Below are 144,179 nucleotides of genomic sequence, written 5' to 3'. Positions count from 1 at the left end.
TATTGAGAGTCAGTGCAAGCCTGCAGTTTAAAGTTGAATGAATATTCTGCAACAAATAATCCAGTCATTTAATTAGTGTGATCTGTTCAATTAATGATAATGTTTTTATCTTCATTTTTGTAACACAAAAGTCAGGAACGGTTGATTTTTCTACAGCTGCTGTGCAAAGAAGTTCATCAATCAATTGCTGTATAAAACAGACCTTCAGTAGTGTGGGAAGTCATTTTGAAACAAAATGCTTGTAAAAGACAATGTTTTAAGTATTGCTGTTCATTTGTAAATGGTGATATCCCTACATATTCATAAATCTGCTTTAATGTTTTATAAAACCAGCAATGTAAAACTCCAAGTGTGTTATTACTGAAAAACATTGTACATCTGGCACAGTAAATGTTTTCCTACGTTGCTACAGCAAATTCACTCTGTATATTATTAATTTTCATACTCAGATTATGTGAATGGGAAAGTTTATCACACTGTTGAGATACTTGAAGTAACAAGAACTTTCATGTTGATTATTTGCATAATGTAGACAACACAATAGAATTTCTCACTAGTTTTTGTTGCATTATGTATTTTACATGCAACAGTATAAAGGGGGATTTAGTTAGAAGCAGATTGTGAAAATGTATGATACCAATAAAAGATTAGTAAAAAAATCTAGTTCCAGCTTTTTGGTACATTACTTGCTTTGTCCTCATTTCATTTTGACTGCTTTGATTATCTTGATCTGGATTGATTACTTGTTTGTTTCAATCCAGGTTGACTCATGTTCTTTTTGTATAGACTGCAAATGAAAGTTAACTGGACGATAAATCACGAAACATGTTGCACAAAGTGTGCAGCAATCATTCTTACAAAAATCAAAATACACAGCTGTTCAATGAGCTACATTGTTCGAGGATGATATCAGACTCTGGCTTCTGCCCAGCTTGTTGCTGGCAATATCTTCAGGGAGATGAACGAAAGAAGTGTTGTATAAATAGATTTATTTATTTCTACCGAAGAATTGTATGTTTATAGATGAATTAAATAAAGCAAGCGTTTTGGTAATAATCCTGGTGAATCCAATAACTTGCCTTCTACCTAATCTTCATTCAAATTCCTGGGTGTCAATATCTCTGAAGATTTGTCCTGGAACCTCCATGTCCATGCATTCTTGAAGAAGGCTCGCCAGTGATTACACTTTGTGAGGAGTTTGAGGAAATTCGGTATGTCACCGAAGACTCTTGTAAAATTCTACAGGTGTAATGTGGAGATTATTGTGGTCACTGCCTGATATGGAGGCACCGACGCCCAGGACAAGGAAAATCTCACGAGGGCTGTTAACTCAGCCTGCAACATCACCAGCACCAGTCTTCACTCCATTGAGGACATGTACAAGAGACGGTGTCTTAAGAAAGTAGCCTCTAACCTCAAAGACCCTCACCACCCAGGCCATGTCCTCTTCACTTTGCTACCATCATGATAAAGGTAAAGGAGCCTGAAGGCGAGCACCCAACAGCATAAGGACAGGTTCTTCCCCGCTGCCATCAGATTTCTGAATGGACAACGAACCAACAGACACTACCTCACTTTCTTTTTTTGCACAAATTTATTTTTAAATGTAATTAATAGCAGCATTTGTACCTGTAATATTGCTGCAAAACAGCAAATTTTGTGACATGTTCATGACAATTCTGATCTGGGAGTTGAGAAATAATGATTGTTTGGATATTGATAAATATTTAATAAGAATGAGAATTTCTTGTTATGAACATGTCATGAAATTCATTGTTTTGCGGAGTATAACAGAGCAAACGTTATGTCGAATGAGTCGAGCAGTGGGCCTGTGTGAGATTGTCAATGAAGTGGAGACGTTGTTTCTGACTCCTACTGACTGGTCTTCAGATGAGGAAGTCAAGGATCCATTTGCAGAGGGAGGTGCAGAAGTCCAGGTTTTGAAGCTTGTTGACCAGAACTTGTGGGTACGATGGTGTTGAAAGCTGAACTGCAGTCAATGAAAAGTAGCCTGATGTACATGTTGCTATTGTCTAGGTGATCCAGAGCTGAGTGGAGAGCCAGTGATGTTGGATCTGCTATGGAGCGATTGTGATGGTAGGTAAATTGCAGTGGGTCCAGATCTTTAATTAGGTGCGAGTTAATTCTGGCTGTGCCCAACCTCTCAAGCATTTCATCGCAATAGATGTGAATGCTTCTGGGCGATGGTCATTGAGGAAGATCACTCTGCTTTTCTTGGACACCAGTTTGATTGATGCCCTTTTGAAACAGGTGGGAACCTCTGCAGTAATGAAAGATTTAAAATGTCTTTTTGGTTGGCACAGATTTTCAGTGTACCTCTGTCAGGTAAGCCATCAGGGCCTAATGCCTTGCAAAGGTTCACGCTCTTGAAGAATGTTTTGATGTTGGCCTTAGTGACAGATAACACAGTTATCAGGTTCTGAAGGGATTCTCATTGATACCTTTGTGTTCTCCTTTCAAAGCAAGCATGAAAAGTGTTCAGCTCATCAAGTAGTGAAGCATCACAGTCATTTATGGTGTTTGATCTTGCCTTTTTGGATGTAATGGCCTGCAATCCCTGCCAGAGCTGGCAAGTATCTGACTCTGTCTCCAGCTTCCCTTGGAATTGCCTCTTTGCTGCTTGGATGGCCTTCTGTAGGTTGTACCTGGACTTCCTGTAGAGATCTGGATGCTGGTCCTAAACTGCCTTGACCTCACCCTCAGAAGGTTGTTAATCTTTTGATTTATCCACTACTTCTAGTTAGGGTATTCACGGTTTATGTGTGTGGGCACATACTCATCCACACAGGTCTTGATGAAGTCAGTGATGGCATAGCATATACATTCAAGTTTGAGGATGACTCCTTAAATATTATCCAGTCCTTTGATTCAAAGCATTCCTGTGGGCGCTTCTCTGCCTCCCTTGACTATACTTCCACCGTCTTCATCGCTGGTGGTGTAGTCTCAGTCTCTGCTTGTATGCCGGCAGTAGAAATACAGCCAGATGATCAGATTTGCACAAGTGCGATCGTGGGATGGCTCAATTGGCGTCTTCATAGTGGTTTCACAGATAATGTATTGGTGATAGTTTGTTAGTAGAGGGCAGGAGAGAACATTTATTGTATTTTCTACTTATTTAAAAGAAAAGCATGAGAATGTACATGTGTAATACAATATATTTTCTCTAACAGGAAACGAAGACGAAAAGGACTCCTATTTTTAAAAACCAGGTTAAAATATCTAGAGTCGAGTTCTCAGGTAAATTCCCCTACTTACTCTTTTTAACATCAGTTTTAAATATTAAGGAAATTTGATTTATTTAGAGCAGTGCTTCACTGTTTTTCTGCCTATAAAATTCAAGGAGGTTACAAGCAGAAATTCTGCAGTTTGGTGCACCATGTACCCAACAAGTAAATAAATAATTGCTCTGCTTTGATAACTTCTTAATTTGAGGGATCACAACTGCTATCTGGTCACTTTTTCTCTTGGATAGCACTTGATATTCTTTAAATTGTTAGACTGACAAAAAATGAATTACAAACCTGGAGTTAACGGACAAATGGGATTAACTTCAGTGATCTTGAAAGAGTTATGATATCACTTTCAGTAAAGATTAGGTGTTAGATTGCTTTGCTGTCTGTACCTAAATGCCATAGAGATGTTTTTAGGAGTGGCAAATCCCCTCAGATCATTTTGTAGAATATGCAATTATATTGAACTTTTGTTCTTTTAACTACATAAACCAGATGATTTCATTGCTTCAGCAGCTGAATCTATTTGGACTGTGGGGTGAAAATTACAAAAATTATTTTGAATGAGATTTCTATTTTTGCACAATTGATACAACTTCAAAATCTGACATAAAATCCTCCTGCATGATTAGATATCGAAAATATTCACCATAAACTGCTTAAACTTATTGAGGCTTTATACAAATGAAAGACCTGCTTCTTTCTCACCAGGTCTGCATTCGCAGTTGATGAATTTTCTCAAAATGATTTTCACCATTGTTATCCTTTTAAAATAATGACCCCCGTCTGTGGCCATTTGAAGGTCTTCCCCTTTTTTGTTCCCAATTGTGTAAAAGACATTTGAGGACCTCAAATATCTGGAAATGTCTGTGCCCCTATAAAAAGATAGCAAGTCTACAATGCGTGAGGGAAACACGTAAAGGTGCAACCATATATAGACCTTTCACTCATTTGCAACATTTTCAAGTAAACATATGCCAGATTATCACTCAAGCAACATCTGTAAGTAGTTTAAGTAAAAGCAGAAAATTGTGTGGGACATTGAAAGATTTTGTGTGACTGCAATAAGCCAGTGCCTTGTGTCTAAATGAATCAAGGATCTTAGCAGCCTTGACGTTATCTGTTTTTAAAAAGAAAAGTTAAAATCATAGGTGGCAAAAATATATTTACTGACATTTCGGGCCTGAGGCCTTCCTCAAGGTGTGAGTGAAAAGCAGACAGGTGCCTATATTAAAAGGCTGGTAAAAAGGGAAGAATAGGAGGGGCAGAAGTACAGTGTAGAGTTTGAGAGCAGCAGGGAGGGTAGATGGGAGGCAGTGAGAGAGATTCTCACAGAACTTCCTTCGAAGAAAGGTGGAGAACTTATTTGGGGTAGATCAACTGCTGAATGGGAAATCACTGAAGCTGCGCACTTTGACCAGATGAGCAATGGGTCTCTTGAGTCTTTTGGTTGATCACTTACCCTTGTTTTATACTTCAGGCTGAATCAGTCTGGAAGAGGAAATTTCAGTGAGTGTTGGGCCACTTCGTTATAGTCATTGAATTTTTAAGAACAACAAAATGAGGGCATTCAGCCCATACCAGTTCATTGAAGAAGCAAAGCTAGTTGGCCCCACTTCTCCAGCTTTTTCTCACCTTATATGTGTACTGGCACAGAAACCGGCTCTATGGCCTATTGCATCCATGCCCAATCCCTGGGAAGCATTTCTTCCATTACTCCTTATTCCCCTGCTGCTTTTTATCTCTCACTTCAATTCCACCTTGATTCCTTTTGCCCTACACTTGTACTAAAGGGTCATTTACAGTTGTTAACCTTGTCGTGATTCATCTTGTTACCTGTTGTGGCTTTCCATGAACCTTTCTTGAAAATCCACAATGGTGCTGGACCCTTGTGACATTTTTTGTGTTGCCAGGTCAGTGCAGAAAACCAAGTTTTTCACTGTATCCCAGTACACATGACAATGAAGAATTCAATTCACTTCATCTTTAGGATCTGAGAGGAAATATAACTTTATCTGGTATAAAAAGTTTTAGGAATAGGCTATCAATTGTTTGAATGATTAAAGGACAAAATAAAATTATTAATTGACTTAATAAAAAAATATGAAATTAATAGAGAAAAATCACTGGATGTGTCATAAGTTGTTCTTTTCGCTCAAAACATTACAATTATTCGTGTGGTCTCGGATCTCAAAGACACAGGTGTGCTATTTGCCAATTGACAATAGGCCAGTGCATTCTGTCGAAATGAATCAAGGCTCTGAGCAGCCTTGACGCTATCTGTTTTTTTAAAATTGAAATCAAAATAATTTGGAACCTGGATTCCATACATTTGTTACAAATGGACTTGATGGTAAATGATAAATATTCATCTAATTATTTGTATATTCAAGAACACGTTTTATTCAAAATCACAATGACTTGTAAGTAATACATCTTCAATTACATTCCGCTGGGCGCTCTAATGTAAAATGCATTTGATACCAATAGTGTGCTTTCACCGATGTTATTATTTAGTGCATTCCAAGGAGTCTTAATGTGACCGGTTCAAGTAGTAGCCCTGTGCCATTGATCTTGATGGCTGCTCTTTGATTAAATTAGGCATTTTGCACTGGCTTATTGTCAATCAGCAAATAACACACCTGCGTCCTTGAGATCTGAGACCACACCAATAATTCTAATGTTTTGAGCTCAACGAACAATTCATGACACAACCAGTGATTTTTCTACACTAATTGCAAATTTTATATTAATTGCCAACAAATTATTTTATTCTGTCTGAGAGGCATGGTTGGCCTAACAGTTAGCACAATGCCTTTACAGTGCCACCAATCAGGACCAGACCGGGGTTTGAATCTTGCGCTGTCTGTAAGGAGTTCGGATGTTCTCCCAGTGTCTGCGTGGGTTTTCTCCGGACACTCTGGTTTCCTACAACCCTTCAAAAATATATTGGGGTGTAGGTTAATGGGCAGCATGGACTCGTAGGGCTGAATTGGCCTGTTACAGTGGTGTATGTCTAATTTTTCAAAAAATAATTCAATTGATGAACCATTTCTAGAATCTTTTACCAATTAATTTTTAAAAAATCATATATTTTGATAATCAAATTAAGAATTTTTTGAAGTTAACATTGAGATATTCATTTAATGTTTAGATGTTGGTTATCATATGAGCTCTTTGAAGTTTCATAGTTTGATAATAAGTCACATTATATTGCATTGCATATGTTAATTTTATTATATGACATTATTTCAATATGTATATAGATTTATTTGTGTGATTAATATGCATATATATATATATATGCATAGTTGTGATACCGTATATTTCAACGTACAAGTCGACCCCCATTTTTCAGGCTGTCTGGGCCTCCCAGGAACAACCCAAAAAATTTTAAAATATCCCAATCACAAGTAACAAAGCTGTAAATTAAGTAAATGAATAAAAGCCTTGGCCTACCAGGCAGCAACAGCGATGACCCACGGATCTGGAGCAGCGACCTCATGTTCCAGGCAGGAGCAGAAACCTCGGCCTACCAGGCAGCAGCGGCGATGGCCCACAGATCTGGAGTGCCGACATAGTGTTCCCAGAGGGAGGAACCTCAGCCTACCAGGCAGGAGCGGTGACAGCGACCTCAGGGTCCCAGGTAGGAGTGGCGCCCAGCAGGGTGGAGGTGTCGGGGGGCGGCGGTACCAGTGGTGGGGAGGTGCTTCCGGCATCGACTTACACACTAAATTAACATCAGTCTTTTTTTTGGTGACTTTAAGGACTCAAAAGTATATCCGGCATATAAGTTGACCCCCCCCCCCCCCCCCCCAATTTTTGAGAAATTTTTTTAGGGTTTCACAACTCGATTTAAAAGCTGATATTTTTTTTCTGGTGAATTAATTTAACTTGAAAAAAGTCCAGTTCCCCAAAAATACTCAGTCAAATAATTTCCATTTACAAAATACACAAACAAAATTACATGTTACTCCCAAAAAAAATTTTGGTCAAAGAAGTCAGAAAAAAGGTGATGAATCAAATAAAGATTAATGGGATGGATCTTAAAAGATGAACTATCCAAATGCTGGTAGATTCTGTCCCTCAGCATTCCCTCCAGCAATTTTCCAACCACTGACGTCAAGCTCACTCACCTGTAGATGCCAGACTGGTCCTTATTGCCCCTTTTTAAATAATGACATAAAATTAGCCACCCTTCCACTCTCCCAGCACGTCACCCAAGGCCAAAGATGTTGAAAATATCTCATCTAGAGCCTCTGCTATTTCTTCCCGAGCTTCCCAGTTCATCAGCCCTATGGATTTGTCCACTTTAATATGCTTCAACGCTGCTAAAACCTCCTCCCTAGTGGTTCCAATTTGGCATAGGGATTACTTAAAATGGTATGTGAGTGGAAAGAAAAAGGGTGCGCACCACTGATTTAGAGTGTATCTTAGACTTGACCATCAGATTCTTTCTGTTCCATGAATCTGTGGGTGAGTTGCTGTTAATGTCCAGTTTCAGGAGGAGCTGACAACTCAGACAGCAACTTCCTGATTTTCATTTTCATCTGCAGATGTGCCCTTGCAAAATTGTCTGCCAAATTTGCACCTTGATAGTCATGAACACTAATAACTCACTATTATTTGTCCTGTAATTTCTGGCCTATTGCTTTTTTTAGATGTCTTAGATGATGGTTGATTTATACCTGAGGATTCCCAGATTTTTGGTCTTCTCATGAGAAGGTCAAACCTGTGAAATTCCTAATAATAAGTTAGTGCACAGTGCTTCCTGGAATTTGTCATGCTGTAATGAATGTTGAAATCAAGCATGCTGACTTTGCTTTCTAGTCGTTACTTTTCGAAAACTACAGTCTCTGGTTTTATTACCACAAATGCCTTGCAGTCTTCAGGGATGAAAGTTTCCCCTGATATATATGTTGGAGTTCTTTTACGTAAGCATGAGATAAAGGACTGGACTATGCACACTCAACTAACTGACATTAGCCTTTGACTCGACATTCCAAAGGCTATTAGTGAAATGGCTTTGTTTGTTGGGCAGTAAAAGCCAAAACTTACTGTAATTATCTTGTTTATGAAGAACAGCATTTCTGTGATATGGTATGAGGAGTACCCTCCCACATAGGTGATAATGGAGTTAGTTTTGATGACTCCCTTCAATATTCCAGCAAGTTGTGAAAACAAAGTTGTGCATCGAAAGATACAAGAAGTAAAAGAATGTAGGATAATTTAATTGAATAAGTAAATATTGAATTAAATTAAAAAAGCTATTTTATAGCAACATGTTCTAGATAATAAATGTTAGGCATAGTTTAGTTCATTATAATTATTTACACCAACTATATTTAACGCCACAAAAATTGCATAAAATTAAATTCGATTTATCAGATAAATGTTTTAGATGTGGTGAAGAAATAGGAACTTTTTTTACATTCTACTTGGTCATGTTCTAAAATTAGAACCTTCTGGGTGGATTTAGGAAAGTTTCTAGAACAGATTACTGCTATTGTTTTTCCACAAAATCCAGATTTATTTTTATTGGGGAACATAAAAGGAATAAGACCTAAATTAAAGTGATAATTTTATCAAGTGAAATTTATTACAATAGCTTTAATGGTGGCAAGGAATTGCATTGCAGTGACTTGGAAATCGGATGTACATTGAGGTATGGAAAGATGGAATATGGAAATTCAAAGTTGTATACCTTTGGAGAAAATTTCATATAATTTAAGAAATAAATATTCTACTTTCTTACAAATTTGGATCCCGTATATCCAAAGTTTATGGATAAATATGTAAAAATGTATTTCTGGCCTCTTAAGACCTGTAATAATCTTCTTCCCTGAAGCCACTATATAAATACTGTAAGATCCCAATGTGTGAGCCGATCATTTGTACAATCCAGGATAATATTATTATTCTCTTTTTCTTTCTCCTTTCTTCTATAATTTTTTCCATATAACTATACATTATATCTATTTATAATATTATGTTTTTTTAGTGGAGACAGTATGGGGGGGGAAGGTGGTAAAATCACCATGTAATAATTTCAAATCTAATCAAATTTTGCTTTTATAAAAGTATATAATTACACGGATGGAAATTTTTAAATAAAATATTCAAAAACATGCTCTAGAGCAGTGGTTCTCAACATTTTTCTTTACACTCACAGACCACTTTAAAGTAATCCCTCTGCCATCGGTGCTCTGTGATTAGTCAGGGATGGCTTAAGGTGGTCTGTGAGTGGGAAGGGAAGGGTGAGAATCACTGCTCCAGACCCAATTGTTACTGAAATATTTAGCTTGAGAAAAATTGTCATTGGCCCATTTCCTTTGGAGTGATGAAACCGTGCCCATAACGAGTCCATTAGGTCCGATTAAAACAGTAGTTTTCAAACATTTTTCTTCCACCCACAGACCACCTTAAGCCATCCCTTACTAATCACAGAGCACCTATGGCGTAAACTTAAAGTGGTACGTGAGTGGAAATAAAAGGTTGGAACCACTGCTCTCGAGAATGATTAATGGACTATTTACTCTTTGGCCTTCGATTGTGTGGGGCTCGGACAAAGAAATGCAAGGTGCAAAGCAGACAATTTTCAGGATGTCCTGCAAGCCAGTCCCAGTTTATCTGGGTGTGTCTGCATCCAGAAGGTCATAAATGGCTCTCTGAAACTATAATTCAGAGCCCCCTGTATTTTTGCACCTCTGCAATCAGCTGAAACAATACAGCATAATTAAGCAATTTGACAATGCTCAATGATCCATCAGTTGAACATTGTGATATATTGACAGTTGCGTTGCATAATTTACCATCAATAGCATTTCAGAAAATTGTTACGTCCATAGAATTCCATGAACTTTCCCACTCTGTATAAAAATTGTCCGCTATTGCTCTTTATTGCTTGCACTTTCCCACGGTCCCTTTATAAAAGTTGATTTAGGTCGGCACAACAACAATAGAGACTGAAGGGCTCATACTGTGCTGTACATAAAGCTTAATTATGTTATAATTAAGCATGATTAATTTTGTTCCAATATAAGATCATAATACATTGATCAGGATTTAGGGCAGGTCCACCTTCGCTCAATGTGTAATAACGTCACCGGTAGAAGGAAGAACAGTCTTAACCCTGGGAATGACTCCTTGCAAGTTTGAACATGTGCAGTGTTCCAATTAAGAGTGGTCAAGTGTAAAATGCAAAAACCTCTCCTCATTCTTATCCTGGGACACTGAACAGCCGATGAGGTGGGACTCGAGTGTAAAAGGGGCCTTAGCCTCATATAATCTTGTCGATCTCTATCAAGTCTCCTCACATTCTTCAATGTTCCAAAGAGATCATTACATAAATAGAAGTCCAACGTGCAATGAAGTCGTCATTTAACATCTTGTGATTTCTGACTTGCAAAGATCCCCTCTGTGGGGAAAGGTCAGTTGTCCACTGTATGATGGTTTCCTCATAACTGATGCAGTGCTAGAGACCAAACCTGTGGAAGTTTTTACCACCTGCTTTTAGCCTGATGCAACAACTGTGAAGCAAAAGTAGGCAGAAACCACGCCACTTTGTTTGATCACACTTCAGACATTCCTCATATTTTTAAACAGAGACAGCTCAGTCTGTCAGTTCTTCTCAAAAATCATCTGTGATTATCTAAATGCACTATATATTTCAGTTAATTACAAGCAAATTTATGACAATGTGACAGATTGCAGGTGGTAGAACTAAAACAGGCAGACTGCAATAATAAAGCTGGCCTCTATTTGAAGAGTCAGATGGAAATACATGAAGAAACAGCATTCATTAAAGATTCTCTTCAGTTGAAAAAGGAGGGTACAAATCTATAATGATCTGAAGGCAATCCGGAGCAGTCAGCTATTTTTTTTAAATAACTGAATTTATTTTTCATTGGAAAAGCTGATGAAAGTCCTTTTTCAACAACAGTGATTGAAAGTTGTCCGTGAGATTTCTTTTGAAGTTAACAAATTCTTTTGGGGAAATGTTTGAGATCCATTTGCACAATGAGTTCATATCACCCCAGTGACCTCCTTTCCTAAATAGATAGAACAAGGCACAATTGTTCCCAGATTATTGGAATCATCTTTCAATGAATGCAAATTTGTCACACACGATCATGAACAGCAATAAAAATAAAAGAAAAGCAACATGATAAATTGCGTTGTATTGCATGAATGATTTTTCTTTCCTTTTCAATCATTTTATTAAACAATACAGAAGGAGAATAGAATACAGAATCGAAGAGTAAAAACAAATATCAATATATTGCAATACAATATATAACATTATAACATATTGAACAATATGGTCCCTTTCTTCTCAATTTGAAATATTCAACAAAGGGAAAAAAAATTGTTAAAACCCCATTTAACCTCTGAAATAAACAAAAAAATAAAACAGCAATAACAAAAAAAGGCTGGGCAGCCTAAACTGAGAATTCACTACAAACTATCAGTACAAACTATTTATCTGTTCCTTACCAATAAAATAAACAACAGAAATCTAAAACAATCTGGAAGGTAAAAGCAAAATACAGATGAATTCCTATGAAAACAGTTTATAAAAGGACGCCAAGTCTCTTCAAACTTAACGGAGGTATCAAAAATGCAACTTCTAATTTTTTCTAAATTTAAACATGACATAAGTTGAGAGAGCCATTACATCGAAGTAGGTGAATGAGGATCTTTCCATTTAATAAAATGGCTCTTCTGGCCAACATTGTAGTGAAGGCTACAACCCGGTGTGCAGAAGTGGAAACTCGACCCATCTCTGGAACTATAATTCTTAAAAATAGCAATCAGTGGATTAGGTTCCAATCTAACACCCAGTAGAATTGACAATGTCTTGAAAAGATTGGTCCAATACTTATCCAATACAGAGCAAGACCAAACATATGTGTTCATGTGGCCACTTGTGCTTTATACAAAGGACTAACATTAGTAAAGATATGGGCCAATTTATTTTTCGACATATGAACCCAGTGTACCACTTTAAACTGAATCAATGCATGTCGAGAACATGATTAAGAGGTGTTAACCCAGTGGTTTTCAGCCATTTTCTTTCCACTCTCATACCACTTTAAGTATTCCCTATGCTCTGTGATTAGTAAGGGATTGCTAAAGGTGGCATGTGAGTGGAAAGAAAAAGTTTGAAAACCAATTATGTTATAGCTAATTGGTCATTGCTAATTGACTTGCTATGTGCACGGTTCCATAACTCCAAAGGAAATGGGCCAATGACAATTTTTCTCAAGCAAAATATTTCAGTAACAATTGGATCTAGACCAGTGATTCTTAATCTTCCCTTCCCACTCACATACCACCTTAAGCAATCCCTTACTAATCACAGAGCCTCGATGGCATAGGGATTACTTAAAGTGGTATGTGAGTGGAAAGAAAAAGGTTGAGAACCATTCCAAAAATCTTTTCCCAAAGTTCCTCTGGGAAAAGTGACTGAAGTTCCAATTCCCAAGCTCCTCTAATTTTATTGACTCTAAAATTTCTTATATATGGAATAATAATAATGCTAGGTTGAATAAATTTCATTTGAGAAATTAAAGAAAGATGATGGTATGGCTTTACCAAATTTTAACTTTTATTATTGGGAAGTTAATATTTGATAGATTATTTTCTGGGTATATTATTCTGACAAACACCCTCATTGGACAGATTTGGAATGGAAATCTGTACAGAAGTATTCACTAACTTACTTTTACAATTTTTAAGATTAGGATTAGTAGACAGACATGGATTTGGTTTCAATTTCACAATTCTTTTATTTAAAAACTTTTAGTTAATGAAGAACTATTTACCTCAATTATTTTTTCTCATCATCTGTAATGGATCAAGCCTTTTTTTTCTGGAAAAGCAAAGGAATTGTCTATTTTTCAGATGTTTATAGACAGGTTTAATATCTCTTGATTTTTTTTTAGATATTTCCAAGTTTATTGAATAAGATATTACCTAATTTACCTACATCAAATCAACCTGATTTCATTTGAATCCTTCCCCTAAGGGTTTAATAGGTAATATTTACAATAATTTAAAGTTGAAATCTATCTCGCATGAATGATTTTTAACAAGACATAAAATACTGAACATAATTTTAAATGCTATTTAATAAAGAAGGAAGAAAGAAAATTTTCAGCAATTCATTTATGAAGCAAATGCTTTATTTAGTATATTATCCTTCTGCTAAGATTCCTTTCCCTTACATATTTCTTGGTCTAGCATGAAGACATCCAAATTTGTCTTGATCACCTCTTAATAAAGGTCAGTTCTTCTCTGTACACATAGAGAATACACGATTCATGTTTGTTTCATTTTGAAGAACAGACCTTGATCCTTTTAGAAGCTTTACTTGAATTATTCCTGTAGTTCTGTGCAATCTTAATACTGTTACTTGTTTTCTTTTACTATTCAATTTGGAAAAAATGCTGGAATGTTAGAATCCAGCTCAGTGGAATTATGCTGTTGCACGCACCATTTAAGGTGCCTTCATTCATTTATTTTAATGCAAGATCAGAATTGTGTTTTGAAATCTTCCATGGAGGCCAGCAATACTGCATTACAGAAACGCTTTCAAAATGAACAATTTTATTTGCATAAATTGTTAGAATGCTGTTTTGGTGCTTTATATTTTTTATTTCATGTGGAACCACACAGACATGAAGAGGCAAAGAGGGAGGTTTTTGTTCTGGCATTATTCAAAATTGAACAAACAACAATGGGATCTGATCTCGTGTAGTTCTGGGCTCCAAATAGTATGAAGTTGAGAGCTGACTGTGAAGAACACTTCCAATAAACTGCTTAGTGATGAGGGTAGGTGGGGGGGGGGGTGTGGTATCAGGTGAGTGTGAGACAGCTGCGAATTGTTGATGTCATTGCATTTATTGCATGGGTGATGAGTGGTGGATGCAATTAAGAATATAGACGATTCTTTGGTTCCAGGTGGGAGTATTCCACTGCCTGAGGCTTTAGCCCCATTTAACACAACTACTCCTGACTGGTAACTTCCTATCAGAAGTTTTAAATCTATCAAATGAACAGCAGAGTTGGTGGTTAGAATCCATCTGGTTTCCAACTGGTCTTCAAAGTTGGGTTTGTGTCAGTTTTTCCTGCTACATTGGTTGGCATAAATGCCATCCTCCATTCAGTATGCAGTAAGATGGATGAATAGATTCACTAATTGGGTCCTTCGAACCTGAAAGCATCTTCTCAGTGGATAAGTGCAAAGGTTTAGTCAGGTAAATGCATTTTCCAAATTATTTCAATATACAAAATATGTTTTTTAGGGATACTGGGCAATGATCATTGTAAATCTTATGGCAGGCAAAAATTATACATCATTTATATTATATTTTTAATTTATTACTACATGACAATAAAAGGAACCCTTCAACCTTTGTTTTTTTTAATCTTTAAGTTGGTTATCATTTCATTTTGGCGTTAAGATTATATTCACATTTTGAAAAGGTTTTGAAGTAGTTTTGAGGTATTTTATGATTTCCATATAACCATATAACTGTTTACAGCGTGGAAACAGGCCATGTCGGCCCTTCAAGTCCACGCCGGTTCACTTGAACAATGCAACAGATTCACTTCTTCCTGTAAATGGTTCCCAGATTCAATTTCGTTTTATGTCAGCCACAAATTTAGTGAATTATTGGCCATGTCTACATTTGAAAAGTATTTAAAAAAAAACAATTTACGACAATTCTTTAATTTCTTAGATATTTGAATCTGTTGAGCACATTGCAAGACAATGTTAGTGAAAAATGGATGGGATTTTTGCATGAAATCTACATTTACTCATGAAGGAAAATAAAATCCTAATTTATTGCAGTGCCACTGTTAAATATTTTTAGGGGTCCAAGCTCCACAATTGCATGTGGTTATCGGAGTTGTTTTTGGATAGGTGGGTGAGCAGCTGCTCACTGGAATTTGTGACGATCGAATTGGAATTTGCTGGCACTAGAGAGATCTAGATCAAAGACACTGTACGGATGTCAAATACGCCATTCATACTCAGCAAGTTAGTATCCTAATGTATGGATCGTGGATGCTGATTGTTTGTTTCCACTACATTATCATACATTATTATATTTAAATATTTTTATCAAATAATTCAAACTGTCATTTTCAACTACATTTTTTCACACCCAGTCCCTTGCAAGGATTCTTTTCCCTTTTACAATTACTCTTGTCTCCGTTGCATCGTTTCCCAAGATGAGATCTTCCTATCCAGATCATATGAAATGTCTGCCTTCTTCCCCTCCACTAACATCAACTCAGCCCTCACCTGCATCACCTCCACTTTCTGCTCTTTTGCCCTGGCCCCCTGTGCCCCCAGACATAACAAACACAGGATTTCCCTTGTCCTTACCTACCACCCCACCAGCCCCTGAATTCAACACATTCTCCTCAGTAATTTCCACCCACTACTAGACACACCTTCCCCTCTCCTCCCCTATCTGCCTTCTGTAGGGACCGCTCCCTCCATGACTTCCTCATCCATTCATCCCTCCCCACCTCACCAATCATCCCCACCTCCGGTACCTAAGGCTGCAGGAAGTGCCACACTTGTGCCAACACCTCCTCCCTCACCATCATTTGGGGCCCAAAACAGTCCTTTCAAGTGAAACAACACTTCGCATGTGTATCCGCGGAAGTGATCTTCTGCATCCAGTATTCCCTTTGAGGTCTTCTCTACATCGGAGGGACTGGATGCAGACTTGGGGGGTGCTTCGCTGAGCACCTTTGCTCAGTCCGCATCAGTGACAGGGATCTACCTGTGGCCAACCATTTCAATTCTGCACCACACTCCCATGCTGACATGTCTGTCCATAGCCTCGTGTACTATCCCACCAAGATCACCCTTAAATTGGAGGAACAATACTTGATGTTCCATCTGGGCACTGTCCAACCAGATGGCATTAACATCAACTTCTCTGGATTCTGCTAGGCTACTCTCCATTTTCCCTTCCTCCCCTTTCCCTTTGTCTTCTTTCTTCCAGCTCCCCACCCCCTTCCCTCTCCATTCACTGAGCCATCCCTCCTCCCCCTGCTTGTTGATGTACCCTCCCTCCCTTATACACCTTTTACTTCCTGCCTTTGGGACTGTGCTCCTCCCCCTGCCCCACCCCCCTACCATTTTGTTTGGGCGCCTGCTGACATTTGTTCATACCTTGATGAAGGGTTTAAGCCCAAAACGATGGTTATGTATCTTTTTCTTTGCTACATAAAATACACAGTTTGATCTGCTGAGATTCTCCAGCATTGTGTTTTTACTCCAATCTCTGCAAACTTCAAGGTTTTACTTCTGAATTTATTTCTTGTTCAGCTCAATTATCTACACCTTATTGCAAAGAAATAGCATGACTCATGTTTTGCTTGTCATTTCCAATTATTTTATTTGTTAGTCCCATTTGTTATAGGTTACATGACTGTCACCAATCCCTGAATCAGGTTTCACCTACAAATAAAATCAAATGAGTCACCAAAACTTATCTGCTAAATGCCAATGTGATATCTTGTGGCGCTTGGGGCTATAATGTACACTATATTCCCACAATATTTCTGAAGAAGAATTGTAATATTGAGTTATCCTTACTTTTGGAGAAGTGTTAACATACTAGTGTACAAATATTTATACACATAGAATCAGAATCAGGTTTATTGTCATGAATATGTGTCACAAAATTTGTTGTTTCGCAGCAGCAGTTTTGTACATTAAAATTGCAATAAATTTCATTTCCATAAATAAAAATAAATTAGGGTAAAAATTATGTATTATCTGTGGCCCATTCAGAAATCTGACGGCAGAGGGGAAGAAGCTGTTTTTGTACCATTGGACATTTATCTTCAAGCTCTTGTCCCTCCTTCCAGATAGTCACAGTGAGAAGAGGGCATAGCCTGGGTGGCGAGGATAGAGGCTGCTTTCTTGGGACACCACATCTTATAGATGTCCTTAATGAAGTGAAAACCATTGACCATGATAACGATGGCCGAGGTCACAACCCTCTGTAGCCTTTTCCTGTCCTGCACATTGGCACCTCGATTCCAGACAATGGCACAACTTTGAAAGCCCACCTGTAGAAATTTGCAAGAGTCTTTGGTGACAGCCATATCTCTTCACACTCCTCCTGAAGTATAGCGGCTGGCAAGCCTTCTTCATGATTGCATCAACATGGAGGCCCCAGGACAGATCTTCAGAGATGATGACACCCAGGAATTTCAAGATCTTAACCCTTTCCACTGCTGACCCCCAAATGAGGACTGGTTTGTTTCTCATGATTTCCCACCCCTCATGAAGACCACAATCAGCTCATTAGTTTAGCAAATGTTGAGTGCAAGGTTGCTTGTGATACCACTCAACCTGCTGGCCTTTCTCCTTTCTATGCACTTCCTCATTGCTGACTGTGATTCTGCCATGACCGTGGTGTTATTGGCAAATTTGTAGGTGGCATAGCCACGCAGTCAAGGGTGTAGTGGGAATTGAGCAGTGGGCTAAGTACACATCCTTGTGTTCATCGTCAGTGAGGAGGAGGATGTTGTTACCATCCACACTGACTGTGGTCTTTCGATGAGGAAGTCAAGGATCCAGTTGCAGAGGGAGGTGCAGAGGCCAAGGTTTTGAAACTTGCTGACCAGTACTGAGGGGATGGTGATGTTGAAAGTTGAGTTGTAATCGATGAAAAGCAGCCTGATGCACAATTTGCAGTTGTCCAGATGATCCAGGGATGAGTGGAGAGCCAGTGAAATAGCATCTTTAATGTAAATACATGGCCAACATTTAAAATTCTGAAAGGATAGATAGGAATAGCCTAAATGTCCAATATTACTTAAGCTAAAATATAAAAACAGAAGCAGACTATTTGTAACACAGATGGTTTGAGGACCTTGAATTCCTCAAAATGCATACAATGTAGCAACTGTATGTGAAATGCCTTGACAGATCTGATAATATGCTAAATACCTCCAAATACTTTTGCTTAATTTTAGAAATGAATAGATGCAAAGTGGTGGAACTGGTGCTGAGATTCCTGTAGAATCTCAAAACTTCAGAATCCTGGAGGTCCCCAGACAATTCCATTGATTTTTTTTAAAGAAGATGCATTCTGTCGGCTTGTGGCATTGACAATAAAAATTTCTTTGAGCATCTTGCCCATATGAGAGTAAAATCAAGCTGATTGTTCATTTTGTGAGTGTCTCTCTTAAATACATTCTGAATGGTTCCAATGTATTTTTTTAAATCAGTAAAGGGAAGATCACCATTTTCAGCGTTTAATTCTCAAAAAAGAATGAACTGCAGCAGTTTACACATGGAAGTGTTTTACACTGCCCATCAAGGAATGGTATTTGGTGCAAAGGGACCAGCAGAGAAAAATGTAGCTGGATAAAGTACCTGTGATTAGTTCTGTAGTGTTGGGCAGGTTGAAATATTAGAACGAAAATAAGAAGTGAAGAAGCTCTGCTTGGTGCCTCCTTCAGTGTTGACAGCCCTCAGCAACCATTCCATCCCAGGTAATACTGCCAGAATGTTTTATTTCAATCTTAGAGAGGGTGAGCAGGTCTGTTCAGCTCTTCCAAAGGCAGATACTTGACTTAGGTTCTATGAGATATTCTCCTGCGAGAAAGCATGTTAACAGGACATTCAGCCCACCACATCCACACTGACCAGAGAGCACCCATCTATATTAGTCCCTTCTTCCTATACTTGGCCTGTAGCCTTCTATGCTTACTTAAGCAAGTAAGATTCAAGTGCATGTCACTGACATTCCTTTCACCACTGTCTCAGGCAGTGCATTATCAGTGTTAAACAGGAAAGGCTCCAGACACAGTGATTGCAGTTTAATACACAAAAGTGCTGGAGAAACTCAGCAGATCACGCAACGTCCATAGGAAGCAAAACTATTTAACCAATGTTTCAGGCCTGAGCCCTTCATCAAGGTCTGAACAAAAAGCAGTCAGGCGCCTGAATAAAAAGGCTGGGGGTTGAGGGAAGAAGGGACAAGGGGAGGAGCACCAGGCCAACAGGTAAGAGGACATACATAGATGGATATGGATGTACCTTGAAGGGCTCAAGCCCAAAACGACGGTAATATATCTTCACCTCCTATGGGCGCTGTGAGACCGGCTGAGTTTCTCCAACATTTCTGTGTTTTCTATACTTGCTGCTAGGGAAATAATGCAAACTTTGTAAGCGAGCCAGCGATTACAGAAGCGTCTAAAATATTTTCCACTGAATGGATCGGTGATGAAACATTGAAGGCTAATTCAAATTCAGACAGTTGGTCTTATTTACTATTTTTTTTTATCACCAGGCACCCAGCTGAAAATAAATCCCAAAAATTTAAGAATATATTCTTGTAGCAAAAAGCAGGCAGGTGTCTGAATTAAAGACTGGGGAGAGAAAGGGAGAAGAATGGGAAGGGTAAGAGTTCAGACCTACAGCCAAAAGGTATTCATTGGATATGATATGTGGAAAGATGAGAAGTGATTTTGGGCCTGTGAAAGGAGACAGAGGGAAAAGGGAAGACAGAGAGAGATAGAGCTAGAAGGGGAAGAAGATGGGGGTAGGGGAGGTGGGGTTCTAACAGAAACCAGAGAAGTTAATATTAATGCCTTCTGGTTGGAGGGTGCCCATATGGAAGATTTGTAGATGGCTTCAGTCAGGCAGTGTATGCAACCATGGACAGATATGTCAGCAAGTGAATGGGATGGGAATTGAAATAGCTGGGAGATCCACGTTATTGTGGCAGACAGAGCTGAGGTGCTCAATGAGGCAATCTCCCAATCTCTCCGATGTAGAGGAAAGCATAATGGGAGCACCAGATGCAGTAGATGACTACTCCAGATTCATAACTGAAATATTGCTTCACTTCCAAGGACTGTTGGGGCCCCGAATTGTGGGTGCAAGTATAGCATCTCCTACGGTCATGGGGTAGGTCCCAAGGGGATGATTGGTGGGGAGGAAAGAGTGGACAAGAGTGTCACAGAGGGAGTGGACCCTGCGGAAGGTAGAGAGGGGAGAAGAGGTGAATATGTGTCTAGATGTGGGGTCACATAGTAGGTGGCAGAAATGGCAGAGGAGGATATATTGGAATCAGATGCTGATGGGGTGGTAGGTGAGGATAAGGGGAATCCTGTCCTTGTTGGATATGCAGGTGAGGGCTAAATTAATGGTGGTAGAGGGAAAGCCATGTTGTTTGAAGAAGGAGACATCTCTGATGATCTGGCATCGAAGACCTCATCCTGGGAGCAGATGTGATGGACACAGAGGAATTTAAGAGAAAGAAATGATATCCTTACAGAGAACAGGGTTTGAAGAGATGTAGTCAAGGTAGCTGTGGGAGATGGTGGGTTTGTGGAAGATTTCTATCGAGACATTGTCTCTTGAGATGGAGATGGGGAGATCGAGAAAGGGGAGAGTGTTGCTAGAGATGAACCAAGTGAATTTGAGGTCAGGGTGGAAGTTGGCAACAAAGTGGATGAAGTTGACAAGCTCATCATGGGTACATAAGGCTACATAAGGCAACACTGAAATAGTTATCAAGGTATCAGAGAAAGAATTGAGGGGGCCTTATCTGTGTTGGCTTGTAGCATGGATTACTCCACATAGCTAACAAAAAGGCAGGCATAGCTGGGGTGAGGAGAAGCCTGCGGTTGGCAACAGGCGTTGCCTGGGGGACAACACTGCTTCCGTATTGGACTGGGAGTGACACTGGGTCGCACTGACATCACTTCCTAAGGCCAGCGCGCCCCTCGCAGGAAGTGAGTGGTCTCCTCGACCAGCGTGAGGAATTAAAAATAAAGTTCAGTTACTCGTTCACCTCGTGCTGGTGGACGTCTCTCATTTCGGTAGCACTGCCATTAGCAGATGCTACAATACCAAACATATTATATTTATTTACATTTTAAATTGTCAATATGCATCAACTTTTCATTGCCAAACATTCTATCAACAATAAGTTTGAGAGGTAAGTACTCAGGGCATAGTCCCACAAGTTTTGAGTAGCAGGAGGACTCCATGCTGTGGTCTTTCTCCATGCATCCTTTGCAATGGCAACGCCAGCCAGTACATACCTCAGACCAAGTTCCTGCACCTTGGAATGTGCTGGTCTACTATATTTGCAAGTACAGATAATCGAGTTAATGTTTTTATAAAACTTTGTCACAAATAACTATCTTCTCTGTTGGTGTTTAAAGCATCCAATGGCAATGGTAATCTATCCAAGGTATATTATTGAGCATAGGTTAAATAAAGTGTATTTGGTTCAGGAAAGCAAATGAAAGAAAATAATATGTTGTTTTTCACTGTGAGGCACAAGAACAGATCAGATTATAAATCTGTGAATATGTTGCTGTGTTGATAAATAACAGCTTTTGACATGGAGATTAATCCACTGGAGGGAGCTAACAATAGCAGTCTTTTTCTTCATTGTTCCTTCATTTGTTTTCAAGACATGGAGACCAGATTTCCAACTTGCTGCCAGTGAATTAATGCAAACTTTCCAAGTGAGCCAGCGATTACGGAAACTACCAAAACGTATATTTGGTTACATAATCGTTACTGCTGTTACATCATCTGATCTTTAATTGCATCAGCTCAATCTATTATTAAATATGAACATAACATTACAGATTTTTCCACACCCCACCCCCCCCCCCCTATAAAAACCCTAAAACAAACATCTTATCGTTTGAGGCATACACATTCTGGTTGTTGGAATTGCAACTTTCCTTTGAATTTTCTTAAAGAGCTGTTCGCAGTCTCTCTGGGAACTCAAAGCACAAAATTTTGCTGCACATTCCAAGGGATTACATCATTGTAAGGACTGAAAATATAAATGGATAATTTTATTCATCATTTGAAACAAATGCATCGACCAGCTTTGATTATGGCCATTGTGCAGATTAATGCCCTACGATTGACACGGGGTCCTAGTAACTTTTAAAGCATGCAAATTTCAAGGTCATTAGTGAGTGTTTAACACCAGATGGAAAATGTACCCTATATTGGCATCAGAAAACAGTCTGTCAGCATAGAAGCATTGCTTGAAAGATATGGGAGACTGAATGCGGTTACCACCTATAATCACCTAAAGTCCCTGCTTTCTTGCAATGACAGGCCTGTCAATCTTTGATGTAACAAGGGACTGGTTGTATTGATGGATCTTAGCATGAGCTCAATTAGTATGGTTGATGAATGTGAATGTCCAGCATTTCATTGATGAGTGTTTAGTTGGAGCAGAACACTCGTGATCCCGTTTAATGATCAAGACGTCACCCTCCAGCTAGCCAAAGGATATGCAGGGCAGGTTCAAATAGCCAGTGGTTTCTTTCAAACTGTTCAATTGAAATTTGGTGATGACTATTTACTTGTTCCCTCTGGAGAGAGAAACTGCAGCTAAATCCAAAGGTAAACTCATGAAGTCTGCTTCAACGCTTAGCCTAGATCGAGTGTATCCAAACAATCATCAGTCCTCGTGGATATTTTAGATAATTTTTGAACTATAGATCTACAAGTATTTCTGAAATGTTCTTCCTTAATCAATCATTAATCATTGTGGTATAACTATGCCTGGTTTCATAAATGCTTGTGGCAAATATTTCACATGCGCTTTTTGTTTTATCCTGAGAATGAATAAATTGAAACTTAAAATTTTCCAGCTGAAGATGGTTGTCTTCCTTTCAAAGTTAGTGGTGTGAGTAATTATTTTGTACATTTCCTTCAGTTTATGTCATTTATATGCTGTTAAATAATGTTTAATTTAATTGTCTTAATTTTATTGAGAAATAACTCGCTAAAGAAATTAACAAAGTAGATTTACCGAGAGAATAGATAGAAATTTAATTTTGAAAATTTTTTTCTCTTAAATTGTTTCGTTGAATTTGTAATACGTCTTAACTAAAACAATTCTATGATTGAGAAAACTGATGCAATGAAGTTACATCTACCAATACTGCTGGGTGCCAGTTGAAAGTTTTAAATTTTTCACAGCAGTGTGTTAATATGTTAACTTTCTAGTCCAGTTCATGCCACCTTGACTCCTTGGCACATACTACTCAAAACAAATTTAAAATCGAGAAATGTAATCCATATCCGACAGAATAAAATCATATTCACATTTGAGATTTGAGTAGGTCTAATATTTCTTTGAGATGGTTGGTCTCAGGGTTTGTCTTACTGGCGGTAATTCTGGATTTAGCTTGAAATCGCCACTTCCTTCAACAGATTTACAAAGGTACGCATCATTTGAAGCTTCTACTCCCAGATTGTCATTGTTGATTGTTTAACAATTGATCTTTTTTTTTACAGATCCCATTTTGTCATGAAGCTCTCCCGCATCATCATTTTCTGTACCTTCTTAGGAGCAACAACGGCTCAAAATAGATCGAATTCAAAGGGAGCACCCATGAATTCTCGCCCAAACGGAAGGGCCCCAGTCTCTTTGAGTGAAGAGTCTGTTCTATCGACCATCCATGAAGAGCCAAACCACAGTAATCTCACTGTTTCAGAAGGCAATGACAATCTGGTGTCTCATGTCAGGACTCTGGCTCAGACGCTGTACCAATGTTCAAAATCAACGGACACAGATAAAATGAGACTCAACTTCTTGAAAAGCACCATGGTGACATGCAATGATGGAACTCCAGCTGGGTATAAAACACCTTTTTAAATTTATTAATCTGAGAAAAATGCATAGGTTAATGATTCTTGTACCTCCTCAAAGATTAAACTACGAATTCTATGACATTTCATTATGGAATCCAATTAACGGGACATATGCTGCACTAATTGTTAAGTGTTTCTCACAGATTTTTCTTTCCTTCATGGTTTGTTCATTTGCAGATATTACCTCAGGGAGTCAAAGGGAAGCAAACGATGGTTAATATTTCTGGAAGGTATGTGGAAATTTGTAAAAAGAGAAGGGAATTTTCCATCTGAGTGCTTTTTATTATCTTGTTAGAATTCAATATTTTGATTGTGGAAGGAATGATTACGTTAAAAAAAAACACAAGTTTAATTTTCTGTCCATAAACACTGGAAATTTGTGACCTTTTTATATTGTTAATTGTTGCCTAAATATTTGAATAAATAAATAAATAAATAGATAGATAGAAACTTAAATAAGATTGGTATTAGAATTTCCTGTTGGTAAATTGCACAATGCAATGATCCTGATTCAAAATAATCCATCTTGGAATGAAACCCAGTAAGTTTGTATGTAAATCTCACAAATCAGGAGTTCTACCATTCATGATTAATGCCTGATATGGTGGAGTTTAGTCCTGATTTGATTATAGCTCTGTTACAACCCCTTCAGCTGACTCGATGCAGGATAGACTTGCAAGGGGCATTAACATTGATGATAGTGAAACATGAAAAAGAAAGCAGCTGTTTTATTCCCACAGCAATTGCAGCTACTATTATAAGCGTCATGGGAAAGTTCCTGGGATAATGTCAGGCATGCCAGTACTCGTCAAGCTGACAGATTTCAACCGTCGCTCAGTGGGTTAGCCTCGCCTCTGGGTCGAGAGGTCATGTGGTGACATCCCACTTCGGTGACAAAAGCACATAATCTACTCTGACACTTCAATGCTTCTTCGGAACTACATTATCAGAAGTGCCATCTTTTGGTTGAGTTGTTAAGAGCAAGGTGTTAGGTGGCCTTTAGTCCAATATAAAAGATCTCATGAGACAATTCCAAGAAGAACAGGAGAATTCTCACTGGTGAGCCCAACATTTATTCCACCACCTTGACCATTAAAAAAATATATCAAATGGTTATTATTATTAGCACAGCTGCATTGTCCCATTCCAATATTTACAATGAAAACCACACATTCATTGTAAAGCGTTAAGGATCTTGTGTATTTATGTTTGCTTGCAGAACAGAGCAAAATTGTGACAACACCACTGACTGATGAGTTAAAAATAGAACATGACTGTGATGTGAAGTTGTACTGATGTGCTTTTAAATCAGTTTTGTATCCCATATGAATTAAAAGTTGAATTATTGTTGAAGGTTGTTCGTGATAGAAAATATCTTAAAATAACAACTATACTTTAATCTTGTTTTATACCAGCTTTAATCACAAAGCAAATTAAGTGATTGAACAAATAGATTTATATGAATTAACATTTAAGTGAAAGAAAAAATAATGTGTATTTTTAAATCATCGTTAATAAAACCAAGACTCACTTAATACTAATCAATTTCATGAGGTGACACTTGTGTGAATATATTTTATTTTGGGTAAGTTGCCTTGGTCTAATGGAAAAGCGAGTGTCATTAATTTTCTTTTCCTTTTGTGGATGAACAAAGGTGGCTGGTGTTGTTATAATAAAGAGAGCTGTGATGCAAGATATCAATCAATTCCACGGCTCATGAGTTCTTCTGAATGGCCACTGACTCAAAAAGGTAATTATAATATATTGAGTCACAATATACTGTAGTCAGTAAGCAAGCGATGGCCATTATTTCTTTTACATGTAATAAAAACCTGAAGAAATGGTAATACCCAGTAAGTCAGTCAGCATCTGGGGGTGGAGCAGGAAAACTTACCGGGCATGCTGCACTCAGGAGCCTTTCCCACTACACCATGACTTACCTGGTTAATCGGCAACCTGGCATTTTAAGGGGAAGTCCCACCTCCAGTGGTGACAATGCGAGAGCAGGTTGTCAGAAAGCAATTAGCGAGTTAACTTGGCCGGGGTCTGATACTTTCCCCCATCAAGTGTCAGAACCCAGTTGAATTTAATTTGCCCTGCCAGGTTGGGACATTTCACACGGCACGATGAATGCAAGTGGAGTCACTAAATTATCCGGTTAAACCACATGGAATCAACGGTGTGAAAGAGCTATAATTAACCTTCAGATCAATGACCAAAGCCTGAGATTCTTCCTGAGTTTTCTGTACAGTCTAGTGAGAACAGTTTGGTTCAATTTGACAAACTTGCTTTCATGATCTCATCAGACGTTGTTTCATCCAAAACAATGGGCCCACTTATATGTGGTTTATTTTCGCAGTTAACAAAAAAAAATTACTGTCAGAAGGGAGATATCAACTTTATATATAAAAAAAATAATGTCTCTCCTTGATCATTTCTTCAATGTATCAGGTACTGGAATTCTATCAGCGGAGCCTGAGAAAAATCCCCATTGGTGGAACGCTAACATTGTGTAAGTTTGTTTTTAATTTAAGTGTTTCAAGAATGTATTTCACATCAAGATATGTAACAACAGCAGAATATGTAGCAATCACTGGGACATATTTCACCAACTCCATGAAAAAAGTGGCAAAGTTTCCATTTAACACAGTAAAAACCATCGGTAACTGGCACCCTATGGGGATTGGTAGATGCCGGAAAATGAAGAGATTGCTTGAGATTGCGTGTTGCATGATCAGTGAACTAACCACTAGGGAGTGCCAATTTTAAACTATCATATTTTTTACCCATTTATTTTCCAGAATTCTTTTGCCAGTTGCTTGGATTCTGGATATTAACTGTATATTTATGAAAATGTTTCCCTGCCCTTTATATGTTTAATCATCCCAACATTTATTTTCACCTCCCCACCTTTAGTCCTGGCATGCAAGATTCCTATATCAAGAGTGAATGACCAACTTCTTGACATTCTTTTCAAGAAATCTCTTTAAAATCCACTTCTTTGCTGTTTTTGTGTTACTCTGTCTTCGACTTTGATGCCAAATTATGTTTGCAGAGATTTCTCTGGTGCTCCATGACATTTTAGCTGCTATATAAATGCAAGTTATGGGTAATTCAATTTTTGTTTTTCCATCAATTAATTTGAGATTATTTCTAAAATTAGTGTTTAATAATAAACATTAAAATTAGTGTTTGAATAAACCTCTGCATATGTGTATATTTTGGAATTGATATGGAAATATTTAAATTACATTTGTTTCTATTGATTTATATTTTTCCATGAAATAGCTTTGTACCTTATTGTTCAAGTGACGTCTGGACTGGCACTGCATCAAAATCCCACGAAGGTAAATCTCAGCGCCCTTCTTTTGCAAATTGTGAAAAGAAACAAATGTAAATGATTATGTATGTTCATTAATATGAATATTTCACTTCCAGATGACTATGCATTTATGGGCTCATTGATTCTCAGGGAGGTGATTAAAGATTTGTTCCCCAAGGGCATTAAGCTGGCAAAGATCGTCATGCTTGCTGGAACCAGGTAAGTAGGATGGATTTATCTTTTATAAGTTTGGGCAGCACAGTTTAGTCCAACGCTATTATGGCACCAGCAACCAAGGTTCGAGTCTGGCACTGTCTGTAAGGAGTTTACATGTTCTCCACGTGTCTGCATGGGTTTCCTCTGGGTGCCCTGGTTTCTTCCCACCCTCCAGAAACTTACAGGGTTTGTGGGCTAATTGGTGTAGTTAAGGTAGCACGGGCTCGTGGGCTGGAGGAGTCTGTTACCGCGCTGGATCTCTAAATTTAAATGTTTTTACAATTGTCGTATTATCAATGTGAATGAAAGGAGAATAATTCATTTTATATACTGCAGTTGGTGGTGTTTTATCTAACCAAGAGAAATAATTCAACTCATCGATTTTCAACACTGTTCTTGAATCAAATCAGGGGGAAGTTGCAATTAGCACATTACCTTGTTTTATTAGCATTTTACTTCTGTCTATTCTGGGTGCCAGACTGCTTCTCAGCCCCAACATCCACTCAACCTTGACTGGCAGATGCGAAGTGCCTCCACAAGCTTGATGGACTTAATTTTGGGTTTGCAATTCTCATTTTGGAACATATGCTAGCTGATTATCTTGTTCCATGAAGTGAGGAGGGTGGGGGGGGGGGGGGAAACATATTATTGAAAAACTCACAGCCCCCAGAAACTCTGTTATGGTCAGTACAGAATAGCACAGTGAAATCACGAGGTGCTCTCTAAGACAGATCTTGCCTGAGAATGAAATCAAAAGACAGGGGATTTTCACATTTAAAATATAGCAATTTTTCAGTTTACTAACATGGAGCTCGATATATGTTTATTTTTATTTTCCACGTTACTTCTGATATAAGCTTCCATGTTGTTTTAAATCATTGATCCAATACCAATGGGTACAAAATACAGGTGTTTCTCTGCTGGACTTGGTGATCTGATGAAGATGGAAGATGCGTTGTTTAATTTATACTCGTGTCCTACTGAGCATCCGGCCGGATGGGAGTTTAACTATTTGCTGGGTTGGAAAGACTGAAAGGCAGTGACTAGAAACAGCCGGGAACAATTCATAATAATGAAAGAAGTGCGGATGTGGGACTGTTGAGTGGTGGTGGGGAGTGATGGGCATATGATAGAGGAGGCAGGGGAATTATTTGATTATGGCAAGGAGAGACACTGGAGAGCAGGGTTGATTGATTCTGAGGATCTTGAATAGTGTGAGAAAGTACCCGGAGAGTGTTTAATTGAAGGGTCGTGACCCACAAGCCATGCTGGGAAAGTGCCTAACCCATCAACTACAATAGGCCTCAGCTCCCTTCAGTTGCCAGGTTCTTGAGCCCTGGGAAACCTGTCGATCCAAATATCCCAAACTCACCATGATCAATCTTTTGCAGTCACATTTATGGTGACCTGGGCAGAGTTTGAACCTATTTATCAAGTTAAACCCCACTCGACTGTTGAAGCCCACTGTAGGGAATCAAAAAGGCCTCTGTTACTGTTGGTACTCTAACGATGAATCTAGAAATGCTTTGAAAGACTTTTGCAACAGGATTCTATTTTGAACCTTTCTGATAATCAGTGATGGGTCTACTCGTAAGCACATTCAATTTGGAATATCTTAAATGTGAAGCACCATTAAATATAAAGTATTTTATTATCATGACCAAGTGATATGTTAAATTATTACAATGGAATCATTTCCTAAAAATCTTTTGATATTTACCTCCTGCTGGTAAGGAAGAAGCGAGATAGAAAAAGCCAAAACACCTGTCATTGCTGCTTTATAATGGTTCAGAGCCAGTGAGCCACGCAAGAGTGCCTGTGCCCCGATTAAATATAGCAATTATAAAAGAGGACTATGGCACGTTTCAGATGTGCTCAGTACAACTCTGCGGTCACTGGCACTCATTGTGTATCCAGGAATTTGTGTACATCCCCACACTTCATGTTATGCACAAACTTAATGATTGATTCCTCTTCAGGTCTGGATTCGACATTCTTAGGAAAATAAATGAACATTGATAAAGTTCAAAACAGTTGGTAAAAAAAAAATCAATCACCTGTTGAAAGAATCTGAAAAGAAAAATTGATCAGCTCTATAACAGTTAACTGATCCACTCCCACAACTTAAATTCACTCTGTAGACCCTTTGCCCACTCTTCCCTCTTGAGTGAGACTCAATGAATTCAAAAGTGCTAAATGTGCTTTAATTTGTAATTACGAGGCTCTAAAGGCTGTGTACGGCCCCTCACCCCAAGTCCAAAGCCCGCTGCGCAGCTCAGACGGCAAAGTCCTCCTCAGCGACAAGATCTCCATCCTCAACCAATGGTCAGAACACTTCCAATCTCTTTTCAGTACCAACCGCTCAGTCCAAGATTCCGCCCTGCTCCAGCTCCCTCAACAGCCCCTAAGGCTAGAGCTGGATGAGGTTCCCACCCTGGATGAGACATATAAGGCAATCGAACAACTGAAAAGTGGCAAAGCAGCAGGTATGGATGGAATCCCCCCAGAAGTCTGGAAGGCTGGCGGCAAAACTCTGCATGCCAAACTGCATGAGTTTTTCAAGCTTTGTTGGGACCAAGGTAAACTGCCTCAGGATCTTCGTGATGCCACCATCATCACCTTGTACAAAAACAAAGGCGAGAAATCAGACTGCTCAAACTACAGGGGAATCACGTTGCTCTCCATTGCAGGCAAAATCTTCGCTAGGATTCTACTAAATAGAATAATACCTAGTGTCGCTGAGAATATTCTCCCAGAATCACAGTGCGGCTTTCGCGCAAACAGAGGAACCACTGACATGGTCTTTGCCCTCAGACAGCTCCAAGAAAAGTGCAGAGAACAAAACAAAGGACTCTACATCACCTTTGTTGACCTCACCAAAGCCTTCGACACCGTGAGCAGGAAAGGGCTTTGGCAAATACTAGAGCACATCGGATGTCCCCCAAAGTTCCTCAACATGATTATCCAACTGCACGAAAACCAACAAGGTCGGGTCAGATACAGCAATGAGCTCTCTGAACCCTTCTCCATTAACAATGGCGTGAAGCAAGGCTGTGTTCTCGCACCAACCCTCTTTTCAATCTTCTTCAGCATGATGCTGAACCAAGCCATGAAAGACCCCAACAATGAAGACGCTGTTTACATCCGGTACCGCACGGATGGCAGTCTCTTCAATCTGAGGCGCCTGCAAGCTCACACCAAGACACAAGAGAAACTTGTCCGTGAACTACTCTTTGCAGATGATGCCGCTTTAGTTGCCCATTCAGAGCCAGCTCTTCAGCGCTTGACGTCCTGCTTTGCGGAAACTGCCAAAATGTTTGGCCTGGAAGTCAGCCTGAAGAAAACTGAGGTCCTCCATCAGCCAGCTCCCCACCATGACTACCAGCCCCCCCACATCTCCATCGGGCACACAAAACTCAAAACGGTCAACCAGTTTACCTATCTCGGCTGCACCATTTCATCAGATGCAAGGATCGACAATGAGATAGACAACAGACTCGCCAAGGCAAATAGCGCCTTTGGAAGACTACACAAAAGAGTCTGGAAAAACAACCAACTGAAAAACCTCACAAAGATAAGCGTATACAGAGCCGTTGTCATACCCACACTCCTGTTCGGCTCCGAAACATGGGTCCTCTACCGGCACCACCTACGGCTCCTAGAACGCTTCCACCAGCGTTGTCTCCGCTCCATCCTCAACATCCATTGGAGCGCTCACACCCCTAACGTCGAGGTACTCGAGAGGGCAGAGGTCGACAGCATCGAGTCCACGCTGCTGAAGATCCAGCTGCGCTGGATGGGTCACGTCTCCAGAATGGAGGACCATCGCCTTCCCAAGATCGTATTATATGGCGAGCTTTCCACTGGCCACCGTGACAGAGGTGCACCAAAGAAAAGGTACAAGGACTGCCTAAAGAAATCTCTTGGTGCCTGCCACATTGACCACCGCCAGTGGGCTGATAACGCCTCAAACCGTGCATCTTGGCGCCTCACAGTTTGGCGGGCAGCAGCCTCCTTTGAAGAAGACCGCAGAGCCCACCTCACTGACAAAAGGCAAAGGAGGAAAAACCCAACACCCAACCCCAACCAACCAATTTTCCCTTGCAACCGCTGCAATCGTGTCTGCCTGTCCCGCATCGGACTGGTCAGCCACAAACGAGCCTGCAGCTGACGTGGACTTTTTACCCCCTCCATAAATCTTCGTCCGCGAAGCCAAGCCAAAGAAGAATTAAAACGTAAACATCCAACTCGTCAATCCATTGATGGGTTAGTTAAGTAATTTGATATTTTTCATATTGCCTATTTCAGACAACTTCTGACTAAAACAAAACATGTTTTGTTTTAACATTCAATTTTCCACCTTTAGTTCTTGGCCATTATCTTAGAAGTTCCTGTTTTATGTTCCTTTTGACTATTTCCCACAAAAAAAAAGAAATCCCTCAATCTATTCCCATTTGCTGCTCTGTCAATGAATGAACAATCTTTCTTGGGGCAGCACAGTTACTGTCATCGTCAACGTGACAATATTACAGTGCAAGTGACCTGGGTTCGAATCTGGCACTGTCGGGAAGGAGTTTGTACGTTCTCACCATGTCTGAGTGGGTTTGCTCTGGGCACACTGGTTTCATCCCACCTTCCAAAATGTACGATCATGCTGTGTCTCTAACTATAATTTTTTTTTAAAATGTAATTCTTCTAGCCTTGGGACATATGATTTTCAAGAGATTATTTCTTACTTTTTTTTGACATACAGCGTGGGAACAGGCCCTTTCGGGCCACAAGCCCATGCAACCCAATTACAACCATTTAATATACAACCCCCGTACATTTTGAAGTGCGAGGAAACTGGAGGAAATCCATGCAGACATGGGGAGAACGCGCAAACTCCTTTCAAGCAGCGTTGGATTTGAATCCCTGGCGATGGCACTGTAACAGCATTGTGCTAACTGCTATGGTAACCATGACAGCCAAAACATTTTGATTTATTCACATACGATGTCTGCATCCATTCTCTCGTGTGTGAGAGATTGCAAGCCATGATATCCCATGAACTGGTTTATTTGGTTTTAGTGTCCAAATTTGATGATGCTTCACTCATTAATGGATTAAATTATTCTCCATGTCTGCAGCTTACAGCATTGCAGATAATTGCAAGGCTCCCTTGGTGGATTTGAACTTGAAGCAAAATTAATCATCAAGATGTCCCTGACTAGGACACTGCATGGCAGCTTGAATTCCTGAATGTTGTAAAGTTCAATAGAAGCCAAGATTAGATGAACAGTTCTAATTTGTTAACCTGATCAATTGGTCAGAAGCTTGAACGGAAAGAAACGTTTGCAGGAATAGAGTTCTCAACCTAACAACTGAAAGTTAGGTTGACGGATTGAAGTAATATTAAATATGCTTTAAGATTTGCCGGCCTTAAACTATGTAATCTTATTGCAGTGCTGGTGGAACTGGAGTGTTGCTGAACATTGAGCGAATTGCTAATCTTCTGACACAGTTGGGTGCTGATGCGCAGGTCAGGGGCTTGGTAGACTCTGGCTGGTTCCTGGACAATAAACCACCACGGCAGAATGAATGCACAGATGTAACTTCCTGTAGTCCAACTTATGTCATTAAAAAAGGACTCAGGTAAACCACAACCACATTAATTGTCTTTCAAGATTCAGTAGTGTCATTTAGTAGAATTAGGTGCTGGGCAATAATTAATTATTGTTAATTAAATTATTGTAGGTTTTTTAAATTTAAGTATGCGCAAATAACAATTCTTAACATAAGATTAATTCATTGTATATGTATAGTATGTGGGAAGGCTATGGATTCATGTCCAATGTTGTGCCGAATGGAAAGGCAGCTGAGAATCAAGATGACTCTAAAGATCTGTCTGACGATCACACCAAAATCCAACTGATGTGTGGGATATTTTTATTTCTTACTTTTATATGCACAAGGAGAAAGCAAATTTCCTACAAACATCTTAGCTCCTTCCTCTTCCATGCCCCAGCCAGAGAAAATGTCAATGAAAGGAATTCAGAAACAATAGCAATAAGTAGGAACCTGTGTGAGCGAAAGAGAAACAAACAGCCAGTTAAGGGTACGAAGAACATTTACCACAGGTGAAAGAAAATGGTGTCCAAAATTTGGTATATTCACTTCCCAGTGTTCACTCAAAGACCATATAATGACTCAATTTTAAAATGTGAAAGGTCATGAAATTAGTTCTTGCCTGTGCCCAAGGATCCAATATGAAAAGCAACAATGTCCGACCTGGCATAGAGATATATAGCAGAAGCACTCTAATCCTCTGCCTGTTGCAAAGGAGAATCTTTCAGTTGCTTGAAGTTTCTTACCAAAATTAACTGAGGAATTTGTGGAGTAGGTCGGGTGCTTGAGGTGATTGGCTGCCAGTCAACAAAAACAACTGCCTTTAAACTGAAAGTCATTGTTAATCGAATGATAAAATTTTCTTTTGTTTATGTGTCTTATGAGCTGTGAGGAACAGGAGCACAACCTAATATTCAACATTACACTTAAGCATCAGGCACCAACCACATCATTTCAAATGCACTTAAAATTCTCTTTAATATTCAGGTTGCAGAACGTGGCCAATCTTAATGTTTTCTGTGACCGGCAAGTAGAACTGATAATAATATTTCTAACTTGCTGGTATTAAACATGTGAGTCCAACAGAACAACTATGTGGTCTCTAATTTGCCCTCTTTACCTATGTAAATTGGTGCCCTCCCCAGATCAGGCACTCATCAAGTGTGAGGCAAAGTGTATCCCGGTTTGCCAATTTGAATTCTCACAAAGGGCGCGACGGTTAGTGTAGTGGTTAGCACAACGCTGTTACAGCGCCAGCGACCTGTGTTCGAATCTGGCACTGTCTGTAAGGAGTTTGTATGTCCTCCTTGGGTCTGTGTGGGCTTCCTCTGAGTGGTCCAGTTTCCTCCCACCCTTCAAATGCACAGGGGTTGTAGGTTAATTGGGTGTAATTGGGCTGCATGGGCTAGTGGGCTGTATATCTAAATTTAAATTGAAAGTGCAGCAAATGTTCATGTGTATTCTATAAAAACCACTTGATTTTGACAATGAATTTTCATGAACAATACATTTGCAGCAAATTTTACTATTGCTTATTATCTCTGATAGATACAATGTGTATACTGTACTGTATATTAAACAGGCTCAGTGTCATGGGGGACATTCGTGGGCCATGCCCCCTCCAAATGAGTTATTGTGCACCCCCCACCCACCTGCAGCACTAGCGTCACATGGTTTCGTCTCCAGATGCTACAAGCATGTGTGTTTGCCTGTCATGTCAGAGGGAGGGGGAAGTGTGATGGCGGTACACAGAGGAACTTCATAGCAGGTTGGACATCACCAACACCAACCCCCCCCCCCCCCACTGAGTGAACTTTCATACGTCAGTTTGTGCCGCCCCATCTCCCTGCGATTCCCCTAATGCCTCCCTCTTCCCCCCCCCCCGATTAGACATGTGTATAATCCTACCTTTGATTGGATTAAAGCTGGCTTTATGTTGTAAGGTTGCACATCAATCCTAAAAAGATAACTCAGTAAATCTTTGATGTGTAGGTCCCTCTTCCTCAAGGAAGCTATTTGTCAGTTCAGAAAACATTGAAGAATTTCCTTGGAACTTCTGCAACCTTGTGCAATGTGGTCTTTGCCACATTTTTCTAACGGAGAAACAGAAACCTTGAGGGAGATGAAACACACTTCTATTAGTCTTAGGATTTCAACTCTTGAAATGTTGAGGGGGAGGGAAGTTTTATTGGATGTCTAAGATTTATAAGCCAATTAAATTATGGGTGTGATTAGGAAAGTGGTGTTTTTAATTAGATTAAAATGGCTGGTATTTTGCAGTGCAAAATATCAAATAAGATTCTGAAGTAAATTTCCAAAGAGCTAATGAGAGATTTCTGTGCAGGTTGTGGAATGGTGTTATTCCTGAAAGATGCAAACAGCAATTCAGACGGGGAGATGAATGGCAGTGTTTCTTTGGCTACAGGATTTATTCATCCTTAAAATGTAAATAGAACTTTGAACATAATACCATTATGAATTTCCGTCTGGTTAAATGAGTCACCATAACTTGTGGAGTTCCTTTTCAGCGCCAGTCTTTGTGGTACAGTGGCTGTTTGATGAGGAGCAGCTAAAAATGGAGAATATTCAACTAGGAAGCCATTCCCTTACCGAAACCCAATGGAACTACATCCAAAATTTGGGCAGAGACCTCAGAAATTCTTTGCGAGATGTATCGTAAGTACATTATGTTTTTAAAAGACAGCCTCTCTACGCCCAATGTAATAACAGGTGCAGAAAATATTTTTTTTTGACAAATCCTTTAACTTCCTGCATCCAAGACATTCATGTCTTTATTTTTAAAGAGCTGCTATCTATATTTGCACTTCCCTGCGCAGTGCAATGCTTATGTTTTACATGGGAGTTGCTTTCAGATTGTATCTATAATAGAGAAGCCTAAGATTTTTATCACCATTGGACTAACTGTTGAACATGGATAGAGACAGCTTGATGGAAGCTTCTGATCCTTGTATACTTTAGTTTTGGAAACTTAATATTATTAAATTTAACTTGAAACATTTACCTATTTTTTCAAGAGTCCTCTGTACTGGATGGAATTCTATTCCATGCAGGCATGAATTCAGTGATCCCTGGAACATGCTAAAACATGTGTATAGTACCACATGCTCTGTGACAGAGAGCTCAGTTGTTAGTATACTAAAAACACCAACAAGCATGAATAGGGGTGACACACTCTGACAACTTTTGCCGTGAGAATATCCTTGTGCCACGCAAGGCATTTGTAACTGAAATTCTCTTTGAGAAAGTAATCGTGAGAAAAAGTTACTAGGAGAAATAGGTATTCAAATCCCTTACGTTCAGAAGTTTTGACTTATTGGAGTGAAACCTGGAAAACTATTCCAGATTATGGTAATATTGACTCTGGCAAAATCAATGTCGGCTCATTTTTAACTTTGGAGTGGCAATGGTGTAAAGTAATATTGATTTATCATAGAAAACACCACTGCTGGCTCTTTTAAGGAATCAGAATCAGAATTTATTGTCATGAACGTGTGTCGTGAAATTCGTTGTTTGGCGGCAGTGCCACAGGGGCAAAATGACAATAAACTACATTTTTTAAAAATTAGAGCAAAAAAAGGAGAAAAGATGAGGTAGTGTCTGTGGTTCATTCTCCATTCAGAAATCTCTTGGCGGACGGGAAGCAGCTGTTTTGTACCGTTGGGTGATCATCTTCAGGCTCCTGTACCTCCTTCCTAATGGCAGCAGTGAGAAGAGTGAATAGCCTGGATGGTGAGGGACATGGATGATGGAGGCTGCTTTCTTGACACACTGTCTCTTGTAGATGTCCTCAATGGAGTGAATACTATTGCCCAAGATGGCGCTAGCCGAGTTCATACCGCTCTGTGGCCTTTTCCTGTCCTCCATACCAGACAGTGATACAACCAGTCACAATGCATTCCACAGTACACCTGTAGAAATTTGCATTGTTCTGGATTGAAATGTCAATGTTTTTACATATTAAATGAAGACAATATGTTCTCAGATAGATTGAGATCTGCAATTATCAGATTCATTAGAAGATTCTAAAATGTAACCATTCCAAATTATCAATCTAACTAATAAATAATAATCTGTAGCTCAGTGTGATATCATATTACTCCATCATTCTCAAAGTGTACAGAATTACCATAAATGTCTGGATTAATTATTTGCAGACTTAAAGATAAACACATATTCTTTTTTATTAGACATGTAATTCTGTCTGCTATAAATGTCACATGAATAGTTGACAAGTAAATGCAATTTTTACGGATAGTCACCATTTGCTCTAATTAATTCTTCTTATCAAATTTGCACAGTGATAAAAGAAGGATTATGTATGTATGTGTATGAATGTATATTCTTTTCTGGCTCTCCATCCCATAGGATGATGATGGTTCCTTTCAGTCAGTTTGTGGGATTTGATATGAGGATACCCCACTCCTCAGCCTGTGCGTGAATGGATTTACATGAGTAGGGATTGCACAGGTTCAGCCCCACCCTCTCGACATCCCCTCCCAGATTTCACCGGCACGGTGAGGACCAAGATGACTGGGGGAAGTTCGGTTGCAGTGAATGGCCAGACCAAGGTTTGATGCAAGGGATGCCCTTTCAGTGCTTCACTGCACGTGTTTGCTAGATGGCCGTTGACCCTACGAGAGGGGTTGTCCGCCCTTTGACAGATCTTGTTTTTCATCCTGCAGGGTGTCTAGCCGCCCTCCGCACCAGGCAAGTCTAGTGGGGTGGGGGGGGGGGGGCAACAGTTTAGTCGCCAACCACCCAACCATGCAACAGGTAGTACTGGGTTACATGGTACCAGTAGCACTCAAACAAGTAACCTGACCACAGATGTGTGTGTATTTATATGTGTGTGGATTAAAAATAGGGTTTCGAAAAATAGTGTGGTCATTATTATTTTCAAATAATTTTTATGGTTAATTTTACTCCTAGTTAGCTGTGACATTTATTTATTTAAAACAAAGCAAATGATGAACAAAGAAATAATATAACATTGTTTCAAGAACTTAATTGTGAATTTTAGATTTCAATCTACTGAAAATAAGAATGAAGAACATGTCAATTTTTGAGAAAAGATAATGCAACTAAACTGACAATTGATCTGTTACATTTCTGACATGTTGCTCAGTCAAAATATTTTCCATTAATGCAGTAGAGGAAACTAGAAACTATTTCACCATTAAAATCTAACATACCCTGCATTATTTTCCCAAATCCACTCGATCACAGAGACGAGATGAAAAATTCACACTCCCGTAATTACTGAAATTCCAGACAGATATTAATTTTACATTATGGCTGTCACAGTGAGATTTCTCAAAGCATTTCATATTCTAAAATAAATTCCGAAGTGAAGGGATTGCTGTTAGTTTGACACTCATTGACAGTCACTGTATTCCAGCAGTGATAGACGAATGATCGACCAAATTTGTTTTTAAAAAAGAAATATCGACAGGCGAAATGTTGTTCAGGAAAATGGGAAAACTTACTGATCTTTTGTAAGGTGCTGTGAGCCTTGTTCTGTCCACTTAAGCAAACAGAATAGGAAGGTCAGCACAATTGAACATTCTCATCTGAAGAATGACTCCTTCTACATTGAGGCACTGCAGTTGTAATGAATTGTCAGCCTGGGTTATATTCTCAAAGCCTGATGTAGACTTTGTTGCAACTCAGTCAGACAGGAATGAAACAACACAAAGTATTCAACCAAAGATTTAGCAAACACTTTTAAAATAGTCATTTGCTGTTGCCAGGATTTGAAAAAAAATGTTCCTGGTGCTAGAAAATAGTCAAAGGTTAAGTTAGTCCATTGAAAAATCTGCAAGATTTGTTTAAGTTAGACACAATGCATGTAAAATAATTTCATTCCAAATGATTTAACATGGTTCTGAAATAGATTTTAGTGTTTAGTGGATGTAGATATTATGCCTATGTTGATAATTTAAATCATTTCTGTTTCAGAGCTGTATTTGCACCGGCATGTTTATCACACACCTTGATCTCTAAGAGGTAAGGCTTTAAGAATTAAAGGCACCTCTCCTTTGAATGGGACGCTGGAGCAGCCTTTTAGGGCTGCGGTCTGAACAGTGTTCCCATTTTTCCATCCGCTCCATAGCTGGTGTCAAGGCAGAGGGCCCAACATGAGATGGCCTAGTGCTACACTAATAATTGTCTCATTCAAATTAGGTAATAAATGGTGTCATAAAACTGTGCCAAATTATGATGGAATAGTCTTCACAAAAAGTTAGACATTTACTGTTGCTTTTAATAGCTTGCCCCTTCAAGTTGAAAGCTGCTTCCTAAAATATTATTAGGTTTGTAATTTTTAAAGTTGACAAATAGTTCATTAAACCATTTATGGGGTGTTTATATTTCCTCTGCTAGTTTGGTTATAATCAGTCAAAGGCTTACCATTTCAGAAAGCCCAAAAGTTGAGATATAAAGGCGGAGAAGTTCCACCAAAACGCATAATCACCTACCATTCTGAATGTGCGGAGGTGGTCTCCGAGCCGCATATTCCAACCCCTCTCCAAGAGGGATAATCTTTGTAGCACAGCCCTCCGCTGATCGATTTGAATGGGCAGCCACGCTAAGCGGCTGTTTGGGGGCGTTGCATTGACGTCATCAGCCTGAGACGCAGGAGCACAATTTTTATCAGAGTTTTAATGGCATTGATGGCCTTTCCGAGGATGTGCTGGATCTCATTCTGAACACCAAGACAGGCTGAGAACATCATAAACATTTGCCTTGCCTGCTCTGGGGCTGCCATGATCCAGCATAGGGCTCTTCTTCTTCGGCACACTTCAATGATGTCATGTCGGCGGGTGGAGCAGCGGCAGCAGTCGGCCCACATCCATGGGGCTCCGAGGCACCTCTCCTTTGAATGGGACGCTGGATCAGCCTTTTAGGGCTGCGGTCTGAACAGTGTTCCCATTTTTCCATCCGCTCCATAGCTGGTCTCAAGGCAGAGGGCCCAACATGAGATGGCCTAGTGCTACACTAATAATTGTCTCATTCAAATTAGGTGATAAATGATGTCATAAAACTGTGCCAAATTATGATGGAATAGTCTTCACAAAAAGTGAGACATTTACTGTTGCTTTTAATAGCTTGCCCCTTCAAATTTATAGCTCTGAATAATCTTTCAATTTGACAGATTTTTTTAACTGTAAGAATTTAAAAGGGGCCAGACATACTCTTAACCTCCATTTAAATGGCTGGCTACATTTTAAAAAACATTTTCTTTATCACGCATAAACTGTGGTTTGTGTGTTTTGAAATATATTTTCAATTTATTGCTTAATAATTGTGAAATTTTAATTATTTATGTGAATTTTAGCTGTTTTAAGTAACAGATTATCAGAGCTATTTAAAGAGAGTGAAACAGGAATTTGACAGCATTAGTTGTCAAAGTCTGTCACAGCCATGCTGGGAGTGGAACCTAGAGACTTAGTTGTCACCGATGGCCTCTTCCACTCACAGAACAGTCCCAGACTGAGCACTCAAGGTCACTGGGAGCAATGCAGCATCGAAAGGGTTAAGGACTAGCACCAAGGTGAGCACAAGGTATTTATAGATCAGGTTGACCAATGTCTGAGCAAATAACATTTCTCATCTCGAGAGTTAGATGTTTCAACATTTTGGAAATAGTGAATACAGAAGGGGAGCAAAACAAATTAGGAATAGGTCAGAGAGAGGATTCTTAAAGTTGTTGGTAATCAAATTGAGAAGTGTAAAGAAAAGAGCACCTAACCAATGGTTCTCAACCTTTTTCTTTCCACTCACATACCACTTTAAGTAATCCCTATTGCCATCGGTGCTCTGTGATTAGTAAGGGATTGCTTAAGGTGTTATGTGAGTGGGAAGGGAAGGTTGAGAATCACTGCTCTAGACCCAAATGTTACTGAAATATTTTGCTTGAGAAAAATTGTCATTGACCCATTTCCTTTGGAGTTGTGAAACTGTGCACATAACGAGTCAATTAGGTACAATTAAAACAAGTAGTTTTCAAACTTTTTCTTTCCACCCACATACCACCTTAAGCAATCCCTTACTAATCACAGAGTACCGATGGCATAGGGATTACTTAAAGTGGTATGTGAGTGTGAGTGGAAAGAAAAAGATTGAGAACCACTGATCTAAGCACAGTTTGGAGAGACCAAGGACTTGTAATCAAAGCACAGGAGTTAACAGTAAGAATTGAACCTGTGTCTCTTGCATTCCGATGAGGCAGCTTTGCTGGCTGTGTTTCTGTGTCTTTATTTTGTTTCAAGTTATTTACCCGCTGGCATAGGAAAAACCATTCCTTATGACAATTGACAAGCATGAGATTTGTGAAGGTGAGAGACTTTATATTGAAGAAATTGCAGCTTATGTATTCTGGACCAAGCTTTGTGTCTGCAGGGTTTGGAAGCCAACGGAAAGCACACTCTAGAAATGGTAATACAATTTAGTGAAATGAACATGCTAGGTTACAGTGGTGGCGGTTGGAGGGGTGGGGTAAAGCAGAAATGTGCAGTACAATAAAAGGCAACCTGACATGGAAAAGGGAAAACTCGTTTGAGGTTGAGATGCATGCCAAAGTCTTCAACCAATGGACTAGGTTTTGAATAACAGTCAGACGAACTGCTATGTTAAGGTCCACTTGAATAAAACTGCACCTGATTAAATATTTGTGTTTCTTCTACAAAAGCCAAATATTAACGCTATGTGCATTTGATTCATTTGAACAAGGAATTCTATCAAATAATATTGATTCTCGTCAAAGTTAACATCTGGAAAATATTCGGTCCTTTACTTTAATAATCAATCTAAGGCATTTATAATTTACAAACCTACTTAAACACTTGTACAAAACAAAGTAACTTAATGTAAAAGCACAAAATGCTGGAGAAGCTCAACAGGTCAAACAGTGTCCTTTATGTAGCGAAGGGACTCGAGCCCTTCATCAAGGTATGAAAGAATGTCGGCAGGCGGCCGAGGGGGGATGGTAAAGGCAAATGATAAGTGGAAAGTGGAGGGAGGAGGCAGCAGCAATGAAGGGGAGGAGAGATGACTGGGAGGGGAGAACTGGAAAGGGGGAGGGAAAAGAAAAGGTGAGCAAGTTGCAAGGTAAAAACATCATGAGATGGGACCGGAGAAGGAGTCACCCAGTACTAAGGAGTAACAGAATGCAGATGTGACCTTGTACACTCAAGATAAGCTTTGCACTAACAAGAATGATGTGCAGCAGACTAAGAGAAGGATAGCAACAGTTTATTCATTGGACAATGTCATGGTATGATAATTTACTAAGTACGTATCCTGAGGTATAAAAAACACCACTTGCTGATAACGGCAGAATGCGCCTTCTCCAACTAACACTGTTAGTTGCAAGTGTTACAATCCGGTAATAAAGAACAAAGAACCTTGATTTCGACTCAGTCTGGTGTCTGACTCACTCATTCATGAACAAAGCAGACCTAACAAAGTTTAACAGAAAGCGGAGAAGTCCATGTTAAGGCCATCTGACTGGAGAGTGCTCAGGTTGAAAATAAGACATTGTTCCTCTAATCTGTGGGTGGTCAGGGTGGGGAAGTTTATAAGGCTATGGACAGACATGTGAACTTGAGAGCGTGACTCAGAATTGAAATGGTTGGCTACTGGGAGGTCACTGTTGTAGTGGATGGAGAGGAGGTGCTGAGCGAAGCGATCTTCCAATCTACGACCTGGTTTCTCCGATGTAGAGAACACCACAAAGTCCTGTGGAAATACAAGTGAAGGGTTCCTTCATTTGAAAGGCCTGTTTGAGCCCCCGGACCGTGGTGAGGGACGAGGTGTGTGTTGCACCTTCTGAAGCCACAGTGGAAGATGCTGAGGGGGCTGTTTGGATGCCCGACGACATTCTCTCATGCCTTGATGAAGGGCTCAAGCCCGAAACGTCAGTTATGTATTTCTAACTTTGCTACATAAAAGACACTGTTTGACCAGCTGAGTTTCTCCAGCATTTTATGTTTTTACTTCAACCACAGTATCTATAGATTTTTGTGATTAACTTATAAGTAATTTAATGTTGTTTGTTCTTTGCTCTCACAAAAAATTGGAACTTACCCTTCAATAATTTTTAAGATATTTCAACACATTGGTAGAAATAGCAGATCGATTCATGATCTGCACAAATGACTTTAGACTTGAGAACCTAGTTGTGCAATAAGTTTCACCTTAGAGGATTTATGTTCTATCCCTGTTCCTCATCCTGTAATATTGTATAGACACATAACTTTCTTACACTAATTGTAGCCAAGAGTGTTTAAGCTTTTTAATTGATTGAGAAATAAATAATATTCAAATTAACTTAGTGTTATACTGCAGTAGTGATAGGCCTGATCTTTCATTTTTACATTTGTGATAGCTGTGAAATGATGTGCACTTGCTCATTTAAAATCTATTGTCACGTTTGACCAATGTGATGCAAAGTTGTTTCAAAATACCAATTGGATTCAAATGAAACCTGAAAGCACAAGACCCAGTACTGATTCTCACAGCTGGTTCTTTTCAAGAGTGCAGAACCAACCATTGGAATTTTGAGTTGATTATTTATCAGAAGCTTTCGACTTTCTTTTATTCTTCCCAATGAACAAATGTTAAAACAAAAAGACAACAGGACTCTGGGTGAAATCATGGCAAGATATTCCATCCATGTAACAATTTCTCCATATTTCTTTTTAGCAACTGGCTTGATTTTCAGGTGAGGGGAACTTCCTTGAACAGAGCGCTCCAGTGTTGGGATCGCAGTCTTCAGGAAAACAAGAGTTCAAGACCCCCTGCAAGAAATTGCTCCTTCCACTTAATTGATCAGTGTCGGCTGCCACATTGCAACCCAACTTGTCCTGCCCTTCGTGATCAGGCCACAGGTCAGGAGGTGAACATGATTCAGCTCCTGATGAACATGGGCTTTGATGTTCAAAGAATAGCACAGCAGCTTGGAATGGAACCCAGCCAACTCCTGGGTATGCTTAGTAATGGAGGTTAGATGGCTAAAGTGAGCGTTAGTGCTCAGAATTACACATTTTCTTCTGTATGATAATATTTACAGTGAAAATAATGGATTTTAGTTGAGTATTGCTTGGATAACCAAGATGGAATTTTGAACTAGCATGCGTATTATTGAAAATGTATTCCATCTGAATATAATTTTAAACCCAGCACTGCCAAAAATATGGTTCAACTCCTTTATTGCAAGCCCAGATTTTGGCAAATGTGACAAGTTTTATTTGAATGTCTAAATTTTCACAAGCATACCTGTTTTCTTAGTTGAATTTCTGTTGAAAGACGATTCACTTTTGATCATTTCACATCCAAAACACTAATAAAGAAATGTATGAACTTTCTGAAGGAAACAAAATCACAACTATTTTACTAAGACTTTGAACAAATCTTTTTGTTTTAACGGTTCTATTAATTTGAAAAAAAAACTAAACTGAAATAAATCTGTCTGTTTTAACTTTTTCATAAATTTGGAAAAATAAAACAAAAACAAAATAAAATCACAATTATTTTATACTGAGACTCAACAAATCTGCATTTCACCAGGCAATTGAAGGGTTAAACAGCCAAATCCACTGTTATCACTTTTATTTCCATCTTTTTGTTGATGCTGTTTCTACTTAGATTTAAGTGAAAGGAGGATTGCATCTGGTTTAGAAACAACCTGCATGGCCTACAATAAAATATATTTCCCAAAGAACAGTTAGGGCAGTTACAGTCAGCCACGTTTGCTGCCCTCCCTTGAAACTCACCGAGGTTGGTTTTCCCATGATCTCATGAAACATACATTTTTTGATGCAGAATTCATTATTCCACTGTGGAATCTTTTTTTTAAAAAAAGCAAATTAGAATGTGCAGGAGTATTAACTGGAACAGCATACAATAGTCCAGAAAAGCTGCCTGTCCAGTGCCACCGAAGTCCCGAGTGTGCTGGATGGACAGTGTTTTGCTGCAGAGGGGAACATTTAAATAGAGAATGAGTGTTTGACGATCACTCATCTAAAACCTTGTCCTGTTTTGCAATATAATGCATTAGTCATCTTCGTCCCTGAATTAAAGAGTTTAACTTGACCTTAAAAAAAAACACGGCCAGCTATTTAGATATTCAGTAGTATTCCTCTAAATTTGCATATTACTTGAGACTGCCATATTACTCACTACTTCATTAACAAGCACAAATAATTAAATTTGGTAACAAACTTGAGTGATAGTTTTGAATAATGAGACGATGGTGATCAAATTACGTGTGTGATCAATTAACTTTTCTGGGTTGTTTTCTATGATCAGATGAAGGTATATGTAACAAGATATTGTGAAGTCATTGTGATTATCTGAGCTGCTACTTGTAATATCATTTCAAATAAAGTTACTAAGTTTAAGTTTGTCTAACACAAAATACCTAGTACAGTGAGACAGGTTCTTCTGTGAACAGATTAACGGGTTATCTCGAGTATACCCCTGTATAGAGCACAGTTTAGAGTGTGGGATTGCCTCGAGAAGGAAGATCAATTAGTGCCGAGCTAGAGCAACATGAGGTTCATTCAGGAACCTGATGGCTGCAGGAAAGAAATGGTCTTTAAGCCTCTTAGTGTGTGCTCTCACACTCTTAAGCCTTCTTCTCCTGAAGTGATGGGGGAAGAGAGTGTGCCTGGGGTGTGATGTGTGTATCGAAGCAAAATAGAAATACCACACGGAGTTAATGTTCGGAACTACATTAAAACTAATGCGCATCAGACCAGTCAACACTGATCTCCTGAGCATGAGTTTGGGCCAGGTTTTATACTCTCTTTTCACCTCTCGTAACGTAAATATTTTTCATGTTTTTTTAATGTAGTCAGTAGGAAAGAAGTGCACATCTCTCCCTGTCTACAGATAAAATATAAAAATAAAACTTAATTTTAAAGGTACGTCAACCACCAGTTCACATGATCATTTAGCTTGACTGTTTATCTCCAGGAAGTTCACTGGTTGAGATGGAGTCAATCCCTCATTTGATGAATGTGTATTGTTTATCTGTATGTGTGTTGTCTGGTTGTATGTCTGCATGTTTTCACCGAGGTCCAGTAAATGTTGTTTTGTTGGGTTGTACTTGTGCAATCAGATGACAATAAACTTGACGTTTGATCTTTCATTGGGCTTCCTAACTTTATGCATTATGTGACTGGAAAAGCCTAGAGCCTTTCTGGGTCTTAAAAACATTTTTAGGGTTTCCTGTCTCTTGTAATATAAAATAATAGAAGCATAGAACACTACAGCACAGAAATAGGGCATTTGGCACTTCTAGTCAGTGTGGAAAACATTGTACCGCTAGTCTCAGTGACCTGTACCCATTCAATAACCTCCAGTCCTCTCCCACTCATGTATCTATCCAGTTTATTTTTTTAAAACTTAAGAATGAGTCCGCATTTACACCAGATGGCAACTCATTCCACACTCCCACCCCTCTATAAGTGAAGAATTCCCCCCTAATGTTCCTCCTAAACCTTTCCCCTTTCACCCTAAAGCCATTTCTCCTAATCAAAGTGGAAAGAGCCTACTCACATTTATACCTCATTCATTTTGTAAACCTCTATCAAATCTCCCCTCATTCTTCTACACTCCAAGGAATAAAGTCCTCACCTGTTTAATCTTTCCTTGTAACTCAACTCCGAAAGACCTGGCAACATCCTTGTAAATCTTCTCTCCACTCTTTCAATCTTACTGATATCCTTCCTACATGCAGTTTAGCAACCATAACTGCACACAATACTCCAGATTTGGCCGCACCAATGTCTTATACAACCTGACCATAGCATCTCAACACCTGTACTCAATACTTTGATTTATGATGCCAAAAGCTTTCTTCACAACCCTGTCGACCTGTGACGTTCCTTTCAGGGAATTATGTATCTGAATTCCCAGATCCCTTTGTCCTTCTGCGTTCCTCAGAGCCCTATCATTTACTCTGTATGGCCTACCTTGCTTTGTCCTTCCAAAATGCAACAACTCACACTTTCCTGTATTAAATTCCATCTGCCCAGTTGGCATCGAAACAGTTAAACTAACCCAAAAAAAACTGAAGCAAAATATTAAATTTATTCAATATTATTGATTAAGCAATTATAGAAGACAATTCCATTCATGTTCCATAGATAAAGCAGAAGTTATTAGTTCACGACCCAAAACTTCCCCTTTGCAATCTTAATCTGAAATGATCCCAGCAAATACACATATAGTACAGATGCTTTTGAGCCCAGCACATGGGATTTTGAAAGAAATGTATTTGTATCTTGGTGAAATATTTGCCTATATAAGAAAATGGCATCAAAGTTAATGTTCTAAAGTTAGATGGATCCTTTCCCCTCTACATATGGCCACTCAGATTAATCTTCAATATTAAAGTCAGGTAACAAGAAAGAAGAGTTAAGAAAGGAAGAAGAAGCGTTAAGTGAAACAGTGAGAAAGTAAAAGAAATTCTCAGCTCAGATCTATGTGCATTTTAGTCCAGGCAGGGCAGCATCAGGAATGTGGAGGGCCCAGAGGGAATGTGGATCCAAAAGATATTCCTCTCACACTGAAACTCACCCTAACTTTTTTCCCATGACCCAGATTAAGCCTACCCCAGAGAAAAAGCACTGGAGCAGGCTTGCATTCAGCTAGTATTCAGCACTTGCCTATTGTGTGTGGTGACCACATGTTCAGAACGATTTCCTTGAGAGGGATCAGAACAGTTCCAAAAATTAAAAAAAATCTTTACTTAAAATTACGTATGAGATCATTTTGGACAGTCGATTAGAAACGACACAGATTTGCTCTTCAGCTTAATACTTATACATCCTTAAAAGTGAGTTACGTCATCGTCCTCTGTGAATTAATCAGATCCCCATGATGTATGATAATAATTTTCAATGGGAATTAAAAAGCTGCTATGTTTAATACATTTTCTGCAAGACTGTTTAAAAAATAAGTGCAGTCTTTATGGATTTCACTGATGTATAGTTGTTCATTAGAAGATTATTATTCCATTTTTATTCATGGCTGCTATTCAGTGGAATGGCCTCAACTCTGTACCAAGAAAAGCTGATCTTGATTGAAAAGCTATGTATTTTTTTAAAAATTCAAATTTCAATTATTTCATTTATTTTGGGGCATAATCTTGGTTCTAAGGGAATATATTAACTTGTTTTCATATTACCCCACACCTTCTGACTATCAGGAACATTTAAAAGTAGTTCAAAGACCCTTGACAGCAGCAATCTGTCAAAAAAGCCATCAGGGCATGACCTCCAAATCCACCGCCTAAAGCCGAGTCCACAGGCAGGCTGCTCTGCCCCTCTTGATAACCGAAACAGTGAGGCCTCGAGCTTTATTGGACCCAGAGGCTGGAGAGAGTGCACGCAGAGTGTGCCATAAGCCGGCTGAATTGAGCATGATCTGGCCCATTGTTTATTCAATTCTGATACAATTGTAAATTCTTCTGGAGCACAATATTTCAGAACGAAATGTCAATGCAAATGTAGGAATAATAAATTTTTTCCTTATTTTAAACTATAAAAAATTAAAAATAAATGTGTTTAAGGAAGGACTTGGCCACACATTTTGCAGAGGGGCTAGAAATTGGATCTCAAGGGTGTGCCTTCAACAAATCATTAAAAATGCCAGAAGTGCATTTCATGAATGGCGCTCAGGTCTGCTGGAAACAGTTAGAACCAAAAGTCATTGACTAAGGCAATACCGTGGAAACACTGGAACACTGGAGACTCACCACTGAAGATCTGGATACGTTCATGGACATAATTGCTTGATTCCTGTGTTGTTGATGTGATTGTAATTAATGTACAGACGTAATGATCCTCTAAATATAACTTTCCATGCAGAAAAACCAGCCCTGATCATCAGAAAGGAAACCATTGTTTATTAATAAAGAGCGGTTAAATCGAGAAGGGTTGGGGGATAAAAGAGGATATACTCAAGCAGCAGCTCCATCCTTGTGATTATGTACAGTTGGATGATATTAAACAGTGAAGAAATGCAAAATCTGAAGATGCTGGAATCTTGAGGAATCAATGGGAAACAGAAGCAGTAAAACATGAAGGTCTGCAGACACTATGATTGAAGGGAAACAATGCTGGAGAAACTCAGATACATAACCAACATTTTGAGCCCTTAGTCAAGGTGTAGGCAGGCACATGAAGAAAATGGTGGAGGGGAGGAGCATAGTCCCATAGGCAAAAATGGGTGAATAAGGGAGGGAGAGCACATCAGCAAACGAAGGGAAGGGGGATGATTCTGTGAATGGAGAGGGAAGGGGTGGAGAGTTAGAGGAAAGAAGACAGGCAGAGGGATGGGGAAGAGAGGGAGAATGGGGAGTAGGTTAGCAGAAACTGGAGTTCAATGTTATTGCCATCCGGCTGGTCAGTGCCAAGATGGAAAATTTGGTGTTGCTCCTCCAATTTGGTTTGACACTACGCGAGGCCAATGGACAGACATGTCAGTGCTGGAGTGGGCTGCAGAATTGAAAGGGTTGGCCACTGGGAGATCCCTGTCACCGACACGGACTGAGTGAACATGTGCCACGAAGCAATCTCCCAGTCTACGTTCAGTCTCTCCGACGGAGAAAAGGCCACAACAGGAGCACCAGATGCAGTAGATGTCTCCTGTGGATACACAAGTGTTGCTTCACTTGGAAGGTCTGTTTAGGTGAAAGAGGTGATGTGGGCACAAGCGTGGCAGTTCCTGCAGGGCTGTGTACCCCTGGAGAAAATCACCTGCAATCTGAGCAGATCTGGCACGTGTGTTGAAGTACTTGTGGAACACATGTATGAATGCACCCCTACTTTTTCCTTTCTTTAAAAAAAAATTATTGATGGAAATTTCCAGCCCCAGAATACCAGGATGGAAAAAATGACTCTGAGACCCAGTATTGCCACTTTTTGTTTTTTCTGTGTACTTTAGGTTGCTCGGGTAACTTCATGGCTTGTGTTACCTTTGGATTATTTGTGTCACCCGTTTGTAACCATTGTTATTCTTTTGTGTTTTATTCTCTTTGTAATTAATATGTGTTTGTTGATTTATCATTTTGGGGTGGGAAGGGGGGAGAGGAATGAAGGGCAGGGGGATGGGGGTTAAAAAAGACTTGGTATATTTTGCTCTGTAAAAGGGGATGAAAGTTCTGTATTGTCTAAAATCAAACTTCAAAAAAAACAAATCAGGGCAAGTAATAGGAAGGGATGAGTGGACGAGGGAGTCTTGGAAGGGACAACAGAGTGGGGAGGAGTGGAAGATGTGGCTAGTGGTGGGATCCTGTTGTAGGTGGCAGAAATTACGTATGATAATGTGTTCGATGCAGAGGTTGGTAGGGTGATAGGTGAGGACAAGGGGAATCCTGTTTGTGTGTGCCTGGGGGGCAGAAGGGGCCAGGGCTGATGAGTGGGAATTGGAGGAGATGTGGGTAAGGGCTGAGTCAATGGCACCTAAAAAATCAAGAGAAATTGTTGCTGTCTCGTCGAGATCCTGGAACTCCCTCCCCACCAACGTTCAAAAGATAGAAAGATTCAAATGGATGCCAACTTGATCAGCACAAAAGTTCAAATTTCAGATTTATTCTCAGAGTACATACCTGACATCACATTCTTTTTCCTGCAGGCAGGGCAGAATTACCACTTATTGGAAGTGCAAAAATAAATGCCAACGTACACATGTAAACAAATGAAGAGATGTAAACACAAAAGGGTTGAGTTGTGTAGCATGATACTACAGAAAGTTCTGGACCAGAAGCTGCGACATGGGATTAGTGTGGACAGGAACCTTATGGTCTGCATGAACACTTTGGATCCTGTTCCTGTGCTGTGTGATTCCATGATCCCTGCCCCTTATCCCCGCCTTTGCTCCTCTCCCTGCCCCTTATCCCCGCCTTTGCTCCTCTCCCTGCCCCTTATCCCCGCCTTTGCTCCTCTCCCTGCCCCTTATCCCCGCCTTTGCTCCTCTCCCTGCCCCTTATCCCCGCCTTTGCTCCTCTCCCTGCCCCTTATCCCCGCCTTTGCTCCTCTCCCTGCCCCTTATCCCCGCCTTTGCTCCTCTCCCTGCCCCTTATCCCCGCCTTTGCTCCTCTCCCTGCCCCTTATCCCCGCCTTTGCTCCTCTCCCTGCCCCTTATCCCCGCCTTTGCTCCTCTCCCTGCCCCTTATCCCCGCCTTTGCTCCTCTCCCTGCCCCTTATCCCCGCCTTTGCTCCTCTCCCTGCCCCTTATCCCCGCCTTTGCTCCTCTCCCTGCCCCTTATCCCCGCCTTTGCTCCTCTCCCTGCCCCTTATCCCCGCCTTTGCTCCTCTCCCTGCCCCTTATCCCCGCCTTTGCTCCTCTCCCTGCCCCTTATCCCCGCCTTTGCTCCTCTCCCTGCCCCTTATCCCCGCCTTTGCTCCTCTCCCTGCCCCTTATCCCCGCCTTTGCTCCTCTCCCTGCCCCTTATCCCCGCCTTTGCTCCTCTCCCTGCCCCTAACCCCCCTCCCCCACCCATTCTCTTCAAGCGCCTGCCTCCACTCTGCTCACACCTTGTTGAAGGGCTCAAGCCCCGACATTGCACCTTCACCTTTGCAACATCAAGGTCTGACCCGCTGAGTTTCTCGCAACCGTGGTGCCGCAGACCCGTTCGCCCCCTGAAACTGCAGAAGTCGGGGACGTGCCACCAGGAGGACGCGGGGTCCGAACCGAGGGGGGGGGGGGGGATGCAGCGCGCAGCGGGTGAAGCCCTTCCGGGAGCCCAGTGCACGGGAGACGGCAGCTGGAAAGGAGAACTGCACGATGCAAAGGGTGGCATTTCCTCTGAGCTCGCAGAAAAAGTGACGCAAATCTAGTTCCCTCGGAAGGGGAAGTTTCAAAGGAACTCACGGTTTTGCAGAGAGCTGAGCGTCCAGGAGCCGGGGTGGGGGGGCAATGGGCTGGCGACCCCCGGACGCAGAGCATGTCAGGCCGCCCGCCAAGAGGGCGAGGGTTGGGGCTGCTGGCGACCTGCCTGCCCTCTTCGGCTTCTTCCTGCTCCAGGTGTGCCCCCGTTGCCAGGGAGACGTCCTACGAGCAGCGGCTGAAAGTGTCCCCCCCCCACGTGTCCTGGGACACAGCACGTGACCAAGCACGTGGGCGAGCTGGTGAAAGCGGGCAAGCACCGCTGACCTTCCGCGGGGGACTTCCTGCTTCGACGTCACGGTGCCCCCCCGCTGCTGAGGCCGCCTTCGACGCGGGGGGTCTGCCGGCTGAAGCCCCCCCGCGGCCCCGGCTAGGCCAAGCCCGGGGAGAACTGGCAGGGGAGGACGGCGCCCCCACCCCCCAGGTGGTTCCACGGCCGGATGCACCGCTGCCTGGGCCTGACCCTGCGGCCGAGCTCCGACGCCGCGTGCCAGCCGCCTCCTCCCGGGCGCCTGAGGGCGGGGGCCCTTCGGCACGTCTGCCTGGCCAGGCACCGAGCAGAAGTTTCTGAACTGGCTGAAAGTGCGAGCCCCGGCCAACTCCTGCCCCCTTGAAGTGTCAAGGCGCTGCGGCCTGCAAAGACTTGGCCGCGCAGTCCTTTGCTCCTGCAACATGAAGACGGCCCTGTTCCACTTGCTCTGGCAAAGCCCCCCCTGACACGCGTGGGCCGACACATTCCTCGTGGAACGGTTAGAGGACTGGGTCCAATTCTGGCTCGAACGGCTGCAGCCACGGGAGCTGATGCACTTCTTCCTGGGGAATAGAAATGTCCCAGATTTTTCTGACAGTGCCGAGGAAAATTAGGGAAGTCCTGCCGGTGAACCTTCTGGCAGGGTTTGACGCTGCCCTTTTGAGCTGTTGAAGGCGTGGAATCGAGCCCACCTAATAATGAGGTTAAACAATCAGAAACACTGGCCCAGCAAAGTCTGAACCTGCCCCCACATTCACGGGTCCATCCCTTCCCTGTCTGCCAAATCGTTGATTGCATGTCATTTCTCTTCAGTGAAGGCAGTGTCACCGAACGTTATTCAGTTGCCCACTTAATATTGAAAATCTTTTACTTAGAGGTGCAAATTTTTAAAGGTAATTTATGAATACTTATTGAAAGGATTTGCTTTTTTTATTTTTTATGGCCTCTGCTTGTTGGATGCCACACCTCATCTTGTCTGGGCACCCTTCCACCTGGATGGCATTCATGGCTACCTTTAAAACCCCTATTATCTTCTTCCCTGTCTCTCTTCCCTTTGCCCCCCCCCCCCCCCCGTCTCCTCTCACAGAGCCAAATTCTCACTGTTCCTCCGCGTATCCGATGGCTTTTGTTGGCAGGGACTCCTCCCTCAGCCGGTCTTGCCTTCCCGTTCTTTGCTCACTCCTCGAAGAAGCGGCTCGTGCCCGGAATGTATCTTTACCTCCTGTGGACGCTGCGAGGCCGGCTGAGTTCCTCCAGCATGTACTCCTTTTTACGTTCGCCTCGAAGAAGGGCTAGGGCCTCAAACGTCGGTTATGTATCTTTACCTCCTGTGGATGCTGCGAGGCCAGCTGAGTTCCTCCAGCATGTACTCCTTTTTACGTTCGCCTCGAAGAAGGGCTAGGGCCTGAAACGTCGGTTATGTATCTTTACCTCCTGTGGACGCTGCGAGGCCGGCTGAGTTCCTCCAGCATGTACTCCTTTTTACGTAGCTTGCAGCATTGACTCGATATTCCGTGGGGGTCACTTGCACTTTCTTGATCAACAGCAGCATAAAAAAGCCACAGTTTTAGCTTAAATTGTACAAAATGCAGGATTGCAGAGACCACTTCATTTGAATTCACAAAACCACAGAAATGCACAAACTGTTCAGGTGACAGAACATTCAGGTCAGCCAAAAGGGAACCGTTTAGTCCCATTTCCCAGTTGCTCAACTCTTCAGGTGCTCAGCAAGGTACTTTATATAAATACATTGAGGGTTTCGGGTGCCTTCACCCTTCCAGGCAGTGAGTTCCACATCATTGCTTTAAGTGAAAAATGTTTTCATTTAATGTTTCTCCCTTAATCCAACTGCCAATTAGATCTTATCTTCTATAAACTAAGAACATTTTGCAGAAAAATAATCTTCAGCGTTCCTTATGTTACCTTTTGAGAGTGGGAAAGAAGGCAACCTAGTCATGCCATTGTTTGTATACTTAACTGGCCATGCCTTAGGCTGTTTCTTAAAATGGTGGGCTCATTTACCACAGGCAGGTCTTTGGCAGTTATCAGATGAACATGGTGGGCTGGATCTCTCAATCTCGCAAAATTTTTGTGAGATCATGACAGATGCTATTCCCTCATAACCTTGTTGCCTTGGATTAAACCCTTGGCAATGGGTTTCAATTGTCAGCTTTTCCATTTATAGTGTGGCACTGGCCCATTGTAGATCATGTGACCAATTTTGCTTTGCACTCATTACATCAGTCTAAAAGACAAATTGAAAAACATTCTATTTGTGTGAATCCAAGAGATCAGGAGTCTCACAAAGCACTGGAGGTCAGACGGCATCCATGAAAAGCAATAAACCAGTGGTTCTCAACCTTTTTATTTTCACTCATACCACCTTACCAACAACAGAGCACTTATGGCATAGGATGCCATAGGGGCTCTCTGGTTAGTAATGGATTGCTTAAGGTGGTATTTGAGTGGGGGAAAAAAAAGGTTCCGAACCACTGCAAAAACAGTCGATGTTATGGGCTGAAAACTCTTCAAGGATGTTTCTGTTGTCACCAGCTTGACAGCAGCAACAACAAAAATGTAATCAATTGAACTAAGAGCTCGTCATATTTATTTGAACCATGCAACAAATGAGCAGGGACTCCGTATGTACCCTATAATCTGTGAAAAACATTTATAAGGTTTGAAACATGCACGATCTATTTTCCTTCCAATAAATGTGGTTAATTTAGTGAGCCCTCCTTCATAATCTAGAGCAGCCATTCTCAATGGGAGCCATATGCCCCCAAACTGCCCCCCCTCTTCTGGGGGCCAAAGCATATTTAAGGGGGTCCACAGACTGAGGTCCTTAATAAGGGGGCCCATAAGAAACCAACTGAACTTGACTGCCTCACAGGGAAACTTCGAGCAAAGTCAAAGGGGGCCAAAAAAAAAAGGTTGAGAATGACTAACCAAGAGCACTGAATTTTGCCTCATCAGGTAAATCTGCTTTGGTGCTTGTGTGTCAACATTGACTGGAGCAGATAGGATTGACGGATGTCAGTAGCACACTGAGGACGTAAATTAGCATTGAAGAAGTCAGTCTTGTAGACCAGACATTCCAGGATCAGTGTCCTGTGACTCAGAAGCTCAGTATTGAAGTGTTGGGGTGCACCTATGCTGGAGTGCTGAGTTTTTTTTAAAACTTTATTTATTCGTTCAAAATACAAATAGTAGATAAAATATACAACAATTAACCATAAACATGAACATTATTTTTTTTATAAAAAAAGAATCCCCGCCCCCCCCCCCCCCACTTCAGCCAGCTCTCCGAAGGAAAGCCATAAATTAAAATAAAAATTAAGGAAAAATTAAACATACATATCAAGATCTAATCAATGTAAATTAAAATGTAAATATTCTGAATATAACAACCACTTATTAATAAAAAAACCTGTAATTATCATGTGAAACATATGTAATATTTTCCATTATTAAACAATTTTTCATCTCATGCCATCTATCAATATCATTCATATTTGTATCATATATATATATATATATATATACATGACCAGACAGCATGAAAAAAAGTTCCAACAGAATTACCACATCTAAAACACAAATCTGATTCATGAAAACCATACTTCTTTAATTTTTCAGGTGTTAAGTATAATTGGCGTAGAAAATTATAATTAATCATTGCATAACGTGCATTTATCAATCTAGTTACACTATCATGTCAGATATCTAACCAATCATCCTCGGAAAAAATAAAACCAATATCCGCTTCCCATTTACTTTTGGATTTATCCCAACCCTTTTTATCCGTACCATCCTGTAGTATTTGATACATAGATGAAATATAACCCTTCTCTGGTATCTTCATAAGAAAAGTCTCAAATGTAGTCATTTCAGGTAAAATCATATCTCTACCAAATGTATGTAAAAAGCAACATCAATTTTCATTTTCTTTATATACGCCAAGACTCGCTTACGCTTGATCGGACTATTTAAACCTCGAACTTTAAAAGTGGCAAACTTCAACTTTGACATATCCACTAATATTACTAAATACCAATAATATCTTTATATGAAAACTCAAATCAACATATATAAGCCCTCCAATAGGAGAAAAAAGTCACAAATTAAAACCTAACTAAAATGAAAATAAAAAGAAATAAAGAAAAAAAAATCCCCCCCCCAAAAAAAAACTACCAAAAGGTAGTAATCCCTAAACAAAAATTGGGTGTGGGTCACCCACCAGTGGCTGATGACTAGTAGAACCTAGAGCAAATCTCTCCCTCCCCAGCCGAACAAAACAACATCAAAATATCATGATAACATAAAAAGTAAAATAAGAAAATTCTTCTTTTCATCCAAGAGATTCCAAACTCGGAGATCCTATTCCAAAAGAAGTTGGACTCTTTCCATTCCTGTTTTTCCCATTTCTGCCATTTCTTCCATTTCCAGAACAACCAGATTTTTCTTTAGGAGACAATGGTGGACTACGTCTTTGTCCTCTTATATCTGGCAACGAATAAGCAAAAATCTGCTTCACGATCATTCTCAAAAAACCGAGATTGATAGTCTCCATAAAACACCTTCAACACTGCCGGATAGTGAAAAGTAGACTTATAACCTTTACGCCACAAAACTTCTTTAACTGAATTAAATCGACGTCGACGTTGAATGACCTCTTGACTCAAATCAGGATTTAAAAAAAACTCTGCTATTCTGAATCAATAATGGAGTTTGTTGTCGTCTCCCATTTTGCACTGCTAATCGAAGTATTGCTTCTCTGTCCAAATAATTCAAACATCAAATTGTTACCGGTCTCAGTGGTTGACCAGGTAAAGGTGTTCTTCTTGAAGCTCTATGAGCTCTTTCCAATACCAAGCCTCCAGAAAAAAATTCTTGCCCTAGTACTTATGGGATCCAGTCTTTAAAAAAACAAAGAGGATTTTGTCCTTCCATACCTTCTGGCAAACCAATGATTTTCACATTATTCCTTCTGCTTTGAATCTCCAAGTAGTCTATTTTCCTCTCTAACTCCTTCTCACATTCTCGCAATTCTATAACTGATTTTTCAACCTTCAACACTTTTTCCGTGTTAGAAACCACTTGCTGTTTACATTCCAAAAAAGCAGACTGAAATTTTTTAAAATCTTCACAAGATGCTTCCACACGTGTTATAACTGTATTCAATTCTGAACTTATATTAGCATTCATTTGGGCCGTCTCATTCAGTAAGGGTTGAATGACAGCGTTTAACTGCATACATTGTAGCTCAGAAAAGCTCAGCCCTGTTTTCTCTGACATAGTGGCAGAACCAGATAACTGCAGCTCCTGCTGCAACTCAACAAAAGGCATTTTAGAGGTTTTACTGCGGGTCTGGACTCCCAGCGACGGCACCCCGACTTTCTCAGGGGGTCGCCGCTGTTCTCCCCCTGCAGCTCGTTGTTTTTTCGCAAAATCACGGAGGAAATCAGTATCTTCAGGTTGGAGTGCTGCCTGAAGCATTTCAGACAATAGAGTCGTCTTCCTGCGTGCTCCCTCCATTAAAATCGAAAGGCTTCCAGAATCAGGATCTTGGGAACATGCACCTTCCTCCAGAGAATGGGTAATTCCAGCGCTATCCTTCACTTGGTGAGTAGTAGACATTTTTATTTCAGCTCCCACAGGCAGTCTTTGTAGTAAACCTGAGGCTGCAGCAAGTTGTTTAGGCCCCAAATCTTCAGTACTTTGAAAATGTAACTTCTTCTGCACTTGAGGTTTAATCTTTTTACCATTAATGGCCATACTAGTTCCTTAATACTTTAAACTAAAATTTAAGAAGTTTAAACTTGAAAACAAAGGGTTAAAAAACGGGTACTTAAAAGTCCGGCCAGAGAGGTCGAGATTACACGTCGAGACTCTACGCCATCTTGCCACGCCCCCCAGCGCTGAGTTATTAAGAAGATAGAGATAGGTGCTGGCAGCTGCTGGAGCATTGCTGCTGGTGTGTTGCAAGGTGAGGAATTATAATTGGGGAAATAAACAAGGCTGGCTGGACATAAAATGGCGGGACTGTTGGTGTAGTGGTTAGCACAATGCTGTGACAGCGCCAACGATCCTGGTTAAAATCTGGTGTTGTTTGTAAGGAGTTTGTATGTTCTTCCCATGTCTGCGTGGGTTTCCTCCAGGTGCTCTGGTTTCCTTTCACCCTCAAAAACACTCTGGGTTCGCAGGTCAATTGGGCAGCAAGGGCTTGTGGGCTGGAAGGACCTGTTATCATGCTATATTCCTAAATTAAAAAAATACTGACACTCAGGACAGAACACCCGTAATCACTAACAGTGCATTTCATTGTCTATTCGGCAATTTTGGTTGATCTATATACAGGACTTTAGAAATGTAGCCGACTGCTACAAAGAAGTACACACACACAGTGTGGCAGGTTCAGCTCACTCCTTTATTAGGACTGGAAAGGCTGCTTTTATACTGTTCAAGTTCCCGCCCCTTTTGCTGATTGACTGAGTCAGCCCTATGAATAACAATAGCGGGCGGGAACGTCCATGCATCTGGATGCCCTCCTTCCCCATCCTGTTTCTGCTGAGTTAGCTGGGCAACTTGACCCACGGCATTTTAGGGCTGTTGGTCTGATGCTGCCCCAGCTTCTACCCCCGCCAGTTCGTTGTCCTGGGAGTCGCTTTAGCGATCTCTGTCTGCGTCTGCTGCCGCACAATGTGCCGGCCCGATCTCCGCAATCGTGGGCTGCCACAAGAATATATTTTTTAAGCTGAATATTACTCATTTACTGAACTTACGACAATATACTAGTTTTACAATCATTTCTGTTTGTGAGCAAGGAATTAATTTCAGATTCTACATTTAATAAGCTAGAAAGTTCAATAATGTAAAATGGTAAATAATTATATGTCAGTTACACAGACAGTAAGTACATATTTGTGGAGGGAAATTCCACGTTGCCCAATCTTACAAGCTCCTCATTTCAGATCAATTAAAGATGAGGAATAAATACTAGTATTGTCAGAAACATCTAATTTTCTAAATAAATAAAAAATTATATATTACAAACCACAGAGTAAAATGGAAACACTCAAAGTTTCATATTTCATGTAAGCAGATTATTTAACAATGGATCTGCAATTGATACATCCAATAATTTTCCGGCAGTTTAAACATCACCCAACTAAATTTAGAATAATTTAATAGAAAGCAATGGGAATCAGACGTGATGCTTTCTGAAAGTTTTTTTTTGTGTGAGATGCACTTAAGCCAGATTAATTTCCTCAAGTATCTTCATTTTGTTTTTTAACAAAAAGACCAGATGTGATAGTGGGCAGTAAACACATAAAAAACATTCATCCAATAATTAGTTGTTCTATATATACAACCACCCAATTAAAATCCACCATAGATTTAGCTAATACAAGTACAGCTTTAACAGAAATATTGCAGGAAGCATTCAGCAGGTCAGGCAAGAGAATGGAGTTAACGTTTCAGATGGAAGGCTCTTTCCCTTTCCACATATCCTTGTGTTTTGTCCTTTTCTGCTTTTATTTCAGATTTCTAGCATTTGAACCTTTTTGACTTGCACAGATTTTTCAAGATGAATAATTCTCTTCAATAAGTCATTTTACGTTTTATGTTTGCAAAATGTATCTCTGGGCTCGCGAAGTTTCCCTTTCATCAGAGAAGACCCTTCATTTGTTTCCGCCACTGAATGTAGAAAAGGGTGGCTGGTTAATGCTAGACGGACTTTGATTTAGTGCCTTCTAATATCTGCATGGGCTATATCTCCAAGTTGACTGGGTCATCCTAAAACACTTTGATGATGAACACAGGCCCTGACTAATCATAGATGAGAAGTGAGGGGAAATAACTGAAGCTGGTTGGAAACCATTTCACGCTGTGAAGACTTTTGAAAAACTGCAAGTCTTCAGCAGGCCTTTGGGGCCATTGATAGGAGACCTCCTCAAGGTGGGGCCATGCAAGAGAAGAAGCTGAGGTGAGGACAATCCTCACAAGGCAGCAGGACCAGTCAGCCAACCCTGTTTTTTAAAAATCTTTTAAGAAAATACAGAATATATGACTCAATTAATATAATAACAATAATATCATAGAATACAAAAATCATAGAAAAACATCCATAAGGTCTGAAAAAAAGGAAAGGAGAGTCCCTCTTCTCCCAGTGCCCCCTCCCCAGATTTGAAAGAAAAGGGGATGGATGGCAGGGAATAGAGGGAAATAAAAAGAAAGAAAATAGAAAAGCAAAAATAAACCAGAAGCAAGGTTCGACATCTCAGAGTCACATCATCTTAAAAGTATTAAATTTTGAATAAGTAGTATACTCATTGACAAATATCAAAATAAATGATACAATCTGGGCATTAAATCAACATACCTGGTTAGGTACTGAAGGACTGTGCAGACTAACTGACAGAGGTCCTTATGAATATCTTCCGCACATCATTGCAGTAGTTTGTTGTCCCCGCAGGTGTTAAGACATTCACCATTATCCCTGTCCCAAAGAGGGCAACAGTTGCAGGCCTAAGCGACTACCACCCAGTGGCACTAACTTCCACCATTATGAAATATTTTGAGCGTCTGGTGATGAAACACAACAAAGTGTACCTCCCAGAGACACTGGACTTGCTTCAATTTTCCTACAGGTGGATGCTATAGCATCATCCACTGATGATGCTATAGCCTTGTCCCTCCACACCGTCCTGTCCCACCTGGTAAACAACATCCCGTATGCGAGACTACAGCTCGACATTTCATATGACTGTACCCCAGAGGTTCATGGAGAAGTTGTCCTTGCTGGGACTCAACACCCCTCTCTGTAATTGTATTCTGGATTTCCTAATTGAAAGACCAGACTGTCTGGGTTGGCAGCAAAAGGTCGAGCACCAAACTGGCGTTCCTCAGGGCTGTGTGCTCAGCCCGCTCGTGTTCACACTACTGACTCATACTGCAACACCAGATCCACCTCAAACAGAGTCATCAAGTTTGCAGAAGACACAACAGCTGTTGAACTCATCTGCACCAACGATGAGTCACACTACAGAGTAGAGGTGGAAAATTTCATAAAATAGTGCAAGAATAACAACCTGGGTCTCAACGTGGACAAGACAAAGGAGATGATCATGGACTTCAGGAGGACCAGGAGTCACCAGGCTCCACTACACATCAACAACTCTGTAGTAGGGAGAGTGGAGAGCACCAAGTTCTTTGGAGTTCACTTAACTAGTGACATATTGTGGACACTCAACATCTTTTCACTTATCAGGAAGGAGCAACAGCGACTGCACTGCCTGAGAAGACTGAAGTGGGCAAGGCTACCAGCCACCACCATGTAAACTTTCTACAAGAAAGAGTTCTCTTGAATGTGTCCTGGCCCGCAGCATTACAGTGCAGTTTGTTCAATCTACAGACAATAAGAGAGGCAGTGGCAATCACTGAGCTCACCCTTCCCCCCCCCCCCCCCATCAATTTTACCGGGATCATTGTCTAAAGAGGGCTCACTAAATCGGTGTGGACCCCTACCACCCTGCACGTAGCGTCTTCCAGCTACTGCCTTTGGGATAGAGATACAGGAGGTTCAAAGGCTCAACCATCAGGCCGAGGGACAGCTTCATCCCATGGGCAGTGAAATGCAGAATGACTGATAAACTGCTCATACAAACCCTCCTTGGCACTACTATTGATTGAACAATTATATTTATTTATTTAAATATTTGTGTATAGTGTACATATTGTTCGCCTGTATGTCTGCATCAGTGCTTGCATTGTTCACAATGAGGAATGGAGAACATTGTTGCATCATGTTGTATTTGTTCAATCGGTTGATAAATAAACTTGAACTTAGAAGACGGGCTTATGCCCTGGCACTGAAGCCTGTAGGTCTGAGGAAAGAGTTGAGGACCAGAATGGTGATTTTGAATGACTCAAGCCAATGTAAGAATGGACATTGGGAACCAATGAAAAGGTTAATTTATTGAGCTTGAAACTCTGAACGTTGGAGTTTTAGGAGGAAAGGGTGCAGTTGCGAATGCAGAAGCAATGAAATAAGGCAGAGATGGTGGCTGGCAATGTTGCAGTTTTGACAATGCCTGCTTTGAGGCAGAGCTTCAGGCAAACTGAAAAAGGAAGGGAGTCTTTTATTTATAAAAGTACCTTTCATTACCAAATAATATTCCAAAGTTCTTCACAGTGAGTGAAGTCCATGGATAACTTCCCTGTGATTTTCCATCTTGTCATCTTGTTCAAGAGAGCAAACCTTGTTTAATATCCCATCGAATAATGGATTTTGAGGTGACATGCTGTCTGATTCAGTCAGAATAAAATCTGTGGAGGGAGTTGAAATTAGAGAGTATCATTCAGAAATCATTAATGCTCATAGTAATACAAAAATGAGAAAGATTTTGGTTACCCGTGACTTGATCTTAAACAAATAACCATGAAGGACAATGGTGGTCATAAAGTTGAGGATAGCAGGGAAGTGGCAGACACAGGGAGCACAGATGGAAGCTGGCCTTGTGATTGTGAGTGTTTCGACTGAGGGGTATTGTGATGATAAATATCATGGGTGGTCAAGAAAGGAATAAATCTATCAAGACCTTCATGAGAATTGATGAAATTAAAAGAACTTTAGAAACCCAAAAGCCATAAAAGCCATTAAAGAGAAAAATAGAGTATTATCTTTCAACTGCAAAAGACAGGAAATCCTCTCTCGCCATTATATTCCAGCCACCCTCTTTCATAATCTGGTGATGCTAAGATATATAAACCAGCATTATTGAAGGTATTTCAACTCCACCAATTGTGTGCAATTTAAGACCTTCTCCTGCTGAGGAAAACATATGCACCCTGCTCAGATAATGGCTATTTACTTTGTAAGCAGACGATATGTAAAGTTAATTAGAAGCCGTCACTTGTGTTCTCAGTGTGTGGCTTCACATTAGTTCCCTTTTTATAAAAGTAATGCGCAGGAGGAACTGAGACCTATGACACATCGGCTGAGGCATCTCTGGCTTGCTGAAGTATGCCAAATATATTCACAGTGGAGCCAACACATTTTCTTTCAACAAAAACATTTTCCCCTTAACGTTACTGCAAAATCTCCATATTTTGCAAGAAATTAGGCAGTGCAGTCTGAGATGAGAAGTTACCGCAAATGGTTAAACTGGATCAGTCTCAAAAATGAACTATTTTAAAATGATGAATGTTTACTTGTCTAACTCAAAGCTACAAAGTCATGATGTGAGCTACAAATATATAGCTGATTGCATGTTGGACTTGGAAAGAGCAGCTTTTTCCAGCTGGATCAGACATGTATGTTCTGAGATATATAATGAGACTGGTGTTCGTTCCTTTGGATTTCTGTGTAAGGGGAGAGCCTGCTTTTTTTTAATATAATGCTTTGGTGTTTATTTTTGCATATTTTAATTTACATCTCAGGTATCTTTTGTTGAGTCTTGTCAGTATTTCTGTAAGACTATATTCATAACTTGTCCACCCATTATGGCTCTGCTCCCTCAGTTCCATGTTGCTCAAGGACATCTCCCTTTAACTCCTGAACAGTTTTCATTTACTGTACGTACAATTCACTCCCCATCCTGTGACTCAGAGCGGTATTGCTCAAAAGTCTGTGACGTCATCTTGATTAGGCAGGGGACAGGATTCCACTGGAAAGGCATTGAACTCAAGCCCTAAACCAATGGTTCTCAACCTTTTCCTTTCCACTCACGTACCACTTTAAGTATTTGTAGAGCTCGTCGAAAGAATCAAAGACTTGGTGATCCAAACCAAGGCTTTTATTAGCAAAAGACAGGAGCTCTTCACAGGTGGCCGACCAGTCCGGAATGATCCGACCTGGCTAGGGACACAACCCTTTAAGGCCCAGACAGTAGGCGTGGCTTAGCTCTCAGCCAATCGCTGTAAGCACAGTTGAGATACTGTAACTATATACACTATGTACATTGGTGATAGACCTGTACTATCACAGTATTCCCTATGCCATAAGTGACCTGTGATTAGTAAGGGATTGCTTAAGCTGGTCTGTGAGTGGAAAGGGAAGGTTGAGAATCACTGCTCTAGACTCAATTATTACTGAACTATTTTGCTTGAGAAAAATTGCCATTGGCCCATTTGCTTTGGAGTTCTGAATCCGTGTGCATAACGAGTCAATTAGGTACGATTAAAGCAGTGGTTTTCAAACTTTTTCTTTCCACCCACATCCCACCTTAAGCAATCCCTTACTCATAACAGAGCACCTACGGCATAGGGTGGTACGTGAGTGGAAAGAAAAAGGTTGAGAACCTAAATGTTGGTTGTATAGCTTTATCTTTGCGATATAAAGGGCACTGCTAATTTTTTCCAGCATTATGTTTTCATTTCAATTCCGGTGTCTTCAGACTTTCTTGTTTTACTACCTGGAAGTGGAGCGATGAAATCAAAATAAAAAGCCATCAGAAGAAGTGGCAAAAGGCATTTCTGGAGAGGAAAGAGATGATTAAAATTCAAAAAAATGAAAACCCACAAAGAAAAAAGTAAGGAAATATAATTCTCATAATGGGGATGGTTATAAGGGAGATGCAGTTGACTAAGGATTCAATAGGTTTGTAATATTTATATATATTAATCAGTGGCTATTTTACTTTATTAGTTGATTGCACTGTAATTCATATGATGTTTCATTGTTATTTTGAGTATGCATTCCAAACAAGAAAGATCTATTTTACATTATTGGCAGATATTTCCCCTGGGACCTTGTTCAGCTTCATCAGTTAAGTATATTTTACAGTCCAACTGTGTGTTCGCTGCTTAATATCAAATTAACCAATGCCATGGCTCCAGAAATCCGAAACAGGAAGCCTTCCCATGCAGATTGCTGCTAGAAAGTGCCTCGATGGATTATAAACTGGATTATTTCTATTAAACTACATGAATGGTGAATATCTATCATAGAGAGCACTGCATTATCCTGCACTTAGTTTGCAAAAACCAAGAGGCCAGATATTTCCCATGTTGAGCTGAAGCTCTGTCAAGGATCATAAACTATACTGTCCCAGCCTTCAGCCCCCTGTAATGAAATGCACAACTTAGAAACAAATTGGAAGTTTGATGTCGTCGCCACTGTTGTGGAGTAGGAGACCAGATGTGAGGTGCCTGTGGTCTTTCAGATTTAAGTAAATTGACTCTTATTTAGTGAAGCATTTACCTGAATGATAGGTGTTTTACTTATTACATTTAATTTTAATTAATTTCTAGTACTCTAAGTGTTTTATTTTCAAAGCTATTTCAAATCCCTTTCTAAATTATGTACTGTACAGTAAAACTCCTAGTATCCAGCATCTACGGGGATGAGTAGATGCTGGAAAAGTGAATTTTCTGTTGGCTTGAGATTGTGGGTTATGTGATTGGTGAACTAACAGCAAGATGCGCTAATTTTAAACTTTTGTATTTTTTACCTATTTATTTCCCGCGGTTGTTTTTGCCAGCTGTTTGAGGCTGCCAGTTCCTTGAATTCTGGATAACAGGGGTTTTACTGTGTATCTATTTGAATGGGTTAAAAATATCTCTGACTATGAGGCATTTAAAAGCAGTTCAAAAACCCTTGAAAGACATCAGTACAATGTGATGGGGTGATGGGAAATGGAGGGAGCTTAGCACATGATTCCCAAGTCCTAGTTTCTGCTTCCAGCTGACTCCACTATGAAGGATGATTCTTGGGTGTGCAGGGGTTAATTTGGCTGGCCCTCTCTTGATCCAAAACAGGGAAATGTGGGCAGGCAAGCAGGCATCAACATCAGTAAGTTCAGGCAGCAAGCTGCATTTAGGATGATCTGGTTGTTAGCAAATCACTGAACACAGGCAAGGAAATAAAATCCAACATCTTGAGCTTGCTAACTTCTAAACTAAACTGGATGGATGACTCTTTGAATACAAACATGTGTTTTCTGTTGGTTGCCAAACCACAGACTTTGCCTGTGACTGTAACTGGAAGGGCGAGCCTGTGGCAGGACTTTTGAAATGAATGTTTGAAGTCTCTGACACTGATCTGTCAAGACTAAGGTCTCCAGACTGCGACCTATTGTTAGAACTAATGGCAATTAACACAGATTGTGACTTAATTAATTTGTAATTGCTATTCATTAAGTGAAAACATATTTTATTGATAGCCAACAAATAACTGACCCCCATTGGGATGTTCACTCAAATCTGTTTGTCCTTGCTTCAGTGAGGTAATGTGATGCCCAGTGATTTAGAAGTATATGGTCATTATCCTGACTGCATGCCTGAGAAATCATGGTTGAGGTAGGTTGCTGATGTTGGCATTATAGAAATATTTTGTGGTTGAAGTTCTTGAACTTGTTAAAATGCCAATGCAAATGAGAACCTTACCTGTTTAATGTGAGGCCCTGAGAAAGTGCAATAGATTGTGTGTCGCGGAGCATTACAAATCAAAGGCAGATTGCTGATACGTGACAGAGCCCCATGTTATTTGCAAAGTTAGATGAGATGCATAAATTTAGAATACAATCTCCATCCACGGTGGGAGATTTTCAAGTGGTGGGCTAATTGAAATAACTTTGCTTTTGAGAACAAGTTGGACATGGGAGCAGGCAATATTAACCTCTCATGACATGGAGTATCATTTACCTCCTATTGCCCTCTAATTTTCCAACTGCCCTGGTTCCCATAAACTTCCATGTGGGACCTTGTCAAAACCTTTGCTGAAGTTTTCTTTGAAAATCATATGGATTGAATAACTAGAAAGGCTTGGATCATATTTCACTGCTAATAACTTTGAAAACATAAGAGTACAATTATTTAGCTCACATCTGTGAGCGTTAAGACATGTAATACCAAAAAAAATCAGAGTTTTCCTGGCTATAGGCAAACCCAGAATCACGACACTTGGAGGGTTGTTAAGTTAATGGAACAGCAAGATTGCCCCAGTCCCAGTTTGACGGAGCAATGCTACGAGTTTGCTATCTTGAATCAGAATCCCGATAAGACCGTGCAGACTTTGTGCATGAGATATGAGACAGCATGGTTTAGGTGCATGTAAAAAGAGGCTGCTCGACAAGAAGTTGTTTGATATTGCAATTTACACAATATGGCCAAATGGTGTAATGAAATTTTCCCTGCACCTTTCATTCTAATTGATACCTTTCCTCTAGGTAGGTGCAAAATGATAATTAACAGGGAAGCAAAGGCAGACTCAAACAGCCTCTGACCACCAAGTCCAACTTAAAGTCCAACTTGGTCCAACTTCAGAATCCTGAAGCCGGTTGACTGCTGTATTCAGCACCAGCTTGGCAACTCCTGCGATGCTGCTGGCACTAAACTGTATTAGCCTTTGTTGTTGCTTTTGGATCTGTCATTAGCATGGAGGTGGGGGTCCTACTGCATGGGCAACAGACGGATCTCCATATCAACTCTGCCCCCGCCTGCACCCTGGAGAGGCCACTCCACAGTAGACCCTTTCAAACTGCCATGCCAAATGGGGTTAACTGCGCAATTTGCACAGTTAGCGCCTCAGTTACATGGCCATTTGAAAGGGTTCAACAGAGTATTCCCCTCTTCTCTCCCCCCCCCCCCACCCCCACCCCTATCCAGATCAGAACCAGGTCCTGACCTACCTCAGGGTTGGTCAGGGAACCCAATTAAACTTGCCCTGGTCTCCTCCATGGCCAATTTGAAAACTAAAATAGCCGACCCACTTACTCTGGTGACATCAGTACTGCAGAGTCATATTGCCAGCCTCTGAACATCACGAACTAACAGCGAGTGCGTGACACGTCATTCACCGTGTCATCACTGAGTTGGCGATTTAGTAGCTAGGTCCACCTTTGATTGGAAAGGTGCATCCTGCACCCAAGACCCAGTAATCAACCCAGGCTGCCTGGGTGCTGAGCTACAGTTGAAAGGGCCTACTACCATAGGTGCAGTACCTGTGCTCAACCATGACTGACGGAAGACAAAGAAGAAGAAAGGCAGACAGATAGATATGCCAACCTGGGGCTTCAATACACCAAAGACAATATCTAAGCATTCATTGTCTAGTTGTGAATATTGTTTCTCTGCTTTAGAAAGACACCTTGCTGCAATTCTAGTAACATCTTGGCAAATAAGTTCTTCATTTTGTATGATAAAACCAGATCATAATGCTTCACAGGACAGCAGCAACATCTTGAGCATATAACAAGAGACAGGAGGCTCTCCACTAGTCAGGAAACCTGCACGGATTGAAAGAGTCAGTCAACATTTCAAGTCTCAATAAAGGGTCCCAGCCTGAAATGCTGACTGAGCATTTCTAACTATGGATGCTTCCAGAATGTCTGCTCAATATTTCAGCATCAACAATTTTTGTGTTTCTAAGCAGATTGCTGGATCTTTGCTGGATTATAATGAACGTGACCTATGATTCAGTACTAATTTTTTTCAACCTAATTTTGCTTCTTTCTTAATTTCTCCTTGGTCTTGTGATTGTACAATTTATGTAGATATTCTGACTCTTTGTTCCAAGATGATTTAAAATATCATTGGTAGTTTAGAAGCTCTGAAGGGGTCTTCTGCTCGGTTAACACAGAACTGTATAACAGGAGTAGCCCTTTGGCCCATCATATCTGCACTGACCATAATGTCAATTTGAATGCATCCCATCCACCTGGAAATGGTCAGTATGCTTCTAGTAAAAGGAGCAAAATGCTGCAATCCACTGCAATTCTAGTAACATCTTGGCAAATATGTTCCAAAGCCTCCGTGTCCTTCCCATAGTGTGGTGACTAGAACTGCACACAATACTCCAAATGTGGTCTATCCAGAGGTTTGTAATGATACAACAGTTCCTTCTCATATTTTATACTCAAACCTGGACTGATGATAGCATGCATGCCCTATGCCTTCTTTACTATCCTATAGAATTGTGGACTTGCCATGGTGTTTCAAAACAGCCCAATGTTACCTATTAAAATAAAGGATTGCCAGGCCATTATTAAGCAATTTAATGTTTTTTTTTACAATGAATTAATTTGCATGGATAAAATTTAAAGCTGATGAAAGCAGAGAGGAAAGATCCATCTGAATATCTAAATGGTTTAATTTCAGCATCTGGATTTGTGACCAAAAGAATTTAAAGTGTAGGAGGACTGAGACAGGAAGGCAAGCAGATTGTATTTGCCATCGATGATTCATGAATAAATGTATTCCCACAGCTCTGGCGCTGAAGACAGACAGTATCAGATTGACTTATTGTACATTCATGAAAAGCTAACTTGAATCGTAATGTAGAAGCCCACTTTAGTGCTACATGTCAAATACTGTGTTATATGTAGTAATATTAAATCTTAAAACTTTACTCCATTTGTATAGGGAAAAATACATTAAATTTTTTATTTGGACAAATAAAAATAACATCAGTGACCTTGCTTGTCTTTTTATCTTGTTGGGAACTATCTTGTAAGACATGGTTACCGTAGTGGTTAGGGTTTCCTCTGAGAGCTCCAGTTTTCTCATGCCTTTCAAAAGCATATCGGGTTGAAGGTAATTGGATAGCATGGGCTCATGGGCCAAAATGGCCTGTTATTGTGCCGAATGTCTAAATTGAAAAAAAAATTTAAATATAAAACATTTTTTAACAATTTTAAAAATTGAGATGAAGAGATTTTATACAGGGGAGGAGTTTCCATAACAGAACACCATTGAACACAACAGACATTATATTAACTCTGTTTACAGAGACACCTGAACATATTAACAAGTGGCAGGTCTGTTGTGAAGAAATGGACAAAAGTGAACTGACCAACAAAGTGGGTGGTTGAAATATTCCACCAAAACGTGAAACTGCAACAAAAACATCCCTGAATGTGGAACAAAAGTAAAATACTGCAGATGTGGAACATCCCAAAACAAAATTAAAATACTTACCAGGTCAGGCAGCATCTCTGGAGTCGTAAAGAGAGTTGATGGACAGAGCTTGGGTGTCCGGGATCACCTCCGACAGATGTTCCACTCTTACTTCAGGCCACTGTCTCTGTGGAAACTTGCAGGGGAAATCTACACTGTGCAGTGATGAGCCCCGCCACACCACAGAGGACCATGCCATAAGGAATAGTCAATACATGCGCGAGCCATGAAGGAACTAAAATATTTGACAGTAAAATAAGCCATTCTGCCTCATGAGCTGAAATTCAAATAGTTGATCACACTTGTGTGTGTTACATGATTTTCAGATGGGGAAAAAAAATTGGAACTTGCTGACATTACAGCAATGTGGGAATCTTCATTCTAGCTCTTATCTGTTAAATGTTATAATTGTGGAAAACAATGTTACTACTAGCTCCTATATTGTAACTTAATATCAGCAATTAAAACAACCTTGCTAAACAAATTTACACTGGACAAATAAATGCCTGATTGAGCCAATTACTTGAACCGCTGTTGTATATCATCCCCATTGTGCTGTTGGCTAGAAGGTTCCTTGCTGGCAAGCATTATGCCAGGGTTCTTTGTTTTTGTTGTTTTATGAAGGTTTTTGCTGTAATTCTGTATCCTCCAAATATAATTTCTTGCTGAGGCACATTGTGCCAAAATCAGCTGCTAAATTAATGTACTGTAGCGGCAGCTACACTACTCCTGAAAGAACACACAAAACCAGACGGGTTGAGCTCAGTGAGCAGACTGGTTTATTGCAGGCTGCTGAGCTGCACTTGTACTCCCAGCCCGGACCTGGCTGAGAACCGCGCTGGAGGGCACTGACATCACCCGGGCGTCACGTGGTTCCCCCAGCGCGGGCTTCTGAGCCCCGAGCTGGGAGGAAGGGAAAACCTCCGACAGCGCCATTTTGGCCGGCTGCCCTGCAGCGTGGCTTACAAGCGGGGCCGGTTCGCCTGCCTCGTGGTGAGCCGCCACAGTACGTTACCTTGTCTCTGGCTTATTGCAGTGAGCTACCAGATAGATAAAGGATTCCTGAGTTGTAAAATTGCATTGATGTGTTGCTATTGCTTCCTGCTATTGACTCTTCTTCAGCTGATCGTTCATCTAAATTTGTAAAAAAATATATATATTCTCAACTAAAAATGGTTAGTTAGTGAAATAAATTAAATTGAATTCACCATCTGTCTTTGAAATTTTCTTGCATCTCACTAACTCGTGAGATCCAATGTTATAAATGATTTCAGGTCAATGAATGTAGGTATTCCTTCCCTTGTGGCATTCAGCTTTTGAGGATAATCCCGTGTGGTTTAATGAGAAGGTTGGTCACTGGATGAGATTATTCCTAGACTGTTAAAATGTCTGAGATCAATGTAGTAAAATACATTTATCAGGGTGACCTGCTTGTCCTTCTGAGGCAGTCGTTCAAGATTGAGGATGACTCGCTTGCAGATTCTGAGTAGCTTATGAGGCAAATGTGGGATCTGCAGACTCCCCCTTTCTTCTTTCCCCCCCCCCCTCCTCCCATGGGTGCTGGAGGAGATGCCTAGTAGCCCAGGAGAACATAGATTGACAGGTGGTATAATCCTTCTGCCATCTATGGGAGTCAAGATTTTAAATATTATCTTGAATGGTCCTGCTCCGCCTCAGCTTTCATGAATTAGTGAGGATGTTTCATTCTTTCATTATTTTTCCTCTGTCTGATCACAAGTTATAGGAGCAGAAGTAGGTCCATTGGCCCATTGCATCTGCTCCAACATTCCAATCATGAGCTGATCCATCCTCACTTACTTGCTGCCCTTCTGAGACTTGGATTACCTACATCAAGACTGAAAAATACCATAAAGGTTGCTTCTGTCAAATCCTCCAAATTTACTGAAAAGATAAGTGAGCTAATGTCAACTTCTTCACCCACCTGATTCACACCCCCCCCCCCCCCACCCTCCACTCCCTGGTTCTCTCACTGTAACCCTTGATTCCCTGACAAATCAAATACCTGTCAATTTCTGCCTTAAATACACCCAATGTCCTTGCTTCCATAGCCACCTGTGGAAACAAGTTCCATAGAATAATGACCATCTGACTAAAGAAATTTTTCCACATCTGTTTTAAATTGACATCCTTGGTAATCTCTTTCGGATACAGAGTTTTGAAAAAAATTGTCTGTTTTTGGAATCTGTTCAAGACATGCAAGTGACGTAGCCTGTCTAACAGAACCTTCTGGGATCTCAATATTGGGGATGTTGACCTGAGTGAAGAAATTGACATTGGTTCATTTATCTTTCCAGTGAATTTGGATGATTTTACAGAAGCAACCTTCATGGTATTTTTCAGTCTCGCTGCAAGTTATCCGGGTCTCAGAAGTGTACAGAAGGGCAGCAAGCAAGTCCTGCTGCCAGGTAGAGGATACGTTTTGTACCAGCACTGCAGTCTTGATCTTAATTTTTTTTTCCCCCTCAATTGACTAAACTGTACAATGGATGGAAGGTACAGGTGAATTTCCTGCCTTTGCCAAGAGATGTCCATAAATCTTTATTGTTAGAGGGTAGTAATGTCAGGCAGGGATAGGTGGAAAGAAAATGTTTGTTCAGTGATTGTTGAATATTATGTCCATCATTTCCAAAGAATGACTTCTTGATGTCTTGGAACTCATGCCAGTGCAAGCACCATCTACACACTGCAGCTTGACTATTGAGATTGGGGTGGCCTAGATTCAGATGTGTCATCACTGGAGGTTGAACAGTTTCCACTCCTGCTTGTGCCTTGTATTTCAAGTCAAATGAGTAAACTGAATAAGAATTCACATGGGGAAAGGAAGGTAAATGTGTTTCCATGTTTTTACATGTTCACTTAGCCCATATTCATTAGATAGCATTACAAATGAGGAGATTTGTTTTTATCTGAAATTGCTAAAATGTTCGAAGAAGAGATCATTTTGAAAGCAGGCTTGTGTGAATTTTCCCTGTTCAAAATTGGTCCCAAGGGCTGCTCAACTTGCACCAGCTATTTCTCACACCCCTTTTAGTTTTCCTCTCAGATCTAATAAAAGGAAAATGGAAAATGCAGTTATGACAATGCAATTGTAATTGCAGTAAGTCATGAAATAAAATAATCTGTTATTTATTATTTCCATTATTCCATGACATTCGTTGGATGATTTTTTTTAAAAAATTTCTCAGGATGGAGAACAGGTGCTAAAATTGAGTCAAATACTTACATTAATTTAGATATCAGTGAAGCTTTCTAAATGTATATAGGCCAGCATGTTTAGCGCAATGCTATTATAGTGTCATCAACTTGGGTTCAAATCTGGTGCTGTCTGTATGTTCTCCATGTGGGTTTGCTTTGGGTGCTCTGATTTCTTCCCATCCTTCAAAAGGTACAGGGTTTGCAGGTTAATTTGAGTGGCACCTGTTTCATGATTGGAATTGGCTTCTTTCGTGCTGTAAATAAAAAAAAAATTTAAAAATATTTATAAGGGACAAATATCAAGATCCAAGATTTCTTTTAGTGATTTCAGAATATGTAATATTACATGAAATTGCCTTCTGCGTATGAAGAGTTGCCATTAGGTCGCCCAGTACACCTTACAGTACAAGAGAAAGATACACAAAAGAGGATCCCTCCCTTGCTGTTCGATTCATTGGCAACATCACTTCTAGATCTAAATCTCTGACACAATCAGGGAGCCTTTGGGCACCCTCTTGCCCTCAGCACCTTCTCGAATCCCAGTTCCGATATGCTGTTCCCAAGAGCCATTCTCTGGCAGCCCGCAGCCCATGTGACTGCAGGTTGCCCACAGCCCGTGCAGGTCTCTGTCGCTGAGCCCCTCGCAGGTCCACTGCCGTGGTCACCTTCCCTGTTGGGTTGTCACCTCTGCTTCTCCTTCCCAACGGGTGCCCGGTGCCGTTTCACTGTTCCCCGGGAGTCCGCAACCCCTCGTGGTCGCTTCTGAGCACAGGCACTCCCGTCTTGGGCATAGAGCCAGTGGTTGCATAAAAACACCATTGGCTCCTTTAACAATGTTGATCTGCTGCATCATGCTCTGGTATGAGGATACCAATACCACTGAGTGTAAAGCCCTGCAAAAAAAAAAGGTGGGTATCACAGACCCTCCCCACCCTCAAGAACATTTACAGGGAACGCTGCCATCAGAAAGCAGCAGCAATCACAAGGATCCACATCACCCAGCACCTGCTCTTTTCTCATTGCTACCATCAGGAAAGAGGTATTGGTGCCACAAGACTCACACCACCAGGTTCAGGAACAGCTGCTACCCCTCCACCATCAGGCTCCTCAACAACAAACTCAATCAGGGACTCACTCTTTATTGATTTTTTTTCTCTTTGTTTTGCACAGTCAGTTTGATCACATTTCTTTATTTGTTTACATGTGTACGTTGAGTCAGTTGTTTTTTTTTTGCCCTATCAATAAGGGGTAATTCTGCCTGCAGGAAAAAGAATCACAGGATTGTATGTGTCACGTATGTACTCTGACAATAAATCTGAAACGCGAATCTAATTTGACTCATCGAAGGCTGGGTAGTCCATTGGTCTTTTAATTCAGCAGAAAGAATTGGGTTGTGGGAATTGTTGTAATTATCAGTTCAACCATCAGTATATATAACACAAGTTAATAAAACCTGTAATTGCCATTATTGGTTAAAATGAATGGTAACGGCTGATTAATGTATTATTGGGTAATACCGTATAATGAGCAAATAATGGTCTCAGTGTTTGAAACATTCATTCTTTTATTAGTTCTTGGAAAATGTGAATTGTAGTTAGTCCTTAGTAAATTTGTGTAACTGGGCTTCCTTGCAACGGAAATGTTCCAGATTTAATCATGAAATGATCTAATGATTGGTTCTGGTATTTAGTCACAAAAATGTAGGCAGATCAAACAAGAGTCGACAGGAAATGGCTAACCTGACTCTGAATAGTGTTTAGGCCAGTCATTTCATTTAACCACCACAATTCTCTGTTTGCATCCGACAATCTGATGTAACTTGTAAAGAGCTTCTAATCTAGTCCAATTAAAAGGCCCAAGCATGCTTTTGTCTGTGTTACAACAGCACATAGAGAAAAATAAGTTAGTGAGTGTAAAACATTCAACCTAAAAGTCTGGTCTTGTGTTCATGTAGATTCTCCATTCCAGGGATGAGCCATTAGCTTCAGAGACCATTGAATATTCAGAGAAACGTATGGATAATTCAGCTTGAACATTAGCGGAAATGGGATGAGATGAAAGGGTGATGAGTTGGAAGTAATAAGAAGCAATTGATACAGACGTTTTAGATGAGATGCACAGAAATCCATGTTTCCTGTATGCTTCAGAGTTTTGACATTTCTATGTGCCATTTTCTCAACTCAGATATGAGCCTGATTGAAAAGATTCATTCCAGTTGAGCGGACCGTATTCGTGAGCAAGCTACAAAGACAAGTAGTTATTTTCCACTGCCTGGTTCCTTCAATCTCCAAACCCTGGGTGAAGGAAGAAAACAATACTGTAAAGGTGATTATCTTCTCCCTGAAACCGTTTCTGCTCCTTGTCAGCGATAATTTCTCCATGCCCTGGGAAAACCATTGGCCATAGTAAAACCAATTTTGCAGGTTCCCTCGAAAACTAGCAGACTCATTAAGATATTTAAATTATTTAACCCATTTGCTCCCAGCCAAAACCTGGAAGGTGTTTGGCTGTCCATCCCTTGTCTTCCATCTGGTTAATCTGAAGTTTGGTAAATTGGCTTTGAATTGATATGAGATGTCAGTTAATTGGAATTTCATTGCATCTTCACTCCTAACTGCAGAATTCACTTCAGTTTTGCTCCAGTGAATTGCCCTGATTTCCTGTGGAGAAGACATCTGAGGACAGTGGTTCTCCACCTTTGCCTTTCCACTCACATACTACCTTAACTAATTCCTTGCTAACTGCAAAGCACCTATGACATAGGATGGTATATGAGGTGGTATATGATGGTATATTTCCTCTGGCACCTAACCATTATCTGCAAAATAACTTTTCTCATAAATCTTCTTTAAAATTTCCCCCCTCACCTTTAAATTTAAATTTAGACATTCGGCACGATAACAAGCCATTTTCAACCCATGAGCCTGTGCCGTCCAATATGTGCACAATTAACTTATACCCCTGGTACATTTTTGAATGGTGGGAGGAAACTGGAGCCACCAGAGAAAACCCACGAGACAGGGTGAGAACATACAAACCCCTTGCAGTCGGCATGGGATTCAAACCCCAATCCAATCCCAATCACTGACATTGTAAAGGTGCTGTCCGATCAGCTATGCCAACTGTGTTGCCCTAAAGTGATGCCCTCAAATATTTGATATTTCCACCATGGGGAGAAAAACCTCTATCTACACTAAATAGGCCTTGTATGTTCTTGTATCACATCACCCCTCAGCCTTCAATGCTTCAGAGAAAACAATCCAAGTTTGTTCAATGTCTCCTTACAGCAACATCCTGCAGAGCCTCTTCTGCATCCTGTCCAAGGTGACCACATTCTTCCTGTAATGCAGTGACTTGAACTGCACACCTCTTCAAATGTGGCTTAACCAAAGTAATACAACTGCAACATGACTTTCTGCCTTTTCTACTACAACACCTTATCGATGAAGGCTAGTATGCCGCCTTTACCTCCTGATCTACTCGTGTTGCTACTTATAGGCAGCTCTGAACTTGCACCCGAGATCCCTCTGATTATCTGTAATCTTGTGGAAGAGTCCTGCCATTCACTGTATATATTTGAAACGGCAGTACATTACTATGCCCGCATGAGGTTAAATCATAATGAGTTTCCTTTTCTCACACACAGAAATGTTGGAGGAACTCAGCCGGTCTCACAGTGTCCATAGTGTGATGGTACAGATTCTATCACCAATGTGTATATGTACATATGTACAGATGGTAGTGTAGGATGACTGTGATTGGCTGAGAGTGTAGCCACACCTAGATTCTATCACCAATGTGTCTATGTACAGATGGTAGTGTAGGATGACTGTGATTGGCTGAGAGTGTAGCCACACCTAGATTCTATCACCAATGTGTCTATGTAGAGATGGTAGTGTAGGATGACTGTGATTGGCTGAGAGTGTAGTCACACCTAGATTCTATCACCAATGTGTCTATGTACCGATGGTAGTGTAGGATGACTGTGATTGGCTGAGAGTGTAGCCACACCTAGATTCTATCACCAATGTGTCTATGTACAGATGGTAGTGTAGGATGACTGTGATTGGCTGAGAGTGTAGCCACACCTATATTCTATCACCAATGTGTCTATGTACAGATGGTAGTGTAGGATGACTGTGATTGGCTGAGAGTGTAGCCACACCTATTGGCAGGTCTTAAAGGATTGCTCCTAGCCAGACCAGGCATTCTGAACTGGTCAGCCTACTTGTGATACGCTCCAGTCTTTTAGTTAATAAAAGCCTCGGTTTGGATCAACAAGTCTTTGGTTCTTTCGACGCGCTCTACACATAGTACATAAAGGTAACTTGCAGAAGGTCACAGGCCCAAAATGTTGGTAATATATTTTTACCTCCTATGGACACTGCAAGACCAGCAAGTTCCTCCAGTATTTCAGTGTGGCTTTACGACAATCACAGCATCTGCAGATTTTTGTGTTTCCTTTTTTTCATGCCTTTCTCCTTCCCCTCTGCCAATGAGATAAATATCCAATTAAAATATCTTAATATTTCCAAATACTACCCTTTTTTTTTCTACTGCTTCCACTTGTTGAGTTTCTCATTTCCCTGCATCCTTCTTCAGCAATCTGGAATTGAAAACAGAAATACTTAGCAGGTCTGTGGAGATGAACAGATTCTCTCTGCAACATCTCCTTCATTGTTCAACATGCCAACTTGGTCTTCCTCTCTACAGAAGCTGCCTGTCTGCTGAATATTCTCAGTTGTGATTATTTATTCAGTTATCTAGAATTTTATTTTCTTTGAAATAGATGCCCCTAACTGAACTAATCTTTAAATAATTGCTTCTGACAATTTGCTTATTTTTATTAGTTTTTGTTGCCAACCTATCACAGTTGCTTTTGCCAGGAAATCGAATTGTGGAACATAAAAGTCACATTTCAGTAATGTTCACAAAGTGTGTGATGCAGTATCTGAATAGATGTACTTTATCAAAGGCTTGTGAAATCCAATGGATAATTATACAAGTTAATAAGAAGTTGTTGGGACAATATCCTAGTTTTATGAGTCCATTCATGTCCTGATGAAAATTGTAAGGCTCTGTGCCAGCTGGAGTTTGTTCATGTCAATTCGTATCGGGTTGGAAGATTGTTTTGGCTTCTGGCTTATCTCCATAAGTTGTACATCTATTTCTGCCAGCCAGAGTTGGATTTTCCTTCATTATCTCACTGAAAATTTGAAAGGATGATCAATGCAACATTGAGCAGTATTGGGAAACAATAATAAGGCTGATTATTACTTTTTGGTGTTAGCTTTGATTTCCCTCCATCTCTTTCACCTACTGAATGTCAGTAATTGCTGATGGAACAGTTCTTTTTTAAAAATTGTTTTTATTTTGCACACTATGAGCCATACTGACCAAAATACACACAAACATTTCCCTCTTGAATATACACAGTGTCATTTTCTCCCCTTCCCCCCCCTCCTTTCCCTCCCTCCTTCACCCCCCCCTTCCCACCCACTCAACGTTCAACATATATGATGCATTAAACCCATTAAACAATGTCATCACACAATGAAAATAAACAAGAAATTTGTGTCATCCACTTTTACATACTGGGTCAGTTCATTTCGTCTTCTTCTCCTCCTGTCATTTTAGGGCGTGGAGCTCTGCGGTAGGACTTCTCTGTTGTGTTCCATGTACAGTTCCCAAATTTGTTCGAATACTGTGATGTTATTTATTAAATTATATGTTATTTTCTCCAGTGGAATACATTTATTCATTTCTATGTACCATTGCTGTATTCTCAGGCTATCTTCTAATTTCCAGTTTGACATAATATATTTTTTTGCTACAGCTAAGTCTATCATAATAAATCTTTTTTGTGCTCCATCCAAATTGAGGCCAAGTTCTTTACTTCTTATATTACTTAGAAGAAAGATCTCTGGGTTTTTTGGTATGTTGCTTTTTGTGATTTTATTTAATACCTGGTTTAGATCTTCCCAAAACTTTTCCACTTTCTCACATGCCCAAATTGCATGTACTGTTGTTCCCGTTTCCTTCTTACAGCAAAAACATCTATCTGATACTGTTGGGTCTCATTTATTTAACTTTTGGGGCGTGAAGTATAGCCTGTGTAACCAATTATATTGTATCATGCGTAACCTCATGTTTATGTATTTCTCATAGTTCCGGAGCATAGCTTTTCCCATGTTTAATTCTTTATCTTTATGTTTAGATCTTGTTCCCATTTTTGTTTGAGTTTACAGCTTGTTTCCTCGTTCTCTCTCTTGAAGTTTGATGTACATGTTTGTAATAAATCTTTTAATTATCATTGTGTCTGTAATAACATATTCAAAATTGCTTCCTTCTGGCAACCTCAGCCTGCTTCCCAATTTGTCCTTCAAGTAGGTTTTCAGTTGGTGGTATGCAAACATTGTACCATGAGTTATACCATATTTGCACTTCATTTGTTCAAAAGTTAATAATTTATTTCCCGAAAAACAATTTTCTATTCTTTTGATCCCTTTTCTCTCCCATTCTCTAAAGGAAAAGTTATGTATTGTGAAGGGGATTAGTTGATTTTGCGTCAATATTAATTTTGGTAGTTGATCATTTGTTTTTTTTCCTTTCTACGTGAATCTTCTTCCAAATGTCGAGCAGATGGTGCAGTACTGGTGAATTCCCATGTTGCACCAGCTTTTCATCCCACTTATATAGTGTATGTTCAGGTACCTTCTCCCATATTTTATCTAGCTCTAATCTGGTCCAATCTGGTTTTTCCCTTGTTTGATAAAAATCTGATAGGTATCTTAATTGTGCTGCTCTATAATAATTCTTAAAGTTTGGTAGCTGTAAGCCCCCTTGTTAATTTATCTACCGCTATCCTTGGTTTCCCCCCTTTCCATAAGAATTTCTTTATTATTTTCTTTAGCTCCTTGAAGAATTTCTCTGTTAGGTGAATTGGTAACGATTGGAATAGGTATTGTATCCTTGGGAAGATATTCATGATGGAGCAGTTCTTGAAGAAATGCCTCATTTCTGCCTTTTGTTTCTGCTGTCTCCATCAAAACCAAATGATCACCAGAGGAAGAGTTGAACTAATGCCTGAGTTATGGCAATGTCCCCAAACGTGAGGAAGGAAGGCACCTGCCTGAGAGTGACTCTTCCCCCAGCTTTAATTCTGTTCGCAGCAATAATCCGGTTCGTTGTCCGTGTAACGATGGCCAAATGCTGACCTTTTCTGACCTTCGTTTCAGGGTTTTGAAGACTATGTATTTTGGTGAGGTCCTATTAACTGCTTTTTCTGGGTATCTGGGTGCTCTGTCAGAGTAAATTCCATTTGGTGACATGGTCTTGCCAGGATGTCAGTCCTCAAATCCAAAAGCTATTTATCTCACTGGGGAATACAGTGGAAACCTGCATTCTCAGGATCTTGAAAGGGAAAGGAGATTCTGGACTAAAAAATAATTCCCAGTACAATGTGGAAAATGAAGTTTGATACAATCCTGCTATATTTAAAGACTTTTATTAAATCCAAAGTAGCATCTGCAGTACTAATAAAAATAGCACACACAGATTGAGTCTGCCTCGGGCTCAAAATGTCATCTCTATCAACATATGTTGGTATAATCAACCCACCACCATGATTATTCAAACAATGTTTAATACCATTGAATGGAAGCTTCTGCTTAATGCAAGGATCTATACTACATGGAGAGGATGTTAGACTTTCAACTTGCGCACTAAATGAGGAGAAAAATAAATAGGGCAAGTCGTTAATGCTTTTGAGGTCCAATTAAACTGGACAGGAAACTTGAAGCTACAAACTGCACTGGAAATTGGACAGCTCAGTTCAGGCCCCAAACAACCCTTCCAAGTGAAGCAACACTTGACTTGTGAATCTGCAGGGGTCATCTAACTGCATCTGGTGCTCTCATTGTGGCCTCCTCTCTACTGGAGAAACTGGGCACAGACTGAGAGATCACTTCGTTGAGCATCTCTACTGTCCGTTGCAATAGCGTGGATGTCCAAATGGCCACCCATTTCAATTTTACCCATCCCATTCCCTTGCTGACATGTCTGTCCATGGTCTCATGTGCTACCAGACTGAGACCACCCACAATTGGAGGAACAACATTTCATCTTCCAACCAGATAGCATTAATATCGACTTCTCCAGTTTCTGTTAAATTACCCCCAAATATTTGACCCAGTCTACCTTTCTATAGCTCTGACCCTCTCTTTTCCCTTTTCTAAGTCTCCTTTCACAGATCCAAAATCAATTCTCACCTTTCCTCTTATTGTATCCAATTAACACCTTTTGGCTGTTATATCAGGACTCCTCTCCCTCCCATTCTTCTCCCTTAAGATGCCTGCCTGATTTTTCTTTTATCTTGAAGTGAAGCTCAGGCCCAAAACATCGGTGATGTATCTTTATCTCAGCGAGTCTGGCTGAGTTCCTCTGGCATTTGTTTTTAATGAGCTCAGCTTTGATTTGCATGATTTTTACATCAGCCTGACATCAGGCTCTTGTTCCCCTGTAAATTCTGCAACAAAAAAAAACTGAACACTCACTGAGGAGACAAACTGGAGCTAGTTTTTGTGCATTGGCAGACAAGTCTTGATACAGCTTGATGACAGGTTTAGGTGTACCCTGACAAGCACCTTTAATACAGGAGGCATGGAAGAGGAAAATTTATTACTCTCATCAAACATTAAAAGTGTACCAAGAAGCCATATATTGTGTAGATCCCGGTAAAGTAAAAAAAAACCCAGTATCCGGCACTTGTGGGAATAGGTAGATGCTGGGTAAATAAATTTATCGGGTGCTGAAGATTGCATGTTGTGTGATTGGCAAACTAACCGCTGGGGAGGTGGGAGGGGGTGCCAATTTTAAACTTTTGTATTTTTTTTACCCATTTATTTTGCATGAATTTTTTAGTGGTTGCTGGAGGCTGCTGGTAGCTGGAGGCTGCTGGTAGCTGGAGGCTGCTGGTTGCTGGAGGCTGCTGGTTGCTGGAGGCTGCTGGTTGCTGGAGGCTGCTGGTTGCTGGAGGCTGCTGGTTGCTGGAGGCTGCTGGTTGCTGGAGGCTGCTGGTTGCTGGAGGCTGCTGGTTGCTGGAGGCTGCTGGTTGCTGGAGGCTGCTGGTTGCTGGAGGCTGCTGGTTGCTGGAGGCTGCTGGTTGCTGGAGGCTGCTGGTTGCTTGTTCTGGATAATGGGGATTTTACTGTACCTTGAAATAGTTCAGGATGTAATTCAGTGGCTAGCCATGGTGGTTTAATTAAGTCTGTTATTTGCAGCCTTATTGTTACATTCAGTGTAGCCTGACAATTTGTTATAACCATACCAATGAAAAAATTGACTTCATTTGCCTCGCATTGCTTTCATTTAATTGCTGCATTAAACTTTAACAGCCCTCTCCCTGCTGCCTCTTCCAACATCATTTCTTTCTTTATTAATGCCCACTATTAGGACTGATTGAGAACCGGGAAGTGCACTGCAAGTGAAAAAGCACCATTATTTCTTTACACTGGGAAGCAGCAACTTAGAAATTGGCCACCCCGCATCTTACCTGGAGACTTGGCAGGTCATCACCAGCTTGTACATGGAGAGTGTGTTGAGAGATTGAATCATTTGGGACTGTACTCACTGGAATTCAGAAGAGATGGGATCTTAGAGAAATCCATAAAATTATGAAAGGAATAGATAAGATAGTAGTAGGTATGTTTTTTTTCCACTGGGAGATGAGACAAGAAGCATGGGTTATAGCCCATTTAATGAGATCATGGCTGATCTGATGATAGGCTCATCTACACCTACTTGCCTTGTCCCCATATCCCTAATGTGTAAAAATCTATCCACCTTATTATTAAATATATTTATACCCCTATGTAAAATTCTATCCACCTTAGTCTTAAATATATTTATACCCCTATGTAAAAATCTATCCAACCTTGTCTTAAATATATGGACTGAGGTTGCTTCAATGGAGAGCATATCCACTTATTCACCACCCTCTGGGGGGAAAAAGCAGTTCTTCCTCATCTCCGTCCTAAATCCACTACACTGAATCTTGAGGCTGTGTCCCTTAGTTCTAGTTCCAGAGCATTTTTAACAAAAGAGCAGATTCTAGAGATACTCAATAGGCCAGGACACATCTGTGGGCAGAGAAACAGAATGAACATTTCAGGACACAGACCCTTTTGTGTAATGATAGAATGAGAAGGAGATGTGAGGCAGGTGAAGTCAAGTGTTCCGATGAAAAGTCACCAACCTGAAATGTTGTCTCTGTTTCTCTTTACAGAGTTGTGGTCTGAGTATTTCTGTTTTATTTTAGATTTATGGCATCAAGAATTTTTTTTTTTGGTTTGCAGTGATTATACTTCTGCATTAGGAATAATCATAAAATCTAGGAGCAGATGTTGGCCCATTGAGTTGGTCCGCCATTCTAATCATGAGCTGATCCATCATCTCACTCAGCCCCTCTCCCCAGCTTTCTACCCATAACTGTTAATGCCCTTACTAATCAAATACCTGTCAATCTCTGCCTTAAATACCCAATGATCTCAGTTCCGCAGTCTCCTGTGGCAATGTTTTACAGACTAATGAAATTTTCTGCATCTCTGCTTCAAATTGATGCCCTTTTATTCTGAAATTATGCCCTCTTGTTCAATGAAGTCCCTCTCATCCTTCTGTATTCCAATGAGTACAGTCCAAGAGCTTTCCTCTTATGCTAAACCTTTCATTCCTGGTATCAGTCAAGTCAATCTTCTCTGAATCCTCTCCAACGCCAACACATCCCTTCTCAAATAAGGTGCCCAAAACTGTACACAGTACTCCAAGTGAGGTCGCACCAGTGCTTTATTTCAGATTTATTGTTAGAGTACATATGTGACATTACATAAAACATTGAGATTCTTTTTCCTGCAGGCCAGGCAAAATTACCACTTATTGGTAGTGTAAAACAAAATCTGTACGCAATTAACAGTACAATACAGAGAGGAGAGAAAAAAAAATTAAGTGCGCTAGAGTCCTTAAATGAGTCCCTGATTGAGTTTGTTGTCGAGGAGTCTGATGGTGGAGGGAGAGCAGCTGTTCCTGAACCTGGTGGTGCGAATCTTGTGGCCCCTCTACCATTTTCCTGATGGTAGCAGTGAGAACAGAGTGTGTACTCGGTGGTGTGGATTCTTGACAATCGCTGTTGCTCTCCGACGCAGCATTCCCCATAGATGTTCTTGATGGTGGGAAGGTATTTGCCTGCAATGTCCTGGGCTGTGTCCACTTTCTTTTGTAGGGCTTTATGCTTGGGGGTATTGGTGTCCCCATACCAGACTGTGATGCAGTTAGTCAGTACACTTTCCACTATACATTTGTAGAAATTTCCAATGTCATACCAAACCTCCACAAACTCCTGAGGAAGTAGAGGTGCTGATGTGCTTTCTTCACAATGCCATGACTGTGTTGGCTCCAGGAAAGATCCTCCAAGATGGTGATTCTATTTTAAATTTGCTCACCCTCTCATTCCCCCAGTGATCACTGGATTGTACACCTCTGGCTTTCCCTTCCTGAAGTCAACAACAAGCTCCTTGGTTTCAGTTAGTGCACCGTTCAGCCAAGTTTTCAATCTCCCTCCTGTCTGCTGCTCGTCATCTTTCTTGATCTACAACCCACTACTGTGGGATGATAAGCATATTTGTAGATGACACTGCAGTCATACCATGTCATAGGTGTAAAGCAAGTAGAGCAGGGAGCGAAGAACACAGCCCCACGAGATTGGGGAGGAGATGCTCTCACTGCTTGTGGTCTGTTGGTGAAGAAATCAAGGATCCAATTACACAGTGGAGAGTTGAGTCCCAGCTCTTGGAATTTGCTGATCAGTTTTGAGGGGATGACGGTGTTAAATGCCCAAGCTGTGGTCGATAAAGAACATCCTGATGAATGCTTCTTTACTGTCCTGGTGTTGCAAGGCTTCATGTAGAACCAGTGAAATGGCATCCTGTTGCTACGATAGGTGAACTGGAACGTATCCATGTCGCTGCTCAGACAAAAGCTGCTACACTTCAACACCAGCCTCTCGAAACATTTCATGACAAGTGCAACTTGTCGATAGTCATTTCGGCAGGTTACCACATTCTTGGGCACAGTTACCCACATCTGTGCCCTGCTAAAGTGAGATGTTGAAGCTATCCATGAATACATTGGTAAATTAGCACGGAGTTTTAATACTCAGCTGGGTACTCCATCTGGACTGGATGCTTTCCTCGGATTAACACTCCTGAAGGCATTCCACATGTTAAACTCGGATATGGACAGGAGAGGTTCATGAGGGTATAGTCTCAACATTACATCCCTGCTCCTCTCTGCTATTCCTTTAGAAATGAATGCCAACATTGCATCAGCCTTCTTCATCATGTTCTCGATGACAATAATGATGGAGGGAATGTTAAAAACATGGGAGCGATACATGCTGCAACATATGGGATGAGCTCCTGGCAAAGAGTGCTTGTCACCGGCGGGATGGGCAAGTCATACTTCACATGGCCACCCGTTCGTCAGGCTGTCTGATCTCATCTTCCTCCAAAGTGAACATGAAAGTTTGTCTGCCATGATTGTAAAGTCACAACTTCCCCCTAGGGGCTTTGGATCTACAATGCATTTTCAGACAAAGCCAGGCAGTAGGTGTCCAATCTGTTCAAAAAGGACAGGAGTGGCGGGCTGGCATTGACTGCACCACATTTTTGCATTCAGGGTCAAAGTCTGATGAGACTGAAGCTAGGCATAATGCCATCTACCGGGAGATTGGCAACGATCTGCAGGATTCCACATCAGCTGTACGCTCAGTGAGTAAAATTCTTTCTTGTTCTCAAGACTTTCGGCTCCTGGAGCACGCAATATGTGTTTATGGGTGATGTTACCCAGCACTGAGGTGAAGTTCATTCTGGCAAAAGGCAGATTCTTGCTTTAACAAATAGTACGTTCAACTTTATTTTTTATTCTTATGCATTCGGAAGATTAATCTGACAAAACAACATTCTCTGGATCTTGGTGCCACACAGCCAAACATAACAGATATACAGCAATACAGATACAGAACAAATAAACATAATTAAAGATAAATAAATATTGTCTCATGAACAGTAAAGTCTCGGATGGCTAGTGTGAGCAGTTCCTTTTGGTTATTCGGCATTCTCACTGCCTATGGGAAGAAGCTGTTCCTCAGCCTGGTGGTACTGGCTCTGATACTCCTATATCTCTTTCTTGACAGGAGTAGCTGAAAGATGCTGTGTGTTGGGTGGAAAAGGTCCTCCATGACTTTGCACACCATCTTCAGGCAACACTCCAGGTCGATCACGTTGATGAGGGGGAAGGAAGACCCCATTGATCCTTTCTGCTGCTCTTATGGACCTGTGGATTGACGTCTGATCCATTTCTCTGCAGCAACCGTGCCACACTGCGATTCAGCTAGCCAGGATGCTCTCGATAAACTCTTGTAGAAAGTTGACATGATCGCTTGTCTTCTCAGGAAGTACAGTCTGCTCTCTCTTAAATACAGAGCAGCATCAGAAGATTTTAAAAATGTATTTACAGGATCTGGGATTTTAATGCCAGTCTTCAAAGTTCTTGGAAAGGTCAAAAGTCCCATTCTTGAACTGCTGCCATCTTTCTAGTAAAATATAATCCCATGTTGATCTTGGGTACAAAATTCCTACATTTAGTGCCATGGTAATGAAGGAAATGTGAAATACTTACAAGTCATGATAATGTAAAACTTGAAGAGGAACCTCCAGATGGCAGTTCTTCCATGAGACTGCTACATTATTTTCTTTTCCATGATAGAAGACAACCAGGCAATTGGACAATATTCCATTATGCTCCAGATATAGTCTTGTAAATTGTCGAAAGGCGTTATGGATAGGCCAGGTGCTACAGACTGGAATAATTCTGAGGTAATAATAGTTCAAATTTACAAAGGTAGATTTAGGAAAAATTGCTGGTAGCTCTCAATTCAACTGTTAAAATTTATCATTTTAAATTGCAGCAATTTGGATAAAGATAGGTCATTTTTCATCATTATTATAGCTTATTTTAATATTTTAAATTATATTTTAGTGTTTTATCTGACTGTCCCGCATCGGACTTGTCAGACACAAACGAGCCTGCAGCTGACGTGGACATTACACCCCCCCCCCCATAACTCTTCATCCGCGAAGCCAAGCCAAGAAGAAAATTTTTAATTTTAACCTGTTTTTATTTTTTAAATCAAATATTTCATTATTAACATTATAACTCAATGGATATTAAAAATATAATCACTCACAATTTTTTTTGTCGTTCAAAAAGTTGAAAATGGAGACTTTCCAGCTCGAAGTTTTTAGTGGACTTTAGGGTGGGAGTTTCTCCATATGCCATTGGAAGCCCTCCTGGCAAATAGACCACAGTCGGAGCCAGGGATGCTCTCAGGCAGCAAGATAAGTTGTCTGGACCATTGGTGGTGATTTTGGATGGCAGTAAGGGTCAGTAATATTGGCCATAACAATGAAGAACAACAATGGACATGGGATGTAGCTGTCCAACAAGTGAACAATCACTCCAAAGATAATCTGTGTGGGGTGCGTTAGTTCTCAATAAGCTGTGCGTTAGAAGAAGCTGGGCCTCTGCATGTGTGAAGAGGCCACACGATGGCACAGTGGTTAGTGCTGCTGCCTCATGGCTCTGGGGAACCATCCTGACCTCCCATACTCTCTATAGTATTTGTATATTTGCCTTGTTATATGGGTTTCTGGGTGTTCCAGCTTCCACTCCCATCCCAAAGACTAGCTGGTTGGTAATTAGCCACAGTAAATTATTCTTCAGTATAGGCTAATGGCAAATTGAAGAAGGGCAGGTGTGATGCAGAGATGCAGGAAAATAGGAGAACAGAAATGATGGGATTACCCCTCCAGGAGCTGACTTGATCTTTGTTGAGTGTGGAAAAGGTTTAAGACATCAAGAGGTAAATTACTAGTGGCAGGATACTCCGACACTGGACTGCCCTTGTTTATTGTTATTGTTGAACCTCATTCACATCAATGTGACATCAAGAAGTTGATTCTTAAGGGAGTGAGCAATGGTAATGTCCTGGAATATCAAGGTGTAGGTCAGAGATTGCCGTTGCATGCCACTTCTGTGAGAATTGGGTGACTTGCCACCCATCAAGCCAAAGTTGAAGGCTGTCTAAATATTGCTGCAGACAGTGAGGGTAAAACTGGGTGATTTTAATATTGTTATCCTGTGGGCAATTTTACTTAACCATCCATAAAAATCTGCACTGGAATTTTATTTCCATTGTGGTCACCCGGAGTTATAAATACCCTGAAGGAACTTGCCCTCCAAGCACAATTCATTCTAGAATTGATTCATTAGCTCAGGAGGTTCTGAAGATGCTTTACATTCAACAGAATACTATAGTTTTTGAGGTGTGGTCACACACGCAAGTCAAAGTTAAATACCAAGGGAACAAAGAATCAAATTTTTAGCTTCTGTTCTTTTTGCTTTTGTTGTTAATATATGTGAGGGAAACAGGAAAATCCACCAGTGCTATTTTGTTTCCTTCCAACTGACAACTGATAATAGCCTGGTTTGGCATCTCCTTCAAAAGTAGCATGTCTCACAGTGCTGGTCTTTCGGTACGGCGCAGCTATGTTATTCTTGGATCATATCAGATGTGTAGAGCAGGACTTTAAAGTGCAAATCAGTGCTGATAGACAACCATAACATCAGCAACATGCATTGACATAATTCTTTCCTCTGAGAATAACTTCCCAAGCAGCTTTACAGAAATGTATGAAATCTCACCTCAAAGAGGGAGGACCAGGACTGGGTAACTTACTCCAAGATTTTAAGTTAAGTGGATGAATTTTAAGGCGAGTTGAAAAGGTTAAATGGAATGTGGACTGCGCAAGAAACCCTACTTCTGGAACAGTTGTGAGATTACAAAAGGTGAGGCATTTTAAGTGAGAAGGCAGGATGTCAGAAGAGAATTAGAATTTCTCTTTGGGGACCATGGTTGACTGCAGGTCAGAGTTGGCCAAGGATGAAAAGAAGACTGATTGGTGAATGGAACTTGGTGTGACTAATGATATTGACACAGGGTTGATGGAGACTAGCAGAAGAACATTACAATGGCTAGAATTTGGGATGGCAAGGATTTGGCTGAGAACTGAAGTAATGAGAGACAATGTTCAATACATTTGCAATGCAAGTCTACTTTATAATTCAAAAGATTGTTCATGCTCTGTTTAGGACAATTTCACTTGGCCAACTACTGTCCAAGTGCTGCTTCATCAGCTTACATTTAGTACATCAATGGAAAGAGCCCACAGGAGTCCAATAAGAAACATGCAAAGTAATGATCAGTTTGACTTTTACCAGAATCATTCGGCTCACACCTGTATTACAGCTGCAGTTCAAGTACATCTGAGAGCTGGGACGAGATGTAGTCTTTCAGATACTGTTGAAGAAACATGCCAAAGAACACTTCTGAAATGAAAATTCATTAATTACCTAAATTCATTAATTACCGAAATTCAAAATTCATTCATTAATATTAGGCAAGCCTTCTCCACTAACTGGAATTCTAACTTGTATAAGAGCAAATAGTAGATTAGTTACATTGATGTAAACTGGAATCTGAAGTGACTGAGTTGGTGAAGTAATAATGGACATGGCAGATGTGTGTCAAAAGAAGAGGGATTGTTACATCCTGTAAAAACACAGAAGTCCTGGGGAACTCACTCAGCCAGTCTCGCAGCATCCTAGTATTGTAAAGGTAAATTACCGATGTCTTGGGTCTGAGCCCTTCTTCAAGGTGGAAGCAAAAAGCAGTCAGGCATCTGAATTAAAGACTGGGGAAAGGGGGAAGAATGGGAGAGGGAGGAATTCAAACGAACAGATGAAAGGTGTTTAATTGGATATAAGAGGAAAGGTGAGAATTGATTTGGACTCTGTGAAAGGAGACCAAGGGAAAAGGGAAGAGAGTGACAGAACTACATGAAAGGAGACAGGGAAAAAAGATAGGGCATGTGGTTTTAACAGAAACTGGAGGTCTATGTTAATGCCATCTGGTTGAAAGATGCCCAGGTGGAAGATGAAGTGTTGTTCCTCCAATTTGTGGGTGGTTTCAGTCTGGCAGTGCATGAGTCCATTGACTGGCATGTCAGCAAGGTAATGTGATGGGGAATTGAAATAGGTGGCCATGGAGGTGTGTGGGGGGGGGGGGTTGAGGGAGAGTGCAAGGGCGGGCAAGCGACTGACGGACGGGGGTGAACTTGCATAACGTGTCATCGGTTGGGGGCGAGACCCCCCCCCCCCCAAATTGGCAAATTCCTGGGAATTTGGCCTGCAGTGTGAAAGGTCTGGGAGGTCCTGAGTTCTCAGGAATTTCACCAGGACAAAGTTGGGTCACTGCTCCCCTGCTGCGTGAAAAAGGCTACTGATAATTGTGTTGTCTTCAAAGTTCACGTTCTACTTTCCAATTACAGTTATTTACCAAGTCACTTTCCCTGATAAATCTAATGTTAGTTTTCCCCAAAGGAAAACAAACTTTCAGTGCATTTAGATTTTGCTGCTGGTTTGGTTCCAGAGTTACTTGATCTCAATCTATATATGTTTATCAAACTACAGCACATTTTGAGTAAAGATATTAAAGGCAGCAAGTCTTTGGGAACCTGAAGCCCATTGCATTCAGGGGTATTGCTGGGTTGACGATTCGTGCTCCTCATGAGTAAAATTTAACTGAAATGAAATGGAGCCATTTTGTTTTCTATTGCCTGCATGTGCAGGTAACGCCAAATGTTATTCAAACCTGCTTGAGGATTCCAGTCCCAGTTTTTAAAATAAAATTCTGCAGAGCACGTCCACTCGTTCACAGGTTGCAAAGCTGGGCAGGAGGGTGGTGGGGGAAGGAATGTCTTCACGCGTCCCATTGAGAAGCAAACTACAGCTTGAAGGCACACGTCGTGCTCCTGTTTCCTGTGAAATGATCATCCATGAGCCTGATTCGTGCGGCTCCTCTGTTCCAACTTTGTGAACACGAGGGGGGGCTCCGTCTTCGCATGTATCGAGTGGAGGAATCAGCCGTGTATCCAGCGACACTGATTTATTGTTTCCTCTGTGTAACCCCAATGATGCTTTCGAAAACTTCACGAACAATCTCTTTTAACGGGGAATTAAAATCTGGCTGAATTACTGAAGTTTTCTAAACCAAATTAAAAGTATAAAGAAGTTGTTATCCCGCCACGGGGGGGGGGGGGGGGGAACCCTTCCAATCGACACTTCGATGATCCGATCACTATGAACAGTAAAGTGGACCTTGTAAAGTGGATTTTGACAAATAACGCCGTTTCAATACTGTTTTTATTTTGGTGCCTCGTGATTAATACACGAGGGAGCTCGCAACAGGTCGATTGGGTCAAAACGGAGTGTTCAATTCAGGACTGTCTTCGTGTGGGCTTGGACTGTCCGTGTTGAGACCGCGAACCATGGGCTGCAGCGGGTCCAGGGAATCACCCGGGCAGCAAAACCCTGCTCGAACTCCACCTTCCTTCCAAGAAATATTAGCAAGTCCAGGAGGGGGGGGGGTGGGGGGGGGGGGTTAAAACCCCCACCCAAGCGACTCTCTCCAGACCGAACCTTTTACATTATTTCATAGTTTAGCAAATCAATTTATTAAAAATAAAAACTATGGGCCAGCAGCTGTAATCCTAAAAGAACGACCACCCTTCCAGACATTTCATTGCGCCCCGCTCAGATCGAATGTGATTTCAGTGCGTTTTTTCCCCTGTTGAATGTCCTGAACTTTATCTCCTGCTTCCCTGCGCATCGAAGTTTTTGCCCTGTGTGTCGAGAGCTGGTTCTTGGCGAGGTCCCCTTCAGCCCGGCCAACGAATGCTATCGGCTGTGATTTTTTTTTAACCTTTCGCCTGCTCTTGCAGACACGACTCTGGGGCCGGTATTTGGTCGGGAATATAGAATTGGGGGTGGGGGGGGGGGGGGTGGGAGGTGAGAAATGGACGAAAGGCTTCGACCTACTGAACATTTGGAAACCGAGACCACTATCTGCCCGACTCCCTGTCCATCTGGGGTCGAAAGGAGACGGACTGGACAACACTCTCTGCAGCTCTGCATCGGATACCCTTGACGTTGTGCCCCCCCCCCCCCCATTACAAGGGCTTGGGGCAGCCTCTGAAGGCCGGCTGGAGCTGGAGAGCAGAGGATGCAGCCGCACGGCTGGGACCAGCTCTCGGTGGCGGACGCGTCCGCGGGGGGGAGACTCCTCGGGGTTCCCCGTCGTTCTGGGTCCCACTGAACGGGGACAGGTCTCCGATTCCCACTTCACATTGCCCCGGCTAAACAGGAGGAGGAGCGGCGATCGTGGGTTGTGGGGGGGGGGGGGGTGACTGCGCAGGCAGACAGTGGTCGAACGAGGAAAGTAGGGGGGAGGCGACGGCGACTGGAGAAGCTCCAAGTGGAGTGAGAATGGCCAGTACTATCACTCATACAAGTCACGTCTTGTGGAGAGGGGAGACGCCATGCGCAGGACGAGGTATGAAGTAGTGAGAGACTGAGCGAAGATGGCGTATATACAGGTAGGTTTGAGACATTTAAAGGTAAATTCGTCTTGAACCTTAAAAGGCTTTGCCTTCAACGCTGAATTATCGAAGCCACCTGCGAGCGCTCAGAACCAATCTGCTTGGGAGACGAATTCCCATGATTGGCAGCTAATTATTATCGCCTTTGACTTCTCCCAAGAGTTTTATTGCAAACTGACAGCTTCTGCACCATTCACTCTGACCTCCTGGTTATTTCAATGCATTTTGCTCGACTTTTTTTTGGGGGGGGGGGAATATCTTTCCGCGAAAGCAACTGTTGGTGCCCGCGCCCAAGTGCTTTGAAAAATGTCACAGCTGCACCCTTCAGTCTCCCTCTCTCTCCATTCCAAACGGTGCAACTGATGGGCGATGCGTCAGAGGTGCTGGCCGCAGTCTCCATGGTGATCGGGAAGGAAAGATTTCGGTCCGAGAGCCCACGGCTGCCTCCGTGGTCATTGACCCTCCACAGCACCAACTCCACGAATGGGCAATGCCCTCCCCGGGGGCTCCCCGCCGATCTGGGCCAATTCCCTCTCAAAACGACATGTTTTGCAACATTTCCAATGCCTCTGGCGAGATAACTTCGAACCCCGTTTGATTTTTAAAAGGCTAAACTGATTGATTTTTTTGGTTTGTTTCCTCCCCCCCCCCCACCTCTTGAAACGCATCTCTAAAAGGGCAGTTGGAACCAATAAACCAGGTGAGCATTTCCTTTCCGATTCGTTTCCAACGCATCCCTTCCTGAAATCCGAAAATGGTCGGTTCGCATAAACGAACCGGGAGACCCCTTTGCCTCCCTTTTGTCGGGGTTATCTGTGTGAGTGAGATGGGAAAGGAGGATCAAAATTCAGCAAGGGAAGGGAAACCGTCCAAGCCCAAGGCCACATCTGTGTCTGGAAAGCCCAGGGGCAGAGATTGGGGGGGGGGGGGGGGGTGGGTCAGGTTAGGGTGCACTGGCACGCACTAATCTGTATCCGGAAAGCCCAGGAGCAGTAGAGATTTTGAGGGGGGGGGGGGTGTTTGGGTGCACTGGCACGCACTAATCTGTGTCTGGAAAGCCCAGGGGCAGCAGAGATTGGGGGGGGGGGGGGGAGGTTGATGGCACGCACTAATCCCAGTTTGTGTTCTACATCAAACAGGGGTTTCTGTCCAGAATATCAGATTTTCTTCTGTGCAGATGGACTTGTAGAAGGTGCTGTCAAAAATGCTATGACTGCAGCTGCTGTCAGTCCAGCGAGGATGAAGTGGAAATACTCGGGCCGTTTCCAGCACAGACCCCGCCGTGGCTGTAAGTTTGATGCTTTGTTGGAAGTGGAGCGCCGACTTGTGCCACAAGTGCTCGGGAGCGGCAACTTTAGGAGCTGTTGAATTTCAGGGTGTTGCTCCATTCCTGTCATGGCGTTTCGAGCGCACGCCTGTGTCGTGGGAGCCCCTCCGAAACGGACCCAGAGGAACGTGCTTGGCCGGCAGGGAGCAAATGCCTTCTTTCAGCGTGGCCGCAGGGTGCAACAATAACATGGCATGGGCAGGTTCCTCACTTGTGTGTGTGTGTGTGTGTGTGTGTGTGTATGCATATGCCAAGGGCACAACGGTACTCTCACATGGCCGAGATTTGATGGCAAGGAGCTGCAAATTTAAGGGAGCCAAGTCTACCGTACAATTGAAACGAGCAGAGACAGGGTTGTTGCAGATCAATGAAACGAGCACTGCCGGGTTGCACTGAGCAGAACTCGGGTAGTTGTAGTTCAGTGGAGAATGAGGAACCAGATTTTAAAATCCACCACATCCAGTTATGAGATCCAGGTTGAAGTAAAAATGTGTTGTGAAAGCTGATGGTTTAATATTCACACACACACAATTATATATATAATTGAAAACGAATCACACCCATCTCTGCTGAATTGGTTGCTGCTGTGCTTGGATTGAGCCAGGATGTTGGAAGCCCGGAAAGCTCAGCGTAGTCCTGTCAGAAATCTTGCACCAAGATCCCATCTCATTCCTCGTATGGGCATGAGAGACCGTGGCGCTGCTTTAACGAACAGGAGAGTCCTCCCTGGTGTGGTGTGTGATGGACTGATGTGACCAGCCATTCAGAAGTGTTCAGCCACTCGCAGAGATGAAAGGCCTCTCTCTTCAGTCTGATCTATAATTTGATCTCCACATGACGTCTGACAGCTGAGCTCCACTGGTGATGGGATTCCCTGGCATTAGGCGGGGGAATCTACCTCTCCCATACACAAGGTTAGGATTCCCGTCACTGGAATGTAAATTCCCTGGCTTTGTGGAATAAGCAAGAAAAGGTAATATCTATTTTGTAATTATTTTGTTTTAATATTTAAATGATTTCTTATATTTTGCCTCGTTTTCTTTAATTGTTGAAATGTGTTAATAATTTTGGCATTATCAATTATTTCAAGCAACTTCAAATGTCTCTGAATATCTGGGAAGGATGCCGAAGGAAGCATCGGAGGAGAATGCAGGGCAGGGCTCTGACAGAGATTAGTGCAACTTTGATAGCCTTGGGTGGAATGCCAGGATAGCTATAGCTGTCCTTTTATCCACAAAAAAGCAGTAGAGATGAGCCTGGAAATTACAGGCTGGTGGTTAACTTGTTGTTCTATGTCCCTTCACTGCATGTAAGTGCAGAGCTTGTAGGTTCAATACATGTACTTTGGCCCAATTCCTCCAGGTTGTCTATCTATGCCAATCCTATTTGCTCCTATTGGAACCCATATCCCTCTATCCCTTTCCTATCCAGGTAGTTGTCAAGATGCCTTTCAAATGCTGTAATTATGTCTGCTTTTAACACTTCCTCTGGCAGCTCATTCCATGCAATTTACCCTCTGTGTGAACAATCTGCTTCTCCAATTTCATTCGGCTCTCCTCATCTGGCCAAAGTAGATGTTGCAGATATCAAACACAAGGCAATGAAGTTGGGCTGCAGGGTGACTGTAACGAGTTTATTATTTCTTGCTCAGATTATTAAACTGTTCACAATCTACATTAATGATCTGGAAGAGGGGACAGAGTGTAGTGTATCTAAGTTTGCTGATGAGACTGAATTGAGTGGAAAAGCTAGATTTGCAGGATCTGAAGAGAGATCTAGAAAGGTTAAGGATGTAGCAAGGGTCTGTAAAATGGGCTGCAATGTTGGTAAATGTAATGTTCAATTTGGATGGAATAAATGGAAGATCTGATTATTAAATGGCAAGTGATTGCAGCATGCTGTGCTACAGAAGGATTTGGGAACGCTGGTGGTGCATGAATTACAAAAGGTTAGTTTGCAGGGAGCAGCAGGAAATTAGGAAGGCAAATGGAATGTTGGCCTTCGTTGCTTGAGGGATTGAGTTTAGGAACAAGGAGGTAATCCTGAAAACTGTGAGGCTACATTTGGAGTACTGTGTGCAGTTCTGGTCTCCTTACTTGAGGAGGGACGTACTGGCCTTGGAAGCAGTGCAGAGGATGTTCACCCGATTGATTCCAGAGATGAGGGAGTTAGCTGATGAGGAGAGATTGAATTGTCTGGGACTGAACTTGCTGGAATTCAGAAGAATGAGAGGGGATCTCATAAAATTATGAAAGTGTGGTGATACAACCACTGGAGTGTTGGTGCCCGCCTGCGCCTGTCCTCACTCCTGCAATGGCTACTACAGGGGATGATCGATTGAACCTGCTGGGAGGTAATCTGGGAGACTGGCTCCACCTAGTCCCTGCCAATCACTGGCCCCACGTAAAGGCTCATGCCAAGCCCTGGGCAGCAACAGAGCACATGGAGTTCGAAAGGATTCAGGACCTGGTGTGCAATTTTTAAGCTAATTAACGCCTGCAGTACAGCATTTTGTTGTTTGTGTTTGTTTCTTCACACTGCAGCGCACCACAGAAAGGAATAAATAAGTCAGAGGTAGGAACATTTTTTCCACTGATGTGAGATGAGAACCAAGGAGCATAGTCTCAAGATTCAAGGCAATAGATTTAGAGTGGAGATGAGGAGGAAGTGCTTTCCCTAGAAAGTGTGAATCTATGGAATTCTCTGCCCATGAAAGGCGACCTCAGTAAACATACATATTTAAGACTGGACAGATTTTAGCATCCTAAGGAATCGAGGAGGAAACTCTTATTTTTCCAAAATGTTATCATTTTTTAAATTGTCAGTGGCATATTGAATTAATTCAGTGAGCGTAAAGTGCACAAAATGACTGAGTCACATGACATGAACTGAATCATTCTATTTGATGCATTATATTCCCCATGTGGTGTAAGTGTCAAGTACAGTGGGATGTTGTTCCTGATTGATGGTGTGACTCTGGTATTATCATTTAATGTAAAATATATATGCCACACTACCTCAGAGTAGAGAATTCTTTGGCTAACTTCCACAATCTCTTCCAAATTAAAGTAAAATCAATCTCTTTCAAATTAATTTTTTTTTCAAACAATAACCTAGTTACTAAAGATTTTGTTTAGAAAGAGCAAAATTGAATGGCATTTTCTACGATCAACATTATCAATTAATGTTATTGAGAAGAGCTATGTGCTTGGTTGCAGGTGTAGCTTTGTGACACTGTGCAAGAGTTTTATATATATATAACGAGGTAGAAATTAGTTTGGGCTTAATGTTATCTTCAGTTTCTTTCACTGGGGATTACTGATGCCTCATAGAAAATTTAAAATTTTGTTTTTAAAGGAATTGTATAGCCTTTTGTAAATATGAATGTCTCACAAACATAGTATCAGATTGTAGAGCTCGTCAAAAGAATCAAAGACTTGTTGATCCAAACCAAGGCTTTTATTAGCAAAAGACAGGAGCTCTTCACAGGTGGCCGACCAGTCCGGAATGATCTGACCTGGCTAGGGACACAACCCTTTAAGGCCCAGACAGTAGGCGTGGCTAAGCTCTCAGCCAATCGCTGAAAGCACAGTCGAGATACTGTAACTATATACACTATATACATTGGTGATAGATCTGTACTATCACACAGATAAGAAGAGGTGGGGCTTTATAAATTAGATCAGATTTATTGTCAGAGTACATGCATGACATCACTGAGATTCCTTCCTCCTGTAGGCGAGGCAGAATTTACCACTTATTGGTCATCCTTAAAAAAAACTGTACACATGTAAACAAATAACAAATAAATAAATATTGCAAACTGTGCAATACAGAGAGAGGGAAACAATCAATGAAGCGCAAAATAAGTCCCTGATTGAGTTTGTTTTTGTCTGATGGTGGAGGGGGAGCAGCTATTCCTGAACCTGGTGGTGAGAGTCTTGCGGAACCTAGACCTCTTTCCTAATGATAGCAGCGAGAACAGAGCGTGGGCTGGGTGGTGCGGATCCTTGGTGATTGCTGCTGCTCTCTGACGGCAGCGATCCCTGTCGATGTTCTCGATGGAGGGGAGGGTTTTGCCTGTGATGTCCTGGGCTCTGCCCACTACCTTTTGCAGGGCTCGGTGCCCCCAGACCAGACCATGATGCAGCTGGTCAGCACACTTTCCACCACGCATCTATAGAAATTTGCCAAGGTTTTGGTTGTCATATGTAAAAAGAAAGGTGACAGGGCAGGGTGGGATGAAAAAAGACATTAGAGGAGATGCAGTGCCCATGAATCTGTCCACAAGGGTGGAACCCAACTTAGACAGCTGAATACCTTTGAGGGGGACAGTGACAGCTTGTGGGCATGAGGAGTAGGATTAAGTCATTTGGTCCTTTCAACCTCTATTATTCAAAAAGACCATGGCAGCTCTTCAAATGAGGGAAATCTTTACACATTTGTGAACCTGATTAGAGTGTGTCCCCAGTTTTGTCAGATATGGGAAACTGGAGAATTTGTGCAAAAGACAGGTATACATCAGGGAAAACAACTTATTTAGAGAGGAAAGATGGAGACAGATACTAGTTTGCAGTGAAATGGGTAGGAGAGAGTTTATTGAGGATGGATTTTAAATGGGGAGTACCTGAAAAGAAACTGGAAAATGAATTAAATCACTCTTTTAATATATACAAATATAAATAAAGTGAAATTTGGGTATTAAGTAACATTCAATAATTCAGAAAATCAGCTAGTCGAGCCTTACCGAAGTACTAAGGAATCGAGATGATCAGGTATTACTGTATATTGCATGAATTGGGCCACAATTATGCACTTCCAAGAGAAATAGAAATATTTCAGGAAAGTAAGATGAAGGCTACATTGTAAAGTTATGTTTCAACATCTGTTTGAATCATTTGCTGCCAATGTAGATTGTTGCATTAAATCAGAATGGGTTTAAGAGACGAAGAATATTTTACTGACAAAATAAATTTTACAGAGAATGTTGAGAGAGGTTTTTATTTAAAATATTATTCCAAGTACCACAAATGTTCTTCAGGAACATAAAAATGTGCCTTTTTTGTTTACTGCAACAGAATAAGCCATCGCAGCAATGATCGAGAAACAGATGTCGAGAACACTAACAGTGATCCGCCACCAACTCCCCAAGGCATCTCACCTGACAGAAAGAGCTCTTCAGGCACCTCTCGATCTACATACAGCCTCACGAGACGGATTTCAAGTAAGAATGAGGAATATTACAGTTTACATACTTTATTCAGTAGAGGAGCAGGAGGAAATCAATCAGCATCTTTAACTTGCCCAAAAACATTTTTACTCTGTTCACTTCTACGATTTTTAATATATTTTTTTTGGCAAAGCCTATCCATGTTAATTATTAAGTTTTCAGTTGACCTTGGTTCAACTATGTGGAAAATAATTCAAGCTTTTTTTGGTTAAAAAAGTGCCTGACAGCATGTCTCAAACACAATCTTTAAATTTTTGCCTCTTCTGTGCTGAACCCCTCCCCTCAACCACACCCCAATGAGGAGAAATAGTCTCTGTATATCTATATTAATGAAACTGTTAATCATCTTAAAGCTCTGAATTAGATTATTATTTTAATCTCGCTCGTTCAATGCTAGCCCAGCCTACTGACCTGTAATCAGAGTTAATTCTGTTCGTGTCGAACATTTTGGATGTTGTGAAGGATTAATATTTGCTACATTATCCCAATAAACAAAATATACACTTGATGTGAAGAAAAAGTAAAATGCCTCCGAATGATGAAACTATTGTGTAAAAAAATGTTCTTATTTTTATATTTTAATTGCAATTTGTAAGGATCGCAGCATTTTGTTTCTTTTTTTACTTTTTATGAATCCCTTATGATTAATAAATTTCACGACAAGAAAACCGTTTCAGTAAACATCGAGTAATAGTATCCAATGATCGAGAAACAGATGTCGAGTAACCAGGTGGAAGATAAAATTAATGAGAATATTTGTAAAAGATGTTAAATAATATAGGTTTAACAAGATGAGCAGTTTGGAGTCTGATTAAAATCAGTAGGAAGTGCAGATAACCTTGTATGGTTTGCAGTGAGCATTTAAAGCCTGAAATAAAGATGAGATGTTGGAAGTACAGTGGCGTATATTGTGCTAGCTATTGCACAAGGTGACCGACACCTTGCAAGGCAATGCCTCAACAGTTTCTGGAAGGGATACACCAAATGCTTGATCGCTCCTTTATCAATTCCTAGCTGTAGCCGTGCCTTCCCTTCCCCTGTCCATAAAATTGACATTCATTGTTTTGCAAAGTGGTCATATTTTCTCATTCCCATTTGCTACCATTTCATGCTAATTCCAGATGTGAGATGTGACTCCTCCAATGCATCTTTATCAACCTTGTACAGTAAATTCTTCAAACATTAAGGTATTCAATAACTTTGGAAGCAGGTGGAGTAAGTTTAGCCGTATGTCAGGCTAAATTTTACCAGTTGGCCTTGTTGCATTTTGGAAGATCCAAGGAAGAAAAAAAGGATGATGGTTTCTAGTGCAACTCAGGACAATGTTTTACAGAGAGGTAAGGGCAGAGAATTGTCATGCAATATGCATTTACTTAATGCCATCTTTCTTCTGTAGCCACTGCACTGCAAATCAAAGAATTATGTGTCTGTGGTCATTGGTTTATAGAAAATAAAGTTTAAATGGTGTAATTTACCATGATCAATGCAAATATGGCTGCTCTCCTGTGTAAAGTTTATATTTGTCCCTCTTTCAGAACCCCACTGAATGGGTCAAAGAGGAAACTATTTACATTTGGATACTCATTCCAAAGTAGAGACAAAGCCTACATAAATAATAGGTGGACTTAAGTCGATACTTCTTCAGATTCCCGTTTCTGCAGAGCAAAAATTGTTTGGCCACTGCATGGGAAGAACCTATTCCTCAGTCTGGCGGTGCCGGCTCTGATTCACCTGCGTCTTTTCCCTGAAGAGAGCAGCTGAAAGATGCTGTGTGTAGGGTAGAAGGGGGTCCTCAGTGATTTTTTTTTGTGCCCTCTTCAGACTATGGTCCCAGTAGATTACATTGATGAGGTGGAGGGAGTAAAGGGCGCTGCGCAATGTGTGATGGAACACTGTAATTCATGCATCATATTGATTGGCTTGCCCCTGATGTTGTAACTCCTCCCCCTCAGGATCCCTAATAAAGATGGTACAACCCAATCCCCTCCCTACCTTGGAACAGCATACAAAATATCCCTGTGAGTTTATAGCAATTAAAGCCTATTAATCTCGACTTTTGGTCTGTCAGGTCTAACTGATAGCGCTACACAATGCTAATAGCGAATCTTTGTCTGCCCTATGGGAGGCCAAAGGGATATTTTTGTGCAAGATTACGTTTTATTACATGACAATAAATAGCATCTGATCTGATCGCTACAGGAAGGTACCTATTGTTTCTTACAGAGAATCTTGTGGAGACATTGAATTGGACTATTGGTCGACATTTCAGCAACAAAACATTTATTTTATTATCACAAAAACTGGTCACTGCCTTAATAACCTTGTATTTAGGAACCCATTTGAATGAAGGGGAGCAAATGTCACATAATATTTGACGAGCACCTGGTTCGCTATGCAGTGCAGCCCTGATGTTGACAATTCTACAAGATCGAGGGTTGAGTATTCAATATCACCTTTTTTCTTCACTTTGCCAAACTTTGAGAAAATCGATATAGATCTATTCTTTTATTCATAAAATGCATTTCAAACAGATCTATGTCATCACATCAGGTTCTCTTGAATTTCTAATTAGAAATTCTAAATTTCTAATTTCTAATAGAAATTGTGAAATTACTTCTCAAACATTTTTATCGGATGTATTAGACTTTCTAACACCTGAAAGTTGGGAATACTGAAGAAAGTTGCCTTTGGAACAAGGCAAGGTTCTATACATTCTTATTGGACTTCCAAGCCTTCCTCTCTAATTCTCACTGAACCAGGACACATGCATACGTTGCATTCGGTTTACTTCAGAGCTGAGTTCCAAATCCCAAACCTTATTACTCAACAGCAGTAACTTCTGTAACGTTGCTCACTCCATGTTTGTATTTTCTTGTCAACAGCACCTGGTCTCAATTCCCCCGTAGTTTTCTTTGCCCACCTTATGACCACCAAAGTATTCAAAACTCTTCATGAAACAATGTTCCAATATTAATAGCGTTAATCCTCGACATCAGAAAGATGGGAAGCAGGCAGTGAGATCATTTCGTTGAACACCTTCACTTTCTCCGCTGCAATAACGGGGACCTTGCAGTGGCCAGCCATTTTAATTCCACATCCCAGTCCTACACCAACATGTCTGTCCATAGCCTCATGCACTGCCAAACCAAATCCACCTGCAATTTGGAGGGATAACACCTTATATTCCAACTGAGTACCCTCCATCTAGGCAGCATTAACATTAAGTTTCCATTAGGCCCCTCCCTGTCCCTCCATCTTCTTTCCTGCAGCCCCCCACCAACCCCCTTCCCTTTCCATTCAGAGCTACCCCCTCCCCATCACTTCTCAGCTTTTCTCTTCTGCCATCCCACCCATATCCGTCCATGATCTCTTGCCAGTTAGCCTGCGTTACTCCCCCTGCCCCTTCTTCCCTTCTCTCTTACCCTCATCTTTTAATTCAGACATCTGCTGGCTTTTTGCCTATACTTTGACTAAGTGCTCAGGCTCACAATGTTATATTCCTTTGCTTCCTGTAGATACTAAGTGACCTGCTGAGTTCCCTGACTTACCACCTATATGACTTGCATCCATCCATTCTTCTCTTCAGTATTCAGGATATGGAATCGCATAGGATATTAGAAGCAAAAGGGGTTATTATGGAAAATATAGGGATTATGAAAGAGGGGGTGTTAGAACTTTTGAGGCATATAAAGGAGAATAAATCTTCAGGTCCCAACAGGATATTCCCCAGGACCTTGAGGGAAGTTGGAAGGAAATAGTACCTACTCTGACGGTGATTTTTCAAAAGTCACTAGAAGGGGGCATGGTGCCACAGGACTGACGTATTGCAAACGTAGTTCCTCTGTTTAAAAAGGGCTGGTAATTATAGGCTGGTAAGTTTGACATTGGTGGTCGGTAAACTAATGGAGAGTATTCCTAGAGATAATATGTATAAGTATCTGGAGAGGCAGGGACTGATTAGGGACACCCAACATAGGTTTGTGTGGGGAAGGTCATGTTTGACAAATCTGGTTGAATTTTTTGAGGAGGTGGTGAGAAATGTTGATGAGGGTAGAGCAGTAGATGTAGTCTGTATGGATTTCAGTAAGGTCTTTGATAAGGTTCCACATGGAAGGTTGACATGGAAGGTTGACAAGGAAGGTTCAGGTGTTGGGTATTAATGTTGAGATAGTCAGATGGGTTCAACAGTGGCTAGAGGGTAGATGCCAGAGAGTCATGGTAGGGGCCTATCTATGACAATTAACGCCTATAGCAGGGGTGGCCAACCTCTCGCAAGAGTTAGCCTTGGTGGCAGCCAAATTGTATTTGACAAAAGATAACAGGGATACAGTGCATTTCCGACATGTGTCCATTTCGAGATACGATAGGTCAGAAAGGAACAAGGATGCAAGTTGAGGAGTACCTGTATTGCATTCCTTTGTTAATGCTACCTGCTGACGTGTCTCATAACCTACATTCACTAAACTATATGAAGTACCTTCAACCACCACTTCTACACCCTGCCTCTCACCTTCTTCCCTCCCCACCCTGGATTCTTTCCCCCATCTAAAAATTGCACAACAATTTTGCACCCAACTTGATTTTGTAATCTTCAACAGCTAATTTTGGGCTCCTGTATGCCTTTCTTTCCTCTAATCCTACCTTGCTAATGCAACTTTCAGTTTTGTGTGCCCTAATTTCTGACACAGTCTCATTCATTGATGGGTCTTTTATACTTCTAAACATTGGTGATATTTTTGTATGCTCTCTAAAACATACTTTATAACACATTGCTGATTTGCCTCCAAAATAGTTAGCTTTCTGTCCAAGAGCAGCATCAATAATCATTGATTATTGCTGATTTTAATAGAAGAGAGTTAACATAATGACCTTTTAGGTGAATTCAGTGAAGGATAACAATTGAGAGGCATGGAAGTTTCTCTGCCAGTCATGATCAAATCTGCTGTATTCTAGGAAATAGGACCCAAGAAGGAAATCTCAAGAATTTATGGTGTGTTGGAAATGCCATACACAATCCATGATTTTTTTGGAACCCTCTGTGCCAGACTAATGATGTCCATCGCAGGTGATTCATTACAATGGTAACACGTTCAGCCAATTCCGGCAGGATGTAAATCCGAGGTATTTGAATGTTCTCTCAATTCTAATAGTCTGCTTCTCTTTCACACTGCTTGTTTTTCTCGTTTGGGTTTCCAATTTTGCAGATTTCGAATCCATCAGACGACCCAGCTCCCCTCTGGTTGATATCAAGCCCATTGAGTTTTGGGCGATAGGATCCAAGAAGGAAATAGTGCAACCAAAGGTATTCCGAAAGCCCGTGTCTGAGGACTATTTCCAAAAATTCGAACCTAGGCTTTACTCTGTTGACTCAAGCAGTGATGATGTGGACTCTTTGACTGATGAAGAAATTCTGACCAAATATCAGCTAGGCATGCTTCATTTCAGCACCCAGTACGATCTTCTACATAACCACTTGATAGTCCGAGTGATTGAAGCCAGAGATCTCCCTCCTCCAATCTCATATGATGGCTCAAGACAAGATATGGCTCATTCAAATCCATATGTTAAGATGTGCCTCTTACCAGATCAGAAGAACTCGAGGCAAACGGGTGTTAAACGCAAAACACAGAAACCAGTTTTCGAGGAGCGATATACATTTGAAATCCCATTCTTAGAAGCTCAGAGGAGGACTCTCCTTTTAACAGTGGTGGACTTTGATAAGTTTTCACGCCATTGCGTTATTGGAAAAGTTACAATGCCCTTGAATGAAGTAGATCTTGTGAAGGGTGGACATTGGTGGAAAGCACTAATTCCAAGCTCTCAGGTAACATCTGAATTAGTTTCTATGCCTTCGATTTGCATTGATGCCATTGTGCATCGGAAATATTTCTATACTTTTGATGAATTATTTTTTTTTAAATTGCGGATGTTTGAAATATGAAATAAATGCAGAAAATACCAGAAATACGTACCATATCAATTCAAACAGAAACAAAAACTAAGTTAACATTTCAGGTTAAAAAACATTTTTTTAAGTGTCTTCATCAGGAATTTTTAAATGAGCATGTGTTGGTAAGACTAAGATCTTTGCAATGTTGGAAGACCCATCACATTGAATAGTAATTGAACAGACAAGTTGTGTTAACGTGGTTATTTAGCATAGAATGTCCACTGAGAAGTAAATAATTCGTTAACTCAGGATTCAAGATTCAATTTATTGTCATGTTGTAAAAACAGTGCAATATTACACAGAATTTGTTTTCGTCCACTGTAAGGCAGACAAATTCGCCATTGGCGAATCAGTCAGAGAATGAGAAGCAAAACAGAATCCTCTCAGAGTCGCCGAGTGTCTGTGGATTTTCCTCCACAACCACACTTAGTCCAGTCTAAACGATCATCAACCTGAGCTCCAGATCTGAACCTCCGACGTGATCTGGAACTGTAGTGACTGCAAGTTAAACGATATACACATAATTAAAAGAACACACTCACTCTTCTTCAGCACAAAAATGGCATCAGTCTTTTTTATTCCTCTCCAGAACAACTACACTTCTTCCCATAAAACACCTCACCAAAGCTCCCTGCCCTTTTTCGTTGGCTCTCTGCCACCCAGGTGACTGCGATGTTCCTAATCTCCTCCTCCTGCGCGTGCGTGTGGTCCACCACGCTGCTTGCACTCCTGTTCTGACTCGCGCGTGCGCGTTCTCTCGCGCGTCGTCCCAGATGCATCACTAGCATACCTGGTACCCCTTCAGCCAATCTTGAGCCAATCTCCAGCAATCCGCAGCCTGGTGCGAATCCCTCGACCGTAGTCACCTGCAGCCCACAGCCTGCATGGGTTCCTCACCTTGAGTCACCAACAACCTGCCGCCTGTGTGTTTCTTCAACCTCTGAACCCCTCGCTGGTCTGCTGCCATAGTCACCATCCCATGGGTCATCCCCTTCTCAAACAGGGGAGAGGGGGTAGTCTCCCCATTTTCTAGTGCCCTGTGCCATTCCTCTTCTTCCCCCCAGAGTCTGTAACCCCTTGTGGCTGCAGCTGATCATAGGCACAGGGTTAAAAAATAAACCGCCTTTGGCTCCATTTACCTTTTAAAGCTTGTGTGGAGCTGACGGCAGTAAAACTGGGTGGTTAGACCCTGCAGGAGTGCTGTGACTCTGCTCCCCACCCTCTGCAGACCTGGACTGGTGGCAGTGTTGCTGTTCCAATAGCTTCTGCAGTTCTGCCAATTCCTTTATTGAGGCTGCAGTCGATAAACGTGAAAAAGCAATTCTCAGACATTTTATTACATTTGTTACTTTAGAGAATATTTGCATATTTCACAAAGCTCTTTAATTAGTCTGCAAGTATATCTTTGATTACATTTAAGAACAGAAAAATATATTCATGATACTTAAGAAATTATTTTGTACCTTCCACTTAGCCATACCTAGGTGTGTCCACAAGTCCAAACAAATAAATCAAATGTAAGGAACTCAAGTCATAGAATCATACATTGTGGAAAGAGGGCCAATTTGCCCACACTGACCAAAATGTCCCACCTGTAGGCATGGCATAACAAAATGAGAAAGTGGCTTCAGTAAATATTATCATTTGTGGACTGACAGTTTATTGAAAGCATCATTGCTTACCTCACAAAATGTCCACCAAGTGCAGCGATCTCTGTCCAAGACAGGAAACTAGCATTTCTTCCTGAGATTCGACTGATTACTTTTGTCCCATACTAAGTTGCTAATTGCAAACTTGAGATTTCATTGTGCATCTATTTAAAGTGAAACTAAATGGGAGGAAATAAATAGGATATACTAATAGGTTTAGATGAAGAGGAGAAGGCTGAGGAGCATGAACACCAGCATAGACTAGCAGGGCCCAATGGTCTAAATAAATTTATCCTGATTCCTTTGTCTTTGCAAACTTTTGTTTCATCTCCAATGTTCCTTTGCTTGTCCAAGTCTTTAAACAGGTTTTTGTGATTATTGTACACTTTAATAATCTGGGTATGATTAATAAGTCACAGATAACATTGTGTGCTAGATAATGAGGTGGGTTGCTAACGAGCTACACAGCATAGAACACAACATAGAATTACAGTAGAGGCCCTTTGGCCCACCATGTTGTGCTGACCCATATATACCTACAAAACTACTAACCCTCCCTACCTCATAACCTTCTATTTTTCTTCCATCCATATGCCTGTTTAAGAGTCTCTCTTCAATGCCTCCTATTGTTCCAGCCTCCACCACCATCCCCAGCAATGCATTCAAGGCACCCATAACTATCCGTAAAAACAAAAAAAAAGGACTTTCCCCTCATGTCTAACTTAAACTTTCCTCTGATGTTTGCTACTCCTGCCCTGGGATAAATGTGTTGACTGTCTCCCTTATCTATGCCTCTCATAATCTTGTAGACCTCAGAGCAATACCGATAAGTTGGTTCGATGGACAGGGAAATAGCAGATGAAATTTAGTGTTGGAAACTGTGAGGTGATGTGTATTAGGAAAATTAATAGGGCATTTTGGATCTTGCCTTCAGTACTTGAGCATGGAACATAGAAACAGGAAGATTCTAGTACGACTATATCAATAAAGGGCGGCACGATTGGCGTAGGGCTTAGCGCAACGTCTTTTATTGGGCCAATGAACGGGACCAGACCTGGGTTGGAAACCTGTGCCGGCTGTAAGGAGTTTGTATGTTCTGCCCTTGTCTGCATGGGTTTTCTCTGGGGGCTCCAGTTTCCTTCCACACTTCAGAAATGTACCAGGGTGTAGGTTAATGGGGTGTAAATTGGGTGACATGGACTCGTAGGGCCGAATTGGCCTGTTACCGTGCTGTATGTCTAATTTTTTTTTTAAAAAATTATAACGACATAGCTGGAGTTCTCTGAAGTTATTGGCACCACACTATAGGAAGCGCATGGACACCCTGGAGAGGTTGCAGAGGAGATTACCAGGATGTTGCCCTGAACAGAATATTTTGTCTGCAAGGAAAGACTGGAGCGGTTAGGCTTGTTTTCATCGGAGTGGAGGAGCCTGAAGGAGAATGATTCAAAACTATGCAGGGCATAGACAGGATGAATAATGCGAAACCTTTCGCCTTAGGAGAGATACCTATGACTAGCAGGTGTAAACTTAAGGCAAGGGCTAAATTGTGAGGCAGACACTCTCACAAGATTTAAGAATTAGATGAAACACCATGCTAATGAAAGACTACAGGATGAATGCTGGGCAAAGGAACTAACATAGGTGGGTACTTGATGCCTGGTATGACTTATTGAACAATCCAATTTTAACTGCTTTACTATTAATTACCATATACATCTGGAACTCCATTTTGAAGATGACTGGTTTCCTTACATCTTTGGAATGCTACTTTGGGCAAACCTCTCCAAACCACGGGGATTAATACCTGTTTGAAGTGCCCTTTACCCCCTCCATAAATCTTCGTCCGCGAAGCCAAGCCAAAGAAGTGCCCTGAGAAGCTGCCTTAAGGGCACTGGTGTTGCCCTTGTTAGAATTAATATGGTCTTTCTATTGAGGCATTTAGTGCTGTTGCCCATTGTCAGCTCAGTAAAAGGTTAGAAAGTTACTTTGACCTCAAAGGTCTGGAGAGCTGTTCAATTTTATTTTTGGTTGGAGCTATGCAATAGGGTACTTTGCATATAATGCCTGGCTTGGTGCTAAGAGGCTGGTGTTGCGAGCCTCCTTGAAGGCTGTCATGGTCAAGGATTTCCCCCTGAAGTTGGGGCTCTTGGTTTAAAAAAAATCACATACTGTACCACAAGTAGAGCTGGTAAAATTTAAATATTGCATTTAAGTACATGAAACCTAAACTTGTAAAACTACTGTAATTGTTACAGAATGTACTGTATTTTCAAATGCAGTAAGTGCAGCAAACTTTGGGGGGGGGGGGGGGGGAAAAGGTGCTATTTTAAAAAAAGCAAGTTATTGTTGTTGAAGGCAATCCATGTAATTTTCTGCAAAAAATGTTCAGAGGAAACACTCACCGCCTCCCAGTGAAACCATGCACGATGGGTTCAGTCTTGAGACCATCATCATCCATATTTTAAGAACAATGAAAATTCCAGCAAAAGGAATTCTCACCAGTGGAAGGAGGTTGGCCGAACCCAGGAACGCTGCTTTTTAAATAAGTGTAGGAGCAGCTGGACAATTTAATATTCCAACCAAGTGGTCTGTGACTTTGTGGGTTGACGTACTGAAGGAATGTTGCACTGGTGGCAATACAATCTTTTGCATGTGGTGTTAAAATGACTTCCTGTGCTCCATGAGTCAGGTGGCTCTTATTTTGATCCAGAGCAGGATGATGCCTGGCTAATACGTACTTAAGTGGACTTCGCTCGTACTTTCGTTATTATGTGGTTGTTTGTGGGTGTTTTTGATGCACTAATTGGTTGCTCCATTTTCTATTACAATATGGCCATCCAATATAATCATTTTTCCCTAAATATGTGTACATTGATTAAATTCCTTGGTACAAGTCTTCAGTCCTCTAATTCTGTGTCTTTCTCTTTTAGAATGAAGTTGAACTAGGGGAACTATTGATTTCTCTTAATTATTTGCCAAGTGCTGGAAGACTTAATGTGGATATCATTAGGGCAAAACAACTCCTTCAGACAGATATGAGCCAAGGATCAGGTAAAGTGAATAGTGACTGTTCTATAATAATCTGGTGAAACTTTAATTTTTAAACATAGTCACAATGTTAAAAGCAAACTAAGCTCGAGGGCTGATTATTATGAGACTTTTGGGTTCAAACTCTTTCCAACTTGTTTTCTATTTTAACTTTGATAGATCCATTTGTTAAAGTTCAGCTGGTGCATGGACTGAAGTTGGTAAAAACAAAGAAGACATCGTGCATGAAGGGCACCATAGACCCATTCTATAATGAAACTTTCAGTTTTAAAGTTCAATCAGAAGAACTGCACGATATCAGCTTAGTTTTTACAGGTACGTATTCACCTTTGATTTTCAGTTAATTAAGAAAAAATATCAACCTATTTGATAGTTGCTCTAAATCAGTGGTTTCGAACATTTTTCTTTCCACTCGCACACCCATGCCAAAGGTGATTAGTGAGGGATTGCTTAAGGGGTTATGTGAGTGGAAAGAAAAATGTTAGAAAACCACTGTTTTAATCGGACCTAATTGACTTGTTATGTGCACAGTTTCTTAAGTCCATAAGGAAATGGGCCAATGACAGTTTTTCTCAAGCAAAATGATTGGGTCTAGAGCAGTGATTCTTAACCTTTTTTATAACCACTCACATCTCACTTTAAGTTCTTCTTTTCTTCTTTGGCTTGGCTTCGCGGACGAAGATTTATGGAGGAGGTAAAAAGTCCACGTCAGCTGCAGGCTCGTTTGTGGCTGACAAGTCCGATGCGGGACAGGCAGACACGATTGCAGCGGTTGCAGGGGAAAATTTGTTGGTTGGGGTTGGGTGTTGGGTTTTTCCTCCTTTGCCTTTTGTCAGTGAGGTGGGCTCTGCGGTCTTCTTCAAAGGAGGTTGCTGCCCGCCAAACTGTGAGGCGCCAAGATGCACGGTTTGAGGCGTTATCAGCCCACTGGCGGTGGTCAATGTAATCCCTTACTAATCATAGAGCTGCGATGGCATAAGGATAACTTAAGGGTGGAATGAGAGTGGAAAGAAAAAGTTTGAAAACCACTGTTCTACATTTCCACTGAAAGCAACAGGCTCCAGTCATTTTGGCTCAAGTAAAAACATTTGGTAGTTAGCTGTGGCTCACTATTCTATCACAGTGAATGTCAGCTTTGATCCTTTTCCTAGGGGCATCCACCAGTGTTCAGTATCTAGCAGGTGCCAGATCTATAATCCTTTATTCATCAGGGCCAGTTGATACCCACCTGAGATCAAGCTTGCAACTTGTCATCTTCTTATCAGTGGGAATTAGTTCTAAATTGGGTTTTACTTTTTTAAAGAATGTCATTATTATGTGTTTAAATATGGGCATTAAAGGTGATCAATTGGAAATCAGTCTTTCCAATATCTAATAACTTTTAATATCCATAATTATAAATACAGTTTTGTTAAAAATGAAGTCTGTTCTTTTTTGTGCATATTGAGTGATTAAAGTATGTTCTAAGACAAACAGAATATTGCTGTTAGTAGGATACTATCAACTAATTACATGTAATTAATAATCAGTGTAAAAAATATTTTAGAGGACACCTAATGATTAGACATTTTCTTACTGTATTAATTTCTAATAAATTAGCTGTGCACATCATGTTTACAGATCCTTTTAATTTCTTGCTTAAAGAATATAACTCAATACTGTTTCAACTCTCTTGTTAGAACATGAATGTACCCCAGGCATTACTCGAGTTTTATTTTGTTTGGTAAGTTGGCAGTAGGAAAGCTTGGCAATGTTGGGAATGTGGTTCAAATGTCCCTAAAGTGGAGTCACGTGAAGGAGTAGTGGCCGGTAGGGGAATACCAGCCCTCTCCAGAAAAGAAGAAATAAAGTGAAGAAAATACAAAGTTCAAGAACTACAAAACACAATAAATAAAAGATAAAGTTGTAGAGAAAAAAAAGAAAATGGCACCGAAGAAGGAAAAAGTAAAAACAACAGGAAAAAAGAAACGATGCTGGAAGAGAAAGGAGAAGGCCTTACCTTCATGAAGAAACAGGGAGCCGTTATGGAGAAGAGAGCCCGTTCTCCGAGGTTGGTGACGACCCCGCAGAGTCGCGACCCCCCCGACCGCTGGACTGCAAAAATGGCTCTCTCAGCCAAACAAAAGTGCACAGTCCGCTTACTAAGGAGAAGGAGAACACCAACGGGAAGGGGGGGGGCTCAGCTGAGGAGCGGGCAAACACAACGCCACCAGCTGAGGCATGCCCGACACCAGGGCTCTCAGCTGGAAGAAGAGGAAAGCGACAGAAAAGGGAGTGAAAGGAAAGAAGAGCAGCAGCAGGAGGGCCAACAGATGAGTAACCCAGAAGAAGAGGACCAACAGCAAGAAGCCCAGTAAAGTGAGACAAGCAACTCATCAGGAAAGTCAGAAGAGACACAGATACAAGGAAGAGAAGAAGACATAAACACAGGTGCAGACACAGAAAAAGTCCAAGATCTGCACAGAGAAATAGAAGGTAAAACAGATGGACAGAATATAGATAAAGATTTTTTTCAAGAACAAATGAGAGCATTAAAAGAATGGTTGACATTAGAATTTAGTGAAATGAAAAGAAAAATGAAAAGTACAGAAGAAAAAGTGAGTAGAATAGAGCTGGTCATGACAGAAATAGGGAAAAGATCAGAAAATGTGGAAGAACGAGAAACAGCTGTAGAGTTGGAAGTGAATGACTTAAGAAGAAAATTGGAAGAAAATGATAAAAAAGTTAGGCACAAGAGTTGTTAGTTCAGAAAATTGATATGTTGGAAAATTATAGTAGGCGAAGATATAAAGGAATTATAAAGGAAAATGAAGAAGGCACAGATATGAAGGAATTTATAAAGGAATGGATCCCAAAGGTCCTGGGAATTACAGAAATGCAGGAAGGAATGGAAATAGAAAGGGCACACAAAACACTAGCTCCGAAACCATAGACACATCAAAAACCAAGATCCGTTTTAGTAAAATTTTTGAGATATACGACAAGAGAAAATATACTGGAGCGGGTAAGGAATAAAATTAGAGAAGACAATAAACCATTGGAATACAAGGGTCAAAAATATTTTTTTACCCAGACATAAGTTTTGAACTCTTAAAGAAGAGGAAAGAGTTTAATAGAGCAAAATCGATCCTATGGAAAAAAAAAGGTTATAAATTTATGTTAAGATATCCAGCTGTGCTTAAAATATTTATCCCTGGGGAGCAAAACAGACTGTTCTCAGATCTGGAGGAAGCACGAGAATTTGCAGAATGCCTGCAGGACAGAAGGAGAGATGAAGAGATGTAACAAGAATGAAGAATGGCAATAAAATATATATAAAGATGTAAAAACAATGTATATGTAAGAACTAAAGAAGGGAAAGAGAAGAGAAGAAAGGAAGTAAGGTGGAAAAAGAAAAACAGTGAGCTTTGTTATGTTTTTTTTTAAAGTCTTTTCTGGGGGTGGGGTTGGGTGGGAGAGAATAACTACTACTGCAAAATCGGTTGACGCTTGCGAGCGGGTTCGCAATCCAAATGGAGAGGGGAGTTGTGGTTGCCCAGCAAGGGATAAGGGGAAACTCAGAGGGGGGGGTGGGGGGGGGAACATTTGAGGCTAAGAGAATATTGTATGTGGGAGTTGTTGAAGTATTTTATGTTAAATGTGTTGTCATACATTGAGTTTAAAAAGGGAAAACTGAGATAAAAGGGGGATGGTGGTGGTGAGGAAGCGTAAATGAGGTGTACACAGGGTATGAGATAGCCATGTTGAATTATATGACTATAAATATTAACAGAATACATAACCAAATTAAAAGGAAAAGGCTACTAAATTTATTGAAGAAGGAAAAAATAGATATAGCATTTGTGCAGGAAACACATCTAACTGAAGTGGAACATAATAAATTAAAGAGAGACTGGGTAGGGCACGTAACGGCAGCATCATATAATTCAAAAGCTGGAGGTGTAGCTATATTAATTAATAAAAATGTATCAATCAAAATAGAGGAGGAAACAATAGATCCAGCAGGGAGGTATGTAATGATAAAGTGTCAGATATATTCGGAATTTGCTCAATATATATGCACCTAATGAAGAGGATCAAAAGTTTATGCAAGATATTTTTGTTAAGATTGTAGATACGCAAGGGAATATATTGATAGGAGGGGATTTTAACCTTAATTTGGATAAAACTGGACAAAAGACTAACAAAAAGAATAAAATGGCCAAATTTATGGTTAAATCAATGCAGAAAATGAAACGTGGATGTATGGAGGAGGCAGCACCCAAGAGAGAAGGAATATTCATATTATTTGAGTAGGCATAAAACATACTCAAGGATTGATATGTTTTTGTTGTCGGCCCATATTCAAGGGAAAGTTAGGAAAACTGAATATAAAGCTAGATTACTATCTGATCATTCACTGCTGTTATTAGTAATAGGACTGGAGGACATCGCACCAAGAACATGTAGATGGAGGTTAAACTCCATGCTACTTAAAAGGCAGGAATTTAGGGAGTTTATTGAATGTCAAATTAAAACTTACTTTGAAATAAGTACGAAAGAGAAATTTATATTATGGGATGCAATGAAAGCCTTCATTAGAGGGCAGATAATAAGTTATGTAACTAAGATAAAAAAAGGACTACAATCGGGAAATAGAACAGTTGGAAAGGGAGATAGTAAGTACAGAAAAAGAACCAGCAACAAGGGATGATATAACAAAAAGAAGAGAATTGGCGGACAAAAAAAAATACGAAACATTACAAACGTATAAGGTGGAGAAGAACATAATGAAAATAAAGCAAAAGTATTATGAACTCGGAGAAAAAACACATAAAATATTAGCCTGGCAACTTAAAACAGAACAAGCTAAAAGAACGGTATTGGCATCAAGGAAAAAAGACAAACAAATTACATATAATCCAAAGGAGATGAATGAGAACTTTAAGGAATTCTATGAACAATTATACCAAGCTGAGAACGAGGGGAAAGATGATAAAATAGAAGAATTTTTAGCTAAAATTGAACTGCCGAAATTGCAAGAAGAGGAACAAAACAAACTGATAAAACCATTTGAAATAGAGGAAGTACAGGATATGTTAAAAAAGCTGCCAAACATTAAAACACCTGGAGAGGATGGATTCCAATAGAATTCTATAAAACATTTAAAGAGTTATTAATTCCTCCTCTCCTGGAAGTAATGAACCAGATAGAAGAAACATAAAACTTGCCAGATTCATGTAAGACAACAATAATTACAGTAATACCAAAGGTGGGGAAGGATCCACTAACACCAGCATCATATAGTCCAATATCTCTACTTAATTCAGATTATAAGATAATAGCAAAATTATTAGCAAACAGATTGGCCGACTGTGTACCAAAAATAGTAAAACGAGATCAAACTGGATTTATTAAGAAAAGACGAACAGCGGATAATGTCTGTAAATTTATTAATTTAATTCATGCAGTTCAAGGAAATAAGAAGCCAACAGTGGCTATTGCTTTAGACGCAGAAAAAACCTTTGACAGGGTAGAATGGAATTATTTATTCAAAGTATTACAGAGGTTCAATCTACCAGAAAAATATATTAAATGTATTAAAGCATTATATAATGGACCATTGGCGAAGGTAACAGTAAATGGATATGTATCGAACCAATTTAAATTAAGTAGGTCAACTAGGCAGGGATGTCCATTATCTTCCTCACTGTTCGCTTTAGCAATAGAACCATTGGCAGAACTGATAAGAACAGAAAATAAAATAAAAGGGATATAAATAAAGGAGAAGGAGTATAAAATCAGTTTATTTGCAGATGACATCATAATATACTTAACAGAACCAGAAATATCAATAAAAGAACTACATAAGAAATTGAAGGAATACGGGGTACAAGATCAACGCAAGTAAAGTGAAGTGATGCCAATGAGTAATGCAAATTATACAGAATTTTAAAAAGAATCACCATTTAAATGGCAAACACAAGCAATCTGATACCAAGGTATTAGGTTAGATAATAATTTAAGCCACTTGTACAAATTAAATTATCAGACTCTAATGAAGAAAGTGCAGGAAGACTTAGAACATTGGAAAGAATTACTGCTAACGTTGATAGGGAGGGTAAATTGCATGAAAATGAATGTCTTCCCAAGGATACAATACTTATTTTAATCATTACCAATTTCCTTAACAGAAAAATTATTTAATGAACTAAAGAGAATAATAAGGACACTTTTATGGAAAGGGGGGAAACTGAGGATAGCGTTAGATAAATTAACAGAGGTACAACCAAGGTGGTTTGCAGTTACCAAACTATATCTCCTGATCTATTGTTTTCAGATCCTAAATATAGATTTAAAATGTCACTAACAGCATGGATGGGAATTGGTTGAAACACAGAAATGGAGAGTGGCTGTAAATATTTGCATTTCAGATTGGAACTTACGAGACAGTGTTATTCCCCAGGATTTGTACTGGAGCTTTGTTGGATATATTCTGGTGAGCTTGATATGGGAGTATTGTAAACAGTGAAGACTATAGTAGACATAGATAGGTTGAAAGAATGGACAGATAAGTGGTCGATGAAATTTAATGCAAAGAAGTGTAGTGTGATATTTTCTTCTTCTTAGGCTGTCCCCAAGATCAAGGATGGTTTATGAGGTGATGCATCTGCTGTCTGCTTAAACAGTTTTTCAGCATGTTCAACACTAACCTGGATGCTTCTCCAGTTGAAGTGATCACTGACCAGTGAATCACAGAAGTGAATGGGAATGTTGTTGCTTTTCTCGGACCTCGAGCACATCCTTGAATCTTCTCCCATGACAGAGTTTGGAATAGAGTGGCTATTTCACATGTATGGTGATACATTTTGATAGAGGGGATGTAAGAAGGGATGGCTTAGACTGAATGGGACCATTCTGAAGGTTGCACAGGAAGAAGGTTACTTGTGGATAAATGTTTATAAATCCTTAAAAGAGGGAGGCCATGTGGTAAAGCATAAGGGATCTTGGGATGTGTAAATTGAAATTAAAGGAGTAGATCATAAGATATAGGAGTAGGTGGGCCATTCAGCCCATTGACTCCAATCTGCCATTCCATCATGAACTGATTGATTCTCCCACTTAGCCCCACTCCACTGCCTTCTCCCCATAACCTTTGATACCCTGATTATTCAGATACCTATCAGTCTCTGCCTTAAATACACCCAATGACTTGGTCTCCACATCTGCCCATGGTATCAAATTCCAAAGGTTCCCCATTCTCCAGCAAAAGAAATTTCTTCATTTTAAATGGGTTACTTTCAGTTGTGCCCTCTTGTCCTAGACTCCCTTACCATGAGAAACAACTTTGACACCCTCTATCCAAGCCTTTCAACATTCAAAATGCTTCTATGAGGTCCCCCCTGCATTCTTCTGAATTCCAAGGAGTAAAGTCCAAGAGCCAACAAACGTTGTATTGAATCCATTCAAATGTTGGTTACTCCAAAAGTAGTCAGATGGGACTGTCGGAGACAGCCACTATAGCTGGCTCAGATGAAGTTCCTGATTTGTTCGTTCCTATAATTCTATGTTTCTTAGCCATTACTGGTTACAAAATTTTAGCAAGTTTGTGAATGTCTGAGAAAGAGCGCAGAAATGATTTACTGGAACAGTCCGATGGATGAAGGATTTGAGTTATAAGATTTGAATGAAGGTTAAATTGGCTGGAGATCAAAGGAGCAGAGATTTCTCAGGCTTATAATAACTGGTTTTGATGAAGGTAGGAAGTTGTTCCCATCAATGGAGGGTTTAAGAACTGCTTTAGAATCTATCTATAATGGAAACCGAACCAATTAGTGCCTTCCAAAGTGAGTTAAATCAGCATTTAGAATATTTAATGTCCAGGGGAAAGAAAAGAAAATAGTACTGGAATGGGCCCTTCAGGTAGGGAAATGCCACGGATAGGATTGCTCTTGCATGAGCTTGTTGGACTGATAAACATAGGAAGTCTTCCAGCCCTACACTCAGCGGCAGCAAGCTGTTTCCTCTATCACAGTGGCTGTGAGCTGTAGGAAGTGGATGGAAGAGCCCAAACCAGTGAAGGCAAGCCTTATTCTACTCTGTATTTGACAAGCGCACTCGCACACTCACACATTTTCAGCAGTGGTTACAGGATTGCACGAGCAATAAAAAGCCAAATTAATTTTCTGCTTCCGAGCCCAGAAGCATGAAGCTGTTTTGGAGCAGCCCAGATGGTGCCATGGCTGAGATCAATTAATTCAACTCAGCTGGGTCTGTTTTTAATAACAAAACAATTAGTACTTTCCTTTTTTTTGGTGAATAGTGCATTAAATATTTGTGTTTTTGGAAATGAAAGTTAACAACTCGTGCACAAGTGAACCATAACTAAATGATCAAGCCCAACAATTTTTTTTCCTCTAGAAGATGTGAGTTTTGTTGACCAGTCCAGCATTTATTACCATTTCTGAATTATTCCCCTGAGTGTTTTGCAGGGATAGGATCACAACCTCCTTTCTTTGAAGGAGACCAGATGTTTTTTTTTAAATGACAATCTGGTCATTTTAGTGTTATTGATCCCAAGTTAATTTCCAGACCTGTACACAAATAAAAATTTTCCAGCTGCCACAATGGGATTTAACATTATGTCTGTCGATCAATAGTTGAATTCCAGGCCAGTAATGTAACCCTCTCTGCCATTGTCCAACACACTAAGTAGAACTATTTGAATTTGTCTTTTATTCTTTCAATAATATTTCAGATGGAAAGAAAAATGATTTATTTTCCTATGCAAAAAATAGTTGGTAGGATACGTACTCATTATTTAGTTATTTGCAATATACATACTGTTATATACCCTCTTCAAATTCGACAGGTTATAGAGATTTATCACAAGTTTATATTTGCTTTATGCTACTATGCAAATCATGACCTTAAAGAACAGGTCTATTAGAGAGACAATTTTCACAAGATCACAAGGTATAGGAGCAAAGTAGGCCCATTGAGTCTGCTCCATCGGGAATGATTAGAATGCTCCGACATTCTAATCATGAGCTGATCTATCCTCCCACTCAGCCCTATTCCCTCGCTTTCTCCCAGTCATCCTTGATGCCCTGACTAATCAAATACCTGTCAATCTCTGCCTTAAACACACCAAACGACCTCACTTCCACGTGCAGACTTAAGTCCCTCTGAAAGTGTAGGTGTCAAACAAAGCTGCTTCATTTCCTCACTCTCCTCCCAATCACTCTTAACTGCACCAAAGCCACTCATTTTTAATAAAATTCCTGAGGGTGTAGAATTAACCTTCAGAACTCCTAGGAAACTGTTGAACTGGTGAACACACTCTCTTTACAAGATGACCCAGTCCTTGGTTCTCAAGTTGCCACATGCAGATAACTTGTACATCTGAGTGTGCCCAAAGACTAAGATCCAAGCCATTTCTGACTTGTTCATTGAAGCAGATGGAGAGCATGGGTCTTCATCTTCCAACTTGCCCATGCCCTACCACGTTGCTTTTTAACAATAAGGGTTTATTGCAAGATGCTGGAAAATGTGGACCACATACCATATCCCAGGAGCCACCTTTTTACAAAGGCAAACATTGGCAATGATCTTCAAGATCACTCTTAATGGACCAACACAGCCTTCACTCAATTGAGGAAAAGGATATTTGAAGATCAAGACGTCAGATCTATCAGAAAACATGTTGTCTTCTAAAACTCAGACTGTCAATAATAGGCAGAATAAGGCCACAGGAAAGATATCTCAATTTCCCCCGTAATTTCACAGGAATGATGAGTAAACAAAGGTTCATATGTATGTCACCAGTCACCAAAAACAGGAATTCTGTTCCAAACTCTAGAGGTTATCAAGTGAATAGAGGAAAGGCTTCAGGAAAATTTCCTTGAAGAACAATAGAACTTCCCTCCTAATTCCTGAGAATTTCAGGCCTTGATGACACAAGGTAGATACGGAGCATTTGTGATAGTGTTGGGAACCTCGTTCCATGTCCCAGTGACAGAATGAGTGCCTCACCTCACAAGCCACCATCTGCCTGATATATCAGGCACCATCTGCCCCTTCTGAATTTCCCACTCTGACCTCCTCTGCCATCACGGGACTCATAAAACTGAAGTAGAAGCCTGTTTTCCACAATCCCAGATGAATGCCTAAGGAGATATTATTACATCCTGCAATATATCTCCTGTATTGGAACATAGAGAACATTGCTAAAATGTGATGCTTTGGCAAGAGAGGGTTAATGTGTTTAATTTTCAATCTGGGATTATTAATGTTTACATTGAATAGAATTTGTAAATTTAATCTACTGTATTATCTAAGTGGCAAACACATTTATTTAATTATATTTGACATTTTACATCTTCCTTAGCTTGGTGCAAATGGAGGAATTGGCTTGGCAACAAACTGATTGATTTTTTTTTCTGAGATGCTAAATTAAATTATCTTTGTAGCTTCTAAAATCTAATTGCATTATGAAAATCAAGTTAGCATAAACAGAATGATACGGAAACCAATTTGCAGCGCCTTAGTTATTTCTGTCCGAGTTAGTTTCACCACAGGCAGATTTCAAACTTGTTTTTAAAACAATTTGGGGGACAATTTCAAAGAATAGATGAAAAAAAAAAGTCGATGGTATTTCTTCACACTTTTGTAACTACAGTTTCAATTTCACTGCACATCCCAATGATAACAGATTGGTAGCTGGGTGGTGCTGTTCCTGTTGACAGATGCTAAAGATACCAATTTGGAGGAACTTCTTTCTTTATCTGAATCTTAATTGAATCGATAGTAGTTGTGGAATGATCCCGAGCTCACCAGGAGTAGCCATAGTCTGCAAACTGATGTTACGGCTTAAAGGTCAGTTGGCTATTGCTGAATGAAGAAAGCATCAAGTTTGCTGCATTACCATTTTCCAAATTGATATCCTTAAAGGGAATGTGAAGAAAAGTATGTGCTATCAACACATCACCCGTGTTTTGCTTTTCCTTAGAATACATCCATGAGATGTGGATACTATTGGCAGAGCTAGAATTTATTGCTCTTGTTCACTCAACTGAATAGCATACTAGATATTCTTTTCAGTAAGACAGCAATATTCCGCTGCATTTGGTGGGGGTTAACAGATTTCCGATGATTTCTATGGATGGCTGTCTGATTGCTGTTAGATATATGATTACAAGTATGCTGTTGGCAGCGGTCATCAGGCCACTGAGTACTGCTAATCGCTTTGCTTTGTTTTATTTAGTGTCAGCATGAACAGTTCTGTGGCTTTACTCTCGAATGGAGGAGAGTAAAGCAACAGGCTCCCTCTAGAGGAGGCTACAATTATTCAATGAAATGCCAGTCTCGGTTCTCATTTTCAGATTTATTGTCATATTCACATACAACCCTAAGATTCCTTTTTCCTGTGGGCGAGGCAGAATTACCACTAATTGGTAGTGCAAAAAATAATCTGTACACAGTGTAAAATATGCAAACAAGCAAAAAATAAGGAATGTAAACAAACTGACTGTTCCACACAGAGAGAACAAAAAGAAAATCAATAAAGCGCACAAGTAAAAGTCCTTAATTGAGTCTCTGATTGAGTTTGTCATTGAGGAGTCTGATGGTGGAGGGGTAGCAGCTGTTCCTGAACCTGGTGGTGCATGACTTATGGCACCTATACCTCTTTCCTAATGGCAGCAGCGAGAACAGAGGATGTGCTGGGTGGTGAAGGTCTTTGTTGATTGCTGCTGCTCTCTGACGGTAGCACTCTCTTTAGTGGGGAGGGTTTTGCCTGTGATATCCTGGGCTGTGTCCACTACCTTTTGGAGGAGTTTACGCTCAGGGGTATTGGTGTTTCCATGCCAGACCGTGATGCATTCACCACACTTGAAACTTCCTACAGACTTCAGAAGTAACTTTTTGGGTGCTCCTGGCTGTGGTCGGGTCACCAACGAAACTGGGCAAAAGCGGTGGGAGGTGTTTGTGGAGCACTGCTGCTGTGGTCGACTCATTAGCTGAGCAAAGAGGTGATGGCGCGTCCCAAGATGGTGGACCCCAGGGTAACCACGAGGCAGCCGCGTTATCCGTTTTTCACTAAAGAACAAAGGCACATCCATACTGCTCAGCTCTCCTGCACTGAGGAGGGGGCTGTGGAAGAGTCACCTTTATACAGGAGCCTGTGGGAGGGACCACAGATACAGCTGACCAATGGGGGTGCTCAACCAAACAAACACATGCAACAGTGGTTTACCACACCTACTGAACTCCAGTGGCCGGGCTTCAGGAACAACTTTGTTGAACGTGTAGTAATGTGGAATATTGGTTGTTAAAGTCAATAAATACAAAGTTAAAATAAATGTGTATCACTTGTGCCATGGACCGAACAGGTGCATCCTACTTTTTGCCTTTATTTTCTTTGGATGGATTTATCTCTGCTGAGTGATATTTTACCATGGAGCTACGCTGCTCTGGGTTTGCTTCTTCCAGTTTGATGTGCACTTTCATTTCAGAACAGCAGTTATAAATGGTGTATTTCAAAATGAAATCTGCAGAGGGCAGCAGAGATTTTAATGGCGAGGTTATTTGTTTCATTTAAATATAACTACAATCCTTTACTGACTATAACCAATCGGCAACGATCCATTTTTGAGCTACTGTTTGGCCAGCAAATGATTATATATGGGTCCGGATCCGTCTGTGTGTGTGTGTGTGTGTGTGTGTGTGTGTGTGTGTGTGTGTGTGTGTGTGTGTGTGTGTGTGTGTGTGTGTGTGTGTGTGTGTGTGTGTGTGTGTGTGTGTGTGCGTGTGTGTGTGTGCGCGCATGCGCGCAGAAGCACCACAGATTGACGGTGACAACAAGAGGCCACCTAATTTTTTTAAACCTGCTTTATTGGCTAATGATTAAACTATCAAAATTTACCTGTTCATCTCTTCTTTATTCTTCCTAAAATTTGAATTTTAAAAGTACTGCCAGAGAATCCGGAAAATCCGGGCCGACCCAATCTACGAGCAGTCCGGATTTTCGAAATTGCTACGGTTTCCATTTTGAGTTTAACTATTCATGAATAATATTAAATCTGAGCATTGGTTACCATTTTTAAGATCCAGCTGCGCTGGGTGGGTCACGTCTCCAGAATGGAGGACCCTCGCCTTCCCAAGATTGTGTTCTATGGCGAGCTCTCCACTGGCCACCGAGACAGAGGTGCACCAAAGAAGAGGTACAAGGACTGCCTAAAGAAATCTCTTGGTGCCTGCCACATTGACCACCGCCAGTGGGCTGATCTCACCTCCAACCGTGCATCTTGCCGCCTCACAGTTTGGCGGGCAGCAACCTCCTTTGAAGAAGACCGCAGAGCCCACCTCACTGACAAAAGACAAAGGAGGAAAAACCCAACCCCAACCCACCAATTTTCCCCTGCAACCGCTGCAACCGTGTCTGCCTGTCCCGCATCGGACTTGTCAGCCACAAACGAGCCTGCAGCTGACGTGGACATTTACCCCCTCCATAAATCTTCGTCCGCGAAGCCAAGCCAAAGAAGACTATGTAATGGAGGAAACTAATCACTTAATGGCAGAGATTTAAAAAAAAAATTATTTTCCCATGGCTGAACAAAATACAAGCTTGATGAAAACTGGTGGGCGTAATTTGATCTGAGACCTGCTGAAATATTATGTCCAGCTGGTCAACTCGCTTGATAAGAATTCATTACTATTATATTTGTTAGGAGGAACCTCAATCCTGTGTGCAAAGGCCATTAAATGCATTTGGTTCTGTTTAATAGATACCATTATTTTGCCAGAGCATCACGCCCATTACATTTGTAAATGTGTTGATGGGGTAACGTAATTAAAATAATTATTCTAACAGAAAAAATTCAATCTCTCAATAAATTGTTGAGAACAGGGAACAGGACAGCCCTTCAGCCCTTGATGGCTGTGCCAAACATGGTACCAAATTAAACTGAAGCTCTGTTGCCTGCACATGATACACATCTCTCTGTTTCCTGTATATTCCTGCGTCTGTCTAACAGCTCTTATCTACCCAGGCAGCCTGTCTCGGCATCTACCACACTGTGTAAAAATAACTTGCTCTGCACATCTCCTTTAAACTTTCCCTCTCTCACCTGACATGCGTGCTTTCTCACATTGGACTTTTTACCCTGGGAGAAAGTTTCTGACTGCCTACCCGATATAAGCCTCTCATAATTTTATCAACTTATTTTAATTTTAACAGAGATACATCATGGTAGCAGGTCCTTCCAGCCTGTGCAGGTGCTTCCCAAATATACTCATGTGGCTAATTAGCCAACTAACCCATCTTTGGAATGTGGGAGGAAACTGGAGCACCCAGAGGAAACCCACTCTGTCATGGGAAGACTGTACAAACTCCTGTTGTGGATTCAAACCTGGGTTTGCTGCTGCTGTTATTGCATTATGCTGACTGCTCCGTTAAATGTGCCACCTACCAGGTCTCCCCTCAACTCTCTAACGACCCAGTGAAAACAACACAAATTTGTCCAACGTCTTCATATACCTCATACTTTCCTGGTAAATCTCTTTCCAAAAGCTTCCACATCCTTACTGTAAAGGGGTGACCAGAAATGCACGCAGTACTCCAAATGAAGCTTCATCAAAGCAACAATTGGCTAATGTTCAACTGAGATTTATTGTATGATTGTTATCTCAGTAATTACCCACACTCCTGTTCGGCTCCGAATCATGGGTCCTCTACCGGCATCACCTACGGCTCCTAGAACGCTTCCACCAGCGTTGTCTCCGCTCCATCCTCAACATCCATTGGAGCGCTTTCATCCCTAACGTCGAAGTACTCGAGATGGCAGAGGTCGACAGCATCGAGTCCACGCTGCTGAAGATCCAGCTGCGCTGGGTGGGTCATGTCTCCAGAATGGAGGACCATCGCCTTCCCAAGATCGTGTTATATGGCGAGCTCTCCACTGGCCACCGTGACAGAGGTGCACCAAAGAAAAGGTACAAGGACTGCCTAAAGAAATCTCTTGGTGCCTGCCACATTGACCACCGCCAGTGGGCTGATATCGCCTCAAACCGTGCATCTTGGCGCCTCACAATTTGGTGGGCAGCAACCTCCTTTGAAGAAGACCGCAGAGCCCACCTCACTGACAAAAGGCAAAGGAGGAAAAACCCAACACCCAACCCCAACCAACCAATTTTCCCCTGCAGCCGCTGCAACCGTGTCTGCCTGTCCCGCATCGGACTTGTCAGCTACAAACGAGCCTGCAGCTGACGTGGACTTTTACCCCCTCCATAAATCTTCGTCCGCGAATCCAAGCCAAAGAAAGAATTACTGTATATTGCCACTAAACTTTTCTCGTGATTTTAAGTCCTATTCAGATTCAATATTCAACTTATTGTCATGTAAAAATGTATTTTTGTAAGGCAGACAGATACACCATTGGCAGAAATTGCCTGAAGCGCCTCTTACAATCAAAGAGAAGCAAAAGAGAGTCCCCCCAGAGTCACCGTGGATTTGCCTCCAGCGCTCCAGCAGCTCCTGCAACCACACTGAGTCCAGTCTGAACCATCAGCTCCAGATCTGAACCTCTGACATGATCAGGAACCTTCAACGCCCTCTGCAACCTCGCACATCCCAGTTCTGATACCTGGTTCTCCTTCAGCCAGTCTTGAGCCCGTCTCCAGCAGTCCACAGACCGCAGTCGCCAGCTCCCCACAGCCTCAGAGCCCCTCACTGGTCTGCTGCCATGGGTCAACTCCTCTGCTTCTTCTCAAATGGGGATGGTTCCCTTCATTTTCTGGTGCCCTGCATCAGTCCTCTGCTTCCCCAGAATCTGTAACCCCTCATGGCTGCCGTCGACCCGAGGCGCCATCATCTTGGGTGCAAACCCCACAGTTGGAGTATTCTTAAAAAAATCACTGTCTGTTTCATACACAAGCTGTTTAAAGATTGTACAAGCAAATAGCAGTCAAACTGGGCAGTTGGACACCACGGCAGCACCGTCTCCACTCCTTGCTCTCCGGGGGTCCGCACCAACGGCAGCACTGCCATTTTCAGATTATAAACCATCATTATTATCATTAACTACTACATTTGGTATTGAATTTCAGGTTGTGTGACTGGTGAAACGATGCAGCTTGAGATGCAACTCCAAGAACGATATAATAATCTTTGTTAATGAGTTTTAATGACAAAATAATATCAGAAAATACTGACAGTTGAAAAGGAAACTCTACCAGGATGTACTGCATTTTTAGTGGAGTTTCATTGATTCGTTTTCATGGTGATGAAGTGGAGATAACAGAGAGCTTTAAGTTCTATCACCAACAATCTGTCTTGATCCAACCATGTTCAAGCTGCGACCAAGGAGGCGCACATTGCCTCTACTTGCTTACAAATTCCACCTGTCCCCAATGGCTCTTACCAATTTTAATAGATGCACCATAGAAAGCATCCCGTCTAGATGCATCCCATCTTGGCACGGAAACTACTTTGCACAAGACTGCAAGAAATTGCAGAGAGTTGTGAATGTGTAATTCCAACCAATCTCCCCACATTGACTCTTTTCTGCACTTCCCACTGCCTTGACAGAGAAATCAACACATCCCATCCAGGGACATTTTCTTTCTCCCCTCTTGACTGGCAGAAGATGCATGAAAACATGTACCACCATGTTCAAGGACAGTTTCTTCCCTGCTGCTGTTAGACTATTGATCAGCATGTTTCTGACCCTACAAGGGAACCTGCTGTCTTGAACTGCACTCACTAGAATTTAGAAGAATGAGAGGGGATATTATAGAAACATGTAAAATTATGAAAGGCTTAGATAAGATAGAGGTCAGTAAGTTGTTTCCATTGGAAGGGGAAGCCAGAACTTGGAGACTTAGCCTCAACTTTCAAGGTAGTAGATTCAGGACAGAGATGAGGAGGAACTGCTTTTTCCAGAGGGTGGTGAATCTATGGAATTTGCTTCCCATTGAAGCAGTGGAGGCGACCTCAGTAAATATACTTAAGACAAGATTGGCTAGATTTTTTACCTAGTAAGGGATATGGGGAAAAGGCAGGTAGTTGGAGATGAGCCTATCATCAGATCAGCCATGATCTCATTGAATGGCGAAGCAGGCTCGATGGGCCGGATGGTTGACTCCACCTCCTATTTCTTATGTTAACTCTCTGATGTAAAACCGCGGTCCCCTTGCACTGATTTTTAAATGAACCTTTCTCTCCTTAAACAGTACTCTCTGTTTTTGTTTTACTTTGGACTACCTATGTACTTAAAGTTAGGTAATCTTGCCTGGATAACACGCAAAACAAGGTTTTTCACAGTACATGTGTTTCAGTTGAAACACTGGAGTTTGTCTTTATGATTGATTGATCACACTATATGCTTAACCTTCTGCAGTTTTTAAATTCTATCATTTATTTTTCCACTTTAGTCTATGGTCACAACATGAAAAGCAGCAATGATTTTGTTGGCCGGATTGTCATTGGTCAGTACTCCACAGGTGCACCTGAGTCCAATCACTGGCGCCGCCTTCTGAACTTACACCGGACCTCATCAGAGCAATGGCACAGCCTGCGCTCACGCGCTGAGTGCGATCGCGTCTCCTCAGCGTCGCTGGAAGTCACGTGATGGGACCATCCAACCTGCTCCCTCCAGGTTGAAGCTTGCTGGTGTTATCGCCAGACAGATGAAATAAAGGCAGTATTAGGTCACACACCTGGGCAAAAAGAGGAATTTAAAAAAAAAACATCTCTGACTTGTTAAAAGTAAAAACTATGCGGCATTAAACAAATGTATTTTAAATTAATTTTGAAGTGCGAACAAAATGATTTATAATGGCCCATATTGTTAACATGCTGTCATAAGTCAGTAGTGCAAGAAATAACTGATTTAAGGTGAACTTGGCTGTGCCTATTTTACGTTTAAAAAGATTGGTGTGAGCTTTCTTGATGTAAGTAGTGAAATAGTTTAGATTTGAATTGTCTTGATGGGGCTCATTTGTGGAAGGATTGTTGTTATAGAGATATGACTATTCTATTTAGTGCTGTGTTTCTTTCCACCATGTTTATCAATAATCAAAGGTCAATTATCCATAGATTATTGATAAGTTAGATATTTGAGCACATTATTGTTGTAATAAGGAACTGAGATTTTTAGAACTGTTGCATAAACTGTTGCAACTGTGATCACTAGTATTCCTAATGTCAGGGCATCCTGCTATTAATATTTTGGTAGAATAATATATTAATGCAATATATTTCCAGAGTCTAGTATGTTTGGTAAATAATATTTGAGTCTTTATTTGAAAGATGTATCAGTATAATTCTAAATATGCAGTCAGAAGGTTGCCTGTAATAAATTATTGCCATCTGTGTTTTAATAGATGCTTCATTGCAAATTTAGAGTATATTGTTTGGTTCAGAGTATATATTCCAAATAAAGCAAATGTAATGTATTCATCTTGTTATACCTTTCTGCTGATTAGGAACGACATCTGTTGATATTAACTCGAGTTAGAAATAATAAAGAAATTCAGAAGTCAAAGGGACATGCATATGAAGAAAGAACTGGTTCATTAACATACAAATATCGTAGAGTTAATATACTTGTTTACTGTATGTTATAAATGTATGAGCTGTACTTGATGTGACTGAGAATTAATCAAAAAGTAATCTCTCTATTTACAACACATTATAAATTGAAAAGCCAGATTACGTGAATCACTTGAATATTTTTGTCTGAAGTAAAACAGGAGAGAACAGTGGAAAAGTGAATAAATCCAAAAGTAATTTTAATTGATTCGTTTTGGAATGAAAAGATGTTGCCCATCATTGTGTTGTGAATTCGTACCTGATGTAACAAATATATTAATCTATCAAATTAAATTCAATCCCATTTTGAGCCAAAAGAGAAAGAAATATTTAACTTGACAAAAAAATGATGCTGTAAGAGTAGTGATTACCTACAGAATGGTATTAATAAGGGGGGAAGAGCAATGGTCGATAGAATGTGAGGTGAAATGATGCATTTTGGGAAGACTAATTGGCTTGAACATCTACATCAAATGGAAGAACACATCGATCATGACGACAGCAGCACAGGTAGATAAGGTGAGTGTAAAAAGCATATGGAATCTTTCTTTCCTTTGCTGGGGTATACAATAGAAGAGTCGTGGGATTATAAAACATTAGTTCAGCTTGAGCTGGAGTGCTGGGTATGAAGTTCTGTTAACAAATCTATAAAGGATCTCGTTGCCATGGAAGCAGGTGCAGAGGTTGAAGCACTTTACCTGGGTACAGAGGCAGAGAGGATTCCTCATTATGGTGTACAAAATCCTGAGAGGCATAGATAGGGCAGATGGTGAAACTTTACCCTTAGGAGAGGAAAATGGTTTATTAGAAAGCTTTTGAGGAACATTTCTCCTAGTGGGGACAACTCTGGGAACTCCACAGCAGTCCACCTTGGATCTGTGGATGGGAGTGGTGGGAACCCTCCAACCGGATGGCATTAAAACTGTCTTCTCTGGTTTCCATTAAATCTTCCTTGTCTCTCTCTCTCTCTTTCTCTCTCTCCCCCCTCCCCTTTTCCCTCTGTTACCTTTCACAGAGCAAAAATCAATCCTCACTTTCCTCTCATCACATCCAATTAATCCCTATCAGAACTCCTCCCCCCCACCATTCGCCAGTTTTTATTTTGGCGCCTTCCTGTTCTTTGCTTACACCTTGCAGAAGGGCTCAGGCCCGAATCTTTGATAATATATCTTTACCTCTGTGTGAGACTGGCTGAGTTCCTCCGGCATCTCTGTGTGTTTTTGCATGAAGTGGAGCGTCAGAATTGTCAGTGCTTCCTGTGATTTTAAAAGTGACGGTGGCCTGACCATTTACAAAATATATATCCAAAATAAATTTTTGGCAGGTTTGTGCAGATTTTCTATCATCCATTTGAGCCTTTGACAGAATTAAAATCTACTCCACTCAGTCATAGTGAGGGGAAATGGGGGGGGGTTTCAAGTTCTTAAGCTCTCGAGCTCCAGATTATTTAGATCCTAAGAAGAACAGAAGCAGTAAGTTTAATTGCTGCATTTGAAGTGAAATAAGATTTTACAGATGCAAACAACATTCTGCAGATATAAGTAGGTGATGTTGATAACCAAGGTTATACGCTAGCAAGAGTTGGGAGATCCTCTGATTAGTGACAGTAATTAGCAGTATTCAGCAATTACAGTAAAATCAAGCAACCGGCAGAAAAAATTGAGGAAAATAAATAGTTTAAAATTGGCATGCCTCACCGTTAGTTCGCCAATCATGCAACATGCAATCTCAAGCAACCGGAAAATTTACTTATCTGGCGTCTACCGATTCTCATAGGTACCGGATACCCAGGTTTTTACTGCATTTGAAATTGAAAAGTAGATTTAGCAGAGAAAGATATCGGAACACTCTTCACAAGAATTTTGTCAAACAAACTGGGTTTATTTTTTTTCTGGAGTGTTGGAAGCTGAGGGGTGATCAGATAGATGTATATAAAATGAGAGGCAGAGATAGAGGAGGTGGTCAGAATCTTTTTTTTTTCCCTGGTTTCAGTGAGAGAGGGGGAATGTTTAAAGGAAATGTGTGAGATATGTTTTCTTTCTATGGAGAGTGGTGGATGCCTGGAACGCACTGCTGGGGCTAATGGTGAAAACCGATACATGTTTAATGTTTAGGAGACATGAAGACGGGCGCATGAATATGCAGGGAAGGAAATGGATCATGTGCAGGCAGGTGGGATTGATCCTGGACTGTGGAATACTCAGCAGGTTGAGCAGCGTCTAGGGGTGGCCAAGCACTTAAGGTAAGAGCCACGCACAATAAACTTCACATGTTTGAGAGCTACAAGACATGTAAAAGTATTACATAGATGTTTTTACTCATGGCTATTTTGTGACAAAGACATTCTATAAATATTAAGAAATACAGATATGTAAAAATATTTATTCATGTATGTAGTTTTTAACTACTAATTTGTATTCATTTAAATAATAAAAAAATGCACATATATATGCCAAATATTTTCAGAATTCTGACAGATCTTCTGTGGAAACCTCTGCCTAAGAAAGCTGAAGAGGCCGCCTCATTAAATATACTTAAGACACAGCAAGATAGATTTTTGCATTGTTGGAGAATTAAGGGTTATGGGGGAAAGGCAGACTGGGTCCACTGCCAGATCAGATGTGATCTCGCTGAATGTGGGAGCGGGCTCAACGGGTCAGATGGACAACTCCCTCTCTTTGGTGTGTTCTCTTTGGGATCGCTGCTGCCACCGGTTTCTGCAGATACCTGCACCATTGCAGCGTCCACAGCCAAGCGCACGATGCAGGAAGCAACCAGATGCAAAGCTGCCCCCTGCTGCAGGGTGAGGCCAAAGGGCCTACAACTCTGCTCCTCCGTGTCCCACCCTCCACTTTCCAGTCACCGGCAGGATTGGGGGAGCAGCTGAGCTGGGATATGGAGGGGTCTAAGCTTTGCTCTGCCGGGTGCTGACTCTCCATCCAGTGGGGCCACGGTTTGCCACTGACAGGAACTTCACTGCTGCTTCAGCTCTAACTTTGTTCTGGCTTGGGAACCCCCCCCCCCCCCCTCCAGCCACTCCTCCCCATCACCATCATCTTGCTTCGCCCCTGCCAGAGTACTTGGACAGCCAACCCAACTCTGGGGGAGGCCCTGCCTCATCGAAGGTCTCCTGGCCCAGCTCTGACTTCACATTCTCCACAGTTGCTCCCTGCAGAGGTCCCTAAGCTTTGCCCAACCCTCCTACCACACACCCCCACATTGGTGGGGCTCTGTTGTGGTGTGGCCCAGCTCGAGCAAGGAGAATCCATCTCCAGCATGTGCAGTTCACTCTGCACCTCTGGAGTGGCTGTTCCTCCAGTGTCCACTCCCTCTCCCCCCTCCTTGACATGCAGCCCCAGATGTGACTGTCCCAGACCCCGCTGGTCTAGCTACAGGGATTTGGATGTCCCAGGGCAGCTTCAGGAGCGCTTGTATCTCCTACAACCAATATATTCCCACAAGCTACACAATACCTGACAAAGATCCGCATGTGGTCCGTGGGCCATGGTTTGCCCACCACTGATTTATAGAAAGTAAATGGTAACCAATGTTTCAGACCTGAGCCCTCATCACGGTATGAGCAGGCATCTGAATAATAAAGGTGGACTGATGGAGAGGAGAGGAGAGGAGGGAGGAAGGGGCAGGGGATGGAGCTCAGGCTAACAGGTAAGGGGTGATAGGTGGGAGGGTAGAAGAGAAAAATCTGATAGGGGAGGGGGTAGCTCTGAATGGAGAGGGAAGGGAAGGGGTGGGGAGATGTAGGAAAAAGGAGACAGGGATAGGGAAATGGAGAGACATGGTGGGGGGCAGTATTTTAATGGAAGCTGGAAAAGTCAATGTGGAATCTGTCTGGTTGGAGAGTTCCCCGACGGAATATGAGCTGTTGTTCCTCCAGTTTGCAGGAGGCCTTGGTTTGGCGGTGGATGAGGCCATGGACAGACAAGTCGGTGTGGGAATAGAGAGTGGAATTAACCCCCCTCTCTCCATTTCTAAGAGTTAGAACCCCTGCAGATTTGCTATATTTTGATCTAATATTTATGAGACCATAATTGACCTGAAATGTGAGTGCAATCTCTTGGCAAGAAGAGACATAAAGTTAAATTATGTTACATGATTCAAAACCATATACTGTAAGAATTGACGTCAGAGACACAGTTATTAAGTGCTAGTGATTCTTTGCTTCTGACACTTTGGGTCAGATCCATCTCTTCGGTCTTTCGGCTGGGAAAGGAGGTGAAACATGTTTGAATCTGTCATTTCACGCCGAAGCCAAGGGACAACTCGAACAGGAAATGTAAAATTGCTGTACCCATGCTATTGATGCTGTACTCTGAGTCTGGAACCAGTTTATTGTTGGAGCAGACGACAGGATAACTTCTCTCTGCATCTGGTACAAAGTTCAACCTAGGATTCTTGATAGAGACACTGGAAATGGAATGGAAAACAGATAACAGACCATCTGTTCCCTTGGCTTAACACTTCAGTGGTGAAGGCAGAAATTTACTGTTGAAAATCTTTAATGTAAAGAGATCCTTTTTCCAGCCCTGATGAGGGGCCCATGGAAAAAGAGTCAAAGAACTAGCAGTTTGGTGAGATGGGAATGGGTAGTTTTCTTAAATTGACAATAGCTACCTGTTGGTAATCAGTTTTTTTTTGTGTCAAAAGATCTCTGAGTAGAGCCATAGTAGTTCTACATCCTATATTTGTACATGTTTTGTGGCTCCAGGATGTGTTGACACATTCAGTGTGTGTGGGGGGGGGGGGGGGGGCAGAATTAGAGGTGAGGAAAGTTCTGAAATTCCCAGCATGCATTGCTGCTGGTCGAGCAAGGTCCGGTGTTGCTGAGAATGCCCAGTCAAATGCTGGAATTACCTGCCCTTTAAATCACTTCCATTTTGTTATTTTCAACTTTAAAATATAATTTTCATTTAAAAAAAAATTGTTTATCCAGTTTTTAAACATCTCTGAATGCCTGCCTTCAGCTTTGCCTTCCGTCAAGATTACACAAAATAAAAACACAATGTTGGAGAAACTCAGCAGGTCTTTTATATAGCAAAGTTAAAAATACTTAACCAACATTTCGGGCTTGACCCCTTCATCAAGGTACATTGGCTGCAGAAGTGAGTCTGGGTGAGTACATGGCTGTAGAGCTTGAGAGCAGCAGGGATTACAGATGGGGAGCAGTGAGAGAGATTCCCACAGAACTCCCTTCGGAGAGCAAAGGAGAACTCCTTCAGGGTAAGCATCCCTCGAAGAGATTTCACAGAGTTTTGCAGTAGTCAGAAGTAAAAACACCACGCTGGAGAAAATCAGCAGGTCAAACAGCGCAAAGGTAAAAAAATATATAATGGACGTTTCGGGCTTGAGCCGTAAGGCAGACAGATTTGCCATCAGCAAAAATTGCCGAGCGCTTCTTACAGTCAGAGAAAGAGAAGCAAGAGAAAGTTTCCCCCCCCACCCTCCAGAGTGTCCAGTGCTCAACGTCCAATCAATGCTCTGACCACATCACTGCACCCAAAGGCATGGAGGGTCAGCTGTCAGGTGTTCAGCTGCTAATTCTGGCAGCCAGATATCAATGTAAAAAAATGTAGATTATACCTAAAGTTCCATGTTTAATTTGGTTAATTATCCAATGTCAATACTTTTATTCGAGAACATACAAGGCAAATCCTCCTGGTGTTCCTCAACCCACAATCTGTCAGTCTGCTTTTGAGTAACAGCAGGCAGTGCAGCGAGGTGAATGCACATCCAACATGCCCCCGACAGCCTTTCACAGGGACAAGGTGCAGGCGGGAGTGGGGAGGGCTTGGACTGGCTGGAAACCCTGGCTACGTTTTATACGTCCTTGGAGTCCCTCTGATAACAGTAACATTTAAAAAATGATTAAAGTCGATGTAAATAGATTTTTTAAAAATCAAAAATATTACATAAATTTAAAATGTTGACAAAAAAACACTAAGAAACATTCTTGTCAAAGCAAAATAGCTTTAAAGAGATAAACACCTCCCTCTTTGCCTCTCAAATCTTCGCTCTAAAATCCTCAGTAAGATGAATATGGTCTGAGATCCTACACCAGATTTAAATGGGATCTGGGAAGAAATCCCCCGGTGTAATGCTGGGAGATCTCAATAAGACTGCGATTTGTCACTGAACTCCATGTGATGTGGAACACTGTCACCTTCTAGAGTCAACACGAAAGTCTGCAAACACCCTGATTTGAGTCAAAATGCAATGCTGGAGAAGCTCAGTAGTTCAGACAGTGTACTTTATATAGCAAAGATGAAGATACATAACTAACATTTTGGGCTTCAACAATGTAGATAGGCATCAGAACAAAATTATGGGGGGAGGGACAGGGGGAGGAACACAGGCCCACAGGCAGGAGGTAATATGTGGATAAGGGAAGGAGGGCACACCAGCAAAGAGGGGTGGGGGGATGGCCCTGTGAATGGAGAGGGAAGGGGGGAGATTGGAAAGATCGTATCACTGAGCCACTTCGCTCTGTCTGCATTAATGACAGATCTCCCAGTGGCCAACCATTTCAATTCTGCACCCCACTCCCGCACTGCAATGTCTGTCTATGGCCTCGTGGACTGTCAAATCAAGTCTACCTGTAAATTGGAGGAGCAACACTTAATTTTCTGTCTGGGCACCCTCCAGTGGCATTAACATCGATTTCTCCGATTTCTACTAGACTACTCCCCGTTCCCCTTCCCTTCCCTTTCCCTCTGTTTTCTTTCCTCCAGCTCTCCACCCCTTCCTTCTCCATTCACAGAGCCATCCCCCTCCTCCCCCAGCTTGCTGGTGTCCCCTCCCTTATCCACCTATCCCATCCTGGCTTTGGGACGGTGTTCCTCCCCCTGCTTCTCCTACCCCTCCATTTTGCTCATATCGAGCAAGGACTTGAGCCCAAAATGTTGGTCATGCCTCTTTGCCATATGAAATGCACTGTTTGACCTGCTGAGTTTTCCGGCATTGTGTTTTCACCTTCACATATATCAGAATCCTCCTGACCATTGCTTTTTAGGAAGTGGAAAGATTTTGGAACATCAGGATGAGAGTTGTCTCACAGGATTGCCGGCCTTTTATCAATGGATTTCACATTCCTGAATCTTCAAGTTCCGTGATGCTGGGTCATTTGTGTAGAATCAGGACTGTCAGGCCACTACTGCATTTCTGTTGATTTTACCATGCAGTTCATATATCAATGTTAGAATGTTAATTAAAAACACTTGCTTTGATATGTTATCAGCTGGACTTCATAAAAATTTTAAGGAATTTATGGGAAAAACAAATGCTTCGATGCAGCAAGCTTTTACTGTGGGGAAAAATCCGAAATTTAAAGGAACTAAGAACGTCGATAATTACAGCACAGTACATGATGATGTGCCAACCTATTTACTGTAAACCTATTCAACAATCTAAACCTTCCCTACCTCACATATAATCCTCTATTTTTCTTGTATCCATGTGCCTGTCTAAGAGTATTTTAAATGTCCCTATTGTACAAGTCCCCACCACCGCCCCTGGCAATGCATTACAAGCGCCCGCTACTCTCTTGGTAAAAATCTTACCTCTGATGTCTGCTCAAAACATTCCTCCCCTCACCTTATACAGATGTCCTCTGATCATAATAACAACAACAAGGTGACTGCAGTATTCTTCTCCGGGGGTTGAGAATCCCTGCGCAATAAAGACAGATGGAAATAAATTTCAGGATCTCTCGCAACATGAGTCATTTATGTACCTTCAGAGTGGAAAACATAATAGCACTTTGATATTCATGTTGAGTTCCTTCATCAGGGTGGTGCTTATCAGGAAATGTTGTAGGATGCCATATAAAAAAAAATTGGACCAGGGACTGGGTGGCATGGTCAATGTAACGCTCTTTCTGCGCCAGTGACCCAGGTTCAAATCTGGCACTTTCTGTATGGAGTTTGTATGTTCTCTCCGTGTGGGTTTCCTCCAGGTGTTCTGATTTCCTTCCACCGTCAAAATGTACAGGGATTTCAGGTTAATTTGGTGGGCATGGGCTCATGAATCCTGTTGCCCTGTGTGTCTAAATATAATTTAAATGTTTAATTAATTCAATGTGGTTTCCAGTGTAGGTGGACCCATACTGAAGCTGTAACGGTACATTTTGCATTATCTGGAATTTCCCAGCTGATCACTTGGTGTCAATGACGCTGGAGTGAGAGGAATTGAGGCATTTTACTTTGCAAATTCCTCGGGTAAAATGGTCTTGGACTTTGTGATGCCAATGCCTGGCTCCTGCAAAGATGAAACCATGGATAGTGAACTTGGATCAATCCCTGCTCCTGCCACTCTCCAGGGTCTATCACACGAACCTCAAGGGCTTCAGGCCCTTCTGTCTTTGGCCAGATTGTGCAGTGTGAAACAGGCAGCAGAAGAGTCTTGACATCTCTTTGGCCATACTACTCAATGTTCCTGGACAAAAATAGGGAAGTTATGCTTGAGTTATGAGATCACATTTAGAGCACTGTAGTTCTATTTATCATAAGATGTTAACACTGTTGCAAATAGTTTAGGAAAGAACAGCAGACTGGTATCTAGAATGGGTAGGGCGAATTATGAGCCTCTCCATGTCAATGCATCCCAAAGAAGGCTCGCTAGCACCTATACTTCATGTGGAGTTTGAGGAGATTTGGTAGGTCACCAAACTCTTACAAATTTCTACAGGTGTACAGTGGAGAGCATTCTGACTGATTGCATCACTGTCTGGTATGGAGGTGCCAATGCACAGGCCAGGCTTTTATCTGCTGGAGACATGAGTGAACTCAAAACTATAAGATCCTAGGAGCTGTTGAAAGGATAGGTGTGGAGAAGATGTTTCTTCGAGTGAGAGAATCCAGAACGAGGAGGTCACTGTTTAAAAATAAAGGGTCAGGCATTTGATATACTTTTTTCCCTCTGGTAGTAATGAGCCCTTGGAACTCTCTTCCTTAAAGTCAGGTGGAAGCAGAGCATTCAAATATTTTCTTGATAAACATTCTCCCGTATCCACCCTGACTGGCCATTTCAGGATCTTACATACTACACTCAATGTGCTCTAACCCCTCCAAATTCTGGCAGATATTAGCCTCATCTGGCCAACTTTTCCTTCGAATGTGACCTGTGCATACAAGGTGTTTAATAAACCTTCTCTGAGCTGCTTCCAATGCATTAACATTCTTTACTAAATATGGAGACCAGAACGATATGTTGATGTGCAGATGAAGTTGCATCTCTGGCTCGTATAATGTTCAAATTTCAAATGCATTGTCATAATACATACATGACATCACATACAATCCTGAGCTTTTTTTCCTGAAAGCCAGGCAGAATTTCAATTTATCAGTAAATGTAAAATGTATTCAAGAAGATGTAAAAAAAAATATATAAACAAACTGACTGTGCAAATACAGAAAATTAATATTCAGTAATAAATAATGAGCAAAATAAGAGCCCTTAAATGAGTCTCTGAATGAGTTTGTTGTTCAAGAGTCTGAGAGTTGAGGACTAGCAACTATTCCTTAACCTGGAGATATGAGTCTTGTGGCAGCTGTACCTCCTTCCTGATGAGAACACAGAATGTCTGGGTGGTGTTGATCCTTGACGATTGCCTCTACTCTCCGATGACAGCCTTCCATATAGGTGTTCTCTATTACGGGGAAAGTTTTGCCTGTGATGTCCTGGGTTGTGTCCACTGCCTTTTGCAGGCTCTCCGCTCTGAGGTATTAGTGCCCCCACACCAGGCCATGATGCAGCCGGTCAGCACACCTTCCACTACACATCTGTAAAAGTTTGGCAAGGTTGCCGAGGACATACTTATGATGGTACAGATTCTATCACCAATGTTTACATGTACAGATGGTAGTGTAGGATGACTGTGATTGGCTGAGAGTGTAGCCACACCTACTGGCAGGTCTTAAAGGATTGCTCCTAGCCAGGCCAGGCCATTCTGCACTGGTCGACCTACTTGTGATAGGCTCCAGTCTTTTAGTTAATAAGAGCCTTGGTTTGGATCAACAAGTCTTTGGTTCTTTCGACGCACATTACGATACTGAACCTCCGCAAACTCCTGAGGAAGTAGAGGCGCTGACGTACTTTCTTCACGATGGCGTCGGTATGATGGGTCCAGGAATGGTGGTGTGAGTTAGTGACTCCCAGGAAATTTAAATTTTCTCACCCTCTCCACCTCTAGTTCACCCAATGATCATAACAGAGGTATAAGCTTATTTGTACCAAATTCCCTGAGTAGCAAAAGATAACATTCTGTTAGCATTCTCAATTACTTGATTTACTTGCATTATAGTTTCACAGAATTATTCACAGGGATACTAGCTCCTTTTGCATCTCTAAGCTGTTGCTAAGATTTCATTGGACCAAATGAAATATTGTGTATTGTGCGATGCGCTTGCTGGTTGAGGTGTTGAATCTCGGAACAGACTGCTAACTGTTGCGGTCCCAGAATACTTCATTAACATTGCTCTGAGAAGAAAATCATTGTGTGAGATAGTGTGAGAACTTGGGTGTGTCTGAGAATGAAATAAAAACAGGAAACATGAGAAGAAGTCTGAGTAAGAGTGAGAATGGCCGATAATGTGCCAATTTCTGAGTGACTGGATGTTTTTGTGAAAGGAATCGTGCCCACGAGCACCCCTGTCCATATGAGTGAGCAAATGGACGAATGAGAGAGAGAGTGATTGTGAATATGTGATTTAACTGTCTGTTCTGCATGTATATTTGCTGGAATGTAAGTGTCAGTGTATATAATAGCCAGAATTAAATTTTATACGCATATGTGTGCATATTTATGTGAGTTCCTAAATAAATGAGCAATACAAAGAGGGCATAAACCTAGAATGTATGTGTGTGTGTGTGTGTGTGTGTGTGTGTGTGTGTGTGTGTGTGTGTGTGTGTGTGTGTGTGTGTGTGTGTGTGTGAGAGAGAGAAAAATTGACAAATATATACAGGCAGCCCCTGGGTTAAAAACTAGTTCCATTCCTAGGTTTGTCTTTAATTTGTATGGAAGTTAGAACAGGTACGTATGATCCTTATTTAGTCTCAGTTAGTCAAATGTTTATCTTAGTATATAGTATATAGCATTTAACCTTTCTATGCATATAACACACTTCTCAATACACTAAAACATCTTAAACATAATAATGCAGTACATAATAATAGGTCACTACATATGGTCATCAGATCATGATTAAAAGTTAACACACACACACATGGCAGATGATGGAGAGTTGGCTTCTCTCTCACAATGCTGGCTGGTAGCAGCGACCCCGACCTGCATATTCGCTCCTTCCGATCCACACCCAGCTCCTTCGCTTGCCTCTCTCCTCCCTCCCTCCTCCTCCGTCCTGCCCACTCATTCACTCTCTCCCCCTCCCTCCCACTTGCTCGCACCCCCCCCAGCCGCTTGCTACCCCCCCTTCCTCCCACTCGCTCTCTACTCCCTCCCTCACTTGCTGCTGGGTGATGGCGGCATCATGTGAGAGTACCCTACAAGGATAACTTCTGATTGGCTTCTCGGTATATATGTATGAGCTGTTTGTAAATCGGGCGTTTTTCAACCCGAGGACGGCCTGTATGTGATGAAACTGATGTTTGATCTTATTTATTGTAATTGAATGTGAATGGCATGATGTATTCCTGAGAAAGGATTTGTGTAAAGGTTCTTTGTTCTGATGAATTCATTGATACAATTCATTGGTGCATGTTCAATTTTTGCTGAATTAAAATTAATACATTTGTTAGAGTAAAACTCGTTTACGTGTTCTCACGCTGTGATTTCTTTCTGATTAGTTTATACTTGTTCTTTTATTGTAAAATGTACCTTGGTTCAGAATACCACAATCTTCCAATATATTCTACTTCCTTTGATCTACAGGTTTACACAAATCACATCTAAATCACAATATTATTAAAGAACCAGCAACATTGCAACTTTAATGTTATGATCAATCTTACATCTTGATTCCTTGTGGATTTTTTTTGTTAATTATATTAATAGTAGTGAGACTTTTGATTTATCTTCATTGAAAATCAACATTGCTGAGCAAGATTGTCTCAATCAATGATGTGGAACACCTGACCTCCAAGCAGATCTATTGTCAAGCAATATCTTTGGTCAAGAACCACAGTAATAATGGAAATTGGGGCTTTCTGTTGGATGAATGTCTGAAGTGCATTTCAGTTTGTGACTTTAGATTAGCTTTCAATTTTCCCTTTTGTCCAACTGGCAAAATCCAACGAGGTTCATAAATGGACATTAGAAAGAGGCCTCTGTATGTTTGAATGGGGTAATTACTGTAAAAATTATTGATCTTCAAAATGTTCTGCTGTTTGACTCCATGATCTAGCAAGATAGGTACAATTCTGCACATATTAAACAAAAAATGAAGTGCGTCAAGGCAATAAAATAAACCCAACGTTCAGCACTGCTTTAAGAAATGTCGACAAACTATAAAGCCAATCATTATAATGAGGTTCTGTTTTGTCCCGCTGATTTAAGTTGTTTTTTTTAAATTTTTTTAAAATTTTTCACACTATGAACCATATTAATCAAAATACACACAAACATTTCCCTCCTGAATATACACAGTGTCATTTTCTCCCCTTTTTCCCCCCCCTCCCTTCCCACCCCCTCCAAACCCATTAAACGTTCAACATATACAATTCAATAAACCCATTAAACAATGTCATCACACAATGAAAATAAACAAGAAAATTGCGACATCTACTTTTACACACTGGGTCAGTTCATTTCGTCTTCTTCTCATTCCATCATTTTAGAGGGTGGAAGTCCGCGGTAGGCCCTCTCTGTTGTGTTCCATGTACGGTTCCCAAATTTGTTCAAATAATGTGACTTTATTTTTTAAATTATATGTTATTTTTTCCAATGGAATACATTTATTCATTTCCATGTACCACTGCTGAACTCTCAGCCTCTCTTCTGATTTCCAAGTTGACATTATACATTTCTTTGCTACAGTTAAGGCTATCATAATAAATCTTTTTTGTGCTTCATCCAGTTTGAGGCCTAATTTTTTACTTCTTATATTACTTAGAAGAAAGATCTCTGGATTTTTCAGTAAGTTGATTTTTGTGATTTTATTTAATACCTGATTTAGATCTTCCCAAAACTTTTCCACTTTTTCACATGCCCAAATTGCATGTACTGTTGTTCCTGTTTCCTTCTTACAGCAAAAACATCTATCTGATACTGTTGGGTCTCATTTATTTAACTTTTGGGGTGTGATATATAGCCTATGTAACCAATTGTATTTTGGCAGTTTCCGCAAAGCAGGACGTCAAGCGCTGAAGAGCTGGCTCTGAATGGGCAACTAAAGCGGCATCATCTGCAAAGAGTAGTTCACGGACAAGTTTCTCTTGTGTCTTGGTGTGAGCTTGCAGGCGCCTCAGATTGAAGAGACTGCCATCCGTGCGGTACCGGATGTAAACAGCGTCTTCATTGTTGGGGTCTTTCATGGCTTGGTTCAGCATCATGCTGAAGAAGATTGAAAAGAGGGTTGGTGCGAGAACACAGCCTTGCTTCACGCCATTGTTAATGGAGAAGGGTTCAGAGAGCTCATTGCTGTATCTGACCCGACCTTGTTGGTTTTCGTGCAGTTGGATAATCATGTTGAGGAGCTTTGGGGGACATCCGATGCGCTCTAGTATTTGCCAAAGCCCTTTCCTGCTCACGGTGTCGAAGGCTTTGGTGAGGTCAACAAAGGTGATGTAGAGTCCTTTGTTTTGTTCTCTGCACTTTTCTTGGAGCTGTCTGAGGGCAAAGACCATGTCAGTGGTTCCTCTGTTTGCGCGAAAGCCGCACTGTGATTCTGGGAGAATATTCTCAGCGACACTAGGTATTATTCTATTTAGTAGAATCCTAGCGAAGATTTTGCCTGCAATGGAGAGCAACGTGATTCCCCTGTAGTTTGAGCAGTCTGATTTCTCGCCTTTGTTTTTGTACAGGGTGATGATGGTGGCATCACGAAGATCCTGAGGCAGTTTACCTTGGTCCCAACAAAGCTTGAAAAACTCATGCAGTTTGGCATGCAGAGTTTTGCCGCCAGCCTTCCAGACTTCTGGGGGGATTCCATCCATACCTGCTGCTTTGCCACTTTTCAGTTGTTCGATTGCCTTATATGTCTCATCCAGGGTGGGAACCTCATCCAGCTCTAGCCTTAGGGGCTGTTGAGGGAGCTGGAGCAGGGCGGAATCTTGGACTGAGCGGTTGGTACTGAAAAGAGATTGGAAGTGTTCTGCCAAAATGTTTGGCCTGGAAGTCAGCCTGAAGAAAACTGAGGTCCTCCATCAGCCAGCTCCCCACCATGACTACCAGCCCCCCCACATCTCCATCGGGCACACAAAACTCAAAACGGTCAACCAGTTTACCTATCTCGGCTGCACCATTTCATCAGATGCAAGGATCGACAATGAGATAGACAACAGACTCGCCAAGGCAAATAGCGCCTTTGGAAGACTACACAAAAGAGTCTGGAAAAACAACCAACTGAAAAACCTCACAAAGATAAGCGTATACAGAGCCGCTGTCATACCCACACTCCTGTTCGGCTCCGAATCATGGGTCCTCTACCGGCACCACCTACGGCTCCTAGAACGCTTCCACCAGCGTTGTCTCCGCTCCATCCTCAACATCCATTGGAGCGCTCACACCCCTAACGTCGAGGTACTCGAGATGGCAGAGGTCGACAGCATCGAGTCCACGCTGCTGAAGATCCAGCTGCGCTGGATGGGTCACGTCTCCAGAATGGAGGACCATCGCCTTCCCAAGATCGTATTATATGGCGAGCTCTCCACTGGCCACCGTGACAGAGGTGCACCAAAGAAAAGGTACAAGGACTGCCTAAAGAAATCTCTTGGTGCCTGCCACATTGACCACCGCCAGTGGGCTGATAACGCCTCAAACCGTGCATCTTGGCGCCTCACAGTTTGGCGGGCAGCAGCCTCCTTTGAAGACTACCGCAGAGCCCACCTCACTGACAAAAGGCAAAGGAGGAAAAACCCAACACCCAACCCCAACCAACCAATTTTCCCTTGCAACCGCTGCAATCGTGTCTGCCTGTCCCGCATCGGACTGGTCAGCCACAAACGAGCCTGCAGCTGACGTGGACTTTTTTTACCCCCTCCATAAATCTTCGTCCGCGAAGCCAAGCCAAAGAAAAAGAAGAAAGAACCAATTGTATTGTATCATGCATAACCTCATGTTTATTATATTTCTCATAGTTCCGGAGCATAGCTTTTCCCATATTTCATTTTTTATCTTTATGTTTCAATCTTGTTTCCACTTTTGTTTGGGTTTATAGCTTAATTCATCATTTTCTTTCCCTTGCAGCTTGACGTACATGTTTATTATGAATCTTTTATTTAT

The 144,179-nt window shown here is 41.1% G+C and overlaps 3 protein-coding genes and 1 long non-coding RNA gene across 14 annotated transcripts; 2 read left to right on the top strand and 2 right to left on the bottom strand.

Annotated features, from left to right (window-relative positions):
* Positions 1-11,647: 11,647 nt before the first annotated feature.
* Positions 11,648-22,080, bottom strand: LOC138747248 (uncharacterized). Its single transcript, XR_011347391.1, has 3 exons — positions 21,982-22,080; positions 19,339-19,444; positions 11,648-12,050 (listed from the first exon to the last, which is right to left on the bottom strand). It is a non-coding gene; the product is annotated as an uncharacterized lncRNA (long non-coding RNA).
* Positions 22,081-23,325: 1,245 nt separating this feature from the next.
* LOC138746958 (carboxylesterase notum2-like) lies at positions 23,326-46,253 on the top strand. Its single transcript, XM_069905709.1, has 11 exons — positions 23,326-23,931; positions 24,124-24,176; positions 25,601-25,696; positions 26,398-26,458; positions 27,235-27,293; positions 27,385-27,487; positions 32,930-33,118; positions 35,436-35,536; positions 35,620-35,767; positions 39,071-39,118; positions 43,817-46,253. Exons 1-11 carry the CDS (start codon positions 23,603-23,605, stop codon positions 44,118-44,120), a joined length of 1,491 nt encoding a protein of 496 aa, XP_069761810.1. The 5' UTR covers positions 23,326-23,602; the 3' UTR covers positions 44,121-46,253.
* Positions 33,411-52,924, bottom strand: LOC138746960 (uncharacterized). 7 transcript variants are annotated; one of them, XR_011347207.1, is made up of 7 exons: positions 51,998-52,924; positions 50,733-50,752; positions 48,879-49,001; positions 44,390-44,477; positions 38,305-38,371; positions 35,000-35,203; positions 33,648-33,888 (listed from the first exon to the last, which is right to left on the bottom strand). XR_011347207.1 is itself a non-coding variant. In XM_069905715.1 (4 exons), the coding sequence occupies exons 1-4, from the start codon at positions 52,684-52,686 to the stop codon at positions 44,440-44,442; spliced, it is 870 nt and encodes a 289-aa protein (XP_069761816.1). In that variant the 5' UTR covers positions 52,687-52,924; the 3' UTR covers positions 44,315-44,439. The 7 variants fall into 7 exon arrangements, 1 of the variants encoding a protein (XP_069761816.1); XR_011347208.1 differs by lacking the exons at positions 33,648-33,888; positions 38,305-38,371 and adding an exon at positions 33,411-33,544; XR_011347206.1 differs by lacking the exon at positions 38,305-38,371.
* Positions 51,989-129,059, top strand: syt17 (synaptotagmin XVII). 5 transcript variants are annotated; one of them, XM_069905710.1, is made up of 9 exons: positions 51,989-53,155; positions 57,563-57,887; positions 93,672-93,689; positions 94,129-94,277; positions 99,395-99,540; positions 104,751-105,370; positions 110,079-110,199; positions 110,356-110,511; positions 127,609-129,059. In XM_069905710.1, the coding sequence occupies exons 2-9, from the start codon at positions 57,858-57,860 to the stop codon at positions 127,803-127,805; spliced, it is 1,437 nt and encodes a 478-aa protein (XP_069761811.1). In that variant the 5' UTR covers positions 51,989-53,155; positions 57,563-57,857; the 3' UTR covers positions 127,806-129,059. The 5 variants fall into 5 exon arrangements, with proteins under 5 accessions (XP_069761811.1, XP_069761814.1, XP_069761812.1 ...); XM_069905711.1 differs by lacking the exons at positions 51,989-53,155; positions 57,563-57,887 and adding an exon at positions 92,830-92,986; XM_069905713.1 differs by lacking the exons at positions 93,672-93,689; positions 94,129-94,277 and adding an exon at positions 104,500-104,611 and having other exon boundaries at positions 51,989-57,887.
* Positions 129,060-144,179: the final 15,120 nt, after the last annotated feature.

Source organism: Narcine bancroftii, chromosome 12 (assembly GCF_036971445.1).
Source record: "Narcine bancroftii isolate sNarBan1 chromosome 12, sNarBan1.hap1, whole genome shotgun sequence".
Lineage (NCBI taxonomy): Eukaryota > Metazoa > Chordata > Chondrichthyes > Torpediniformes > Narcinidae > Narcine > Narcine bancroftii.
Note: the sequence above shows the minus strand (reverse complement) of the source record. Positions and strands in the feature narration are given on the sequence as shown.

Bases quoted from the DNA above. Each gene is read 5' to 3' on its own strand.
- LOC138746958 (XM_069905709.1), top strand. From the start codon at position 23,603: ATGAAGCTCTCCCGCATCATCATTTTCTGTACCTTCTTAGGAGCAACA. The intron at 35,537-35,619 runs GTAAATAGAACT...GTTCCTTTTCAG, and splicing joins GATTTATTCATCCTTAAAAT to CGCCAGTCTTTGTGGTACAG. The intron at 35,768-39,070 runs GTAAGTACATTA...TTTCTGTTTCAG, and splicing joins AATTCTTTGCGAGATGTATC to AGCTGTATTTGCACCGGCAT.
- LOC138746960 (XM_069905715.1), bottom strand. From the start codon at position 52,686: ATGTTGCAGGAGCAAAGGACTGCGCGGCCAAGTCTTTGCAGGCCGCAG. The intron at 49,002-50,732 runs GTATGTACTCTG...TCTGATGATCAG, and splicing joins GAAAAAGAATGTGATGTCAG to GGCTGGTTTTTCTGCATGGA. The intron at 44,478-48,878 runs GTGAGTCTCCAG...TGTTTCCTTCAG, and splicing joins ACGTATCCAGATCTTCAGTG to AAAGTTCATACATTTCTTTA.
- syt17 (XM_069905710.1), top strand. From the start codon at position 57,858: ATGGGTAATTCCAGCGCTATCCTTCACTTG. The intron at 105,371-110,078 runs GTAACATCTGAA...TTTCTCTTTTAG, and splicing joins CACTAATTCCAAGCTCTCAG to AATGAAGTTGAACTAGGGGA. The intron at 110,200-110,355 runs GTAAAGTGAATA...TAACTTTGATAG, and splicing joins AGATATGAGCCAAGGATCAG to ATCCATTTGTTAAAGTTCAG.